The sequence below is a fragment of the Gymnoscopelus braueri genome, assembly GCF_963280865.1.
Source record: "Gymnoscopelus braueri genome assembly, chromosome: 1".
Classification (NCBI taxonomy): Eukaryota; Metazoa; Chordata; class Actinopteri; order Myctophiformes; family Myctophidae; genus Gymnoscopelus; species Gymnoscopelus braueri.
The window spans coordinates 55,810,002-55,915,001 of record NC_137603.1 but is presented as its reverse complement, the minus strand read 5'-3'; the positions used below and the strand labels follow the sequence as shown (position 1 = coordinate 55,915,001).

Sequence of the window (105,000 nt, the reverse complement as noted above, 5' to 3'; positions counted from 1 at the left end):
AGGGGCGGGTCTTCACTCAGTAGAGCCAGTAGAAGCTCTAGAAGCATACCCTACTCTATCATAGATTTTTAACGCATTTCGTGGTAATTGAAAGAAGACTTTAAAGTATTAGCGACAATGATGATTACTAAGGTAATAAAATGTCAAAATGTCAAAGTGTCAAAGTGTCAAATTCGGTCAAATTCCCATTGTAATCAATGCCTTGGTAATTGTTCTGCAGCCAGCAGGGCGGGGGGGGGGGGGGCATTAATGAAAACTGCAGGGAATTCTGCACTTCCTTAAATTGGCTTCATTATAGAAACCGGATGCTTGGCACTGGCACGAGGAAACGTGTCAGCGCTGGTCTGACTGTGTCACGCGGTCAAGTTGTCATGTACAGTATGTACAGTAACAATGTAGCCATCATCAATCTATTTCTTCACGATGTGATTCATCATCGGTGTGATCCTGTTGTTCCGATTATGTCATAATAATAATCCGTGGCATGATGCTTAACGTTGGCAGCTCCATATGCGTCTCAAGCATGGCTGTTCTCCACCACAACAAGGCCCATTGGTTTACCTGGTGGTGGTTCTCAAGCATGCTCGATCGCTCATGCTGTCATCCAGTTGTGGTTTGGCCCCGAAATATCAACAGTCCTTCAGTTTCACTCGACAGGTAATTGGACAGCAGGTATGAGATTTTGACTTGTCACTTTGATGCCTGCTGCACAAAGTGTGAACACATATTGACAGGACACGTTACAACTTGTGTTTGTTTTGAAGAATGTCAAGACTGCAGGAGCACACGCGTCACAAAAGCCCTTTTTATATATATAGTGGAACTATTCAACAGTGTAAATGTTCCTATTGTTGCAATCTGGGAACCCAGAGTCACTATTGTTGTGGCTGGCAGCAGTGGCAGGAAAGCAAGTGAAGTTGGCTGTCATTGTGCAACTGAACACTTTGCACAAGAAAAGTGACTTGAGGACACAATCAATTTGAAAGGTGCTCATTCCGAGATATTTACTCACGAGTAAATATCCACGTTTTCTTTTACGTTTCCTATATCTAAAATATATATTATTTCAAAAGATTTTCTAGAATTTTCAAAAAATTTCAATATATTAAAAAAAAATATATTTCCGATTTTTTACAGAAATGGTGATAATCTAAAAGCTCACAACATGTTGCATCGCAACTCATTGTGAACTTGTAATTAATTCCATTTGATTAAAGTTTCACTCTTTTTTGGGTTCTCTCAAACATTTTATTTAAACAACAATTATCACTTTACAGCACCTTGTGTTTAGGTGAAGGCAGAATCGAGCCAATCAGCTAGAGCAGTGGGCATGCCAATCAGCTAGAGCAGTGGGGGGCAATAACACATTATAGGCTAATGTGATGACTTGTACAGTTTCTGAATAAAACGATCAGTCAGGATTTTACTGTGTAGGAGGTTTAGGGTCTCAGTCTTGATCTAGGCCAGTGGTTCTCATACAGCTTCATGTCAAGGACCCCTAAATCAATATTTATTTGGCCGCGGAGTCGCGGACTCCCATCTGAAAAGACTTACACAACGGCTATTTTCGAATAGCTGAAAAATAAAATAGGAACTGCTTCAAAAAGAAACCAACTAACACAAAAAAACTGCATTGGAGCACATATGGAAACTGTGACATTTGAAACAATCAGTAACTAGCCAGTCTCATTCATCAAGTTCATAGGAACTTCAAAGGAACTACATAGGATATATCTTATCTTATCATCTTGTCTTATCTCAGAAACTCACACAATGTTTCATTCATACAAGTTACTGTACTCTTTGCTTGTGACCCAGTGGCTGCGATGCTGTGGTAGTGGATTCATGTATTTCTTTATTCTTAGATTCTATTAGGATTATAGTGGCTCAGGGTAGGCCAGATGACATGGGGCTGCTGGTGCCTGGGTAGTTAAGGAGGGTTTAGGGATTATTAGGGGCTTTTTGACTCCTACTGTGGCCATCCGTGCAATAAACACATGCTCTCATGTTATTGAGTATGAAAGGCTTTGGATGAAAGCGACCTCCCCGACGGTACGTTTACGTTTTCACCTGTCACGGGTCGTTTGCATTAGCGGAGGAGAAGAAAAAAAGGTAAAGAAAAGAAAAAAGGCAAGTCATAAAGACGCCGCTGCCAGAGGCCAAGTCAGGAGGTCAGCAGGAGTGAAAAGATGAAGCATTTGTCCTCACGCAAGGCAACACGAGAGAGAGAGAGAGAGAGAGAGAGAGAGAGAGAGAGAGAGAGAGAGAGAGAGAGAGAGTGGAGCCAGACCAATATCTCGGTTTGGCCGATATCTCGGTCTCGGTTGTCGGTGTCTCGATTTTTATCGATGTCATTATCCGTAGACGATTTCAAACATTTGCAAAAGTTGTCCAAATAATTCTACACGTCTAACAACTACATTAATCAAATGCAATCTACTAAATGTTTCATATTGATTAGAATTGAAATTTTGACTTTTTGACAAATTATTGTTAAAATATATCCGCAATCAGTTGTCTAGGGCTCTCCAAAATCGGTATTTGCCATCGGACCCAAAAAATTTGGCATCGGTCGGGGTAAGTGTGTGAGAGAGAGAGACGGCGACCTGCCTGTCCGGTTTTTCACACTCTTGGCTCCGCCGTGCATGCGAACAGCTTGTAAATGACAGAGGAAGCCGAGGTGTGGAGACAAAGCGCCCCGGGCCTGGGTAGTTTACACAGAGCCACAGCATTAATCCACCATCAACCCTGCCATGCCAATAAAGCACAACCGCCCTGTGAAAATAGGTAATGGTGCTTTGGCAGCAATGTAGGTCTACATTTTGGATGACAGGATAGAGATGTAGGCTACTGTATTGCAGCTGTGTTATGCCTCCCAGCATGCAGGAGCTTATGTTGCGGCAAACACCTAATACTGTAGTGTAATGCATCATTTCTACATTAAAACAAAACGTGAATGCTTTTTAACCACATTAACCCTGGTGTCCCTATTTTGGGCATGTCATTATAGCTGAAACGTCCCATTCCAGCTTTGCACTTTGCACATGTAGTCCATAAAGAGGCTGCAGCCGTACATGCGCTGCTGCTTGTACCGCAAATGGGTTAGACATTTTACGTTAATCATTTGGATTTTTTTTTTCCAAAAATGTGCCATCCAATCCATCGGATTGGGAAATACCACGCTTCTCGGCTTCAGGGAGCTGCTACCTTAACCCCCCATTGACAACCCCTACCCCATAAGTTTATTCAGAGTGACACCATGGGACCAGAACACCAGTTCTGTCCAGTTTTTCATACAATAGTAAGTGCAAGTTCACAAAGAAGATAAAAAGGACTGTGATTGACTGTGAACCATCCCTATTTTGGGCAAAGTTTCAAGAATTTCAAAATCATTTCTAAAAGAATGTCCAACGTTTACATTTAAATGTTTTTTCCCACCAAAAAGAGGGGGGAAAACGTGTCACAAGTTTGTAAATTGGCTATTTTCGCTAGTAACGTGACAAAGTATAGGGCTTAAGTCGTAAAACTATTAAGCCAATATTAAGCCATCCAGTTGTTATGTAAGGGATCAGCAGCATCTGAGGAGCCGTACGGTGCACATCTTGCAACCTGGCGCGGAGGCTGCTGTTGCTACACAGACAGACACCTGCAGGAGAACAGATAATACACGGCGTACCAGGGATCGGTGGCATGCTTTTGACACAGCTAATAAGGCCATTACTCATCAGCCGGGCTCAGATTCTCAGGCCTCTTAGCAGTTCTATTATCAACAGAGTGACAGAAGTCGGTCCACAATCGGAAGAGGGTGTGGCCGTGAGACAGGGAGGCTTCTGAAGGGGAACAGGCTTCAGAGAGTGAACTAGGGTGCTTCAGTCGCGGCCCCAGGCACGTAGCTCAGATTTAAGAATGAGTTAGCGTGTCAAGATAGCGTGTCTCGCTACAGACCACGCCCGCACCTGTCAGGTGTTGTGTGGCATGCCTGTGTGTTCCGTGCGGGAGCCTCCAGTCAGTGTGCGTGTTCCCGCCGCGCACACACGCAAGCGCACACATGTGTGTGTTCGCATGTTAGGCGAGATACTAGGGCAGCGTGCCTCCGTCGTATCCTCTCTTCTCTCTCTTGTTGCACGCAGCTGCATACCCCGGTGATGATGGACACGTGATTTACTGAATACCTGGCTGCCTCGGCTTCAGAGCCCTAGAAACAACTAAATATTTACTGAGTCATGCAGGGGCTGAGCACATACATACACACATTCTGCGGAGCTGTCTCTCTTTGCTCTGCACTCAGGTCGAGGCTGTTTATGTAAACTGCACAGGGGTGGGTGTGGGGACATCTGTGTCACCTCCAAGGCATTTCTGCTTTCTATAGAAAGTTGACATGGGTAAAGAAACGGCTACCATGACACCGACTTACTAGAACCACTACAGTTAGCCTCCAGTCCAGACAAAACAGGTCAACGGACGAGGCCATTGCCCTCTCATGCTCCACACTGCCCACTCTTCTACCTGGAACTGAGGAACACACTAATGTGAGAACGCTGTTCATTGACTACATTCAACACCATTGTGCCATCCAAGATCCAAGCACGTCACCAAGCTCACAGATCTAGGACTCAACACCACCTGGTGCAACTCGATCCTGGAATTCCTGACAAACAGACCCCTAGGTGGTGCAGATTGGCACCAGCACCTCCTCCACACTGATTCATATAGCACTGGCACCCCCCCAGGGCAGTTATTTGCTCAGCCCCCTCCTGTATTCCCTGTTCACTCACTGACTGTGTGGCCACAAACAGCTCAAACTCCATTCTAAGGTTTGCTGACGACACCACCGTCGTTGGCCTGATTTACAGACAATGACGGCCCCCAGAGAGGAAGTGAGAGAAAGTGAGAGCCCTGACATTGTGGTGTCAGGATAACAGCCTCCATCTTAAAAACGTCAGCTAAACAAAGGATACGGTTGTGGACTACAGCAGGCTGCAGGGAGCACATGGCCCCATTCACATCAATGGGACTGCAGTGGAGTCACCTCGCATCACCGGACCTTCCACCGCGGAGGAAAGCCTGGTATTCGTTCTAAACCGAGTCGTTTGATCCGGTTTAGAAAAGAAAAAAAACTAAAAAAAGTGCTCCTCGGAGCACAGGTCTCCGCCAGGTCAGGTACGTTATTCTGGCCTCCTGGTGGCGCTATAATAGGCCAATGTGAAAAGGGTGCCATTTATTGTTAGGTCTTTCATGGCAATCAGACACTGCATTCATGATTTGAGGCATTTTGTTCCAAAAATGAGTTTTGCTAAATTAGACCTGCTGGTGGCGCTATAACAGGCCAATGTGAAAAGGGTGGAATTTCTTCCTTGGCCTAGTGGGAATGTGCGTGTGACAATTCACGGAAATCACAAACTGCGTGCATAGTTTAAGGCTTTTTGTTCAAAACGGACCAATCCTGCAAACTTTGGAAGCCAACCATAGGCAATGAGGGTGAAATATGGGAAATCGGACAGATTCGTGTTGATCACATGACTATAGAGATACTGTGTACCGATTTGCATGACGTTTGGATCAAATCTGTAGGAGTAATGTAAAAAAATTGGTTTTGCACAAATCGGCCTCCTGGTGGCGCTATAACAGGCCCATGTGAAAAAATTGAGGCAGAGGTTCTAAATTGGCATCCAGGGAGTGTGTGTGCACAGTTTCGGAGCAACCGGGCCAACGGTGCCGGAGATTAGCTGCTAACACACAGACAGGACGGACACACACACACACACACACACACACGGACAAACACAGGGACGGACGGACAGGGGCGAAAACATACTCTCTCGCCATGCCTTAAGGCCTGGCGGAGACAATAAATGGTGGTTCCGGTGGTTGGTTCCGGTTGGCGTCGCATTGTTTTTGTTCCCTACATAATGCGAATCAATTGGTTTATTCTCGCTAGTCACGCTACAAGTTAGAATAAAAGATGAACATACCAAACGATTATTATACCAAAAGAAACGATTATAGCAATTTAAACCAATTTTTAACTAGGGGAATCATTTTGGAGGTGGTTCCGGTCGGTGGTTCCGGCCGCCTGACGACGTAAAGTTATTTCCACTCCGACCGGATCAGAAACCCGAAAATGGTATTGATCCCAGGCTAGCAGTGGAGAGAGTAATGCCTTATATACTTAGTTGCGCCCCGGTATCCCGCACAGCTTGTGGATCAGCTATTGTCGGTGCAAGACACGACGTGTAAAGTGAGTATAAATCAGGCTTGAGCAGCTGCAGTAGATCAGTGGTTCTCAAACTGTGGGTCATGATTTGGGAGGGGTCTCACAAACGTACATACAGTAAGTGTATACAGGGTATCTGCACATTTCTAAAGTGACAATTTAAGAACTTTTAAGGCCTTTTTAATACCTCTAAAATAAAATAAAAGTAAGACCATTACTGCATCAAAGGTAATCAACAAACTATACTACAAAAATGGTCAAACATTGGCCAAATTCTCAAATATTACCTAAGAAATCTGTGGAACCGAGTCAAACTAAATTGTATGGGCCCTATCTTGCACGCTGCCTTATCCCTTATCCCTAAACTTTTTTGCAATATATATATATATATTTTAAATAGTTCAAATAGCTGATCTATAAGCTCACAACATTGAACCATTTTAAAGTTGAACCATTTTAAAATGTTTTTCAAAATAGTAAAATATGGCTAATAAGCAGTCTCAACTGCTACAATTCCAAGTGCTTGTCAGGGTGGAGGGTCCCCAGTTCAAATATGAGTGTTTTGGGGGGTCGTGGCCTGAAAGGTTTTAGAACCATTGCAGTAGATCAGTCCATAGGGACTTGGGGACGTTGGACCACACACAGTATGACGTGTGGACTGGTAGCTGGAGAGGTGCCATTGAGCAAGGCACCAAACTGCTGCCGGGCGCTGCTCAGCGGCAGCTCATCTCTCCACATTGCATGTCTAATAAGCCCTGCGTGTGTATTTCATGTGTGTGTGTGTGTGTGTGTGTGTGTGTGTGTGTGTGTGTGTGTGTGTGTGTGTGTGTGTGTAAAACTGAGGAGAAAAAAAAGCATTACCCCAAGGGGATTAATAAAGGTAATCTTCTCAATATGGAACAAGCAGCAGATGGAAATTCGTGACAAGAGAATTAAATGCGTGTGCGTGCGTGCGTGCGTGCGTGCGTGCGTGCGTGCGTGCGTGCGTGCGTGCGTGCGTGCGTGCGTGCGTGCGTGCGTGCGTGCACGTGTGCATGCGTGCGTGCGTGCACGTGTGCGTGCATGCGTGCGTGCGTGCGTGCGTACGTGCGTGCACGTGTGCATGCGTGCGCACGACTGTACAGTGATGTCAGTTTCAGCATGAGATGGGATGAGGGAAACATAAGCTGTTTACCAGAGCTACGTTGAGGGCGAGGAAAGCACTTTTCTAGCCACTTGTAAACTGGCACGTAGCAGAACCCATATGAAAGCAAACCAGCACATGCTCAGCGGCTCACAAATGGACTGAAAATCACTGCCGTTCAACTGCAGCATGGTGGACAACAAAGGAAGAAATGCAGGCTGTTCCTGGAACATGCCCACAGCCCTCAGGTGAAGTCACCATAGAAATGACTTGTTTCGTAAGGGTTAATCAGTGAAATTGAATAGGTGTGCTTTAACGGATTTTAGGAGGCGACGACTGAAGCCTGATTTCTTCTTCATTGTACGATGGTGTGTCGAACGCCGAAAACAGCCGATCTGTGAGGTCACACGCACCACGTCACAATACTGTCGTACAACGGAGCATAAATTAAACATGAGTGGCTGAGTGTGATGGATTGAGTCGATTACTGTGGAAATTGATTAAACCCATTCCATATTGCACATGTAAACACCCCAAACTGCAGCTATCATTTCAACTAAGATATTGTTATATTGATGTAAGTGTTATTACAGGGCCAATAACGTGTAAGGCTTTGATTCATTACTGTTGTTTTATGCTACCATCTGCTTCTATGGTTAACTATAGCTAGGCCTATATATATATATATATATATATATATATATATATATATATATATATATATATATATATATATATATATATATATATATGTATGTATGTATATATATATATATATATATACACACACATATATAAACACACACACACACACACACACACACACACACACACACACATGTATAGATTTACAGTTAAGAAATATGTTAGGAATAAATAATTAAAATAGGAATTTAAATAAGTTCTTGATAAAATTCTTTAAATTCTTCTTTAATAATTCAGACCCAGATTAAGATTACATGTCAAGGTGTGCGGTGGCTGTTTGAAGGTTTATGGAATGCATAGCGCACTTTCCTGATTTACTGGCAGCTGAGTCATGATTCAAGATCACTTTATTGCTTTGGAAAAGTATTGCAGATCCAACAATGCAAACATATCCAAATAACTGTAAAAGGATACACAATGCAACAATACTGCACAATACGACCCCATGGCAGTCAGTTGTTATCTGAGACAACTATCTAATGCCACAGGTGGCCCGGTGATTGATATCACTTCTACTATCAGCCAGTTAACAGCTCCATCAGAGGGGTTGAGTTACCTCCGCTCAGGGGCATGGTGACAATAGCTGACGTAAAGGCCAGTCACCAGCAGTGTTTGTCAACCTGTTAAATGCCCTTAGTGCCTTGTCGGCGCATCCAGGTGCATGCCACATGGGTTCCTATCCAGCTGTCCTGTTTCCTGTGTCTCCATCTCTCAACTGAACTATGCAAGTGAAGCACACATGCCTTAATACATAACGATAATTGTGGTAATGGCCTGTCCTGAGATGAGCATATCAAGTTATTTCTAAGTGAATACATGTGGTAGACATGCTGTGTAATAAACGTCAATCTGCTTAAAAAACACACACACGGCAGATTATGGCAGAGATACCTGACTATACATGTACATAGACTGCATACATACACGTGCAGAGAAATGCACTCACACACCATACAGAGGTCACTATTATTTTAAGTGACATCCTCTCAGAGTATCGTGCGGGAGATGTATTTTTGGACGACCACGGTTGTGTCAGTGAGGAAATTCCTTTCATATCTTCTGCTTACTAGAAAACATCTGGCTCCGTTTTATCTGTTACATCTCCATTCTCATCTAGAGATGCAGCGAATACTTGAGCATGGGTGGTGACAACACCCATCCTCACATCGTGGTGGAAGAAATGTTCTTCTTTTTTTTTTTTTACTTAAGTAAAAGTCCTGCAATCAAAATGTAATTGAGGAAAAGTACAAAAGTTATTGTACTTAGTTATATACACTACATTCGATGATAATACTCCTTGACATTTGACACAGCACACCAAAAACAAGGGTTACATAAGTGTGTGCTTGTCGCTCTTGCGTGCAACAATATCAGTAACTTGCCTTAGCATAACTTGAATTTAACTAACTATTTATATCTGCTCCACCATGCACCTTATATTTGACATTATGCAACATTGTGCATTGTTATTTTATTTCCTTTCACTTGTTTCTTTCTCTATTCTCTATGCTTATGAATATGACTATGAGTATTTGTCAGGCCGACAGGCCAGGAGGAGTTGATTACGTTTTCACCCCTGTCCGTGTGTGTGTGTGTGTGTGTGTGTGTGTGTGTGTGTGTGTGTGTGTGTGTGTGTGTGTGTGTGTGTGCGTGTGTGTGTGTGTGTGTGTGTGTGTGTGTGTGCGTGTGTGTGTGTGTGTGTGTGTGTGTGAGTGTGTGCGTGCGCGCGTGCGCGTGCAGGCATGCGTGCATGTATGTGTGTGACTGTGTGTGTATCCATCCGTCCATCTGTGTGCAGCTAATCTTGCACACTGCTGGACTGAGCGGCGTCAAACTTTGCATGCACACTCCCAGTAGGCAAGGAAGACGCAAGCCATACCGGGCCGCTTTATGTTTTTACCTTTAACTCTTGAACCATAATGTCGTACAATCAAATTCTCCCCTGGATTCCCTCCTGGATGCCTAACCTAACCATTTTTGGGCGGTGTAGCCGCCCCTATAAGTGGGGTTGGGACACCTCATTACTGTGCTGTGATTGGCTCATTAGTACACCCCTAGCTGTACTGTGATTGGCTGACTCTATTCAGCACTGTGATTGGCTAGCGAGACACATGATGACATTAATAACCTATAAATAGGACTATGCACTTCAAAAAATCATTTTAAAAAAAAGTGAGCTTCCATCACTGTGATGACCACTGTGATGACCACTGTGATGTTTAAATCATAAACGCAGCATCCGATCTAAGCCAAATTTGAATCAAACATTGAGGGGCCTCTAAAACAGGGGTCCCCAACCTGGGATGGGACCATCCGCAAATGATGATTCAAATGATACCAAGGATTCGTCAGTGATGTCACTGTCATGCGGTAAGAATTTTTCTTTTTCTTTGCTGTGTGGAAAAGCCTGGTGACGTGAGGTTATGAACTCAACGTTGCCTGCGCAAATTTGTACAATCCCTAAACTAGGAATTCCGGTGGTGCATGTCCCGGTCTGCAGCCCGGTTTGTTGGGAAACTCTGCTCTAGAGCACACCTCCAAAAAAAGCACGCTCTCTTCTGGCCATAGGGGGTGCCATAAATGTGACAAGTTAAGCCCTGGGTAAGCCACCCTGCCTGGCGAAGACCTGCACTCCGAGGAGCACCCATATCTAGTTTTGAAACTGCAAATAGTTGTGAGCATGTAAAAAAAATGTATTTTACCCATTGTTTTACACAGTAAAACAATGGGTAAAAATACAGTAAAAAAATACAGTAAACTTGTAATGTGACAATAAAATAAAATAAATCATTGTCATACAGAGCAAAGCAATGGTTCTCAAACGTTTTCATTTTAAGGACCCCCAGTTTGGGACTGTATGCATGAGACCACCGACCTTCATAACCCTGAGAGTGTACAGTACTAAGATACAGACCTGTAAGGGTCCATTTGGTTTCTAACTATCAATCGTTTAGCTCAATGGTTCTCAATCTTTTCAGGCCGTGATCCTGTGACCCCCCAAAATAATCCTATTTGAACTGGGGACCCCCCACCCCGACAAGCACTTTGAATTGTAAGTGTTGTTGAGGCATTACATTTTGTTTGACTCGGTTCCACAGATAAATATTGTGAAAGCAATATCGTGAAAACAACAACGCCTCGCGTTGCAAAGCGTTGTGAGCTTGTAGATCTACTATTTTCACAATGTTTGCCTATTTCTTATATAATTTGACAATTTGGCCAATGTTTGACAAGTTTTTATTGTAGGCCTATAGTCCCCCCCCCCCCCCCCCCCCCCCCACCCCCAAATCATATGGGGACCCCGGCCCACAGGTTTAGCTGGGGACCGGACCCTCTGGAACCGACTAAATGGCCCCGGACCCCACTTTCAGAACAACCTCACCAGCCAGAACCACCAGAACCAGCATTTCAAACGGTTATATTATATAAAGACAGATATGATGGCAGGTAGCCTACTGTGTTGAATGGAATGGCCTGGTATGTAAACAACTTGCAGTGACAGCTGCAGGCAACCTAACTGCACTTTTACTGATCTGATCTCTACCGCCCCCTACAGGCTACGGAGGACAGAGACGCCACACAGGGTTGCATGAGAAGCGGTGAAGGAAATGAGATAATCCCCCCCCCCCCTCTCTTTTCTTTCACTAACATGCTTCTTAAATTGTTTCATGTTGTCTTTCCTGATCTCGGTTGCCTGGCAACGTCTGTACTGCTGTCAGCGGTGGCCGCACGGCAGGGGGCGGAGCTGTTAGGTGAGAAGCCCTGTCAAGCACGCACGCACGCACGCACGTGCGCGCACACACGCGCATACACACACACACACACACACACACACACACACACACACACACACACACACACACACGCACACTAAATCTTGTATGCACAATGCACATGAACAAAACATAATGCATGGACGTGCTGCTGAACACAGCAGCCAGCAGTATACTGTAGGAGGACTGTTAGTCATCCATGTCGGATCAAAGACCACCAAGAAAGCAATAATGCCATAGATTCTCGTTTTAATTAAGGAATAAGGACCCCCCAGTTTGGTATGATTTAGGCCACAGCAGAGCCTTATATGGCTCTCTGGGCCACAGACCCCCCCCCCAACCCTGACAGTGTAGACCAGCGCTTCTCAAACTTTTTCATGTCAAGGACCCTCAAAATGTTTTGTGCCAGGAACCCCCAGAAGAGAAGATTTGTGTTAAAAAAAAAATTAAAAGAAAATCTTCCCAAACATTTTTGATATTTTCCAAAGATTTTCAAAAACAGCGCGCTGCGAGCTTGTAGATCTGCTGTTTTTGAATAGCCAACACATAAATCTGGATAAAGTAGTTAGAATTATTGTGACACTATATTAGCACACTTTGCTGGGGACCCCCTGGTACCCCAAACCCCACTTAAAGAACCAATGAATTAGGCCACAACAACCCTGACAGTGTAGTATAGGCTACACATTTGAGGACCACTGCTGAACTAGATGATGCCATGAATAAAAGTGCCTCATTCACTCACACACCTCCAGACAGAATAAGTTACACATCTCTGTCTGGGTCAGTGGTGGAAGAAGTACTCACATTTTGTACTTAAGTAAAAGTATCAATACCACAACATAAAAATACTCTGTTAGAAGTAAAAGGCCTGTGTTCAAAATGTTACTTGAGTAAAAGTACAAAAGTATTGGAATCAAAATATACTTAAAGTACCAAAAGTAAAAGTACAAATATAAATAATATAAAATAGGGCTTAAATTGTTCATTTGTTTTATAATAATTTATATCTGCAAAGTAACTAGTAACTAAAGTTGTCAAATAATTGTAGTGGAACAAAATAACAGTATTTGCCTCTGAGATGTAGTGGGGTAGAGGTAAAAGTAAAGACAATTGGAAATACTCCACTGAAGTAAAAGTACCTCAAAATTGTACTTAAGAATAGTACTTGAGTGTATGTACTTAGTTACTTTACAAATTACACCACTGGCGCTGGGCTGGGCTGCGAGTCTGGACAGCACACCTGAGAGATCTGTAATTATCCCTACAGCTGTTTATTAACAGGCATTTGACCTCTGACCCGTGATACTTACACCTCTCATAATTACCCTCAGCCACGCTATGGTTTTACAGACACACCGCTCGTGTGTTTTATCGTTTTTTTTGCACGTAAATGTCCCCAGTAATTTACTTATTTTCCCCTAACTGGAATGTTAGAGTGTGAGTGAATAACTATGGATGGTAATTATATGAAGACAGAAGACATATTGGTGAGAAAAATAGCTTTTTACCTACATGTCTCCATCTGAAGTTAAGAGTTGATGAGCTTATTATTATGTAGAGTTTACTGCCCTCTGGTGGCAGTGGTGGAAAAAGTAGGCTACTCAAATGTTTTACTTAAGTAAAAGTATCAATACGGCAACGTAGAAATACTCTGTTACAAGTAAAAGTCCGGTAATCAAAATTTACTTGAGTAAAAGTACAAAATTATTGGTATCAAAAGTACTTTAAGGTACCAAAAGTAGAAAGTGCTCATTAGGCAGAATGTCCCCACCAAGTTTTCAAATGTATTGTTTGTTGGCCATTTCGGAGCTCACATGGATATATTGTACCAGTTCAGTTAATTGCAATCAGCTGTTGTTGGCCCAGTTGAGCCATTATGAAGAATCCAGGCTGAATCATTCCCAGAAAGTCAGCAACCATCAAAGTGCACTGCATGGTTGATAAAGTCTGGCCGGTATAAGTCTTCTCTTCTTAATTAACTAATTTGAACATGTCCATCATGGCATGTACAAGGCACAGAACCCCAACATGCGTGAGCAACATTTGTCTCCTTCAACTCAACCTGGACTCACCTTGTGCAACAAGAACCTCCAGCTGTTGACTTAATATTGAGCAGATATGTCCACATGTTAACACACTATCAGTTACTGCCCCAAACCAGGTTTTTGTACATAACAATTTATATGACCTCCCGGTTTAAATAATGAAGTGATAAAGACAATCTCCATAATTAAGTGGCTGCAATCATACCCTGAGAAAAGAAGTATAGCCTAGCCTTTATTCCCAAACTGGCTTAAGCAACTGACCGCTCCTCACATGTCATTTGCATAGTTTCACCATAAGGAAGTTTAGATTTTTGCATTTAATGATTTTTATTGTTTCTGATCTGCAGACATTGTTGTTTTTAATTGAGGGCTGAAATAGCTCTAGTTTCTGCATGTATACACATACCTGTACATAGGCAGCCCTACAGTATGTGTGCATTTTGAACATAATACTCCCTGTTTACACTTGTCTTTTAATGCAACGTTTGTCATCTGATCATGCCAGGACTGTCAGGTCTGTAGACTTAATGATTAGATCTTACTGCTATACCAGACCCCTTCACTAGATTGCCCGGCTCACAATGAGTTCAGAACTCACTTTGTTGATAGGTGTCCCCAGGCATGCAATGCTCATTTGGTATGTTCTTGCACTCTATTTCAATGATGTGACGCGCACGTCGCTTAACACCTACACTGCAAGTCACACAATGGACAATTGATATGCATCTAGGCTTATTCCTATGTTAATTCGCTAGGTGTGAGTCGGGAGCCTTTGAAAACTTTGTTGAGGTGCGAATTTAAAGTAGTTTTAAATCTATGCGTGTGCCTGCGTGTGCTCCTGGTCAAATAGGTTCCGGCACGGCATGCAAGGCCGTCCAGTGAGCATTGCACCCCTGGGTGTCCCCCAGGAATCTATACCCATTCCCCTTTTCCCTGTGCACCAATTTACAATTTAGGTATTTAGAAGAAGCTCTTATTGAGAGTGACACCAAATGTCTTTGCCGAAAATAGCCGATCTACAAGCTCACAGTGTGTCGTGTTGCGACTGATATGAAAGAAAAGAAGAAAAGCTCTCTTACTCTTAAATTGCATTTATGCCAGAAGCACTGTGGGAATATCCCAGCATAAATCTGAACAGAAACGTCACATTAAAGTCTTCTTCTTGTCATGTCCACTCACATTGAAGTGACACAAGTTTGCAAACACAGATTTAAACAGATTTATCCAACATAAAATATAAACTTTTTTAAAGCGTAATTATTCAGAACAGATGAAAAATAATGCTGTCGCTGGCTGTCTGTTCAGCCACTCATGTTGTGAAACTGCCCAGAAGGAGTTTCAAATAACCAAATGAAACTCACGCTAATAAGGAATACGACACGGTATTTAAGAATGGATGATTGAAAATGCCTCAGAGTTGGCATGGCTCAAGGTGCTCAGGCTTTGGGGTTGTATAGACAGGTGCGGTGGGAAGCCTGGAGCCCACGGGTCCCCTTGTTCTTTTGTCTGTTCCAGGGGGGCCCTGGAGGCAGATTGTCAGCCGCTAGCAGCAGAGCTTTCATGGACAGACGCAGGAACAGGAAGAGATGTAGACGATAAAGACATCCGTTTGAAGTGGTTGAGCACACAGAGACACGCGCGTGTGATGCGCTGCATCATCCCCCACACACACCCCCACCATCCCACGTCCCTGCACGCACATCCCTCATCCAGACCCATGGGCACATCAGGAAACGAGGTGGCGGGACCAGCGCTCGCTCGTATAGTAGTTGAGAATCTGTGCCTCTTGGTCTAATTCCCTGCCCTCTTCCTCTCACTTTCTCTCTTTCCTCTCTTTGTTTATCCTGACAATGGCAGCCTAGAGAGAGTTCAACAGGGTCTCCTCCTTGTCACACCCCCCCCTCGTTCCAGTCAGAATGAAATTTTGGCATTTTTGAGGCAAACTGGTCACTGAGGACAAAAAGAGTGTTGTCTTTGCTCTGAACATGTGGATTAATTCTGTCTGGATCGAGTGACAGCCGCCCACAGTTTGATTGACATTTGAGGGGGATAGTGAGGGTCAGGTATTGAGCTCGACGTCCCCTTGTCCAGACCCCCAGTCCCCAAAGTCCGTCTCCCCGCTGGAGTAGGGCGGGTTATCCAGCGAGATGCCCCGCCTCTCCCCAAACACCTTCTCCTGCAGCTCGATGATGTCGTTACGGATGTCGGCCATCATGAGCAAGAGGAAGTCAAAGGAGCCGGGCGGTCCCTGGGGAGAGATGGGAAATGGAGTCATTATTAAGAAAGATCGCAGGGCGTGTCTGCCTCATTGTGCCAGACAATCAGCAAACCGTGTTTCCTTTAGGGCAGCATGCGTTTATTTAAAGCTGCATTCTATTGTTGGACCATGTCAGGGGACCAGCTTCTGGTGAATCCAGGTGAAAGTATTTTAGACTGCATTCCTATTGTTGGACCTTGTCAGGGCCCAACAAGGTGAATCCAAGGGAAATGTATTATGTTTTTTTTTTTTAAACAAGGAGAGAAGAAGTGGTCGTCCGTCAGTCAGTCAGTCAGTCAGTCAGTCAGTCAGTCAGTCAGTCAGTCAGTCCAGACAATAACAGACTTACAGGATCACCTCTGGGACCAGGCGCTCCTCTGTCACCCTGTAAATAAAACATTGTCCAGTTAGTGACATTTATCACAAATATCACTTTTAAATGAATGAACACAAACCGCTAGATATTGGAATCAAAACAGAACTTTCTGACCTTCAAACCACAAAAGAAAACAGTTGATAGGCTAAGAAGATCCCTTCTATCGTTTCTCATTATTATTTTAGAATGTTTTATAATTATGTACTAAAGAAAACCTGACCATAGGTTAATTTAATTATTAATAATTTAATTAAGTTAAACGTTACTTGAATTACGTACACGCGTGCACGCACGCAAGCATACACACTCACACGCACATGCACATGCACACACACACACACACACACACACACACACACACACACACACACACACACACACACACACACACACACACACAGTAACTGAAAATATGAACTGTAATAATGACCTTCAGTCCGTCTCTTCCTGTTGACCCTTGTGGACCCTGAACAAACGACAGCAGTTTCATTAAGAATGCCATTTAGTTCATGAAAAAACCCTGAGGACATGATAGGTCAGTTCCATTTTAAATAACACAGTAGAGAGCAACAGCTCAACAATACGTAAATAACATGCAACACAGGACAATTTGTGTTTTATATACATAAACGGGTTGAGACACCATTAGGCTCTAAGCACAGCAGCCATATTGGAAATAAATTGGGCCTCTTCCTTACTTCATTCACAGGTGTTACCAATTATGGCAATTAATTAAGGTTGCATTCCGTTCTAGTCAAACAGAGTCAGGTAGCTGATATTGTGCAACTGCATGTTGGCTCACTGGAAACACTCACCAGTGGGTCTCAAAGTGTGGTCCAGGTACCCTCATGGCTATGAGGTTATCGAGGTCCTTGAAATTAAAACGTTTGAGAACCACTGTGCTACGCTAATTAATTCTTAATTAGTATAAGTGGTAAGACCTGTGAAGTAAGGAAGAGGCCCAATTTCTTTCCAATATGGCTGCTGTGCATATAGCCATATCCCTCTCAGTTCAAGCTCTTAGCCAGACTAAAGCACATTTAAGGAGTGGGTAGTGGTTTAGAAGAAATAGGCTCAAAGAAATAGGCTCAAAGCTGTGACCTCAAATGACACTGTTGTATGACCACTGTTACTCATTTAAACATATATTGGTCCCACTGGGGTTTGAACCATAGACTGTATAAAAATAATGGACAGCGTTACGCTCCTAGACTCTAAAGACCATACATGAAGCCAATTGTTCAGCAATTTCAAATCCGCCATCTTTCAATATCGCGTCATATCGCGTCATGTCCTGCAGAATGACACCAGACCATTATTGGTTGGGTAGCTTGTCAATCAAGAGCGGGGGCGGGGAATTAATGCTATTGGTTGTGTAGCTTGTCAATCAAATCATCCCGCCCCTCCTAGAGCATAACCTACTTTATCGTCAATTTAAAAATAAATGGGACCATAGTTTACCAAAACGCATATCATGATGATTGAAAGGAGACTGTAAACTAGCGACTGGAAGCATATAGTATTTATGACAATTTTTATTAAGGTAAGAAAATCTAGTCTAAAGTTTGTCAAAAACCCATCCGCTTGCGTTAAGATAAATTCTTTCTGACACCATCAGGGGTAAAACAGCGAAACTACAGCCCATTCATATGAACTGTATCTTCCGTATTAGCCTCAATGTAAAACTTTCAAGCTGGGCCCTTGGTTTGAACCCAGGACCTTTTGTGTGTGTGTGAGAAGAACCACAACAACACCACTATAGCTTCTCACCACTGGTCCCCTGCGGCCCCTCTTGATGTGTGTCAGGTCTGGCTCAGGGCCCATTGGTCCCATATTTCCCCTCGGCCCCTGAGGACCTGGCAGACCACTCTCTCCTGGCTCCCCCCTATCGCCAGGTTCACCTGGGTGACCTGGAGGAGACAGGGATGGATGGATGGATAGATGGATGGATGGATGGATGGATGGGTCGGTCGGTGGGTGGATGGGTGGGTGAGGTAGGTATCTGATTATGTTTGTTTTTTATGACAGTATTTCTTTGCACTATTTATTTATTCTTTTATGAATTTTGCTGTCTTTTAACTAGGAGAAACATAATTTCGTTTTTCTTCTGAAGCTGCATGCATGGAAAACAAATGACAAATAAAGCAAGCTTGAATCTTGAGGTAGGAAGATAGATCATTTAGATAGATGTGTTCAAAATGTTACTTGAGTAAAAGTACAAAAGTATTGGCATCAAAATATACTTAGAGTACCAAAAGTAAAAGTATTAAAATGTTCGAAAATAGCAGATCTACAAGCTCACAACACATCGCAATGCGACACGTTGTGAGCTTGTAGATCGGCTATTTTCAAATAGCCTATGTATAAAATAGGGCTGAAGTGGTTAATTTATGTTTTATAATATAATGATTTATATCCGCAAAGTAACTAGTAACTAAAGTTGTCAAATAATTGTAGTGGAGTAAAAGTACAATATTTTCCTCAGAGATGTAGTGGAGTAGAAGTAAAAGTACTGAAAATTGGCAATACTCCACTAAAGTAAAAATACCTCAAAATTGTACTTAAGTACAGTACTTGAGTAAATGTACTTAGTTACTTTACACCAATGCTGAGTGCCCCCTTTAAATACAGACATTACCTGGTACCCCTGGGGCTCCGGGGGGGCCAGCTGGAGCAGAGAGTAAGGGGCTGTCGGGACCTTTCCCTGATCGCCCTTGTGATGGTTTATCACTGCTGTTGGCCAGCCCAGGAATCTATGAGCACAATCATAGACATAATATACCAACCATTACAAAGCAACGGCATAGTAATACTGTATATAACGTCTCTGTCGGGATGGAATCCTCATTATGTCCAAGACTGTTACTTTTCAGGATTCAAATAAAAAAATAGCAAAAGTAGCAGATCTACAAGCTCAAAACGCGTCGCTTCGCGCCGCGTTTCCAGCTTGTGGATCTGCTACTTTTGATGCTTTTGTGTGACGCTGTAGAATGATCAAGTTGGGCTTTAATTTACGAAAAAAAATTAAAAAAAGTTATATGGAGATAAGAGGTTTCTGCCCGACAGCAACGATATACAGTATATATACACACACACACACACACACACACTGAGGTGAAATCACGACCCTAGGTAGTCAAGTCCTGGACTCAAGTACTACAAGGCTGGCAGTGTACCTGGTTAGGAGTGTGTGTGCTTCCCAGTCTCAGTTTGAGCTGCAGCAGGCTGTTCTTCATGTCCACAAAGTCCTGACAGGTGAAGGAACAGGAACCGCCGCTCATCAGCGGGTCGGACTTCCCCGATGTACTCACTGCGAGACAAAACAAAAACACTCTCTAAAACAGGCTACAAACTGGCTTGCGACTGAGCGACTCTACTGTCCACACCCTATACGTCCTCTATATCTGCACGCATAGTTTAGGCCAAGGACCCCTTAGCTGAGAGAGAGATGAAGCAGGGACACCCCCCCCCCCCCCACTACATATTGGATTCATGTTAAACGTGTGTTTTCAGACATTTAACGACTTAAACCCTCAATACTCTGTAAACTTGACTTTTGGAACGGTACTTGGTCTGCTCTTTTTTCCCTGTACAACAAACCTCTTTGCCGAAAATAGTTGTTGTTATAGCTCACAACGAGTCGCAGATGCATTGTGAGCTTGTAGATCTGCTATTTTTGGCTAATGTGCCCCCCCCCCCCAGAATAGGGATGCGAGTGTTCAAGTGGTTAATGTTGAACAACAATAGAAAAATAAAGTCCCTATCACACAAAAATTTGGCGGCCCCCCTTCAGTATCTCTGAGGACCCCCTAGGGGTCCCGGACCCCCTGTTGAAGACCCCTGTAATAGATACACAGAATGATGCGGACTTGAACAGTCCCATGGCGCTGTACACCACTCCAGGTTGTCGAGACTCGACCTACAGTAGACTATCCTCCCACCTGGTCCCCCAAGAGGACCAGGTGGATGATTGCCCTCATTCATGTTTGGCATGTTGCTTGAAAATCTGTTATTTTCAGCAAGCCACAATATACACCAACGCCTAATAGGGGTGAAAGGATAGCGAGATTGCAAGGGCTCTCGGTTCTACAGACCGTGATGTTTAACCACATGAACTCTAGGCCTAAAAGTCTTTATTCTGAGGCGAAAATTCAGTTATAGGACAACTATATAGTTGTAGGACAATTTTCGGTAAGGATATAAGGTGTAGAGAGAATAAGAGAATAAAAAGAGGGGGTCTATAGTATAGACCCCTGGGGGACTCCAGTCAATGAAGTGAACAATTAAAGTTACAAATTCGGTTTAGTTGTTTAAATTCTTACCCTTTACCTTTTATTTATTTTATTTTTTACCAGGTATTGCACTTTTTCCATTTTCCTTTTGAATTATGTGATACACACACACACACACACACACACACACACACACACACACACACACACACACACACACACACACACACACACACACACACACACACACACACACACACACACACACACACATACACACACACAAAAGCACATTGGCACTCCATGTATTAATTGATTCCGTGTCATATCATGTAGGTTATAAACGCCACCAACCCTCTGAAAAATCTTGAAAGGAACTGAAAGAAAATGTGTTGCCTGTATATGCACCCGGAGGTGCTGGTCATCTTCATACATTAAATGACACAGATTATACTATGGATCATAATACTGTCCCAGATGCACCGTTATACATCCGGTGGAAAGTTTGTTATTGAGCGGACGTCATGATGATTTGGTCAATAGACACATAAGGCGCAACTATGCAGATACCTTCTATACATTGTGCAACATCGGTTTGAGAAATCTTTCCAGGAATAACTACAGTTCCAAGTGCCTACACTCTTTTCTATTTTTGTATTTTTATTCCCCCTATCTGTCCTTGTTTATGGCTCCGACAGCCACAGGGAAGAAAGGACAACATGTTGACTGTATTATGTAATGCAGTGATTCTCAAAGGTTTACATTTCACGGACCCCCTCCACAAAACTCTGAGAGTGTACAAATGTACAAATGATTTGCACTCTCTCAGAGTTACAGACCTGTAAAGATCTATTTGGTTAACTATCAATCATTTAGCTGGGGACCCCCTGGAAGCCCCTCAATGACCTCTGGTTTGAGAACCAGTGATGTAATGGAAGCTCTGTTATGTCATACACACACAACAGAGCTGTATGTTGTGTGTGAAGTGTGTACGATGGCATATTTGTTTTAAAAAAAAAACGATTCTGCTGTAAACTTACAGTTGTGTCTGAGGATGCAGGAGCGTTGGTCCGGGGCCAGGATGTAGCCACTGTGACAGCGACACTGGAAGCTGCCAATGGTGTTCACACACTCGTGGTCACACACACTGCTGCTGGACTGCTGCTCACACTCATCGATGTCTGTCCGTTTACAAGAGAAACAGAGAGATTGATTTGATTGATTGAATACTTTATTTGTCAGAAATATAAACAGCATAAGGTACATGACATTAAGGCTAAAAGGATAACACAAAAAAGTCCTGGGGACTTGTTTCCATTGTGGTCCTATGTATTCATTTAATCACTGTGTCACTCACTCACACAATGGATCATTCCCTATTCTAATGATAGCCACTGGCTATGGACTCCAAAAAACATATCGTTGCTGTCGGGCAGAAACCTCTTATCTCCATATTTTAAATTCTTGTGTTTTATGTTTTTTATACCTTACTTGATCATACTACAGCGTCACACAAAAGCATCAAAAGCAGCAGATCCACAAGCTTGAAATGCAGTGCGAATTAAGCCACGCGTTTTGATCTTGACTATCTGCTGCTTTTGCTAGTTTTAAATTTGAATCCTGAAAAGTAACAGTTTTGGACATATGAGGTTTCCACCCGAAAGAGGCGATATGCAGCTCATATATCATCAATAAAAAAAGTTTCCAGAATTATGGAGTCTGATGGAAAATGACGTGGACTCAAAATGTACTTTATGCTATTAAGTCTCAACTCTTATCAAAGTTGCATGACCGTGTGAAAATGCTGTAGGACCCGGAATTTGGGTCGAGACCCACTAGTTGGGAAACAGCGGCAAAAACACACAAAGGATAAAGATAATAAACGATGGAAATGGATAGCAGAGAAAAACAAATTGTGCAGATTAGATAAAGCTTGTAAAACATCTCATATCACACACACACACACGCATGCACGCTCCCGCGCACGCACGCACGCACGCGCACACACACGCACACACGCACACGCACACACACACACACACACACACACACACACACACACACACACACACACACACACACACAGTGTACAGATGAGTCTACTGATACAGTAGTGGCCACACTGTATCGGCAGACTAATCTACTGGTACAGTATGGCCGGGACGGGAAACAAGCAGGAAGTGGACTGACCCAGACAGTAAGGAGACTTATGGCCGCGGTGTCTCTCCCGGTCAAAGCGGTAACCTGGGTAGCAGGTGCACACGACCCTCCCAAAGTTGTCCGTACACTGCTGCTCACAGGGCGAGCCAGCACACACATCTACACCTACAGAGAGAGAGAGAGAGAGAGAGAGAGAGAGAGATAATAATAACTTTATAAAATATAATAACTTTATTTATATTGCACTTTTTAACCCATTAAGACCTGAAGCTGATTCTAGAAATGTCTTCTAAATCCCAACAGTTTTCTGAAAAACGTATGTTTCTAGTCAGTGGTGCTCAAACTTTTTCATGTCAAGGACCCTCAAAATGATATGTATTTGACCGCGGACCCCCATCTCAAAATATTTTGTTCCAGGGACCCCCCAGAAGCAAAGATTTGAGTTAAAATGTTTGCTTTAAAAGAACATATATTCAAAGATTTGCACACATGTTCATAGCGCGGCACTCAGTGCCTCGCTATGAGCTTGTATATCTGCTATTTTTTAATAGCCAAAGTGTAAAATAATGCGTTAAAACAAGTTACAAAGTGCTGCACAAAAAACTGGGACAATTGGAGGAGGATGCTAAAAGAAAAGTCAAAATAAATAAGCTAATGCAATTTGAATTGAACTATGGATAACCACAGAAGGATGATGCACCAAAAGACAGTATTATTTACATGAATGCTTTTTTGAAACATATGTTTTTTGAAGTGATTTAAAATAGTGTCAGGCAGCTCGTGGAATAGCCTCGGGTTAGGGTGTTCCAAAGTGTAGGAGCTTGGACAGTGAGAGTGAGTGAGTGAGTGAGTGAGTGAGTGAGTGAGTGAGTGAGTTAGTTAATGAGTGAGTGAGTTAATGAGTGAGTGAGTGAGGCCAGCACATTATGAAGGTGAGTATTTGAATATTCTGTGTAGATTTGCAGTAACAGACTACACACTCATGCAAGTAATGGCTCCCTCTAGTGGACATTGTGGTCCACTGTCTAACTTTTCCACAGACTGAAAACTGAAGAATGAAACCACTTCAGTGATAGATAGAGATAGAGATAGAGATAGAGAGAGAGAGAAACTACTAATTACTAGACATGATAATTTAAAGAATAGACTGAGATGTAACAGATTGCATATTGAACTAGAGAGAACTCCACCAAGGCAGCCCAAATGTGTTTTGAAATCACCCAATAATCTTCACAATTTTAGACATCTCATTCCTTTACAAAAAACACTTTCACACCTTCAACTCTCTCTGGGATCTTGCTCAGTGAGGTCTTTCTAATCTTTATAGCACACACAAAAATGCAGACAAATGGATGGAAATGGTTTCCAGTCTTTCCAAATTAATCAATAACAACAAAAAACTATATTGTGTCACCTGCTTTGATAGATGTGATACCACTGCTACCATCTGGTGTACACCCGGTGGTAGAAGAAGTACTCACATGTTGTACTTAAGTAAAAGTAGCAATACCACAATGTGGAAATACTCTGAAGAGTAGTACTGAAGTACTCATTTTGCAGAATGTCCCAATTTCACAAGTTTCCAAATGCATAAAAACGATTTCAGAATAGCAGATCTACAAGCTCACGTGTCACAAAGCGACACGTTGTGAGCTTGTAGATCTGCTAAATCCAAATACCCCAAGTGTATATATAGGGCTGAAGTGGTTAATGCATGTTATAAGTAACTACTAGTAACTAATGTTTTCAAATAATTATAGCAGAGTAAAAAGTACAATATTTGCCTCTGAGATGTAGTGGAGCAGTAGTAAAAGTACTGAAAATTGGAAATACTCCAGTAAAGTAAAAATACTTCAAAATTGTACTTAAGTACAGCACTTGAGTACATGTACTTAGTTACTTTACACCACTGGGTACCACCTGGTGTACACTACTCCAACCGTCAAAGGTTACACACCCCATCGACATATAGTGCTAATAGTCTTATTATGATAGCATAATATGGTAGTGATGATATATTATATTAGGGAAGTAATAAACCGTGTTATTATAGCATAGCTTTGTAAGGATGTGAATACCTCGTAGCTGCGGACGATGACCACCGCCTCTGCCTGTCCTGCTTGGGGACTAACCACGCCTGGCTCGCCCGTAACCGAGACGGAGACGAACTTGGGTGCGACCCCTGCAGGAGCTTCTCTGAGGCCCAGTTGGAGCGACGCCTGGCCAGGGCCGCCTCGCTAGCTGCCTCAGGTAACGGCTGTGTTAGCCCCGAGGCGCCGCCCGCCAAAGCACCAAGGGCGCCGGCGGCTAGCACTAGCCTGGGGGCCATGGGCCCTCCTCTCTACTCGGCCCCACGTTCCAGTGGAGCCATCAGCAAGGTCCAGGATGAGGAGGCCTTAAGGACCACCTCCTCAACCCCGGACCCAGACACCGCTGCGGAGGCCGTCGGGCCGTCTCAAGACAGCGACTTCCTTATCTTCTCCCCCACCACCTCCATCACCGCCTGGGGAGACACTGCCAATCCGGACTTCGGCAGTGACTACGACGGCGCCGAGGAGGACGACGAAGGCCTCGTTGCGGTGGCGGACGAGGATGGGGACGTAGGCCTCACATCCTACCAGCAGTCACAGGAGGTGACGATGATCAGCCCGGTTCCTCCTGTGCCTGCACGAGAGACGGCGGTGACCCCGGAGATTCCTGGCCAGGCGAGGATATCCGAGGAGGCCGTCTCCGTCGTGCTCAAACGGGCGATCGCCAGATGCGGCCTGGCGCAGCCCATGGAGCCAACGAAGCTGTCCGTCGGGGTCCCCATACCGGGGTTCCAAGGTTTGACCCCCCGCCCCCCTCGAGCAATCGAGTCCAAGTTGCTTCCAGAAGCCTGTGGCGTCAGGGACGCGGTACAGTTCTCTTGGGCGGTCAGGAAAGAGCCGGAGAGACTGGGGTTTGTCTCCGATATCCTGACTGGGGCCGACCTGGGGGTCGCGAGCCTCCCGCCGATGGACAGAGACCTCGCCACTGCCATCGAGAGGGCCAAAGCGGGGTCGGTGAGACTTAGCCACGGGAGTGGCCCCGTCTTCGTCGACCACGGTAAGAGGTCCATCACCGCCACACACGCCGCTCTCTACAAGGCCTCGGCTACGGCTGTCAAGGCCTTGAATGTGGGTTCGCTGCTCCAGGGCTCGGCCGCGGCGAAGCTTAAAGAGCGGATAGCCCGGCCCCTGCTGGACTCAGACACAGCGGCAGATGTACACTACGCCTCACTCGACGATGCAGTGGAGCTCGCGAGGATAGTCCAGCTCACGATTCTCTGTTCCTGCAACGCGCTGATGTGGACGGGCCGAGCCATGGCTCTCACGACGGATCTGGAGAGACTCCAGTGGCTCGACCTAGCCGCTGGGTGAAAGGCCATACTGACTACGGGTCTCCGTGGCCTACCACTCAAAGCCGGCAACCTGTTTGACACCGCAGTCGACCTGATCACCAGGACCAAGGCAGCGGAGAAACAGCTCGAGGAGACAGCCGCAGGCCTCCTCTCACTACCCACCGCCCCCACTGTGGCCAGGCCGCAACAGCAGGGAGCTGCGGGTGGCAAGCGCGCCTCTGGACGCAAGCATGGCGCGTCCAAGGCATCCAGCGCCAGAGCCAGATCCTGGGGGCGTCCTCAAGGTTCTTTCGGCGCTCAGGATGTCAGGCGCAAGGATGAGAAACGCGCTCCACCTCCTACACCTTCGCCTAGGCCGCAACGCAAGGACAGCGGGCCTAGTCGCAGAGGGAGGCAGCCGAAGTGACACTCATCGCCCGACTATCGGGCCCCCAGCTGATTACCCCGTCACGGCCTCTTGGCCGGCATCATGCGGGGTCAGCTTCCCACTTGGGAAAAAGAACTGGCGCTTTCCTTGCCCAACCGGACGGAGTCGAGGACCAGTCCACCGGTGCAAAGAGACTAAGAAAGACGCTAAAGACAATGAATACGGTTCAAAGTCATGTGTGCCTTTTGAGTTCTCAAGTGATGAGTGTACAAAATGTGCTTCCTGTGTGTGGAATAAATCTATTGCCAAAATCACAAATGCCCATTTTTTCCCATGTCATGAAAAGTCAAGACAGCATATTTCCCGGAGGGAAACACTGTCCTCTGCAATCATTCATGAGCCCTCAGTGTTCGCCATGTCCCCTAACCAGTCAGGACGACATCCCAAACACTATAGGGACAAATACTGTGCATGCTGTAAACATGAGTCAATCGCAGGTAGAGAAACCTTTGCTAATGAATCAAATGTCTCAAATGCTTTGTGTAAAAAGGGGGTTCTCTGTGGACAAAAATTTAATTACATCTGCATCTCTGCAGTACCTTTTTCGATCCGGCAGAGGGCGGCAAAACGCCTCTGGGGCTCGGAAAGGGCACATAATGGCCGCCTCTCTCAGTCGCCCCAAAATGGCGGCAGAGAGGCGAAAGTTTACGTCACAGAGAACCCCGGTGTTACACCAGCGAAGCTCCCCAAGGGGAACACTAGTTTCGCTCCGGGTAGAAACACCGCACGACAGGTCCGTTCCTCTCGACCTCACCAACATGGCGGGCGAGGTGCGACGGAACTAACATCAACAAACCCCGGTGTTACTCCATCAGCACTCCCCGAGGGGAGTTGCGGTCCGGACAGACACAACAACGAGGTTTGGTTCCAAGGTTACGTCACGCAGAGCAACAGCGTCTCACGTTCCCATGGGAACGGATGCTCGCTCTGTGACGACACCGACATTAGCCCAGTTAGCGCTAGCAAGCAATGCTACAGGGCGGATGTCGACGGTGTGTGGGATTCCCCGTCTACGTCACGGGCTTCCCCCGCTGTCGAACGGTCAGAACCCGTCGGGGCAGATGACGTCAACAGCCCCCACCTTCCCCTTGACTCCCCTCGCTCAATGTTTTTCCAAATGGAAAGCGTGCGCACCGAATCCTTGGGTACTACGTACCGCACTAAGAGGATACAGGTTTCATGAGCAAACCTCCACTAACAACCAATGTAGTGTTCTCCCGTGCGTCAGGCCAAGCGGCCATAACACTGAGGGAAGAGGTTCTGGCTCTCCTGAGCAAGGGCGCAATCAGAGAATTATCTCCGGATCAGAACCGAATGGGTTTTTATTCGGAGTACTTCCTGGTGAAAAAGAAGGGGGGGGGGGCGTAAGACCTATTTTGAACCTCAAGGGTTTGAACAGGTTTCTAAAAGTTTTCAACTTTCTTATGCTCACAACGGCGACGTTGTTGCAAACAATACGACAAGGAGATTGGTGGACGAATATAGACCTCAAGGATGCCTATTTTCACGTCCCAATCTACCCGCCGCACCGCAAGTTCCTGCGCTTTGGCTACGAAGGGAGGGTGTACGAATACACAGTGCTCCCTTTTGGCATGTCACTGAGCCCCCGAGTGTTCGTGAAATGCACAGAGGCGGCGATAGCTCCGCTGCGTCAGCAGGGTCTGCGTCTGGCGACGTACATAGACGATTGGCTGCTGGCAGCGGAATCGAGGGAACAGGTAGCGCGGCACACGGAGATGGCCATTACGCACCTGCAGTCCCTAGGGTTCACAATCAACGCTCAGAAGAGCGTTTTGATTCCATCCCAACAAGCCACCTTCGTGGGGATATCCTTGGATTCCACCACGTTGGTGGCGCGCCTGTCCCAGGACAGGATAGCGAGCTTCTTGGCATGTGTGCGCTCCATGCGCCTGGGGCGCAGGGTCACGTACAGAACATGCATGCAAGCCGCGGGTCTCATGGCCTCGGCCATACATCTGATCCAGCTGGGCAGATTCTACATGAGACCTTTCCAGAGATGGATGCGGTCTCTGAGGATACCGCATTCCATGGGCTCTCGGAAGGTGGTAGTGTCACCACGCTGTGTAACGTCACTCCAACCGTGGACACGGGTGACTTTCTTGTCCGAAGGGGTCAAGATAGGCGCTGTGGTGTCCTGGAAGGTGATCACCACGGACGCCAGCCTCTCCGGTTGGGGGGCTGTCTACGAAGGCTACTCAGCCCGGGGGTTGTGGGACCCACATCAACTACCTGGAGTTGCTGGGGGTCTTCCTCGCTCTCAAACATTTCGAGAGCCACATCGGGGGGTGCAATGTCCTGGTCAGAACGGACAATACCACAACGATGTGTTATGTCAACAAACAAGGAGGCTTGGGTTCCCTTGTGTTGGACAAGCTAGCACGCGAGCTGACGCTCTGGAGCGTGCAACGCTTGGTACGGCTGCGCGCCGTCCACGTGCCGGGCCACCTGAACAGCAGGGCGGACCTGCTGTCCAGAGGGGGGCTCCGGTACGAGGATTGGTCGCTGTGCCAGAGAGCCGTGGATCTGATCTGAACCGGGCCCAGGTCGATCTGTTTGCGTCCAGAGAGAACGTGAAATGCTCACGTTTTTTTTTTTTTTGTAACCCTATTTTTTACACCCAGTGCCAATTGTCTATGTAATCCTGGGCACTACCTTCTCTCTGCCAACCTAGGGAGGCCAGGGCCGAGCTCATGCCTCCTTCAATGCATGAGAGCCAACTGACCTTCTTGTCACCTGACGGGGGAGGGGAACCAGTTCCCTTCCCCTCCATCAGGCGCCCCGGCTGGCCAGGGGGAGGCAGTATAGTGACCAGGATTACTGCATGTTTTTGTGAGGGTACCTACCCTAGGAGACACGGGGAGAACATGCAAACTCCACACAGAAAGGCCCTTTCGCCAACCCCACCTAGGGTATGGGCACTGATGACGTGGAGGAGAGAAGGAGGTCGATTTTTGCAATATATTGCAATATATTTTTTATATTATTCCCACAGATTTTGTCCAAACATCACGCAAATCGGTACACAATATCTCTATAGTCATGTGATCAAGACTGGCCCACAATAACCTACCTGGAGGAGACCTTTTTCTAGTAATTCTATTGTGGTTATGGTGTTCTTTTGGTCATCTGCCTCAATTGGAAAGAACTTTGGGTCAACTCCTGTAGTTTTTAAATGTGCTATACTGTCGGCTATATGGTATTAAATGTGACTGACTTGCAATTAGGGGTTTCTGATTTGGATGCAATTACTGCATTGCTAGATTATTATTTTTTTCAATTAATGAAAACATTATTCTGAAGACAACTTAATAATAATAATAATAATAATAATAATAATAATAATAATAATAATAATAATAACTTACTTTAACCTACAATATGTAATACCTATACAATATTTGTAAACTTTACTGTAAAATTACAATGTTAATATTGAATCAGAAGTTGCTACTGTATTGGGCAACTCTAGGCACTTTTTTTACGGTACATTTGTATTGATAGTTTCTGTTAATTTTCCGATACACAAGTGGTGTCATATGTGTTTCCGGCTCCGCCCTGCTGCCGAGCCAATCTAACAAAGCTATAGGAAAATGAACTGGAACAGGAAAGAGGTACGCCACCTTCTGAAAACCTGGGTCTACAGTTATGCACAGAGTCAGAGTTAAGGCTTTAAATTAGTTTTCCGAACTGTAACGCCAACAAAGTTTTCTGTGTAGATGATGGAGTCTGTCAGAGTTGACGTTGGATCAAAGCACATCGTCCCACTGACCCCCTCATGTGTCCCACCCGTCCCTCCTCCTCTGAGGGACGGTGAACATTACCATGTCTTCATCAGCTACAGCAGCACTGATGTGTGTTGGACCCGCAACCTCATAGACGAGCTGGAGTCCTGCGGCTTGCAGGTCTGCTACCATGAGCGTGACTTTGTTCCCGGTCGCTCTGTGCTGGAGAACATGTCCGACTGCATTCAGGAGAGCCAGAAAGTTCTGCTGGTCCTCAGCTCAGAGTTTGTGAGGAGTCGCTGGTGTCTCCTGGAGGCCAACATGTCTCTGTTCAGAAACTGCCTGGAGCGCAAGCCCATAGTTCCCGTGCTGCTGGAGCCGGAAGTCAGCATCAGCAATGAATGCCCGTTTTGTACATTTACCTCCAAAACCAATCTGTCTGTGCAGGATGACATGTAGAGTGTACCCCGAGCAAAAATAATAACAAATGTAAGACTAGGCAAAAAATGTGGTTCATAAAAATAGAAAATAAGAAATAAATACTTAAAGGGCTAAACTACTTTGGTAGAGGTTTGGGTTTGTAGTTACCTTGCCATGATGTAACTCGGCTGGGCAAGCAATCAAAAATAGTTGCTCCATTGATTAGAAATTGATAACTGTGTCTTTAAATAAAGGCAGAACAGCCAGTGGTAGGTTTATGCTTTTTTAGTTTACTAACTTCCTCATGCATTTCTGGGGATGTGTCAACAGTACTATGTCTAACATCAAGTTGATATACAGTACAAAGGTATGAATGCACTTTTAGAATACTTCTACATTTGTATCTATGCTGTTTATCTTTAACCAGAATACCTTATGGCTACATGATTTTCAAAGGAAAAAAAAGAAAAAAAGGACACAAAGATTCATGACAGTGTAAGTGTGCAATTCAAATGTTTTTAGTGATTTTTAGAGTCAATATGAAAGGCTATTTTTCAAACAATCTTTTTCCAATTTAAAGAATACTGTATGTGCATAGCCGCGGGAAGACCTTTTAGGTTAGGGGTGCGGTATGCGCACCTCATGCGCGCAGCACGCGTGCATGAGAACCCCCCGCGCACGGTTCTGGGCGGATTGGGTTCGTTTTTTCCCCAGTTTTTGGTTTCTTTATTTCGGTTTTAGGGTTAGTATTAGGGTTAGGTTAGAGTTATGTTATTTAATTCTTATTTTTGCCTGATTTTACCGATATATTATCAAAAATAAATACATCTTTTTTTGGTACCTGGGGGGAGGGGGGGCGGCCGCACCTCCAGCACCCCTACTTCCCGCGGTACTGTGTATGTGTGTTAATTTATCTGACTTTGGTTGTGTCGTGACAAAGTCAAGTCTTGTGGTCACTGTGCGATATGCCAAAGCAATTTAATTGTAGAAACCTCAAGTTGTATCCCCTTATAGCAGTTTAACTCTCTCAGTGCCAAGCCCCGAGTTATCTCGAGTTTTCTCTGAATACCCTCCCTGCCAGAACGAGAAATCCCGAGTTTTTACTTTTTACTGTGGTCGCGCTATTCTGTCACGGTCACGGTTTTATCACACGGTATAAAAAACGAACGCAGAGCTCCACTTCTATTTTCTATAGTCTGGGTGACGAACAGTCATCGTAGTCGTGTATCACATCGTTTTAAGGCCAATCAGGGATTGTCGAAAATGTCACATCCGGTTTTAACCGGATGTGACGTGAGCCTGTTTGGGAGGGGGCGAGCGAGTCAGCGAGGTGCTCAATGTGTCGATTTGCTGCTCTCTGCTGGTACAACTGTCGTATGTGTTTAAAACCGCAATCAGAGAATTTATTTGAATGAAAAATTAAAAAATTAAAAAACACGCAAATCGCTGGCACTGGGGGAGTACTTTATGAAAATACTCTTGGCAGTGAAAGAGTTAATGTATTGTTTTGCTCTAAGTTTAAAATGTTACTACTTGTCTTTCCATTGTATAATTCTAATGGTTTTATTGTGGTTATCGTGTTCTTTTCATTTGGTCATCTGCCTCAATTAGAAAGAATTTTGAGAAAGAATCCTGTCCTGTTCTGTAGTTATTAAATGTGCATGTGCAATATACTATAATAAAGGTGACTTGACTTGAAATTAGGGGTTTCTGTTTTGGATACAATTACTGCATTGCTAGATTACAAACTTTTATTTTTCACTTACTGAAAATATTATTGTGAAGACAACTTTCTATAACTTAGTAAGGCACCAATAGTATTACTCAAATTTAAAAAAAGAAATAAATCAGAAGTTGCTACTGTATTGAGCAACATTTCTATTGATATTTCCTGTTCCTATTCATTTTCTGATACGCATGTAAAGGTGTCATTGGTGTGTTTCTGGTTCCACCCTGCCGCCGAGCCAATCTAACAAAGTTATGGGAAAATGAACTGGAACAGGATGGGTACCTTCTGAAAACCTGGGACTATATTTATGCACAGAGTCGATTAAGGCTTTAATTAGTTTCCGAACTGTAACACTAACAACGTTTTCTGTGTAGATGATGCAGTCTGTCAGAGTTGATGTTGGATCAAAGCACATCGTCCCTCTGCCCCCCTCATGTGTCCCACCCGTCCCTCCTCCTCTGAGGGACGGTGAACATTACCATGTCTTCATCAGCTACAGCAGCACTGATGTGTGTTGGACCCACAACCTCATAGACGAGCTGGAGTCCTGCGGTTTGCAGGTCTGCTACCACGAGCGTGACTTTGTGCCCGGTCGCACTGTGCTGGAGAACATGTCCGACTGCATTCAGGAGAGCCAGAAAGTTCTGCTGGTCCTCAGCTCAGAGTTTGTGAGGAGTCGCTGGTGTCTCCTGGAGGCTAACATGTCTCTGTTCAGAAACTGCCTGGAGCGCAAGCCCATAGTTCCCGTACTGCTGGAGCCGGAAGTCAGCGTTCCTCTTCACCTCTGCCACCTCACCTACCTGGAGGCCAGGGACCCAGACTTTCTCAATAAGCTTCTCAAGTGGCTCTGCACATCCAACCATCAGCTGCAGGCCAACACGGTCGTACCCTTCCAGCCTCCATCCATCTACAACGGGAAGGTTCTGCAGCCTCTGACTGCTGTCAACGAAGAGAAGGTCCACAAATGGGACGCCGGCCAGTTCAGTGACATGGAGGTCCCGGAGCAGTTGCGCTTGGTCATTGAAAACCCAAACATGTATCTAAGGGCTGTGAGGATAGTCAATAATGTTTCTGAGAGCAAAGTGTGGTTTCGTTCTCTTTGGTTAAGAGTGCTGATGTACATTGCGGCTGCAATAGTTGGTGTCGGATTGATGTCGCTAATTCATGTTGCCATTATCCTTGGCAATATTGCTGGCGGATTTGAATTTGAATTTAAATTGAACATTTACTATTGTTATATTTCCCTGATAGTGCCTTTGAGTATCTTAGTTCGTCTTTGTATGTGGAAGGTGGAAGATGAAAAGTATATTATGTGGGAAATGCATAAAGCAGTTGGACAAGCAAACACACTGCTTTGTCAATACAAGGTTAATGGGCTGTTGTTCCAATTCCAAAATTGCTCTGGTCTATGTTTCTCTGGATGGGTGCAGGCGTGAATTTGCAGAAACATTTTCTGAGCATGCCTGCACCGAGGAGATGTTTGACAGAGCCCTGGTCTTCTTCTCATCAGGTTATGCCTGCTGCCTGGCCAAAAGGCACTTCCCCTTTCTCCAGCGTAGCTCCACTAGCCACCTGGAGGGAGGAGTGTGTTTCTGCCAGTATGTCTCACAACAGCTGAGCAGGGGGAAATGGAAGTAGTGGTAATAGTATAAATATAGTATAAATGTAAAGTTCATTACTTTTTCATAACCCTATGGCTCTGGCATGATTATCCAGTTTATACCGTGGCCACTTACCAGTGATTCAAATTGAAGTAATGCTTGTTCACATTTTTGGGGCAATGTTATTGAAATTCACACTTTGTGTTTGCACTAAGTTCTTAAATGTTGAAATAAACGTTTCGTTACTCCTGCAAGTGTGAGAACTGAGAAGCCGTAGTAAGGAACAAGTACCAGTTGAGACAGTCAGCTGATAACAGTGACATATTTTACAATACACAATATTAAAAGATACGTTTATATGTTCCCCAAAAGGATAAAAGTTATATTGAAATTCATGTTGTTTTATGGATAGCTTGTAGCTACAGTAATGTTAACTTAAGTAACCATTAATAAAGTAAAATACACAAACCAATGAAACCAACTCTGTGACGTCCATCATTTGTCTATATCAGGACACCTTGTCATGCATTATTGCTTACATAAAGATTAAAACTCTGGATTTTGCTGTGAGATTTTGCTGTGAGCAAGCATCCTGGGCTGACAGGGGCCCTCAAAAGGTGTCATGGTTTATATATTGTATTGTTTAACCTAAAAAGGGGTGCTCCACAGAGCACATATTATCTCTGACAGGCTGGGTGGCCTAGCCAGGGCTGTGTAAGTCGTGGGTTGAAGTCATCAGGACTTGAGCATCTCGCATTCATGATATATGATGTTCTTTTGTAAGAAATAGGCCCCTTCCACTAATTTTAGCAGCCAATTACATGCAAACAGTATATGGAATATCAAAACCCTGTTTGATGCTCATTATCAAATGTCTCCTGAGATAATTTGTACCTAACTTGGTGAATAACTTATGTTTCTGCAACAAACAGTGATATTTGTGGCATTTGTGGTGCCTTCTATGGGTCCAAGTGAACTTACTTTTGGCTCTGCATTGTTTAGAGGCCCCTCAATGTGAGATTAAGAATTGGGGTTGATTAGACAATTAATTCATGATTTTTGGCATATAAAATAGGCCTGTAAGAGTTAGTCAAGGCTTCAAGAACAGACAGATCCAATGAATGCAGGTTCTGTAAATTTACCTCCAAAACCAATCTGTGCAGGATGATACAGTACAGTGTATCTTCGGCAAAAACTACTTGTAAATGTAAGACAAGCCAAAGATTCTGGTTTACAAAAATAGAACATAAGAAATAAATACTTAAAGGGCTAGAGCACTTTGGTAGAGGTTTGGGTTTGTAGTTACCATGCCATGATGGGCAAGAATCAAAAAGAGTTGCTCCATTGATTAGAAGTTGATGTCTGTGTCTTTAAATAAAGGCAGAACAGCCAGTATATTTTTTTGCTTTTTTTGTATTTACTCACTTCCTCATGCATTTCTGGCGATACAACAACAGTACTATACGTATAACATCAAGTTAATATACAGTATAAAGGTATGAATGTACTTTTAGAATACTTCTACATTTGTATCTATGCTGTTTATCTTTAACCAGAATACCATACGGCTACATGATTTTGAAAGGAAATAAAAGAAAAAAACGTCACAAAGATTCATGACAGTGTAAGTGTGCAATTTAAAACATTTGAGTGTTTTTTAGTGTTCAATATGAAAGGCTATTTTTCACACATTTTTTTTCCAATTTTAAGATTACTGTATATGTGTTCATTTGTCAGACTTGTCGTGACAAAGTTAAGTCTTGTGATCATTGCGCAATATACCAAAGCAATTTCATTGTAGAAACCTCAAGTTGTTTCCCCTTATAGCGGTTTAATCAGTTGTTTTTTTCAGTTGCACTAAGTTTTACATTTTACTACTTTTCTTTCATTTTATAATTCTATTGATTTTATTGTGGTTATTGTGTTCTTTTCATTTGGTCATCTGCCTCAATTGCAAAGATTTTGGGTCAACTCCTGTAATTTCTAAATGTGCTATACTGTAAAAAAGGTGACTTGACTTGCAATTAGGGTTTCTGTTTTGCTAGATTACAAACTTAAAAATTTCACTTACTAAACATATTCTGAAGACTTTCTATAACTTAGTAAGGCAAATAGTATGACTCAATTTAAAAAAAGAATCAGAAGTTGCTACTGTATTGAGATATTTTTTAATGATATTTCCTGTTCCTGTTCATTTTCCGATACTTATGTACTACAAAGGTGTCATACTGTATGTGTTTCCGGTTCCACCCTGCTGCCGAGCCAATCTCACGAAGGCATGGGAAAAGTCGATTAAGGCTTTAATTAGTTTCCGAACTGTAACACTAACAACGTTTTCTGTGTAGATGATGCAGTCTGTCAGAGTTGACGTTGGATCAAAGTATATCGTCCCTCTGCCCCCCTCATGTGTCCCACCCGTCCCCCCTCCACTGAGGGACGGTGAACATTACCATGTCTTCATCAGCTACAGCAGCACTGATGTGTGTTGGACCCACAACCTCATAGACGAGCTGGAGTCCTGCGGCTTGCAGGTCTGCTACCACGAGCGTGACTTTGTTCCCGGTCACACTGTGCTGGAGAACATGTCCGACTGCATTCAGGAGAGCCAGAAAGTTCTGCTGGTCCTCAGCTCAGAGTTTGTGAGGAGTCGCTGGTGTCTCCTGGAGGCCAACATGTCTCTGTTCAGAAACTGCCTGGAGCGCAAGCCCATCGTTCCCGTGCTGCTGGAGCCGGGAGTCAGCATTCCTCTTCACCTCTGCCACCTCACCTACCTGGAGGCCAGGGACCAAGACTTTCTCATTAAGCTGCTCAAGGTGCTCTGCACATCCAACCATCAGCTGCAGGCCAACACGGTCGCACCCTTCCAGCCTCCATCCATCTACAACGGGAAGGTTCTGCAGCCTCTGACTGCTGTCAACGAAGAGAAGGTCCACAAATGGGACGCCGGCCGGTTCAGTGACATGGAGGTCCCGGAGCAGTTGCGCTTGGTTATTGAAGACCCAAACATGTATCTAAGGGCTGTGAGGATAGTCAATAATGTTTCTGAGAGCAAAGTGTGGTTTCGTTCTCTTTGGTTAAGAGTGCTGATGTACATTGCAGCTGCAATAGTTGGTGTCGGATTGTGGATTGCAATTTTTTGTGCCATAGTTATTCAGGGTGATTTGTTTGAATTTAAATTGAATATTTGCTATTGTTTTATTTTCCTGATCGTGCCCATGGGCATCTTTGTTCGTCTTTGTATGTGGAAGGTGGAAGATGCAAATTATATTATGTGGGAAATGCATAAAGCAGTTGGACAAGCAAACACACTGCTTTGTCAATGCAAGGTTTTAATGGGTTGTCGGTCCACTTCCAAAATCGCTCTGGTCTATGTTTCTCTGGATGGGTGCAGGCGTGAATTTGCAGAAACATTTTCCGAGCATGCCTGCACCGAGGAGATGTTTCACAGAGCTCTGTTCTTCTTCTCATCAGGTTATGCCTGCTGCCTGGCCAAAAGGCACTTCCCCTTTCTCCAGCCTAGCTCCACTGGCCACCTGGAGGGAGGAGTGTGTTTCTGCCAGTATGTCTCACAACAGCTGAGCAGGGGGAAATGGAAGTAGTGCTAACAATGGATATATGCAAAGTGCATCATTTTTTCATAACCACATGGCTTTGGCATGATTATCCAGTTCATACCGTGGCCACTTACCAATGATTCAAATGTAAGTAAAGTAATGGTTGTCACATTTTTGGGGCAATGTTATTTAAATAGACACTTTGTGTTTGCACTATGTTCTTAAATGTTGAAATAATAAACGTTACTTTACTACTCCAGCAAGAGTGAGAAGCCGTAGTAAGGAACAAGTACCAGTTGAGACAGTCAGCTGAAAACAGTGACATCTTTTACAGTAACACAATATCAAAACGTTTTAAGTTCCCCAAAAGGATGAAAGTTATATTGAAATCCATGTTTTTACAGTAAAATACACAAACCAATGAAACCAACTCTGTGTCGTCCATCATTTTTCTATATCAGGACACCTTGAATGCATTATCGCTTACATAAAGATTAAAACTATGGATTCTGCTGTGAGATTGCAAACATCCTGGGCTGACAGGGGCCTTCAAAGGTGTCATGGTTTACAGATTGTATTGTTTAAACTAGAAAGGGGTGCTCCAAAGAGCACGTATTATCTCTGACAGGCTGGGTGACCTAGCCAGGGCTGTGTAAGTCGTGTGATGTTGAAGTTATCAGGACTCGAGGATCTCGCGTTTATAATATATGATGTTCTTTTGTAAGAAATAGGCCTCTCCCACTGATTTTAGCAGCCAATTACATGCAAACAGTATATGGAATATCAAAATCCTGTTTGATGTTCATTATCAAATGTCTCCTGAGATCATTTGTACCTAACTTGATGAATAAATCATGTTGCTGCAACAAACAGTGACATTTGTGGTGCCCTCTATGGGTCTAAGTGATATTACTTTTGGCTCTGCATTGTTTAGAGGCTCCTCAATGAAGATTCAAATTTGAGGTTGATTAGACAATGCATTCATGGTTTTTGGCGTTTATTTTTTATAAAATAGGCCTGTAAGAGTTGGCCGGATTGGATGGTCAAGGCTTCAAGAACAGACAGAATCCAATGAATACAGGTTTTGTACAATTACCCCCAAATATCACCAATCTGTGCAGGATGAAATGTACTGTGTAACCTGAGCAAAAATAATAGCAAGTGTAAGATCCGGTTTACAAAAATAGAAAATAAATAAGAAATAAATACTTAAATTGATACAACAACAGTTTGGTAGAGGTTTGGGTTTGTAGTTACCTTGCCATGATGTAACTCCACAGCTGGGCAAGAAATCGAAAATAGTTGCTCCATTGATTAGAAATTGGTAACTGTGTCTTTAAATAAGGACAGAACAGCCAGTGGTAGGTTTATGCTTTTTTAGTATTTACTCACTTCCTCATGCATTTTTGGGGATGTATCAACAGTACTATGTCTAACATCAAGTTGATATACAGTGCAAAGGTATGAATGCACTTTTAGAATACTTCTACATTTGTCTATGCTGTTTATCTTTAACCAGAATACCTTATGGCTACATGATTTTCCAAAAAAAAGAAAGAAAAAAAGGACACAAAGATTCATGACAGTGTAAGTGTGCAATTCAAATGTTTTTAGTGGTTTTTAGTGTCAATATGAAAGGCTATTTTTCACACAATATTTTCAAATTTAAAGAATACTGTATGTGTGTTAATTCATCTGACTTTGTTTGTGTCGTGACAAAGTCAAGTCTTGTGGTCACTGTGCGATATGCCAAAGCAATTTAATTGTAGAAACCTCAAGTTGTGTCCCCTTATAGCAGTTTAATGTATTGTTTTGCTCTAAGTTTAGAATGTTACTACTTGTCTTTCCATTGTATAATTCTATTGATTTTATTGTGGTTATCGTGTTCTTTTCATTTGGTCATCTGCCTCAATTAGAAATAATTTTGGGTCAAGTCCTGTAGTTATTATATGTGCTATTTCCTATGATAAAGGTGACTTGACTTGAAATTAGGGGTTTCTGTTTTGGATACAATTACTGCATTGCTAGATTACAAACTTTTATTTTTCACTTACTGAAAATATTATTCTGAAGACAACTTTCTATAACTTAGTAAGGCACAAATAGTATGACTCAAATGAAAAAAAAAATATATATCAGAAGTTGCTACTGTATTGAGCAACATTTTTATTGATATTTCCTTTTCCTATTCATTTTCTGATACGTAAGTAAAGGTGTCATATTATGTGTTTCTGGTTCCACCCTGCCTCCGAGCCAATCTAACAAAGGTATGGGAAAATGAACTGGAACAGGATGGGTATGGGTACCTTCTGAAAACCTTTTTTATTAATTTATGCACAGAGTCGATTAAGGCTTTACATTTGTTTCCGAACTGTAACACTAACAACGTTTTCTGTGTAGATGATGCAGTCTGTCAGAGTTGACGTTGGATCAAAGCACATCGTCCCTCTGCCCCCCTCATGTGTCCCACCCGTCCCCCCTCCACTGAGGGACGGTGAACATTACCATGTCTTCATCAGCTACAGCAGCACTGATGTGTGTTGGACCCACAACCTCATAGACGAGCTGGAGTCCTGCGGCTTGCAGGTCTGCTACCACGAGCGTGACTTTGTTCCCGGTCACACTGTGCTGGAGAACATGTCCGACTGCATTCAGGAGAGCCAGAAAGTTCTGCTGGTCCTCAGCTCAGAGTTTGTGAGGAGTCGCTGGTGTCTCCTGGAGGCCAACATGTCTCTGTTCAGAAACTGCCTGGAGCGCAAGCCTATAGTTCCCGTTCTGCTGGAGCCAGGAGTCAGCGTTCCTCTTCACCTCTGCCACCTCACCTACCTGGAGGCCAGGGACCCAGACTTTCTCATTAAGCTTCTCAAGGTGCTCTGCACATCCAACCATCAGCTGCAGGCCAACACGGTCGTACCCTTCCAGCCTCCATCCATCTACAACGGGAAGGTTCTGCAGCCTCTGACTGCTGTCAACGAAGAGGTGCTCCACAAATGGGACGCCGGCCGGTTCAGTGACATGGAGGTCCCGGAGCAGCTGCGCCTGGTCATTGAAGACCCAAACATGTATCTTAGGGCTGTGAGGATAGTCAATAATGTTTCTGAGAGCAAAGTGTGGTTTCGTTCTCTTTGGTTAAGAGTGCTGATGTACATTGCGGCTGTAATAGTTGGTGTCGGATTGTGCATTGCAATTATTTTGTTCATAGTCTTTCAGGCATCCTTTCAGGGCGAGTTTGAATTTAAATTGAACATTTTCTATTGGTTTATTTTCCTGATCGTACCTTTGAGTGTCTTTGTTCGTCTTTGTATCTGGAAGGTGGAAGATGCAAATTATATTATGGGGGAAATGCATAAAGCAGTTGGACAAGCAAACACACTGCTTTGTCAATACAAGGTATTAATGGGTTGTCCGTCCACTTCCAAAATCGCTCTGGTCTATGTTTCTCTGGATGGGTGCAGGGGTGAATTTGCAGAAACATTTTCTGAGCATGCCTGCACCGAGGAGATGTTTCACAGAGCTCTGGTCTTCTTCTCATCAGGTTATGCCTGCTGCCTGGCCAAAAGGCACTTCCCCTTTCTACAGCGTAGCTCCACTGGCCACCTGGAGGGAGGAGTGTGTTTCTGCCAGTATGTCTCACAACAGCTGAGCAGGGGGAAATGGAAGTAGTGGTAATAGTATAAATATAGTATAAATGCAAAGTGCATATTTTTTTCATAACCATATGGCTCTGGCATGAATATCCAATTTATACCGTGGCCCCTTCAAATTTAAATAATGCTCGTTTTTGGGGCAATGTTATTTAAATAGAATTTTTGCACTATGTTCTTAAATGTTGAAATAAAAGTTACATTACTCCAGCAAGTGTGAGAACTGAGAAGCCGTAGTAAGAAACAAGTACCAGTTGAGACAGTCAGCTGATAACAGTGACATCTTTTACAGTACACAATATCAAAACATAAGTTTTATGTTCCCCAAAAGGATGAAAGTTATATTGAAATCCATGTTTTTTTAAGGATAGCTTGTAGCTAATGTTAGCTTAAATAACCATTAATACAGTAAAATACACAAACCAATGAAACCATTGTCTATCATTTTTCTAAATCAGGAAACCTTGTCATGCATTATCGCTTACATAAAGATTTAAACTTAGGATTTTGCTGTGATATTGCAAACATTATAGGCTGACAGGGGCCCTAATAGGTGTCATGGTTTATATATTGTATTGTTTAACCTAGAAAGGGGTGCTCCATAGAGCACATATTATCATTGACAGGGGTGGCCTAGCCAGGGCAGTGTAAGTCGTGGGTTGAAGCCATCAGGACTTGAGGATCTCACATTCATGATATATGATGTGTTTTTTTTAAAGAAATAGGCGCCTCCCACTAATTTTAGTAGCCAATTAGAGGCAAACAGTATGGAATATCAAAACCCTGTTTGATGCTCATTATCAAAATGTCTCCGGAGATCATTTGTACCCAACTTGGTGAATAATGTTTCTGCAACAAATAGTGACATTTGTGGCTCTCTCTATGGATCCGAGTGAACTTACTTTCGTCTCTGCATTGTTTAGAGACCCCTCAATGTGTGATTAAAATTTGAGGTTGATTAGACATTGCATTCATGATTTTTGGCATTTATTTCAAATAAAATAGGCCTGTAAGAGTTGGCCGGATGGTCAAGGCTTCAAGAATAGACAGAATACAATGAATGCTGGTTTTGTAAATTTACCTCCAAAACCAATTTGTGCAGGATGACATGTAGAGTGTAACCCGGGTAAAAATAATAGCAAATGTAAGACTAGGCAAAAGATCTGATTTAGAAAAATAGAAAATAAGAAAAAAAATACTTAAAGGGCTAGACCACTTTGCTAGAGGTTTGGGTTTGTAGTTACCTTGCCATGACGTAACTCCAAAGCTGAGTAAGAAATCGAAAATAGTTGCTCCATTGATTAGAAATTGATAACTGTGTCTTTAAATAAAGGCAGAAGAACCAGTGGAAGGTTTTTGCTTTTTTTCGTTTTTACTCACTTCCTCATGCATTTCTGGCGATACAACAACAGTACTATACTTATAACATCAAGTTAATATACAGTATAAAGGTATGAATGTACTTTTAGAATACTTCTACATTTGTATCTATGTTGTTTATCTTTAACCAGAATACCTTATGGCTACATGATTTTCAAAGGAAATAAAAGAAAAAAAGGACACAAAGATTCATGACAGTGTAAGTGTGAAATTTAAAACATTTGAGTGTTTTTTAGTGTTCAATATGAAAGGATATTTTTCACAATTTCCCCCCCAATTTTAAGATTACTGTAGGCCTATATGTGTTCATTTGTCAGACTTTGTTTGTGTCGTGACAAAGTTAAGTCTTGTGATCATTGCGCAATATGCCAAAGCAATTTCATTGTAGAAACCTCAAGTTGTTTCCCCTTATAGCATTTTAATCAGTTTTTTTCTTCAGTTGCTCTAAGTTTTACATTTTACAACTTTTCTTTTAATTTTATAATTCTATTGATTTTATTGTGGTTATTGTGTTCTTTTCATTTGGTCATCTGCCTCAATTGCAAAGATTTTGGGTCAACTCCTGTCATTTTTAAATGTGCTATACTGTAATAAAGGTGACTTGACTTGCAATTAGGGTTTCTGTTTTGCTAGATTACAAACTTAAAATTTTACTTACAGAACTTACAGAAAATATTCTGAAGACAACTTTCTATAACTTAGTAAGGCAACAATAGTATGACTCAATTGAAAAAAGAATCAGAAGTTGATACTGTATTGAGATTTCTTTTATTGATATTTCCTGTTCCTGTTCATTTTCTGATACTTATATACTGTAAAGGTGTCATACTGTATGTGTTTCCGGTTCCACCCTGCTGCCGAGCCAATCTCACGAAGGCATGGGAAAAGTCGATTAATGCTTTAATTAGTTTCCGAACTCTAACACTAACAACGTTTTCTGTGTAGATGATGCAGTCTGTCAGAGTTGACGTTGGATCAAAGCACATCGTCCCTCTGCCCCCCTCATGTGTCCCACCCGTCCCTCCTCCTCTGAGGGACGGTGAACATTACCATGTCTTCATCAGCTACAGCAGCACTGATGTGTGTTGGACCCACAACCTCATAGACGAGCTGGAGTCCTGCGGTTTGCAGATCTGCTACCACGAGCGTGACTTTGTTCCCGGTCGCACTGTGCTGGAGAACATGTCCGACTGTATTCAGGAGAGCCAGAAAGTTCTATTGGTCCTCAGCTCAGAGTTTGTGAGGAGTCGCTGGTGTCTCCTGGAGGCCAACATGTCTCTGTTCAGAAACTGCTTGGAGCGCAAGCCCATCGTTCCCGTGCTGCTGGAGCCGGGAGTCAGCGTTCCTCTTCACCTCTGCCACCTCACCTACCTGGAGGCCGGGGACCCAGACTTTCTCATTAAGCTTCTCAAGGTGCTCTGCACATCCAACCATCAGCTGCAGGCTAACACGGTCGCACCCTTCCAGCCTCCATCCATCTACAACGGGAAGGTTCTGCAGCCTCTGACTGCTGTCAACGAAGAGGTGCTCCACAAATGGGACGCTGGCCGGTTCAGTGACATGGAGGTCCCGGAGCAGTTGCGCTTGGTCATTGAAGACCCAAACATGTATTTAAGGGCTGTGAGGATAGTCAATAATGTTTCTGAGAGCAAAGTGTGGTTTCGTTCTTTTTGGTTAAGAGTGCTGATGGTCATTGCAGCTGTAATATTTGCTGTCGGATTGTGGATTGTAATTTTTAATTTCATGCCCCTTCAGTTTCAAGGCCACCAGCAACCCGTTGCTTTACGACCTCAGATCAGACGAGACGACCCGCTGAATTTAAGCATATTACTAAGCGGAGGAAAAGAAACTAACAAGGAAAATATGTTTATTTTCGATATACGATATTGTGTTATTTTCCTGATCGTGCCTTTGAGTATCTTAGTTCGTCTTTGTATGTGGAAGGTGGAAGATGAAAAGTATATTATGTGGGAAATGCATAAAGCAGTTGGACAAGCAAACACACTGCTTTGTCAATATAAGGTTTTAATGGGCTGTTGTTCCAATTCCAAAATCGTTCTGGTCTGTGTTTCTCTGGATGGGTGCAGGCGTGAATTTGCAGAAACATTTTCTGAGCATGCCTGCACCGAGGAGATGTTTCACAGAGCTCTGGTCTTCTTCTCATCGGGTTATGCCTGCTGCCTGGCCAAAAGGCACTTCCCCTTTCTCCAGCGTAGCTCCACTGGCCACATGGAGGGAGGAGTGTGTTTCTGCCAGTATGTCTCACAACAGCTGAGCAGGGGGAAATGGAGGTAGTGCTAACAATGGATATATGCAAAGTGCATCATTTTTTCATAACCACATGGCTTTGGCATGATTATCCAGTTCATACCGTGGCCACTTACCAATGATCAGGACACCTTGAATGCATTATCGCTTACATAAAGATTAAAACTATGGATTTTGCTGTGAGATTGCAAACATCTTGGGCTGACAGGGGCCTTCAAAGGTGTCATGGTTTACAGATTGTATTGTTTAAAATAGAAAGGGGTGCTCCAAAGAGCACATATTATCTCTGACAGGCTGGGTGGCCTAGCCAGGGCTGTGTAAGTCGTGTGATGTTGAAGTTATCATGACTCGAGGATCTCGCATTCATGATATATGATGTTCTTTGGTAAGAAATAGGCCCCTCCCATTGATTTTAGCAGCCAATTACATGCAAATAGTATAAGGAATATCAAAATCCTGTTTGATGCTCATTATCAAATGTCTCCTGAGAACATTTGTACCTAACTTGGTGAATAAATCATGTTCCTGCAACAAACAGTGACATTTGTGGTGCCCTCTATGGGTCTAAGTGATATTACTTTTGGCTCTGCATTGTTTAGAGGCTCCTCAATGTGCGATTCAAATTTGAGGTTGATTAGACAATGCATTCATGTTTTTTGGCGTTTATTTTATAAAATAGGCCTGTAAGAGTTGGCCGGATGGTCAAGGCTTCAAGAACAGACGGAATCCAATGAATACAGGTTTTGTACAATTACCCCAAATACCCACCAATCTGTGCAGGATGAAATGTACAGTGTAACCCCGAGCAAATATAATAGCAAGTGGAGTCGACTAGCTCAAAAAATCTGGTTTACAAAAATAGAAAATGAATAAGAAACTAGAAAAAGTGCTCCTCGGAGCACAGGTCTCCGCCAGGTCAGGTACGTTATTGTGGCCTCCTGGTGGCGCTATAATAGGCCAATGTGAAAAGGGTGCCATTTATTCTTAGGTCTTTCACGGCAATCAGACACTGCATTCATGATTTGAGGCATTTTGTTCCAAAAATGTGTTTTGCTAAATTAGACCTGCTGGTGGCGCTATAACAGGCCAATGTGAAAAGGGTGGCATTTCTTCCTTGGTCTAGTGGGAATGTGCGTGTGAAAATCACGGAAATCGCAAGCTGCGTGCATAGTTTGAGGCTTTTTGTTCAAAACGGACCAATCCTGCAAACTTTGGAAGCCAACCATAGGCAATGAGGATGGAATATGGGAAATCGGACAGATTTGTGTTGATCACATGACTATAGAGATACTGTGTACCGATTTGCATGACGTTTGGATAAAATCTGTAGGAGTAATGTAAAAAAAAAAGGGTTTTGCACAAATCGGCCTCCTGGTGGCGCTATAACAGGCCCATGTGAAAAAATTGGGGCAGAGGTTCTGAATTGGCATCCAGGGAGTGTGTGTGCACAGTTTCGGAGCGACCGGGCCAACGGTGCCAGAGATTAGCTGCTAACACACAGACAGGACACACGGACGGACGGACGGACGGACGGACGGACGGACGGACAGGGGCGAAAACATACTCTCTCGCCATGCCTTTCGGCCTGGCGGAGACAATAAATACTTAAATTGCTACCCCAGTTTGGTAGAGGTTTGGGTTTGTGGTTACCTTGCCATGATGTAACTCCAAAGCTGGGCAAGAAATCGAAAATAGTTGCTCCATTGATTAGAAATTGGTAACTGTGTCTTTAAATAAAGGCAGAACAGCCAGTGGTAGGTTTATGCTTTTTTTTTTGTATTTACTCACTTCCTCATGCATTTCTAGGGATGTGTCAACAGTACTATATGTCTAACATCAAGTTGATATACAGTGCAAAGGTATGAATGCACTTTTAGAATACTTCTACATTTGTATCTATGCTGTTTATCTTTAACCAGAATACCTTATGGCTACATGATTTTCAAAGGAAAAAAAAGAAAGAAAGGACACAAAGATTCATGACAGTGTAAGTGTGCAATTCAAATGTTTTTAGTGGTTTTTAGTGTCAATATGAAAGGCTATTTTTCACACAATCTTTTCAAATTTAAAGAATACTGTATGTGTGTTAATTCATCTGACTTTGTTTGTGTCGTGACAAAGTCAAGTCTTGTGGTCACTGTGCAATATGCCAAAGCAATTTAATTGTAGAAACCGAGAGTTGTATCCCCTTATAGCAGTTTAATGTATTGTTTTGCTCTAAGTTTAAAATGTTACTACTTGTCTTTCCATTGTATAATTCTATTGATTTTATTGTGGTTGTCACTTTTCATTTGGTCATCTGCCTCAATTAGAAATAATTTTGAGTCAAGTCCTGTAGTTATTAAATGTGCTATATACTATGATAAAGGTGACTTGACTTGAAATTAGGGGTTTCTGTTTCGGATACAGTTACTGCATTGCTAGATTACAAACTTTTATTTTTCACTTACTGAAAATATTATTCTGAAGACAACTTTCTATAACTTAGTAAGGCACAAATAGTATGACTCAAATAAAATTAAAAAAAATCAGAAGTTGCTACTGTATTGAGCAACATTTTTATTGATATTTCCTTTTCCTATTCATTTTCTGATACGTAAGTAAAGGTGTCATATTATGTGTTTCTAGTTCCACCCTGCCTCCGAGCCAATCTAACAAAGGTATGGGAAAATGAACTGGAACAGGATGGGTATGGGTACCTTCTGAAAACCTGGGACTACATTTATGCACAGAGTCGATTAAGGCTTTACATTTGTTTCCGAACTGTAACACTAACAACGTTTTCTGTGTAGATGATGCAGTCTGTCAGAGTTGACGTTGGATCAAAGCACATCGCCCCTCTGCCCCCCTCATGTGTCCCACCCGTCCCCCCTCCACTGAGGGACGGTGAACATTACCATGTCTTCATCAGCTACAGCAGCACTGATGTGTGTTGGACCCACAACCTCATAGACGAGCTGGAGTCCTGTGGTTTGCAGGTCTGCTACCATGAGCGTGACTTTATTCCCGGTCGCACTGTGCTGGAGAACATGTCCGACTGCATTCAGGAGAGCCAGAAAGTTCTGCTGGTCCTCAGCTCAGAGTTTGTGAGGAGTCGCTGGTGTCTCCTGGAGGCCAACATGTCTCTGTTCAGAAACTGCCTGGAGCGCAAGCCTATAGTTCCCGTTCTGCTGGAGCCGGGAGTCAGCGTTCCTCTTCACCTCTGCCACCTCACCTACCTGGAGGCCAGGGACCCAGACTTTCTCATTAAGCTTCTCAAAGTGCTCTGCACATCCAACCATCAGCTGCAGGCCAACACGGTCGCACCCTTCCAGCCTCCATCCATCTACAACGGGAAGGTTCTGCAGCCTCTGACTGCTGTCAACAAAGAGAAGCTCCACAAATGGGACGCTGGCCGGTTCAGTGACATGGAGGTCCCGGAGCAGTTGCGCTTGGTTATTGAAGACCCAAACATGTATCTAAGGGCTGTGAGGCTAGTCAATAATGTTTCTGAGAGCAAAGTGTGGTTTCGTTCTCTTTGGTTAAGAGTGCTGATGTACATTGCAGCTGTAATATTTAGTGTTGCATTGCCAGTGGGAACATTAATGGCCATTGTCACTCGCCGCGTATTTTCTGAATTTGACATGACTTTTTGTTTAATGTTTGTGATCGTGCCTTTGAGTATCTTTGTTCGTCTTTGTATGTGGAAGGTGGAAGATGAAAATTATATTATGTGGGAAATGCATAAAGCAGTTGGACAAGCAAACACACTGCTTTGTCAATACAAGGTTTTAATGGGTTGTCGGTCCAATTCCAAAATCACTCTGGTCTATGTTTCTCTGGATGGGTGCAGGCGAGAATTCACAAAAACATTTTCTGAGCACGCTTGCACCGAGGAGATGTTTCAAAGAGCCCTGGTCTTCTTCTCATCAGGTTATGCCTGCTGCCTGGCCAAAAGGCACTTCCCCTTTCTCCAGCCTAGCTCCACTGGCCACCTGGAGGGAGGAGTGTGTTTCTGCCAGTATGTCTCACAACAGCTGAGCAGGGGGAAGTGGAAGTAGTGCTAAAAATGCCCATAAAGTATAAATGCAAAGTGCATCCTTTTTTTTTATAACCACATGGCTCTGGCATGAATATCCAGTTTTACTTACCAATGATTCAAATTTAAGTAACGTATGTTCACATTTTGGGGCAATGCTATTTAAATAGTTGTAAAATGTTCTTAAATGTTGAAATAAACGTTGTTTCTTTCTACTCCAGCAAGTGAGAGAAGCATAGTAAGGAACCAGCTGAGAAAACCTGTGACATCTTTTAAAGTACCACAATATCAAAACATACGTTTTATGTTCCCCAAAAGGATGAAAATTATACTAAAATCCATGTTGTATTAAGGATAGCGTGAAGCTAATGTTAGCTTAAATAACCATTCATACAGCAAAAGACAGAAACGAATTAAACCAACTCTGCATCATCCATATTTTTTCTACATCAGAACACCTTGTCATGCATTATCACTTCCATAAAGAGATTGTAAACATTCTGGGCTGACAGGGGCCCTCAAACGTGTCATAGTTTATAGATTGTATAGTTTAACCTAGAAAGGGTGCTCCACAGAGCACATATATTATCTCTGACAGGCTGGGTGGCCTAGCCAGTGCTGTGTAAGTCATGGGTTGAAGTCATCAGGACTCTAGGTTCATGGTGTTTTTTGTAAGAAATGGGCCCCTTTCACAAATTTTAGCAGCCAATTACAGGCAAACAGTATGGAAAATCAAAACCCTGTTTGATGATCATTATCAAATGTCTCCTGAGATCATTTGTACCTAACTTGGTGAATAAATCATGTGTCTGCAACAAACAGTGACATTTGTGTCATTTGAGGTGCCCTCTAGGGTCTAAGTGAAATTACTTTTCGCTCTGCATTGTTTAGAGAACCCTCAATGTGCGATTCAAATTTGAGGTTGATCAGACAATGCATTCATTGGCATGTCTTCTAAAATAGAGCCCTTCCACAAACTTTGGAACTTTATAGCCAATCAGAATGGATTATGAAAATCTGAATGATAAATCACATGGCTCATACTTTGTAGAGATTTTAGTTAGTTTTGGAAAATGCTATTTGTTCTTTATTTTTATTTTTTATTTAGTTTTATTGTACAACCTGAAACTACACTCCAAAGTGCCCATTCACACACCCATGGCAGAGGAAATCATGCAAGGCACCAACCTGCTCACTAGAACATTTCAAACCCTCAGAAATAAATTCCCAGTACTACAAGACCTACATGAGGAAGACAACCAACAAAGCAAGTGGCAGAGGAGCAGTCTGGCTAGTTAGTTTTATGCTGGATGCAATGTTTTCTTTTGTATGATGGGGGCACTTGTTTTTCGCCTGAGTGCGCCCATTACAGGCTCACCACGCCTAGCCATTCAGTGAATAATTCGTTACTTCCTTGCCTAATTTTGAAGTAAAGAAAAGTTGACAAATGTATGGGGTGCAATAGGAAGGAAAACAAGGTCACTTTTATGAATGGGTCTGCTCACTGTCATCCTACATAGAATAAATAAAACCCTTGATTAAACTTAACTATGGATGACGTTTTGGAGCTGAGGTTGAGGAAATTAAAATTAAATAAACCATAAAAAAATCCGGATGTAGGTGTCACAGGCCTCACCGCACAGCCTCATGAGATATCTCATAGATCGTTTTCCGCTGTAGCGCCCAAACTGTGGAACGAACTTCCACCCCATGTTAGAGCGTCTCAAACCTTGCCTGTGTTTAAATTATGTTTGAAAACTCACTTGTACTCCTTTGGCTTTCGATTAGGCAATGTCTCTATGTGTTGCGCCCAAGGGGCCCTATCTTGCGCGTCGCCTTACCCATTATCCCTAAACGTATTAGCCATATTTGACTATTTTTTAAAAACATTTTTTTTAAAATAGTTCAACTAGCCGATCTACATCGACACGTTGTGAGCTTGTAGATTGGCTATGAGAACTATTTAAAAATGTTTTTCAAAATAGTACAAAATGGCAAAGAAGTTTAGGGATAAGGGGTAAGGCTAAAGATAGGGCCCAAAGATATGGCCCAAATGTGTTTTCCCCTGTTTATTGTTTTACTCTTAGTATTTTTAGTATATATATATATATTTGTTTACTGAGTGTACAGCACTTTGGTTCCATGCTGTTGTTTTAAATGTGCTCTAAATAAAGTGGATTTGATTGGATATCCTCTGCAGCCGAGGAACCACTTGATTCTTCTTCAAACTTTCGCCCGACAAGGAACATACATATCTCTGCTGTTCGGCCGGAACCAGCTAAATCCAAAATGGTAATGGACCCTTCGCTAAACCCCACCCCAAAAGCGATTGTCCAATGCCAGCTTAGCAACCGTTGTTAGCCTGGCACAGGTCTGGCAAGCTTTCGTCACCTGCCATAGCTGTCAATGTTATTTCGCCCGCACACACACAATCATTTGCAACATAATAGCAAGAATAGGAATACCACGATAACGCAATGGTGACTATGAACCACGTACCCAAACCCGTTGGAGGCTGCTTTTCCCAAGCTGAAATCTGCACTTAAACTGCAAGGCTGAATATGGCTGTGTTGTTGAACACATACACAGCTTAACGTCAGGAAAGTTACACGACACGACTCACTCGCCCAGGTGGTGTCAACAATAGGCTACTAATCACCGTGATCGTAACAAAATTCAGAATCACAGCGCTGCCTGTTTCGGATTCCGCACGTTAAAGTATATTAATTCATTTGTTCGTCTATTTATTAACTGCTACTGTAGTCTTACCCTGCGGTACATGAAAACTCCTGTTACAGTCATGGATCAACTTCAACCTGGTGTTTGCACTTTCTCCATTTACGGTCCGTACATATATATAAACGTTCAGATTTCAAATATAAATTGCTTACCCTATGGCCACGGATGTTAAAATGATGCACGGGACTCTCAAAAGTACCCGTATATTCTGTATTGTTCAATAAAAAGCATTTTAATCCGATCGGTGGCCATTTTCTCATAGAGTTATAATGTATCAGAGTGCAATACACCTACCAACCGATAGGGTCGCTTTGTTGAAAGCATATGGAGAAAATGGCCACCGATCAGATTAAAATGCTTTTTATTGAACAATACGGATCATACGGGTACTTTTGAGAGCCCGTACATAAATGTAACATCCGTGGCCATGGGATAAGCACTTTATATTTGAAATATGAACGTTTCTGTAGATGTACGGGCTATAAATGGAGAAAGTGCAAACACCAGGTTGAAATTCATCCATGACGGTCGAGACAGACGACCGTCGTGTATCCATGGCTATTACTCCCTCTAACATTTCCCGTGTTTTTAGTTTATTGAAATAATGTCATGCACATTTGTCCAGTGCATAGCCTACTGCAGGCCTTGTTGACTAGATTTAGAAGAGATTTTGAAGCTATTGCTGCTGAAATTATCGATTATTTTTAAGGGGAAAAGCCGTCATTTAACATGCAAGTCAATGGGTGAGAAGCAGAGATTGCCAGGCGCTGCCAGGCCTGGGTGTGACTAACTTCGCACCACCAGTCACAGAGTGGAGTGGGTGGGGCTTAGCGAAGGGTCCATTGTTCAGGAAATGAAAAACAAAATATCAATTTTTCAGAAAATGTAGAAAACCTTATATTTTTAAAACAAATCAATACTGCCTCATCAAACTTGGTATTGTGACTTTATATATTATCAGATACTTGCATGTGTCATTATATTATCACCACTTTACCCAAATCCAGTGCAAGTGGAGTTAGGAGGTTTTGTCCATCATTGATAAGAACAGTTGGCAATGGATCTCAAAGCTCACAACACATCACAACGCATTGTGAGCTTGGAGATCAGCTATTTATGGTGAGCGCCATCCTCATATACTATAGATCAAGCTGAATTCTCGAATTCTGTACTTAAACAACTTTTATTTTAACATGCATTGTAAACAACCATGGATCTAACTGTTACCACTGTTGTTCTTCTACAGTTGAGTGCAACAAACAATTCTGCCTCAATACTCAATCATGTATTTAACAAAAGCGATCATGGCACACCAACAATAAATAAATGGCATATAAATACAAAATACATTCATGAAAAATAGAATCTGTCAAATCTGTAGCCTACTGCACTAACAATAACAACCACAGTTGAATTTACCTATCATATACCTATCAACATTTTATTATCACACTGTTGTGTGTTGTGTGTTGCGTGTGTGTGGTGGGTGTTTCTTAGTGCTTTAGATTGTCATAAAAGCTGTGAAAGTCTTTTGGCATGATCTCCTTGAGCTCTTGGAGATGTTTGAAACAAACTCCTGCACACACTCATTCTCTGTCCATTAACATTTAAAAAGAAAACACGAGCAGATGACCTTTGTGAAGACACCCTTCTCCTCTTTACTGGGGTGACATCTATCAAACCTTGCACATACATTCTCTTCTCTTCCCAGTTTATGTTCTCCCAAAAGCATTGAAAAATCTTCTCCCTGTCTGCCTCATACAGAGCAGAGCTTCTCGAGAGCCTGAGAGGAGGGGGGAGTTGTTTGTTTTTGACGGACAGTTTGAGGGTCCAATGGAGTTAGGAGTTTTCGTCAGAGGCGCTTTTTAATACTTTTCATATGTTATTATTTAAAAAAAAATTACACAGATGTAGAGGGGGTTCAATAGCGTTGATTTATGGAAAAAAAAAAAAAAACTGAAAATGGAGTTAGCTGGTCCCGGCTGGACACTGACGATATGCTGTACTGTACATATATGATTCATACTGTATAGACACACTCTTCAGCTGACATCATGCTTCGTTTCATTTAGGTGTTTGTTGGTAGGTTATTATCCATGCTGGTACACATTAACACCTAAATGAAACACACCCAGAATTGATATTCATGTTCATCCATCTAACTTAACCCATTGAGACCTGGAACGCATCTGTGTAATTTTTAGATTTCTTTGGCTTTTCCAAAATAGCAGATCTACAAGCTCATGGCGCGGCACCAAGTGCCGCGCTACGAGCTTGTAGATCTGCTATTTTTTTTTAATCGTGAACATTTGTGCAAATCTTTGAAATATTATTTTTTAAAGCGATTTTTTTAACTCAAATCTTTGCTTTTGGGGGGTCCCTGGAACAACATATTTTGAGATGGGGGTCCAAATATATAATTTTGGGGTCCTTAACATGAAAAGGTTTGAAAACCACTGATATTATAGCAACATACGTTTTTTATTAGGATTTTTGTTCCTTTGCAGAATGCTCAGAAGCAAAGACTTAGCTTGTATATCTGCTATTTTTGAATAGCCAAATAATTCTAAAATGACACATATTTCAGGTCTTAAAGGGTTAAGACACATCAAAATGTCTCCTGTGAAAAAATGATCTCCTTTCTAAACATGCAACCTACAGTACACAGGAAGCTTCTTTCCAAATGAGACAGAGCCTTGACTTATGACAGGCAGACAGACACAAATGGACAAAAAATATAACCTTGGTAATGAGTAGGTGTGTCAAATATATGAATTATTCAGGCTGATGTAGAGAATAGTTGTATTGTTTACCTACCTTCAGGTATGCACTGGCCCATCACAAATCTGAAGCCCTCACAGCACTTCCTCCTGCAAAACACAGACAGACAGACATCTCTGTGACTCACGTGACACATATCTGATGTATATGCCTCTATAAAAAAATAGTAGCAATGTAGGAATAGATCACTAGTAAAACATGGTATCTTCATTTTCCGCAGTAGTAATAGCAGGGACCCAGATAGCAAAGCATCCATGCTAGAATGGTTAAAGGTAGGGGTCAGATCAAAAAGATGTCCCCTGGTCCCCCAGGGGTGTCGGGTATGAAGCCAATAGCCTAACCCCCAAAACACAACCTTGTTATGGACACGGTCAGTCTTACATTTCCACATTCAGGAGTAATGCTTAAGTTTGCTTAATTTCGTACGCCGGTGTCACGTGTCTATAAGCTCACATCACGTCGTAGATGCGACTCGTTGTATACTTATAGATCGGCTATTTTCGATGCACGAAACCACAAAAGAGTACAAATCGGGCTTACCAATGAAAGAATGAAGACTTTCATTATATGGTAGATAATACCCTAAAATACAGAGCCGCCATGGTGCCTTTGAGTCAGCTCATTATAGTACCATTAGTATGTTTTTTTTAATACAGGACTTACATTAGGACAGATCATAAAGTATATTCAGACGGTAGACTAAACTAGACAGCAGGAACAAGGATCACAGCTTAATATTTAGATAGTAGGAGACATTAACAGAATATATTACAATCACAATGTGCAGGTGAGGAGCCAGTAGTGGATTCCAGGGGTGCAATGTACCATAAGAAGTCATGATAAATTACATTACATACTACAGTATATGATTGTGGGTTTAGTGAGCACACACTTGCCAAGGTATTGCAATCACGAGAACAGTGAGACTTTGTAGATAGAGTAGAGTAAGCTACGCAGAGTTGCAGAAGTAGCCAGTACTAATATACAGTGTACATGCAATAAGAAGAACAGAGGTAGGTAGAGTAGCCAAAAACTGTACTGTACTCACGTAGAACTATTGTTATGTTAATATAATGATGACTCCAATAGAAGTAAAAGTCATACAAATAATTACTTTAGTAAGAGAAAGAAAGTATCTAGCATATTTACTTTATGCGATCCGATTCATTGTTTAAATAATTACAACATAACTGAAATGTTTAAAATATAAAATTATGAGACATTGTCCAATAGAAATAAACAAAAGTCTAGAGAATAAAACAAACAGAATGTGCATTTAATAACAAATGGGTAAAAAGTTTAAGTAACAAGCGAAATGCCGCATTATTTGGAAATTTACTTTTACGCTACTCCTTTATGTTTGGTACAAATTTAAAGGAGCAAAAGTAACATTTCTTTCTTCACAGATATACTTGAGTGAAAGTGCATGGGGGAAAAAAAACAAGCGCAATTTATTCAAAAAGTTACTTAAGTAAATGTAACGTTACTACATACCTCATCATTACTATAAAAATGGATTACTGTACTAATACGGTAACAGTAATGATGAACCGTGAACGCATCTGTGTCATTTTAAGATTTCTTTGGCTATTCAAAAATAGCAGATATACTAGCTCATAGCACGGCACCGAGTGCCGCACTATGAGCTTGTAGATCAGCTATTTTTTTTTAAAGAAAATTGTGAAAATGTGTGCAAATCTTTGAATATATAGGCCTATATTTTTTTAAAGCGAACATTTGTAATCTTTGCTTCTGGGGGGTGGGGGGGGCGGGGGCTCCTGGCTGTAACAACATATTTTGAGATGGGGGACCGCGGCCAAATACATATCATTTTGGGTGGTCCTTGTTATGAAAAAAGTTTGGGCACCACTGATATTATATATAGCAACATGCGTTTTTCAGAAACCAGTTAGGATTTAGAAGACATTTATAGATGCGTTCCCGGATTGAATGGGATAGAATAAGGCATGAGAGTGAACATGTGCAGGTTGAGTCATGGATGCAATACAGGCCTCACACAACTGTCACACACAGCCCATATTGCATCAACATTCGTTGATGAGAATCAAACCACGGTTCTTGGCAGTCTGTTTGAGAATCACATTGATCTGTCAGTACAGCAGTGATGGAGATGTATTATAAAGTGTGGGATTTGCCAGGGGAAAAAAAGTGAAGCTTTAACACGTTGAGACTGAACTTGAAGCAGTGGTCAGAAATGCAGCTGAAGCGAGAAGCACACAGCATGGAGCCACCATGTTTTTTTTTTTACAGTTCATATTGTTGAATATACAGTATATTGAGGGTTCAGTGTGCTATGTTCTCATGGAGTCCAGACTTACAAGTAGCTCACCTGCTTGTCTCCCTCTACTTGTCAATGCAGGGCCGCGCTGATTATTTTTATTTCACTACAAAATCAGATATCTACCATCTTGGAAATTCAACACCTACTTGGACAAATTCAATGAGCATTAAACTGAGCATGAACTATGAACCAACCTAACTTCCAACTAAAAAAAAACCTTTGCTCGCAAAGCAGGCTGCTAATAATTTCCCATAAGCAGTCATCTGAATTTTTGCCATATTGTGCAATGAATATCAGGTAACGTTTTTTCTTCCCTGGAATGGATTTATAGTGTTTTGCCGTAAAACGCTTTGGATCCTCACACAACAATCCACCACATGCTACAAAGATTAGGGCAGGAGGACCAGAGAGGAAAACTGGAACTACTACAGAGCCCTACAGCGTTAAAAATAACAAGCAGACATACACGTGCTATGTACACACACGCAAGCACAAACAAACGCATGCATGGATGGATGCATGCTTACCACACAAAACACATTAAGACATAGACACACGTACACACCAAGCATGAATGAGGAGGAGCAAGATTGTGCCTAATTCATGCTCTGTTGGACGAGGTCGTCACGCGCCGAAAATAGCAGACCTGATGCGTCTGTGATGCGTTGCATTGTGAGCTTGCAGGTCGGCTATTTTTGGCGCGCCAAGCCGTCATGTGACAAAGTATAAGTCGGGATTTACGTAGGAAGACTCCTGTCCTGAACACGGCATGCTCTTGGCGGAGGGAATTTAGCATGCTACCTCATTCATGGCCCCTCTAGATGACAATTTGCTTTTATTCTCCTCCAAAACTCCATGCAAAAGAACTCTAAATCACTCCGAGACCCCCCCACCCCCACACACACACCCCACTCCACCCCTCCTCTCTCCTCTGAATGAAAAATAACCTATAAAACGGCGACGCTGGCCCGAGCTTGATGAAATCCAGATGAGAGCAGCCTAGGTCTGCAGGCTGAGGAGATGGAGGAGATGGAGGCTGCAGGAGATAGGCGCTGAGGTGGAAATGGGATAGGGAATACGACGGGGTCCTGCAGGGGTCCTTGGGTCAATAAAGACTTTTATATCCATCACAACGTCAGATCAATGATGCTTCCATGTGCTGTCAGATGCTACGTTTTGTCATGCATGTTTTCCCAACTTCTCATCTGAGTTTTTAAAGAGGAAAACAGGATGCGCTGTTGCTGTGTTACTATAGTTACAAGTACGTTTAATGTATTAAGACATGTTCCGGCTCATTCCGACTCTGATGTGGAATTAATGGGAATGTTTCAGCATCCCTTGTCTCTCGGCACAACAGACTTTCCCCAACGTATTTTGGGTACAGACAAGATTATTTCTTTTGGACGGGGGCTGTAAAATAGACAAGCCGAAGCCTCCCTGCTCCCCCTACAAACATCAACAGACAGCCTGTCTGTCAGTCATTCTGTTGATGGGAAACGGGGGTTAAGGGTGATTTGAGGGATGAGACAATATACTCAGGGGTCTTCGTGTGTCTGGCTGAGCAGATGGGGCCATGTGGGAGATGTAAACCATGTGGTTTTGTAATGTGTATGGAGGTGCAAGGGCAATGCTGATCATCATTTGTAAGCTCTTGCGAGTTACAAATAGATAAATGGAGCCTGAGGATTGTACTACGCACCACACAGTGCATTTTTTGTGTCTTGGCCATTATACTCTTATCCGTTGCCTAATGTGATTAAATGGACATCAATAATTTAATCATAGCACATTTGAAAAGGGTCATGTAATCACTTCACCTGGATTATCTTACTGTAATTGCAGAAAGCATAACCCAATTAACACAGGTCGTTTTCAGCTAGTGTTAGTGCTATAACGGCCACTTCCTCGTCCCCTGAACTGAGTGGGGCAGGGGAAATCGTCCATAAACATCTATCAATTAATCAATCAATCAATCAATCAATATTTAAACGATTACCGATGGCTTCTAAAATTGGTGGGCATACGTAAATGTGATGTTAAGTGAGAAAGCAACATTTTATGTTAACTAACTGAAGGGCGTTTCAATAAAACAATGGCACGTGCGTGCATGTGTGCATGTGTGTGTGTATGTGTGCGTGTGCATGTGTGCGTCTGTGTGTGTGAGTGTGTGGCCTCAATCCTCTCCTTCACTTTTTCGATCCCTCTGTGCACTTCTTATGTACTTTATGTACTTTTAAAAGACTGTGATTTGAAACCTATTGATTTATATTCATGTTGCTCTCTCTCTGTGTCTCTCTCTCTCTCTAATGTACCGCTTCACTCTGACAGATTGTTGGCCTCTTATTGCTGGTCTTCAGTGATAAGGTGTCCATCTTCTCCGTATCAGTTTCATTCTGGAGAAGATTATCCCGTCCTCAGGAGACTTCCTGAGAAGAGGGAATCTATCTACAGGCTGTCAATCATCCAAGGCCAGCTCAAAGCCTTCAAAAAAACAATTTCAACTATTAATTTTGTGGCATTTTTCAGTTGTTATTGGAACGGCAGATAATACCAATGTACTTTCTTTGTTAGATAGCACAGCCAAGAGAGATGGGGTAAAAAAAAACAGGATAGAGAGGAGCGATCACATCATGCAACAAGTCTCGATAGGAGCCAGATACAACCGTAGGATGATGTTTGGTTTGTGTGTATGTGGTGTATACACTTTCACCCACGGCAGGCCTAATGTAGAGAGATTAGCATCAAAAATACTATTTGAAGAGCCAACCCACTAAATGTGGGTAAGAAATGGCAGTTTAATTCGTCTATTTTGACCACATGAACTCTAAGCGTCCCTATTCTAGACATGTCATTATAGGCGAACATTCCGTGAAAATAGCAGATCGCACTGCAACCCGTTGTGAGCTTGTACATCAGCTATTTTCAATGAAGAGATTTGGTGTAGATGGGAAAGGGGGGAGTGGGGGTCCAAGTATAGACCCCTGGGGGACTCCGGTCAATGAAGTATAGGGTTTAAGTGGTTAAAAATGTACCAAGTACCTTACTTTTATAAGGCTGTATAAAATAAGTACACTTTGACAGGCCCTGTTTGACGCTGTGGCAGGACCAGTTATTACCCACCATGAAATCTGACTGATTGACCAGCCCACGGTGCCACTTGCGAGTTGTGATTGGCCCGCGGTCATGGGGATTTTGGACCGTGTTTGTGTAAGAAAATCTCTTTTGGACAACTTGTAGTCGAATGTTATTTCACACCTCCAATATTCCATGTGGGCCACCCTTCCCAAAAAAGACTGGAGTGTGTCTTTGGTGGCCCTGCTTGGCCAGCCCATTCTGTCTCACCACTGCTTTGACCTGCTAATCTGGGCCTGAACAACAGCCTTCTCTTCTCCCCCTGGTGTTTGGCACCGGGCGGCAGTGGTGTAAAGTAACTACAGTAAGTACATGTACTCAAGTACTGTATTTATGTTAAATTTTGAGGTACTTTTACTTTACTGGAGTATTTCCAATTGTCTATACTTTTACTTCTACTCCACTACATCTCAGAGGCAAATATTGTACTTTTACTCCACTACAATTATTTGAAAACTTTAGTTACTGGTTACTTTGTAGATTTAGATCATTCTTATAAAACATATATTAACCACTTCAACCAGATACACATTTCGGCCATTTGAAAATAGTCGAGCTACAAGCTCACAATGCGTCAATGAGCTTGTAGATCTGCCATTTTCAAAAAACGTTTATACATCTGAAAACTGAAATGGGCCATTCTGCATAATGAGTACTTTTACTTTAAGTACATTTTGATTCCAATACTTTTATACTTTTACTCAAGTACATTTTGAATTCCAGACTTTTACTTGTAACAGAGTATTTCTATATTGCAGTATTGATCATTTGAGAACTTTTTCCACCACTGCTAATCTGGGCCTGAACAACAGTCCTCTCCCCCGGTGTTTGGCACCAGTGGTGGTGGTGGTGGCTGACCCAGCAGCTATAGCTGCTCAATGAGGGGTGTTGGAGGGTCCACACACACACACACACACACACACACACACACACACACACAGGGCCCCGGGGCTGCTTCCCTTTGCTGCCAAGATCAGCATGACATTGACTGGGAGAAACAGCAAGACAGGATCCAGAGGTAGACCCTCGCCTGGATCACTTTACACTGCAGATTATGTACTTTAGTACGACCCCCCGTCCGGGGGGGGGGGGGGGGGGGGGTGCTCGCTGTTATTGTTTCCCCATCTATGTTTTGCGTGATTTATTTGTGCATTCACATCGGCAGCGCACTACAAAGGCGGCATATACGTTACCACCACCCCCCAATGCATGCGCACGCACGCACACGCACACACACACACACACACACGCGCGCGCAGACAAGCTTCCTCCTCCAGCCCTCCCGCAGCAGACTGTGACCCCCAGACAGCGGAGGGGTCCTGAGACAAGGCCTGGGTATAAGGGATGATGCTGTCCACAGACATGCCTGTAAGTCACTTGGCATTATGCATGTCATCCACATGGTGAGAGAGCTTGTTCTCCTGCTGTGAGGGAGATAAGGTCAGCAGGCCGATCACATCAGCCTGGTCTGATGTTCCTGTAGGTGACTCATGGCTCCCAGCTCTCACCTCCTCAACCCCCAAAACCTGCTCCTGACTCCTCCTGAGGAGTCCTCGACTCCTCCTGACTCCTCAACCTCTAAAACCCCCTCACTGACTCCTCCTGTGAGGAGTCAGGGGAGTCGTAAGACGACTGAGGAGGAAACGTGAGGTACTCATCTGTGTGTGTGTGTGTGTGTGTGTGTGTGTGTGTGTGTGTGTGTGTGTGTGTGTGTGTGTGTGTGTGTGTGTGTGTGTGTGTGTGTGTGTGTGTGTGTGTGTGTGTGTGTGTGTGTGTGCATGCGCGTGCGCGTGCGCGTGCGTGCGTGTTTGTACACAGTGTGTGTGCGCCTGTTTGTGTATGTGTACACACATGAAGTTGTGTGAGATTGTGAAGCAGTGTGTAGTATAGATGGGGGGGGGGTTAGGGGGTATCAGCAGAACAAGGACGAGGGAAGGTTGAGCAAGAGGATGGTGAGCTATGGAGATGAAGGCTGATGTCAGTTGAGGGTTGTTGCCATAGAGGTATAATATAACAAGTAAGACGCGCGAACGCGGTAAGCGAACGCAAAAAAAGAAAAAAAAGAATGAAAAAAAATATTTTAAAAAAAGTAACCAATAAAAAAAACATTTAAAAAAAAAAAAAAAATCTGCGTTAAAAGGAGCATCTTAGAAAAATACAAATTCACAAAAAAAAAACTTGGAATGTTTTTGAACAATTCAACAAAGTGTTTGAAGTGCCTGTTTCACCCACTTCCGGGGGGCGGAGCCAAAATCCGAGCCTGATGTATTTGTTCGTAGACCCCCACTTAGGGGGGGTAGAAAAAGTTTGGGAGCGATTCGGGCACTTTTCATTTAACATGGGGTTTCAATGGGGAGTTTTTAGGAGCCTTCTCCGGGGCGTGGCTTCCGGGGGAAGGGGCGGGCTTAAACGCAACCTTGACAGGTGTGTTCAGTTTTCAAAGACCTTTCATTTGATGTATGGTACGTCTAAATTGGACATTTACTTATCTCAGAGGAGCTGCACACAGGCAGTGCACACAGGCAGTGCACACGGAGACACAGAGACACAGAGACACAACCCAAGCAGGGTTACATAGTAAGCTCCACTTGGTCGGAGGCGCGGCTTCGCCGCGCCTCCTCCCGCGTTCGCAACTAGAGGGCGGATTGCCCCGCCCCCAGCTATCATTTCAATGAATGTGCTCAGTGGCGTTTTGAAGCACCCGGAAACCTGCCGGAAGTAGAATTATTGGTTCGATTTTGTATCCCCATAGAGTTATGAGCATGCGCACTAGTGTCCTTTTAGCGTTCTACGGCAGCCCGTGTGTCAAGGATTGAACGCGAGATATTTATTAAATACACTTGAGATGCATATTAATATGTAAATGCATATGTATGTATGTATAATATGTTTACATATTTATATGTATAAATATAAATATCTGTCAGTATGTTTTGCGCGTGCATGTATTTCTCCCCGCCTGCAGTTCCAGCTTTGGCCACTGGGGTGGCAGCTTCAATGTTTCTCAGCAACTCTGGGGGCTTGGTTGTTGCTCTACAATGAGCAACACAGGAAGTGAACCTCATCCTGGGTCAATGGCCTCTTGACACCCCAGGACAGGAGATTGACGGTATGTGCGCGCGAGCATGTGTGTGTGTGTGTGTGTGTGTGTGTGTGTGTGTGTGTGTGTGTGTGTGTGTGTGTGTGTGTGTGTGTGTGTGTGTGTGTGTGTGTGTGTGTGTGTGTGTGTGTGTGTGTGTGTGCGCGTGCGTACGTGCGTGCGTGTCACAAGTGCACGCATGTATGTTTGTGTGTTTAAGTGTAAGACAATTTGTTAACTCAGGATTATGAACCTTTCTTCAAGCATAACACAATCACAATAGTGCAAACTGCTGAGTGTTAACTGAGAGGGTAAGGCTCCATTTCTAACTCTCAGAGTTAAATGAACAGAGATGAGTGATATTCCTTCCTGTGCCGCAGAGTTTAGTTTGCCTTTATTGTTATTTTACTAGCTCTGTTTAATTTGCCAACTATTGTTTAAGTTAGACTTTACATAAGACTTTTACATGTGTGCCTTATATCCTACTATGCTACTATACATTTTATAAAATCATTCTCGCTGTCTCTCAAGAATTCCCCCCAATGGGTTTGGCCATTCACTCAATCTGAAACTGCACATTGAGCATTGACACAAGCAGGGACTAACAAAGCAGATTTCCCAAATTTGAGCTGTTTATGAACGATTTGGCAATTCTGCGTGGAGTTGGTTGTTGTCCGGCCGCGCATTCACAGCGGCCTGCACGTACAGTAGTTGGGGCAAATGCACGCATCCCTGAGTATGTACCAGTTTATTATAATTACTAGGAAAAAAATACCTCATATACAGTACGGTGCAAAAAAGGAAGTGGGTCCTACACTATACAGCACAAATAATACAACATTGTGTACATGTTTACTTTACTGTAGGTTTCCCATTCTACATGTGTTCACTTTCTCTTAGCAAGGTGCCAGTTCCTCTGCCTTGATCTTCTACGCAAAAGTGTGAAGGTGTTGAACAAAGCTGTGTGTGTGTGTGGCTGTGCGTGTGTGTGTATGCGCATATGTGGGGCAGTAGCATGCGTGCGCATGCATGTGTGCGTGTTTTCATGTGTGTGTGTGTGTGCGAGTGTTTACGTATGTGTGTGTTCCTCTTGGCTTCGTATGAGCACACACATGTGGAGGTGTTAGTGTGGGGAGCGTGAGCGTCTCCTCTGTGTGTTTATTTACACTGCCAGTCTACTTCCAGGGCCCGGGGCCCCCGGGGGACACATCACAGCCCTGGCTAACAGTGAAGCCTTTAACCGGCAGCTCTGGAGGAGGTCTGCTTCACTTCCACCAGCCCATGTAGCCATTATACTCCTTCACCTCCCTTCTCCTCCGTCCTCCCTCCATCTTCCTTCCAATTCCTGCCACTATCTTACCCTCGTGTGTCTCCTCAAGCCTCTCCCCCCTCATCTGTCTGTCATCTCCTCTTCTTCGCTTAAAATAACCACTTTCGCATGAAGCTACAACTCGAAATAACTAAATATCCTTCAACCTTCTCACCCTGGCTCATATAGTATCCTCCATTTACCATGTGTGGACTACTTTCTGGGTGATGTGGCTTTGACCTTGGCACGGCTCCTTACTGTTGGTTGTTACAAGGGTTAGCGATGAAAACTGGATTTAAAGGGTAAATATAAGGACATTCTACCTCGTCAACAGACTCTGAGCCCCGAAACAACCAGCTGATGAGATTAACTCAATCTGATGCAAATTATTACTATTAAACAATTTCAGGTTATTCCGCTTAATCTGCTGTCATACTGAATAACAGAAGACAAAAGCAAGGAGAGTGAGCATCAACTCTCCTGTTTATTGTTTTTAACCCATTAAAGCCGGGAAAGCATCTGTGACATTTTAGATTTTAGATATATATATATAGCATCATCCATTTTTCAGAAAATATTTAGAACATTGGTTTAGAACAGTGGTTCTCAAAACATAGCAGATATAAAAGCTCACAGCGTGTCACCCCATGTGGCGCTGCGAGCTTGTACATCTGTTATAAAAAAATAATATATATATATCTCTTCTGGGGGTCCCTGGCACAACATGTTTTCAGATGGTGGGTCCATGGCCATATATATATATATATATCAATTTGGGTTAGGGGTTAAAAAAGTTTGAGAACTACTGATTTAGAAGGCATTTGTACATTTTGTAGAATCGGCCTCAGGTCTTAAGAGTCTCCTTTGTGTCTCCTACTGGTTAGATTAGGGTCTTTATTATTATCATCAAATTATTGGCTCAGGAATGCGACAAAAACAAAAAAAAATCCATGAATTCAATGCTTCATGGGGTGCGTAATTGATAGAAAATACGTATTTTTTTGGGTGAACTACTCCTTTAATGGGTTAATCACACAGTAGGAAAGCAGTGAGAAAGAGGACATAGACTACTAGGATACACATGAAGGAAGGAGGAAGGCCCCCAAGTGTGAGTTCCTCATTGGCCAGCAGGGGTAGATGTCTTTCCAGAGGGGAATATTGAACAACTATGATATTGAAATTGAACCATGCTGGGCACAAGCAGCTTCATGTTGTGGCATTCAGGCAGCACCTTTCTCTTTATTTCACCATCTCTTTCTCAAAACCCCTTCACACAAAGTTTCCCAAAAACAAGCGCCAATATGTGTAAGTTATGCAGATTGTTCAGCTTGTTCAAGATAATATCACTCAATTCCAGAAGATGTTGTAACAGCTTCCCTCGTATTGGAAAGGAGTGATATGATCTCACTTCAATGGCAGTTTCGTTTCCCTCGTTCCAAGTTTTACGCTGGAATACAAGGCTTGAATGACTTCACAGGAAATTCAACATAAGACATTTTTGTTGCTATCCTGCAGGTCCCGGGCCAAGGGGGGGGGGGACTGGGAGGTGGTGGGATGGTCTCCTGGGTGGGGGGGGGCTGTGACCCTGTGAGCCCTGCCAGACTCAGTGTCACTGGTGGAATGTGGAATCGCTGACCCCTCTGAGCTCACAGTGACAGACACACATGTGACCTAGTCTGCCGGAGACTGTCGGAGTCTACTGGATTCTGCTGGAGTGGTCCTGAAGTCTTATATGGGTTTTACTGGGGCCCATTGAAGTGTGTCAGAATGTCAGTGGTGTGAAGTAACTAAGTACATGTACTTAGTTACTTGAGGTATTTGAGGTATTTTACTTTATACTGGAGTATTTTACTTTACTGGAGTACTTCCAATTTTCAATATGTTTTACTTCTACTCCACTACATCTCAAAGGCAAATATTGTACTTTTTACTCCACTATAATTATTTGAAAACTTTAGTTACCATGCAGTTACTTTGTTGACAATTATTACGAAACCAATTCAGAGATATATTATTTGGCAATTTGAAAATAGCCCATCTTCAAGCTCACAACGCGTCATTTTTATACATTTTATACATTTGAAAACGTGTTAAATGGGACATTCTGCATAATGACTTAGTACTTTTGGTACTTATTATATTTTGAAGCCAATACTTTTGTACTTTTATTTAAGTAAAATTTGAATACCGAACATTTAACAGTCTATTTCTACAAAAGGGATATTGATACTTTTACTTAGCCTAAGTAAAACAAAAAAGTACTTCTTCCATCACTGACTGAAGGCCTCCAAAGTACTGTACACTGTGGACTCTAAAGGGGTCTAGATTGTAATACTTGAGTGTGCTGGATACAACTGAGGTCTACAAACTATGCTGCACATAACTGGAGCCAATTCATGTACTGTAGACCAGTGGTTCTCACTCAAAGTGGGGTCTGGGGACCCCCAGCGGTCCTTGAGGGGATTCGAGGGGGTCCTCAGCAAAATGATGAACAGTGTAACAACTTTAACTCTATTTTATACTTCGGATATTCGATAAATAGAGGATTTATAAGCGTACGGTGTGTCACGCTGATGAAGAATTGTGATTTTTTTAAATTTCGAATGAAAATCTTCTCTTAAGGGGGTCCCTGGCACAAAGTCCCTGAGGTCTATTAAAATCTATCTCCAGACTCCAGAAGTCTACTTAACTATTCTACCCTACCCTAGAGGGTCCTCAGAGTTACTACAGGAGGACACATTTTTTTTACATTAACGACTTCAACCCAAGCATCCCTATTCTGAGAACTTTAGCCAAAAATAGCTGATCTACAAGCGAGCTTGCAGCTATTTTCGGCAAAGATATTTGGTGTAGAGGGAAAAAAAGAGCAAACTAAGTACAGAGTGAAAGGTCAAGTTTACTAATTATTGACGGTTTAAGTGGTTAAACATCTGAAAATACACATTAACATGAATCCAACACAACACAGATAATGACAGCTGCTGTCAAACAAGTCTATGAAGCTGAATCTGATCTGTGAAAAAGTTTAATCCGCAACACAATTTTATACAATATGTAGTAGGGGGGTCCCTGCTTCTTCGCTCTCTCAGCTAGGGGGTCCTTGGCCTGAAAAACTCAAACTCTAGTAACTAAAGTTTGAGTTAACGGAGGTCCATCCGGGAGTAAAGAGAGGTGGGCAACCGGGGGAAGAAAAAGGGAAGGGTGGGGGGGGGGGGCTGGAAGAGAGTGAAAGAAAGAGGATGACAAGACACAGAAACCGAAGGAATAAATGGGAGGGGGGTCAAACAGAGGCCACAGCGGCATAGGTAAGGGCCAGATAAGGTTGAGTGAGAGAAGCTAAGCAGGCAGCGAGACAGCCAGGGTGAGCTAATGACTGTACCCTCGTAATGATGTGTCTCTGAGAGGACTCATGCGGGGAAACACGCTCAATCTGACAGCGATTCAGACAGGAAACCAGGGCAGAAAACCACAGTTTTAAGGGAGGTTTTACAGTAAGGAGCCCCAGTAAAGGCTTAAACCATGGCTCAAGGTAATGGGCTGATAAGACCTGAAGGTCGTCCCAAACCACCAGAGTGGCCTTGTAACGGCCTTGATGCACCACAACTCCCCAAGGCGTCCAGAGATTTACAAACATTGTTTGCAGATGTGACTCCTCATCGGTAATGCCCCCCCGAAACCTTTTCTTTGTTCTCAACTTTCAATTCTGTTAAATAAAAAGTAATAAATATACAATCGTGTACACACAGCTGGGGTATTTATGGACTTGAAGCAATGGTGCTGACAATAATGCAACTGGCAGCTGATCTGGAGGTGGTATTAATACGTAATGACAGCGTCGCCATCAAAGAGCAAGAGACCAGCTAACCTGGAGCAGATTGAACATGGAACGTGAGTGAAAAACAGGCGCCGTGTTTTTCTAAAGGGTCGTTCAGGTGGTTGCTAATCGAAAAAAGATGGCTGAAAATATATATAATGATTACATGAGTTTCTGGGGAGGTCCGAGAAAAAAAAACAGCACGGCTCTACGAAAACTATTATACCTCCATTAAATACAGGAAGCGTAACTCGAAAGGCCCTCGTAAAATGAGCTTACTCCGAGAAAATGAAGAGAACAGAGAGCTGACAGCGGTGGGTAGCTCCTCGAGGTAATTAGACAACATTACGGCGCAACTCAAAGCAGCGTTACTTCATGGAGGGAGTCTTGTGTCAACTCCAAGTGTGAGAAACACGAACAGGTTCCCTTTTCCCACGGCTTAGGACAGCGGTTCATAAATGGTGTGTCGAGGCAGACAGGCGTGCCGTGAGCGTACCTTGGGAATTTGTGAAAAACACAAATTATAATTGCAATATAGTTGCAATACCGCTGTACCCGTTGTCAGAGTACTCGACAGTACTATGACATCGTATTGATGATATCAGGGATCTCTATACAGTACGCATTAAAGGGACACAGACAGACAGACAGACAGACAGACAGACAGACAGACAGACAGACAGACAGACAGACAGACAGACAGACAGACAGACAGACAGACAGACAGACAGACAGACAGACAGACAGATAGACAGTGCATTTATGGATAGATTTATGAAAGTGTGTTTCAAATTCTTAATCGGCATTAGTAAATAAAAAAAATACAGATTTATAAGAGTGATAACACGTGTTATAGAGGCTATTTTAGGTGGATCAGAATACAGGTGTGCCTTGAGAATTTCACTTGACCTTTGGGTGTGCCTCGGGCACAAAAACCACTCAATTAAACAACATTACGGCGCAACTCAAAGCAGTGTTACTACGTGGAGGGAGTCTTATGTCAACTCCAAGTGTGAGAAAAACGGTACAGGTTCCCTTTTCCCACGGCTTAGGATGTGTTGATTGCCTTCCAAAACACACTGAGAGAAGATGCCAAAGGGGTGAAAGAAACGAGCAATAGCTTGAAAAGGACACCCCAGCGGACGTCTGGATGCAATGCAAACAATCTGTGAAGGATCGCCTGGTCCAGGGTGGTGAATGAGCTAGAGGCTCACAGGGAAAGGCGATGATTTGCGTTTGTTTTGGGCGGGATAGAGATGTCCCCGAGTCTTAAAATGATGCGAGTTTACAAAGTGGTCGGAGAATATAATTTTCTCTGCCGTCGCTCGGATCCTGTGAGGATGAGGGTGACGGCGATGATGAAGATTTGGCTGAAAACAGCCCTGTCAGAGCCTTGGCTGAAATGTCCTCTGGGTAATTGCAGCAGACTAGACTTGAGTGGAAACTCACTCAACGCAACTCATAGACGCGTGTGAGCGATTACACCCATGCAGACACTATAACAGTCAAATGCATTCAGGAACATTGTACTTATTGTCACACAACAAAAAAATATCACATGCACACATACAGTACATGCATGCTCCCTCTATGTGCACGAACACACACAGACATGCATGCACACACATGCACAAACACATGCGCACGCACACACACACACACAGATGCTTTCACATCAGCACCCATTTATTGTATGGACACACACACACACACACACACACACAGAGTAACATCTGTTCCTCGTTACCTCCGTACAGCCTGCTGTTTGAGTCCTATATCAAACCACCCCTGTCTGTTTTTCACCGGGGGTTTCCTGCTGCCTGACATGATCGGTTTTAGCACCTAATTTCTCCCTTTATTGTTTATCGATTTGCTTTATTCCAGGCCTTCCTAGCCTAGGATGACAGGCAGACGGGGCTTTTACCAAAGACATACTGTATGATGTGCATTATATCATAATATAGATTATACCGTGTGTCCACCGTAAAGTACGTTTTTTCTTTTCTTTTTAATATAGAGACGGAGGTTTATAGGGCCAAGACATCACTCAGCAACACACAGCAGCACATATAAGACCAGGTGCTTTCAGGTGCATGAATGATGCTCAATGACAATGAAAAAGTCAGACAATAATGGAAAAGAGAGCTTTGGCTCGGTTTGCATGGTTTGTCAGTCACAGCAGTGGTATACTGGCTGGTTTTATGGCGTGTAAAGCAGGGGACCTCTCCAGTGGTGGAAAGTAACCAAGTACATTTACTCAAGAACTGTACTTAAGTACAATTCTGAGGTACTTTTACTTGAGTATTTCTAATTTTCAATACTTTTACTCCACTACAATTATTTGAAACCTTTAGTTACTAGTTACTTTGTTGATTTTGATTATTATTACAAAACATACATTACCCACGTCACAACTTGTCGCACCGCGATGCGTTGTGAGCTTGTAGATCTGTTTTTTCAAAATATTTTATACATTTTTAGACATTTGAAAACTTGTGAAATGGGACATTCTGCACAATGTGTACTTTTTACTTTTGGTACTTTAAGTACATTTTGATACCAACACTTTTGTACTTTTACTCAGTACATTTTACAGTATTGATACTTTTACTTAAGTAACAAATGTGAGTACTTCTTCCATCACTGGTTTTATGGCATGTAAAGCAGGGGACCTCTCGGTGGCCCATGCATGCCGGCTGCAGATCATGGGATGTGAGTAGAGTACGTACACAACCACCCAGACAGACATTAATGCTCCTCTAACCACAAACCACACACTGCATATTGTCGCTGTCGGGGGGGAAACCTTTTATACGTCCAAAACCAAAACCGTTACTTTTCAGGAAATGAAAAAAAAAGAACCTGCGCTCCAATGGATCCAATGTAGTTATTATTTAGTTCCAAGGTCTTGTTAACACTTTCCATTGGTTAAATATTTATAAAACCCACAGACAGAGTTAAGCACTTTGAACCTGGCATTCCTATTTTGGTAAATGTCCTTATAGACAAAGAAAATGACAAAAATAGATAAAACTGTGTAGATCGGCTATTTCCGTTACTTGTGCGCAACAGTGTCATATAACCAAGTATAAATTAGGGCAAATGAAAAAACATCAAAATATGAAATGTGGAGATACTGTACAATGTTTCTGCCCGACAGCGACGGTATGCACACAATTCCGTGCATATACATGCCCACACATACAGTACACACACACGCATACTTGCACATTATTCCGCCATACACAAACACACAGGCTGTGTCACGTACAAATTCACCCGCGTGCGCGCACACACACACACACACACACACACACACACACACACACACACACACACACACACACACACACACACACACACACACACACACACACACACACACACACACACACACACACACACAGGCAGAGGCCTGCTTCTTCTCACCTGCCAAATAAATCATCTCTTATTACAAATACAGATTTTTTTCCCCCCCAGTTTTTATTATCTGTGTCCCCGTCTCACTCTCTCTCTCTGTCTCTATGAGTCTCAGTCTACCCCTCTCTGTCTTTTTTATCTCTCTTATCGACCGTGAATTGTCTGTCTTACATCTGACTGAAACAGGCAGTCTCTTTCTATACATCCCTCATCCCTCTGTTTATTCGTCACTTTCACACTTTGTTTACTTTTGATTCAGCATGTTAGAGAGACTGGCCTGTCGGTCTACCGTTCCTCTATCTGTCCATCTGTCTGTCCCTCTGTCTGTCCCTCTGTCTGTCTGTCTGTGTGTCTGTCTGTGTGTCTGTCTGTCTGTCTGTCTGTCTGTCTGTCTGTCTGTCTGTCTGTCTCTCTGTCTGTGTGCGTACTGTAGGGGGCCATGGAAGAGGAGTGAACATCCTGTCTGTGTGTTTTCCAGACGTACACAAGGCAGCCAGGTGGACCGAATACCACTACAGATGGGGAAAGATTCTGTGAGTGTAGCGTATGCGTGCGCGTGTGTGTGTGTGTGTGTGTGTGTGTGTGTGTGTGTGTGTGTGTGTGTGTGTGTGTGTGTGTGTGTGTGTGTGTGTGTGTGTGTGTGTGTGTGTGTGTGTGTGCGTGCGTGCATGCGTGGGGTGTGAGAAAGGGGGTGGGGGTTGCAGTGGAAAGGGCTGTATTTTTTCCTGGACTCCGTGGACTCATCTTATCCATGGACTCACCAGGACAAATTCCTTACAAAAGGCTCTTGGCAGAGTAAAATGAATGATAACTGATTCAGATTCAGAGGAAAGATAACTAAGAGAGAGAGAGAGAGAGAGAGAGAGAGAGAGAGAGAGAGAGAGAGAGAGAGAGAGAGAGAGAGAGAGAGAGAGAGAGAGAGAGAGAGAGAGAGAGAGAGAGAGAGAAACACCAACGGACAGACAGACAGACAGACAGACAGGATGGAGGAATCCATGGGGGTCATGAGAGATAGAGAAAACTGCAACGCACAAGGATGAGTCCATAAACATTTTGCAGATGAGTAAAAAATTCCACACACTCACTCACTTTACATAACGGTCCATTGGATGAAGACTGAAGAGATGATAACGGGAGAGGGGGAGTGATAGAGGTGAGAAGGAAGAGACAGCGGAGGGAGAGATGATAGTTGTGGTGGATCTTGCCTCAATACAACTGTACTGTAACAAATATACAGACTCTTGATTCTTGGTGAGAGAGAGGGGTTGGAGAGAGACAGAGAGAGAGATAGGGAGAGATGGTTGTAAGGTGAAAGTGATGATATCAGTATGTTATGGGCCATATTTATTCAGTGGTGCCTGCCCACTACTTTCACACATTCACTCATGGTCATAGAAATGCCAATGGCAACAGAGAACACACAATATAAAGCCAGGAAATCTGACCTGTCCCGTACAACTTCCTTCTAACTTCCTCTTCCTAGGTTTTAAATACAAGTTGACACACTTTTCCAGGAGGAACATATGTCCCCCCCCCCCCCGTGGAGAAGACCATATGGTGTGCCAGCAGCACCCACCTTTATTTCATTTAGGATGAAAAATAAATAACCTCCTCTTCCTCAGATTTCTCTGCCCTTGTTCATTCTGTCCTTTAGTTACGCTAACATACAGTTCAGTATCTACATGTGTTTTAAGGTTTTGCTTCTGCTTTTCTTTAGAATTAGGTTTTTATCTTAACATTCAGTGTCTTGGAACGCTATTGATGACATCACAATTTGACCTAGAGACTGTGTGTGTACCATTGAGGACCCAGAGGTGAGGTGAGAGCCAAGGCTAATGCAGTTAAATCCATAAGAAAACAAATAAAGCCTGAGAGATGAGAAAAGACTCATGACTCCTGGGGTTGTGCTGCTACTGTACATCTCTGGACACACACACACACACACACACACACACACACACACACACACACACACACACACACACACACACACACACACACACACACACACACACACACACACACACACACACACACACACACACACACACACACACACACACACACACACACACTCTTCAACAGAGCGGATTCCCCTGCCTTCCATAGCACACATACTCAAGGAGCTGCGCACGCACGCCCATATATGCGTGCGCGCACATACACACACAGGCCCGCTGATACGAAAACACTTCACTCAGTAGTATCTGTCAGCCAGCCAGCCAAACAGTCAGTCAGTCAGTCAGTCAGTCAGTCAGTCCGTGAGAATGGTAATTGTGAGTGTTTGTGTAGCTCACCCTGCAGCCACAGACTGTGTGTCTCTCTACTACAGTATGTGTTATTTCAGAGCTCATGGATCTCGACACATCCTCCTCTCTCAGAGGAACAACAATGACACCCGAGATGCTCTCCTTCAGTGGCCTCATGTTACCCCGGCCCCCTGGGGGAGACCCCAGTCCCAGGAGGAGAATTAAGGACCTGTTCAGGCTTTCTGCAAATTGTCCTGACCTGAGAGTTTGGTGCAAACTCCCAAACTACCCGGGGAGGTGAATTAGTTACAGTACGTAACTATGGTGCCGACGCTGTGTGTGTGTGTGTGTGCTGTTTCTAAACAATGTCTGAGGAAACCATCAGGGAAGGTTTCAGAAAGAACACACATAGAGATGAAAGAATGACCAAGTGAGGTGTGGAAGGTTGAGAAAGTTGCACAAAAAAAAAGTTTGATTGCAAGGTACAGATGAGATAAACAGATAGGCGAACATTAGGCAAAAATAGCCAATCTAATCGCTTGTACTGTAGATCAGCTATTTTTCCAAAGAGCCTTTTTAAGAGACTTAGCCTGGTAAACCATCTCGGTCACGTGAATTCACATCATCATGTGTCTTCATGCAGACCGGTCTGGCGCCAAGCGCTGGGTTAGGCGTTTTGCAGAGACCAAAAAGTGGAGGAGCCGATCAGCATATGCGCTCAGGGCCCTGTGATTGGCCCTGTGATCGACTTTTTGGTTTCAGCAAAACGCAAGATTTGGTGTAGAGGGGAAAAAGGAGGGGGAAAGTATATGGACATCTGGGGGAACCGGGTCAAGGATGTATAAGCGGTTGAACCGAGGATGTTAGAGTGGGTCTGTGCCTACAGTAAGTCTGTGTGGGATGCACTCTCTCCAGTTTAGCCACCAGGACAGCCTTGTCAGTAACCTGAGATTGATGCTGACAGAGACTGGAGGAAACTAAAGGTTTATTGTGAATGCTGAATAAACATGCAGCTCATGCATGTTTTGAGAGTGCTGGCTATATAGTTGGGAAAGTGGGATTCAAAACCAGGTTCAGGGGGATAGATTTACATCTATGTTTTAAGCATTTATCTGATGCTCTTGTCCAAAGCAACCACCATGGAGAGGGTTGGCTGGGTCTTTGTTTTGATGAGAGATAGCTGTGTGTGGTTTACTTCTACCCAACACCACAAACCCCCTGTGTGGTGGTTCCCCCACGAGAGAGACTTATACGTACATGTATATCTGAGGCTTTGTTCAGCTCTCATCCAGAACAGCTTATGTTCAGAGTGTGTTACAGTCAGAGCAAGAGTAAACTAAGTTGAAAGCCCTATTCTTAGGTCAGAAGACCAACATGCATGCATTGTAATGCCCTATGAAGGTGTACTGTATTATTCATTATTGATACTGTATGAATCAAGAGGGGTTTATTTGTCACTCACTCATACAGGCACAAGCAGCGAAATGTTGGAGGGACAAGTTCCGCAAAGACTGTGCCCGAAGACACAATTTAACAACAGGATAATAATCTATATTACAATTTAAGGAATCGCTGTGTGTATATGACGCAAATTTTGTCACCGGCATAACCCAGACAGCCGTTCGGCTCTGCACACCTCGAGGTCATATGGGACAGGGACACACACGCCATATTTGGTTGGTTATGCCGGTGACAAAATCCGGGTCACATACACACAGCGATTCCTTAAATAATAATATACTAGTCCATACCCGTCGGGGGATATGGATTCGACGCATGCGCAGTTTGATCATTCATCCCATAGGTTGCGGGGCCATCCCACAGCTGGGGGGCCGTAACCATGGCGACATTCTTTTACATAAAAACGCTAATAAACAGCTGACATTTGGGGAAAGCGAAAAACGGGCTTCGCTGTTCCGTGCACATGGTAATGGTCAATGTCTGTGTGCAAATGCAGAGCAATTGCTCCAGCCACTGAGGAGAACCGGGCAGAAGAGATTTTGGCCTCACCACGATTTTGGGCTCACCACCCACACAGAGCTTTGTAGAATTATAGGAGGATAGATATATTTTGGACTTTTTTAGGCTTTATTTCAGATAGGAGAGTGATAAGGATCTGAAAAGGGGGACGCAAACGCAGAACCCGGATGGGAGCGGTTTTGAGGTTTTGCTGACTGGCAGACAGAACGCTGCATGGGTCAAAGGAATTCATAGTGATTTAGCAAAGCGATAGATTATTCAGCTACTAGACAACTGTGAATCTTTGAATCACAGTATGTAAGCCAAGCTAAGAAAACAGCCAGGATAATAAACACTAAAACAACATCAACAAACGATCCGAGCAAAACAGTCAGACAAAGACTTAAACTGGCCAGGAGCTTAGGTCATTATTGCATCATTCTTAACAGGAGAGTAAAGAGACATGAAGAGCAGAGAGAGGGGAGAGACATGCAGATGCAAGACAAGACAGCAGTCATATTCGAACCTGGGACTTCACGCTCACAAGGAACAAATCTCAGCTGTCAGGCAGAAACCTTGTATCTCCGTAATTCATCTTTTTATGTTTTTGTCATAAATTGATGAAGTATTTTAAACGAAGCTTAGTGAGCTTAGTAATTTAGATCACAACACGTCTGAGGATCACAATGTATTAATAACCAATGAAAAGTATTAACATGAACTAAATAATAACAACAATGGATCCATTGGTACATAGATGTTTTTTTCGACTTCCTAATAAGTAACGGTTGTGGACATACAAGGTTCCTGCCCCGTCAGCGACAAAATGGTCTGTGCACTAACTGGCTATAAGTATCGAGGCTCTCCTCTCAGCACATTACTTTGACAAGCACTCCAGCTTCCCAAGCAGCTTGCACACCACCACCCTCTTCTTCTTCTTCCAATAACACCTCAAGTACGGTAGACCTGTGCAGCGGTAAATTGTATTTGAACTGACCTCAATCCTGCAGTGCAAACCCAGGCTACTAGAATGGCCTGGATTCTATCTCTTTCGAGAGGAAAGAGATAGATTGAGACAGAACAAACACAGAGAGAGAGAGAGAGAGAGAGACAGTGGAGAATGAGGTGGAGAATGAAGATGTTATGCAGGCCTGGGGTTGAGTCAGCCTTGGTAAGGACCAGAGACCACTTTAAACACTTCTGCTGAACACACATGGGTAAAGGCTCCACAGTATGACGACAGCTCAGGAAGAAAAGGAGGAATTGCTGTATTCCACCACTCCTTTCATCCCAAAGCCAGTGCACACTTTGAGCCGCAGTGTAACAAGTATATAATCACCTTCTCATGGAGGGAGAAAATGCCAACTACAATTTTCCTATCACCGCTAAATCTTTACGGGGTCCATTTTACAATACTCTCTGGGTACAACAATCATCCACATACCTCCAGACCTGATTGGGTATCGCGGGAGTGGAGCCACACCGCCAACCAACTACAATGCAATGTCATTGCAATAAATGCTTTTCATCTTGACCAGAGTCTGACTGAAGTGTGTGTTTGCATGTTTGTTTGTGGGAGAGTGAGTGTGTGTGTGTATTCATTTTGTGTTAACCCATTTAGACCTGAGGCCAATTCTAAAAACGCCTTCTAAATCCTAACCTAAGTTTTCTGAAAAACTTCAAATATGTATTCAAAAATTACATACCTACACCTGAAAGGTATGGTTACAAATAGGGGTTCCCGCCAAAAATGGGTTAATGTGTGTGCATGTGATTGGCTACTATAGCTGCAGCAGTGTGAGTCTATGCTTGTGTGCGTGTGTGTGCGTGCGCGCATGCTTGTTTTTCCATGTGTGCGTGCAGAGTTCAGGCCAGGCCATGCCAGAGCCCAACACCCCCCACCCCCCCACCCCCCCACCCACACACACACACACACACACACACACACAGTTCTTGGAAGGCAGCAACAATGAATAGTCAAAAGCGAAAAGCGAAACACGTCTTTGGGGGCGCCAGCATAGTGATGGTATCACTGACCCCAGAAGAGAGAAAGTTCAGAGATGTCTGAGTCAAGACAAGCACAGTGCGTGTGACTCCTGTGATTCCTGTTGGCTACGTTGAGAAACACTGCCGGTAAAAATCCCCTCACATACAACCTGGCTTGTACCAACGACTGCAGTACTGCATGGGGGAAAGTGTATGTGTGTGTGGGTGAGTGTGTGTGGGTGTGTGTGTGCGTGCAACGTGCGTGAGTGCCTGCGTTCGTACGTGCATGTGTGTGCTTGCATGTGTGTATGTGCGTGTGTAGGCTACTTGTGTTACTATTACACATTTTCCTGGTTCTCACAAGAGAAATGGTTGTTTTTATAGTAAAAAAAAAGATTTGGGGAGCATAGGGTTGGTGGGTTATGGATTGTGAACCCATACACGGGACTTCCTCCGCAAGGGGGCCCTCCAGGAGGGGATTCTTTGATTCATTAAGTTCATTAATTTATGTTTTTTATATATAAAAATAGCCGTCCATATTATACAGTATTACTTTAGTCATTTCCAATATAGTATGTATAGGAATATATCCCCATAATATTCATATTATTTACACAATCCACATTGACGATAAACACATTCCGGCTACCATACATTCTACCTGGAAGCAACAGTGATTTCATTCACCTTGTTTACAAGTCAAAAATGGGGAAACAAATGTAACTAGACGCGTCGCAATTCAGGGCAATTGCAGAGTGTGGTTGCACCGACGCTAGTCGCGGGTCGCTGTCGCCGGGACTCGAGGAATACGCTGGGAGGAATACCGTCGGAGGCTGTGCCAATTACATTGTCACGTAACTCCTTAGGTCACTTGCGTTTCATTTTGAGAGGATTGATCCCCCCAAAATAAGGTTTTTGCATCAAACGGTTACATTCTGAGCATTTGTGGCGCCCCCTATGGATCAAAGTGGAAATTATTTTGGGGATTTGTTGAGTAAACCACCCTCGACATGTGATTAAAATTTGGGATCGATTGGACGTTTTGTTTGTGATTTTTGGCATTTTTTATAAAACGGGCCCCTCCCACTAACTTCGGAAGCCAATTACGGACGAACGGTAAGGACTATCAAAATGGATATGTTTATCGCATGGGTCCAGAGATCATGTGTACCGATTTTTGTTAGATTTGGACAAAACATATGGGAGGAGGAGCTAAAAGTGTGTTTTGAAGAAAATTCAAAATGGCGGAAAATCTATCCTGACGCAAATGGGCGTGGCCTATATGGGGAGATGCGTCGTGACCCAAGGAATCCAGGGGAAAATACATTTTTACGACCTACGGTTCAAGAGTTATAGGCCAAAACGTAAAGTGGGCTCTTATAGCGCCACCATGTGGCCGATTCGTGTCATTATTTTTAAAATAATTTCGGACTAAATTATGAACCTCCCCTCCAAATCTGGTAACTCTAGCTCTTACGGTTTCTGAGAAAAAAATACTTGAATTTGAGTTTTTTCACTTTTTCATTAAAGTGGATGGGGAAATTTAATGGACTAATAAATCAATATCAATAAAACTATGCAACCAATCTCTTAGCAAAATACAAGCACACGATTCCCGGTGAAGCCGGTCATTTTGACATATGGCACTAATAGCTAGGCGGAATTATGCCGTTTTCAATACACGATAGTGCACTTGGTGATACAAGCGCGAAATTTGGCACAGATGTCCTTCATATGACCCTAATTGATAATCAACCTCTGGCCACGCAAAAATCCTAAGATGGCCACCACCAGTTTTCAAAATGGCTGCAACTGGGCCAACATTTTGGACTATATCACTTTGCTGGGGCTGTAAATCTTTGATTTCCCCCTTATTTTAATATAGGAGAATATGTTCTGAAGGTATTTCTACCAAGTAAGATGAAAAAAATAATATTAGGTTCCAATATGGCGGCATATTTTCCAATATGGCTGCCGATAAATTGCATTAATGTACATTCACATGAGCTTAGCTTGTAGCACATGTATTTGTATTAATTACCATACACATAATCAATTTATAGCACATTTTAAAGTGATTTGGTAGCTTTTTAATGACCTAGGGCAACAGACTTTTCAATATGTTCACCAATAAATACAACAACGTATGGATATTTTCTCAAACAGGTGCTGACCTTTTTCTCTTTCCGTGGAAGGACACAACTGTATGGCATCTGCTGAACGCATGAAAGAAGCAAAGACCTGATGACTTTGATCCAATAGCTGATGCATTTTCATGAAGGGGGATCCATCTGAGGTCCTTCGACAGCTTTTTCAAGCCAAGTCTTTGTGTCTGGGTAGCTCAGTCGGTAGAGCTTTCACCTTCGGATCACATGGTCATGGGTTCGATCAGGATCAGTGTATGAGTAGGTACGGTGAGTGTGGCGCTCCACCTCAGCAATACCAGGGGGTCTATAAGACCCCTGCGTTCTCAGCTGATACTGACAATAAGTCTCAGACTTACTTAATATGAACAAGTGCAACTGCTATGACAACAACGTCAGTATCTGAGCTGTTAATCGTGATGTGTCAGATGCTATCCTCTGCAGCTCTGCCTCAGATACTGAAATTGTTGACATAACAGTTTCACTTGTTCAAAGACTTGGCTTGAATTAGCTGTGGATTGCCTTTGGAAGGAGGGAAGGATCTCAGATGGATCCCCGTTCATGAAATTGCATCAGCTATTGAATCAAAGTCATCAGGTCTTTGCTTCTTTCATGCATTCAGGGGATGCCACACAGTTTCGTCCTTCCATGGAAAGGGAAAAAGGTCAGCATGGCAGACAACTTCTCCAAATTAGGTTCAACACCTGTTGCAATAAATGATAAACATAGGCAAGTCATTGAGGAGTTCATAGTACTCATGTACAATAGAACTTCATAGAAGTAGTTCCTACAAGGAAGTGAATGCAAGTGAAGTGCATTCCAAGCAGGACATATATGGGGCCAGTCACTCTTGTGCAGTCCTGTTTGCCAAATTATGCCAGAAGCTGACACGATGTGGATGTAAAAAAGCATGTTCTGGACACTGCAAATGCTTTAAGTTTGGACTTATCTGCACACCCCTCTGTGGTTGCAGTTGCTAGTACACTGGCCTGTCACTTGCCCAGCCAATGGGCAAGTAAATGAGAATGTGTTTATAATGACTTGATAACAGAACAAAAAGTAAGCACTAAGCTTTACCAAGCTAATAAATCACTTTCAAATGTTCCATAAATGGATTCTGTGTATGGTAATTAATACAAATACATGTACTACAAGCTCATGTGGATAAACCATAAGCAAATGCACATTTCTGCAATTTATCGGCAGCCATATTGGAAAATATGCCGCCATATTGGAACCTAATGTTATTTTTTATCTTACTTGGTAGGAATACCTCCAGAACATATTCTCTTATATTAAAATAAGCCCCAGCAAAGCGATATAGTCCAACACATTGGCCCAGTTGCAGCCATTTTGAAAACTGGTGGTGGCCATCTTGAAATCTTAGGAATTCCGCGTGGCCAGAGGTTGATTATCAATTAGGGTCATATGAAGGTCATCTGTGCCAAATTTCGCGCTTGTATCACCAAGTGCACTATGGTATCAATTTTCCGCCTAGCTATAAATTGGGAAAAATAAACTGTGGGCTGTGATGCGGTTGAAAATATTGTTTATCTATAAGTATGAATAATAAAGTGTGAAGATTACTATAGTCTGGTTGCCCTGTTAGGGCAACCACACTAATAAGGGGCTAAAAAACATAATGAGAGGGATACAAGAGCTATCCGTGCAACAGCTGCAAAGTGTGCATATTTAAGAAAGTATTTTAAAACAGTGAAACCTACCAAGGAAAACAAAAACAGAAAGTGATGAGGCCGGCGATTGCGTAATCGAACAAGACTCCAGTTCAAACTACTGTATCTTTGGTTATCAACTAAAGATTGCCAATAAACAAACAACCTCCTGTTGCTCCAAAGTTGGGAGGAGTTTGACCAAAACCGAAGGTATTGAAGAGGAGGAGGCGGAGAATGTTGCGGTCGGAGTTCAAGAGGGATTTAGCTGTAGCAGCAGTCATTCTGATAATGACACCTTTACGGGTGATTAGGGGGACAAGGCAACACTACGACCAGGCAAGTGTTTCCAATTGGCCTTCACTGAACCCTATCAATCAGGCCGACCAAGCGACCATGTTTTATGCACATAATGAAGTTGAAGTTTCTCAGCTGCATTTAAAATTTACATTTTTGTTATTATATTAAGCCTTTAAATGTCTTATTGGTCTTATAGATCAAACATGTGCACTGTTGTGGCTGTTTTCTGAGTGTTGTGAGTAGTATCTTAGTCGGTTACACGTTACATACAGTAAATGTTGTTTAAACCAGTGAAATTAGTTGCTGCATAATTGTGATACATCCATATCAGGGGCCCCTTTGATACAAAAACCCACGGGAAAAAAGCTATACGCCCCTGGGAGTTACGGTTACGATTACGCATTTAGAGGTTAGTTTTAGGGGTTGGGAGTTATGCCTAATTTATACTTAATTGTTGTGCGTGCGTGCGTGCGTGCGTACGTACGTACGTACGTGTGTGCATGCGTGTGTGTGAGCATGCGTGTGTGCGTGCGTGTGTGCGTGCGTTTAGGGTTGGGGGGCTCTAGAAAGAAAGAAAGAAAGAAAGAAATCAAAACCAAGAGATAGAGCTATAGAAGAGTTGAGTTTCTTGGTCTTATCTGTAGATATCAGCCTGGCCACTGAACACAGCAGTGAAGTGAAACCAGACTCAGAACTCAAGGCTGAGCGTCAACCTGCAACTCCCCGCTCCTCTGGTCTACAGTATCTGTGCAGCATCTCTCCATACACTCAGCCACGGCACTCTCCTTTTTTCCTACATCTGTTTCGTTGGTGTACCATAGTGTGTATATGGTTTATACGGCCGCTGGCTATTCTAGTGAAACCTCCGCTCCGTAAGCAGCACGTAACCGCGATACTTTTGAATGAACACTCGTATCCAGTCCAACAGCTGCAAAAGATCAGTGGCAGTATTTCAATTATACGTTTTCACCAAGGGGCTCTACTGCCCAATATCAAACATGCACACAAAACATAACCAAGGACAAGGACATATTTACGGCAACTGCCTGTTGAATTGTATCAGATTAAAGTCTATTGCCAGTACATTTCCTTGAAGGAGGCTGGTACACATAAAAACAGCACACACACTAGGCTAGAAGTTAGCTACAATTCATGCTCAGGGGCACTTGAGAAGTATTGCGCTCTGTTCTGGGATTCGAGCCAGCCACCTTTCATCTATGGGGCAACACCCCAAACAAACCTGATGTATTCTTGATGGATTCATTTTCATGATTCATGAAGAAGGGCTCACAACTCTTGTTTAATGTGTTTTTAAAGTGTATTCTGATCACGGTCAGAGTCACAAAGTCCAGTCTTGGTGACTCTGACTGTGGACAGTTTGAATAAACTTTTGGGGGAAGGATTAAACAAGAGGTGCGAGCCCTTCTTCATTGATTGAACTCATTGTGCTTCACACCTTGGCTCAGCACCAAAGAAAGGGGGATGTGCGTTAAATCAATCACAAACTTCATTTTCATGATTAATATCCATTTTCATGATTTGTTATGATATTTCTGTTTATTTAGTGTGTTATAGTGGAAAGAGACAAGGAGGACATGCTGCAACTCAGGTTCTAGGATGGATTTCAATACAGGATGTTGTATTTATGAGGTACCGTACGTGCATTAACTGGTCTATAGCTACTCTACTCAGGATCACATTAAACCTTTTTTCTCTTAAAATTTCAAACAAAAACCTCAAACGTATATGACTTATTCAGACAGATTGCTATTTAATCATGTTTCCAGAACATTTCTCATCTGTCACCACTTTATTTAATTTATAGAGCAGGTTGAGTGCCGTGCCCAAGCTTCAAATACCGTGGTGCACTGTTTATGTTTGCCCTCCGCCATGGCAATGAGCCATGTGGCGTATTTAAAACAGAAAAATATGCTAATGTAAATTTAAGGCATTTATTGGCGTATCGAGCTCATCAGGTCCAGATGATAGTTATTAGGAAGGTAGAGCTTGGAGGAGGGAGGCAAAAGATCCCTCCTCATCATCACAAACCTGCAGCCTCAGGCAGCAAAGACAAGCCTAGTCAAAACTAAGATTAATTTATGTTCTGTATACACAGACACACATGTATAAACACACACATGCAGGCACACACATGCACACGCATTGCCTCTCTTACCTTATCATCCGTACTTTGATCCTGTGCCTTGTTTTTACTTGTTAATAGTTATGATTATCATCTTTCCAGCTGTGACTGTTAATGAACCTTGTAAACCGCTCTATTAAAGTGTTATACTGTACACATTTTCATTCTTAGTGTTATTAGTATATTGTTACTCCGACTCAGGCATGCATGTGTAAACACACACACACACGCACGCGCGCACGCACATGTACACACCACACATCATTCAGAATCTGGGTAAAAACCGTGTATGTTTGCCTTGGCATCGATCAAACATGACCTCCGGCAAAGACAGAGAGAGAGAGAGAGAGAGTGAGACACAGATTGAGGGAGAGAGAGTGAACAATAGAAATTGGTCTGATTCAACCTCAGTGTCGTGCAAACCACCGCAGAGTGGGGCGAAGACGTACGGCTGGCTGGAGTTTTTGTTTTGATGTAGAGAGCTGTGGGGGTTTATTTATGTCCACCACCACAAAACCATGCCCCTGCAGAGGTTCCCCCATGAAAGAGACAGTTTTTACATTTACATTTGAGGCTTCATTCGGCTGACGCTGCTACCCAGGGCAGTTTATCATGTAGTATGCAACAACGGCATGATCACTGGCAACAGAGGAACCAATAATGCACAAAGCCTGAACAACAGATGTACAGACTATAATCGATAATATTAAAAAAAACATCTTGCCTGAAACATTGTTCTATAAAACTTTGTTTGTTGGAGCATTTTCTCAAGAGAACTGTGGTTTGTGAAAATATAATTTGCTGACAGACTGTTAAGGGTTTCCAGTGAGCCAACGTGTTGGATTGAGGTAAACCAGTTTAGAGTGTAGCGGCGGTACTGTCTTTTTGGGTTTTGTAATTTTAGACAGCATTTTCCCAAAGGAACCAAATATTATTCTGTATATATTATGTAAATAGTTTTGATACTGTAGAAGTGTTGTCACTTGTAGCAATAAATTATATCTTATTATAGACTACCCATATCTCTGGGGTGTTTGTGTGCAACAGAGATGTTTTGGGTAATAAAAAATAAATGAGAGTGAGGAAGGATGGGACATTTCCACAGCCTGCTGCTGCTCTGCAAGAGCTCTGGGTGATCGAGCAACAGTTAAGACCAAGCATCCAAGCCAAGTCATTCTCGTGCACAGACTTCTCTAAAACTCTTTCTTTTTAACAACTGAAAGCAGCTTCGGTAGCCTGAGGGACTCTGTACACCGAACCAGATTTGAGTGGTTGGGTGGAAACAATTCTTAGCATTTGTTTTAACCTGTTAAGATTACCAGATGGGTGATTTATTTTCTTTCTTTCTTTTTTAACCACATCAGGAGAATTCAGGCATCATCAGGTACAGCGCATTGACGTAAGTGTACCACAATGAGTTTCAATTACTCCCCGGTAATTTGTCCACACCTGCGGCTTTCAACTGGTTTCACAATGGGATCTGAATATTGCATTCAACCAGGACGCTTTATATTTAAAAAACGCAATATTTCTATACTAAAGTAGTTTGGGAACCCCCTGGATGTCTTGCCACCCTCTTTTCCAGTCCCAGCCCTCTGGCTGAGAAACCCTGGCCTGAATTCACAGTGCATTGTCTTGTGTGCCAAACCACAGCCATCTGACAAACCATAAAAAAGCATTTAGCAAATATTATTATGTGAATCTTTGACACAAGTTTCTGCTGAACTAGAAACATGACAGGGAAAACACACTTGAACCCTCACAGCCCCCCTCCCTCCCTCCACCCCAACCCACCACCACCACCCCGCCGCCCTATACTCCAGCTCCATACATCTAATGTAGAGCCAGGAATCACACGAGCCATAAAACATATTTCTGCAGTAACTTTGATAGTTAACAGAGCAGACCCTCTGGCCTCCAACCAGACCCCCATTTATAAAAGGTTCTTAACACACAGATTTTGTGCCAACAGCCAAATCCGAGCCAAAGTTATGATTCATAAAACCATCCCGCACGTCAAATCATCGGGTTTACATGGATTTTTATCTTCCTCGGGTTGTCTGTGATATACTGTATCAAACGTTATCAACAAATATCAAGATAAATTGGTATCATTACTATAGGTTGATGACTACTGCAGCTACAGTACATACATATTCCTTATCACATCTTTAGTCATGCTTGTGTGATGGAATGTTAGATAAAGTCAAAGAAAATAGTTACAAATTAGCCCCCAAAACATTGCGTGCACTGCTGAGGTCATGTGCACACACAGAGGAACGACAGTTAGAATGATGAAGAGTCAGATTGAACTGTTTGTGTCTTTCTCTGAATGTCATTTTCCATTTTAAACACTTAAACCCTATACACTTCATTGACCGGAGTCCCCGAGGGGTCTATACTAGGCCCCCTCCTTTTTTCCCTCTACACCAAACCTCTTGCCTGAAAATAACCAATCTACATGCTCACAACGTATCCAGGTTGCGATGCGTTATGAGCTTCTAGATCTGGGATGGTTCAGTCCAGAAATGGGACGCAAGGGTTCAAGAGGTTAAGGATGTTTTTCTACAGTGCTTACCCAGAGATAATTAATAGTGAGTATGCAATAATTCAGTGCCTTGCAATCTACCAAGACGTGTTCTCACCCTTTGCTCAAGGACACATTGGCTGTACTGCCACTCAAGCCTGCCACTATCCCGTAACAGGAAATTGTCTCTAATCAACTATAGGCAACCCTGGTGGTCCCAAATGAATAATGTCATAAAAATAGCTGAATGCATTCTGTTTTTTTGGAGCCTGGAACACTTCTACTTCTAAAGGTAGGGTTTAGTGCAAACACACTACAGCCCATTATGGGAGGTCACTTTTATATGACTGGCAGTAACCAAATTGGGCTGTAATAAAAATTGGCAGTGGCTTCTGAGAAGAAGAAAAAAAGAAGGAAGGAAGGAAAAGAGAAAAATGTGAAAAGCAAGAGTGTTTAAAAGAAAAAACAATGAATAATGCCATTTTTGTGGTGAAAACATATGGCTCTTGCTTTAAACACTTTTCACTCTCAACTTATTGCATACTTAATCCTCTTGTATTCCAAAGAGCACCTGCTTATGGCATTAGCAAATGGTGTTTTAAAACTGACGTCATGTGGCGACCTGGATATATATACAGTACGTATATACATTTTTATCCCTAGTTTCTCCGTCGTTGGTACAATTAATTCCTCCCCACACATTCCTGGGTTGCTATTGTACCCTACTGACTCACCTGCCTCTGTATATACATTTTTATCCCTAGTTTCTCCGTCGTTGGTACAATTAATTCCTCCCCACACATTCCTGGGTTGCTATTGTACCCTACTGACTCACCTGCCTCTGTCCTACTCCTCCCATCCAACACCCCCCACTGACAAGTGCCACAGGAATATGTAGGAGTATGCACAGCAACAAATATCACCCAGCCTCCCTCCTGTAACACAGGACAATTGTGTTCGTATACAGTATAGACCCCAAAACATGGTGGATTTGAACGCCTAGACTCCACAGTGGTGGACAGGTTGCACCACCCCAGTGCCCAGAGGAGGACAGGTTGTTGTACTGTTGTGAGAGAGAGGAAACTGTCTTACCTGAAACAGGTGCTGTTCTTCCCTCCTGCTCTGACGCACGGATACTCCAACGTAAGAATTTTATTCTCTGGACATTCTTTCCTGTAAGATCAAAGAGACGAGGTATCACACACAAGGAGATTTGTTTACTGTATATCTCTCTTTATGTCTCTCATAATTTGCTTATATTGGGAAGTTGAATATAGCGCATTCCACACTTTTTTTGTTTGAGAAACGTGTAATGCCAGTTTCAAATTACCGGTATTCATCCACGTAAAGATTGTTTATTGCGTTTTTAGTTTTCTGTGCCACCATGGTCTTCTACTATTGGTAAATGGTGCATCTATATAGCGCTTTTATCCAAAGCGTTTTACATAGATTGTGCATTACATTCACCCATTCACACACACATTCATACACCGATGGCTGAGGAAACCATGCAAGGCACCATCCTGCTCATTGGGAGCAATTAGGGGTTCAGCGTCTTGCTCAAGGACACTTTCGACACCAGCTCTGGGTGAACCCAGGATCTAACTATTCCACAGAGCAACTTCACTGGAGCAACTGGGGGCTTATCAGGGGCCGAGTTGGTCGCAAAGAGAGACACAGGGAGACTTTGGTGTTTGTTTAAAATAATGTTATTTTTCCCCTTTATTTTTCTGTATTTTCTTTTTTGTGTCAATTTTTTTTTTTTTACAAATAAACATTTTGAGCCCAAAACAACAAAACTGAACTTAACAGCACGACTGACCTGAGCAAAATAAGACATGAGGGGAACATATATAGTGGGTGATCAGTCCACTCAGTCCACTTCAAAGGACACAAATGAGAAAAAACTAAGACATAACATTTAAACACACTACAAATAACTACAACATCAACCACTACAGCACTAACTCATATTAACTTCTGAAATTACAATGCAACTGAAATATCAGAAACACATTTATTCAAAAACCGAATAGTAAATTCAAACTAACAGACCCCTGCCCCTCCCCATAATCAAAGGGAACGTGGTGCAGTCCAATTAACCAATCAGCTCCTTATAAGCAGATCTGAAGCAGCTGGTCCCCCTTACCTTGGCCAGACATATCAACTCCAGCACTCATCAGAACTAATAACTCAAAGAAAACTTAAATGCTAATTAAATGACTCCTGGTAAAGCAACTTGACCCTAACAAGGGTTAACTAAATGCATGTGCACTCCAATCAGTAACCTTTGCTTGCAATAAACAGTATGTAATTTAGCCGGTTCTGTGTGTAGTCAATTCATGTCTGTAATCTGTATCTAAACTAAATTAATAAACAAAAATGTTTCCACCATGTGTGGTTGCTGATGTGACCATCAAAGTCCTACATTTGGTACTTTCCCTGGTGATTCTAGTATGGAAATGGTGATTCTACAGAAACAAATTAATTCATTCATTCATTCCATTCAGTCATCCTTTCTTTCAATGACACTACACTAGATATCTTTTAACTTTCAAAATCTAATGATTATATTGCCTACACTTCACTAGTACCAACAACCTGTAGTCTTGTGATAGAAAAGCACAACTTAATGATCAGTTGGCAGTTGCCTGTGTGCAATTCAATGTATTCCGAAATTCCCATTCCCAATGATCACAGGCGGAAAGCGCCATCTAACGTCCTGGATGTTAGGTTGTTGACATAATCATGTGTTGAGGAAAGATTTTCCAGTAATGACCAGATTAGCCACTTCACCACCCGCCCACAAACACACAAGCAATGACAGTGATCAGTGAGCAAATCCTTTATCTTGCCGTTGTACAATATCTATGTCGCACTAAATAAGTTATTTTCAGGCAATTATATTAGACTTTTAGAAAAATTCAGATGTCCGGACCTCTAAATGCAATACTGCTGAGCAAATTTTGTTTACGGAATGCTGTACCTACAAACATCTCTAGATTGTGACCTTGACATTTGACCGTTTTGATCTCTTCAGGGCAGCCTACTGACCATTCCCACCAAATTTCAATCCATCCATCCGTTCTCAATCTTGACCTTCTTTTGTGACTGTGACCCTTGACCTTTTCCACCCAAAAAGTAATGACCTCTTCAGGACAGCCTACTGATCATGCCCTCTAAGTTGCATACAAATCTTCCCTACAGTTCTCAGGTTCTCTTGCTAACAAGCAAGCAAACAAACAAACAATCTGACAGGAATGATTACTATAAACTGCCATGCATTCATGCAGATAAATAAATAAATTAACCACATGAAGCCTGGCCTGTTATTTTATTCTGGGGCAAACATTCGGCGAAAATTGCAGATCTACAATCTTGCGACGCGTTGTGAGCTTAGACGGGATGTTTTCTGCAAAGTGATTTGGTGTTTAGTTAGTGTCAACTAAGTGTATTGTTTATAAGATGATAATTAGTATACATTCAGATCCAAGTCTTTCATCCCTCAAACACTGATTGTCAGGCCAACACTTAAAACCTTTTGGTAGCAGGAAAATGAAACAAGGCCTCCCCCTGTCAACGATGCATCTTCAGCATGAAGCAAACCTGGAACAGTTCCATGCATCTCATATCTCTATAAGACACAGCTTTGATTAGGGATATCCCGACCCGGTGGCTCCGTTTTCGAAGCTGCTGGCCATGTGCTCACAATGTCATGTATTAACCCATTAAGAACTGAGGCCGATTCTACAAATGTCTTCTAAATCCTAAAACCTATGTTGCTATATCAGTGATGCACAAACGTTTCCATTTCAAGGACCCCTGAAAGGAGATGTATTTGGCCACGGACCCCCATCTCAAAATATTTTGTTCCAGGGAACCCCAGAAGCAAATATTTGAGTTAATATGTTTGCTTTAAATTAGATTTTCCAAAAATTGCATCCCTACAAGCTCAGCCATTAGCTTGTAGGTCTGCTAGAAATAGTGCTAGAAATAGTGCTAGAAATAGTGCTAGAAATAGTGCCCTATTTTTGAATAGCCAAAGTATAAAATAATAGAAAGTGGTTCAAATCTAAAATGACACAGATGCTTTCCCGGGTTTCATGGGTTAAAATGTTATTTCTTTTGACACATGTCATCCATCCTCTCTCTTCCCTTCCCCACTCTTCCCATTTGTCTGTCAATCTCCAGTGTGTACCAGTCCCATAAAAGAGAAATCTCATGTAAATATATTTCAAACAAATGTCTTTGATTGTCAAGACTGGAAGCGGTTAGTTGACATCAGTCAAAAAGTTTAAAAGGAAAAAGGAATGCACAGACAGAGCCCACTAAGCCTGATTTCATCAATGTCAACTCAATTCCACAGGGAGTCCGGTGTTTTTTAGCCATGCATGCAAAATCAGGATTTGCTCATGCTTTCTCTAAACTCAAAAACAAAAATCTATTTTGACATAATATTCAGAAATGTATCTGTCTAATCAGGTTGGTCTTTGGTCACAGTAGCAGTTCCCCATCCTAGTAAAACTCAGTGTGGGGAGGAAGACATTCAATATAGTTTGAAAGCATAATGGATTTAACTTTGTCATGAACTAATGCTGGCATGCTTAGACTTGTCAGAAAGTACAATAAGGGAGGGATCCCTTATTGACTAGGATTAGTCTATTGGCAAACAACTGAAAAATGACACTATATCAACCCATGTTATTTTTATCGTTGAAACAACAATAATTAAATTCATGTTAGTTGCTGTTTTTATTGTACCGCAGCAATTCAGTTAGACAAAGTAATTTGTAAACTATTAGGCTATTGTTTTGACCTATTTTCTTCCTTTGGACTGGGATAAATTGCTTCTCGCAGGCTCTGGAGGAGAAAAAGCTGGGGGTTCCCCCTTAACTGGTCACCCAATTCGAGCTACAGTATACAGTATGCTGCTGTCAGTGGTGGAAAAGTACTCAAATTTTTTACTTGAGTAAAAGTATCAATACTGTAATGTAGAAATACTCTGTAGTAGTAGTAAAAGTCTGGAATTCAATGTGTTGCATGCTGACCATTGTGAGCTTGTAGCGGCTATTTTCAAATAGCCAAAGTATATATAGGGCTGAAATGTTTAATGTATGTTTTGTAATAATAATCTAAATCTACAAAGTAACTAGTAAGTAAAGTCTTCAAGTAATTGTGTAGTGGAGTAAAAGGTACAATATTTGCCTCTGAGATGTAGTGGAGTAGAAGTAAAATTATTGAAAATTGGAAGTACTCCAGGAAAGTAAAAGTACCTCAAAATTGTACTTAAGTACAGTACTTGAGTACATGTACTGTACTTAGTTACTTTACACCACTGGCTGGTGTCACCAACTGAAACCTGCTCTTTATGATTGCACTTGTTCTATGGCTGTTTGAGTCACATAATTCTAGCCTGCTCTTCACATTATTGAGAGCATGTGCTCCTCTCCTCACCTCACCTGCACCTTAATAATAACATCTGTCATGTTTTGTCTGTGCGCAAATAACATTACCTTCCTGCACCGAGACCAATTACAACCATTTGTCGTTTGTGTATAGCTATCATTACCTTGAAAACCACATTAGATCAGTAGTCCTGACAACCATGTCATTTAAAAATGATAATAGGGGGCTAGTAATAAAATGTTCTTATAAACAACATAATGACGTATTTACACTTAGCTTTATAGATTAATGGCATAGCACTACAAATAGCCCCATATATTATAGGAAACTCAATTCAAGTCTAACTTTATTTCTATATGTAATTTGTCACATATTCTTGTGATGCAAGCCTGCCACAGTAGGCTATAGCAAAGAAAACATATCACATACTAAATATTCATTCATAAATAGGCTCAGTGGTTCTCAAACCTTTACATTTCAAGGTCTCCCCTTAACTCTGACAGTGTACAAACGGGTCCATTTGGTTCCATGTGTACACTGTCAGGGTTACAGACTTGTAAGGGTCAATTTAGAACCCCCTAAAGGAACCCAGAAAGTCCCTAGAATCCACTGCTCTATCTGTTCTTGTTAAGTAGCCTATTAGTGTCACTCTAGTTAACTTGAAGAGGTGTCCAGTCCAACAGTGGTCCTTAATAGAGCTATAAGTAGTATTAATGTCACTCCTAACTTACCCAGAAGAGGTGTCCAGTCCAACAGTGGTCCTTAATAGAGCTATACGTATTATTAATGTCACTCCTAACTTACCCAGAAGAGGTGTCCAGTCCAACAGTGGTCCTGATAGAGCTGCCACTGCAGGCTCCCCAGAGGAACAGGACGCACAGAGCGCACAGCGAGAAGAGCGCGCGGCGGCGGAGCAGCAGCAGCTGACCCATGATGTCCCTCTTGACCCCCCCCTGGCTCTGGAGTGACAGATGACCCTGTTTATTCACTGATGTCTCCTCACAAAGACACTAAAACGTCCCTAAAACACAACTCCTGTCAGTCAGTGCACGTGTGCAGAATCTGCAGATCTATGTGTGAAGTCAGCATCAGATAATAGCAGGCAGCCCAGGGAGGTTAATCACTGGAGAGAGAGAGAGAGAGAGAGAGAGAGAGAGAGAGAGAGAGAGAGAGAGAGAGAGATGATGGAGTTAACAGTCCAGTGGCGCACTGCACCGCTGTGCGTCTGTTGGAGAGCTGCTGCCGCTGCTGTTGCTGCTGCGTCCTGACTGCTGCGCACTGAACCAGACCCCCTGGAGCAGCTGTTACGTCGGCATTGGTGACCTGTTGAATGTTGTGTCTCCAGAGGTCGCTTGCTGCCACCGAGCGCTGCTGCGTTTATTGCTTTGATTGATTGATTGAATACTTTATTTAGAAGTTTGCAGGGGGAAAAAGCACATGGAAGTACTGTTCAAAATACAAGGTCAACTAAATGGGATTGAAAAGCCCCCAAAAGCCACCGGCTTGTTTAGGCTACTCAATTCATGGAGACACTAAATGACAGACACATTTTGTTTCATGATGAGCTATCAATGGGGGGGAAAAGCCTGGAGATAGTTGGTAGTTGGTAGCCTATTTGGTTGTTTATTAAGTCCCATTGAATATATCTCAGTCAGGTAAACTGATAAGCCTAGAAATGTTATCATCATAGGATAGGTTATGAAGTTAATGTTGAGGAAAGATTTCATTTAATAACGACAGGCAATTATAAAAGCACTTTTTGTTTTTTACCTGACTCGGACACTAGACTTTCTTGTGACTTGGCATTCTTTCAACTGCACAGTCACACATAGCATGTTAAAGCATGCATGCGCTGTCTAATTTCCCAACCGGCGATTCCACATAATTCGACAAGTCACCAATTTCGGTGTAACAGGTGACGGGTTTATAGCCATGTCTTTCTGGCTAATCCCCGGTGGAATTACATTCCTGCTCTTAAGAACAGACTTCACAAAGAGCAAAGAAACTCCACATAGTAAGCCTGACCACGGTGTCCAGAGAGTTCCATCTTTCATATTATTATCTGTTCCTTTGAAAACTTATAAGTGGTGGGAAAAGTTGGCTACTCTTATCAATATAGCCATGGTTCACATGATGCTCGTCTGTCATGGTATGACAGTCATGTTTAAGTTTCAGGGCTAGCTATCAATACTGCAATGTAGAAATACTCTGTCACAAGTAAAAGTTCGGAATTTAAAATAAACTTCAATAAAAGTAGGAAAAGTATTGGCATCAAAATGTACTTAAAGTAGGCTACCAAAAGTAGAAAGTAACTCATAATGCAGAATGTCAAGTTTTCAAAATAAAATGTATAAAAAATCTTTTGAAAATAGCAGATCTACAAGCTAAGCTCACAATGCATTGCATCACAACATTGTGAGCTTGTAGATCGGCTATTTTCAAATGGCCGAAAACCGAAATGTATATAGGGCTGAAGTGGTTAATGTACATGTTTTGTAATAATAATCAAAATCTACAAAGTAACTTGTAACTAAAGTTTTCAAATAATTGTAGTGGAGTAAAAGTATAATATGTGCCTCTGGGATGTAGTGGAGTAGAAGTAAAAAATATTGAAAATTGGAAATACTCCAGTAAAGTGAAAATACCTCAACATTTAAGTACAGTACTTGAGTAAATGTAGGCTACTTAGTTACTTTACACCACTGAAACTTAGGCCTACTAGACTATTAAAGTTGTTTGACTTTGGAGCACGATCGAGGACATTTCTGGGGTCAAAGGGAAATAATGTAGTTTCAGCTTGTATAAATATATAGAGGTCAGCTTTTAGGGAATCATTATTCTTTCATTAATAGCCTGTTTCTGTAATTTGGCCTAATGTCTGACAGTTGGTTTTCTGTGGGACACTCATAGGCTTAATTGGCCAATTTATTATTTGATTAAAGCCATATCCTATTGGGGATTTACCTATAGGCTATTACTTATAACCATATTATGATGACTTGCAGTAGATATTATCCACATGCAGATAAACATTTTTAAATAGGCTAACTATAGGAATAAAGCGTCTGTTTAGCTATATCATAAACCTATCAAGAAATTGCATAGATACATGATTTCCCTTAGAAAATACTATCTTGTTTCAGATTTCATTTTTAAATCTCTGACTCCTTGACAGTCAGTCAAGTTCAGTGAGATTTGACAGCTCTTAGTTGCAGGCTGCAGCAATGTCATTTTTCAAATTTCAAATTTTAATAGTGACTGTTTTTATTATTTATTATTTTATAGACAAAGTTGTATCCCTCTGAGAGAGAAAGAGGAAAACTCCTCTGGTGTGACAGATTTGACCAGCAACCAACAGACTGGCAATCAGCTTATGGTAAGTACAGGGCTGCAACAGCTCATCGAACTAATCGATTTAATTGATTATATATATATTTTTAAATAATTAAAATTGTATTGCATTAACTACTAGATTTACATATTTTTTTAACTATGCTTTTTGATTATTAGATTAACCGATAAGGTACCCTACAGGACAGAATAATTGCTAAAGAAAATAATCGATATGTGCAGCTCTAGTGGTAACAATGCTCTGTTCGGTTGTCTCTTCCCTCCGTTTATTCCCTGTGGTGGTTTTTTTGGCCAGCGTTCAATAGCAACAGCTGGTTTTATTCACCACAAATGAAACACGCTGCGTACGTAGGACATCTACACACATGCAATACACACACACGCACATGCACATGCACGCACACGCACACGCACGCACGCACGCACACACACGCACGCACGCACACACACACACACACACACACACACACACACACACGTGTGTGTGCACACACTACAGAGAACATGGTGAATTAAACCGCTTCCTCAGGCTCCTTTAGTTACATCCCCTCCAGAATCAAATAATTCATAAGATATATAAAGAAACATTATTAAAGAACCACAAAGAGAGGCAGTTGTTGAGATGGCAGACTCTGGTTCGTTACTACGACCACACAACCCATGGCTTCTCCCGTTCCCACGGAGTTGAGCCTCCTCTGTTGGTTTTAGTTTGGTTGAGTTTTTTTTTCTTCGTATTTGGTGTTTGTCTATCTGCATACAGAAAAACCAGCAGAAATGTGTTTTTCATTGAGGGCTGGAGCCTATTGTCATTCTTGGGATGAAACTGCCCCAATCCTTAAACACATAAAGACAAAACCGTTTATAGTGTATCCCCAAAAATTCCCAACAAAAATTACGGGATTGTGAAACTGTTGCACAAAACGTCATTGGGTTACTGACTCACTACAATCAGCTGCTGTGGGTTTAGTGATATTGTTTAGTTTTTTTCTAGATATATTTAAGTATTTTTCTGCCTTTATTTATAGAGTATTAGTGAAGATGGACAGGAAACAGGGAGAGAGAGATGGGGAGAGACATGCAGTAAAGATCGTCGGGAACGGGACTCGAACCCGCAACGCACTGTCAGGCTATACTACAGCCTAGGTGCCCGGACAGCAAGGCCAGCAGTCCGGGCGTAGTGATATTGTTTGACAAAGTCCACTTGAAATAGCTGATTTGGGGCTGGTTTGCCAGCGGCCAATCAGTGTCTTGTTCCAGCCAGGCAACATGCGAAAAAAACACTTAAACTTCCACTTTCTCCTGAATCAAGCAAATCAATCAAGCAAACAAACAAACAAACAAACAATCAACACAAGTTTATAAACGATTGTGACCACCTGTCTATCTCAGCATATGGTCCTTACAGTCCACTATGCAGTTCTCATATTCCACTGGTCAATGCTGAGGGCATAATTGCACTCACAATTTCCCGGTGCATTCATTTATACTGTTCAGTGTTCAGTGTTTAGACGTTTAAGCTGGTAATCTGATCCAGAAAGACTTCAGCGAGCAGCCAGTGGTTCAGAGTCCTGTTTGAGAACACTTTGACAGGGTGGACACAGTCTATTGGCCGGGATTGACCTGTGACCTTCTTGCCCCCTGCTTCCCTCCCACATTGCTCTTTATAATGCCTCAAAACGTTCCCAAAGTGTCATCATCCATACAAGAAAGACAGCCTTCATCACTGTGCCCATTATGTGCTGTGAAGACAAACAGCTTCCACAGCCCCGCTGTATGTGTGTCGACTCATTAACTTTTGATTTATTCTTATTTACTGCATCCCATTAGCACTACTATAGAAACAATCCTATCTGAAAACTATTAGATGAAATGCAGGCGCAGCCGTGCAGAGATGTCTTCCTTCTGGATTTGCGGCTGTGTTTCCAAGTCTGTCGTTATTGTAGCTCTGTTACTTGGAAACCGCGATTCTTTTTTTTTAATGGCCGCGGCTTGACTCTAGTTGTGGCAGTAAACACCTGACTGTTCCAGCTAAATAGCCCAGAGGTCATTCGTCAGTGTCACAATCTGCTCAGAGCGGAACCCATCTCTCCAACTATTTCAGGCTACGTTGCACAACTCAAGTATTTTAGAGTTGTTTAATGATTACTGGGGGAAGAAGCTCCACGATTGACTCTTGAATGACCTCGAATGTTGTTCATATTTTTCTATTCTGGTCATCTGTTAAACTTCTGATAATAGAATGATCAGACAGAAAGTAACTAAGTACATTTACTCTAAGTACATTTAAGTTTTGTACTTAAGTACAATTTTGAGGTATTTGTATTTTACTTGAGTATTTCCAATTTCCAATACTTTTACTTCTACTCCACGACATCTCAGAGGCAAATATTGTACTTTTACTCCACTACAAATATTTGAAAATTTTAGTTACTAGTTACTTTGTAGATTTTGATTAAAAAAAATACATTAACCACTTCAGCCCTATATGCATTTTGGCCATTTCAATAGATTTTTATACATTTGAAATCTTGTGAAATGGGATATTCTGCATAATGAGCAAGTAGATTTGAATTCCGGACTTTTACTTGTAACAGAGAGTGTTTCTACATTGCAGTATTGATACTTTTACTTAAGTAAAACATGTGAATACTTTTTCCCTCCACTGCATGTAACAGAGGCACAGGGTTCTGTGTCCATCCGAGCTCTTTCTCTTACCAGCCTACCGATTTTCCCTTCTAAAGTGTTTCTTTATTGGGCCCCATTGTTACATTTAAGTATAGGAGGTGAGGTCAGAGTATCACACAGTACATGGTATTTATTCCACCATCTCAAACCAGCACAGACCTGGGGCCTTGCAGCACTTCGACAAGGCACAGACTCTTAAAATACAGGCCTATCACCTCTAATCGTTTTGTGAAATTCAAACTGGGGACATTTCTGTTTGGTTTCTAGGTATAATGATCTCCAGAGATGTGCTGTGGGCAGTGTAACTCATTTCACTGTTCCTTTTGTCACAGTAAAATCCTGAGTGTTCATGTAATTTAACTCTGACAGTGTACAAATGGACCACCAATGGTCCATTTGTACACTGTAAAATCCTACAGCTGCTCAGCTCATGGCTCCCAGATGGAGGCACCCTTGAACACTCTATGTTCAGTTATGGAACATGTTGTAAAGAACACAAAAATGACACTTGCAACAAGTAGAAGTCAGTTTTATTTATACAAGATGTTCAGGCCGCTACAACCTTCAAATCTAGTCCTATATTGTGCTGATCAGAGCAATGTTATGGCCATTGAAATATTAAACATTGCTGTAACACTGCTTTATAGCGCCCCATATGTGTGCAATTTAGTTTTTTTTCGGTGTGGCTATTCTGATGGCAAACCCCTGAACAGTGTTTGTGCCAAGTTTGGTGCGGATCAGAGCAATGGTGCGCCTGTGGCCCCCGAGGGCCCCTAACATGGCCCCTGGTGTGACTATTGTCATGGCAGACGCCTGAACAGTGTTTGTGCCAAGTTTGGTGCGAATCAGAGCAACATTGAGCCTCGCAAGTCTCGACGTTACGTTTGTGATGTCCTCGGTCCACGTCACGGTCTACCCACCCTCTAAGCAATTTCAATTCAGGACAGCACTAAATCACATACTCATGACAGATCTATCTATCTATCTATCTATCTATCTATCTATCTATCTATCTATCTATCTATCTATCTATCTATCTATCTATCTATCTATCTATCTATCTATCTTACCTCTATCTAACCACCTTCCTTAATTCTTACGTAAGTCATTGGAGTGCCATATCTGTCACCTATACACAGTGAAATGATCGCGGTTAATTTATCCATTTGTAACTCATAATGAACAAATGCAACCAAATGGACCCACAGGGATCCATTTCCCCCTTTTCATGTTCCATGTGATCTTTCGTCATGTCAGAGACTGTTCAGGCTTCGGGGAGGCTTTTTGAAGTGCAGAGAGTTGCTTTGCTCGTACGTTACAGGTGCACCCAGCAGTCAGCAGCTGAGAACACACAGACGTTTGATACAAGTCAGACCGTAACACCAGGAGGCCCTGGCCCTGGACAGCACTCTGCTCTGGGCTGTAGTGTAATTTATGCTACGATACGACGACAGCATCACAGGCTGAAAACAGGCATGTGACACCGTCGTACTCTGAGGTACATGTATATAACTCAGGCTTAAAAGAAAGTGGAGCGTGATGGATGTCTCAGTGTGGACCAGAAGCTGAGGTGATAAGGTACACCAGGATTAGACTGATGAGGCTGGTGACAGAAATACAGCCAGACTCATCAGTCAGTCGGACTGATTGGGTTACATTAGGAGACTACCTTTCCTGCTCAATTCTTTTTCGGTTTTTCAAATTGTTTTCTGGTGTATTTAATATTATATTTAATGAATCATTACTCTGTGTACTGCTTATGATTATATTTCTACTCATTAAAAACTGTAATGAAATGAGAGTCTGTCTATGCCTATGAATGTCGTTTTATGTCATTCATCAAACTTTAGCAGTTTGCAGGGGTGACCAGATACCCTGCAGTGATATTGTGACACATCCCCCCAGTGTGTGTGCGTGCATGTGTGGACACATGTGTGATGCGTATGTTTGTGTGCACGATCCTGTGTGCGTGCGTGTGTGTGTGCGTGTGTGTGTGTGTGTGTGTGCGTGTGTGTGTGTGTGTGTGTGTGTGTGTGTGTGTGTGTGTGTGTGTGTGTGTGTGTGTGTGTGTGTGTGTGTGTGTGTGTGTGTGTGTGTGTGTGTGTGTGTGTGTGTGTGTGTGTGTGTGTGTGTGTGTGTGTGTGTGTGTGAGCGTGCATGCATGCATGTGTGTGTGTGTGTGCAGTCACCAGGCATTAATGGGGCCCAAGACTATGTGAGGAATGTCACTTCACTATGGCTATGACCTGCTGGGACAGAGAGATTACGAGACAGCGTGGGAGAGAGAGACATCCAGAGAGAGAGAGAGAGAGAAAGAGAGATAGAGAAAGAGAAAGAGAGTAAGGCGGGGGGTACATCAAGAAAGTGAGAGAGGTCCAGAGAGAGAGAGAGAGAGAGAGAGAGAGAGAGAGAGAGAGAGAGAGAGAGAGAGAGAGAGAGAGAGAGAGAGAGATGGAAGGAGGTCGGGAGGGAGGTCGGGAGGGAGGGAGGGAGATAGAGAAAGAGATCTGGACAGAGGGGGACATCCACATAGAGACAGAGTGGAGAAAGGGAGATGGAAGAGAGAGAGAGAGAGAGAGAGAGAGAGAGAGAGAGAAAAACAGAAGTTCAATATCTCAGGTCTGCCCTGGAAATGAACATTTAACCCATGCTAAGGACCTGATTCAAGTCATCCTTGCACGATTAATTAGGATGAGCCCTTGTGTGTGTGCGCATGCGCATGCACGGGCGTGTGCATGTGCGCGTGCGTGTGCATGTGCGTGTGTGTGTCCTAGGGTACAATGAGTTCACAAGTTTTGTTAAGGGTGGCTGCCGTGGGAATCAAGCCCTGATCACTTTAATGCTGCACAGGGGGAACTGCAACCACCGCATGCTATTCCTCCAGACGACTAATTTACACCCCTGACAACTTAAGAACGTAGGGGGGGAAAAACTCGCAGATGAACGTCCCTGGTGGAATCGTGAATTAACCAGTCGTGAAAAGATAATGTGGAACGTTCGTCATGAATCAAGCTGTGTGCCTGCCCCGGCTGCACCATACCTAGCACAGCTGTGTGGCTTGATGTGGCTTGATTTGTATGTCATTGCATGCCGGTGTAGCTCGCCAAATATAGCCGATCTACTAGCTCACAAAGGGTCACGGTACGACGCATTGTGAGCTTGTAAATCGTCTGTTTTTGTTGCACGACACCTGCCCGCAACAAAGTATAAATGATCAGGTTTAAAACGTTCCTACTCGCAGTAAGTCACATAGAGGTGGTGAGAAGGAGGAGGAGGAGGAGGAGGAGGAGGAGAAGGTGGGGGGATTGAAGTGGGGGAACACACACAAAGGAGGAGACGGGGGTTATTCATCAACACCCACTTGTGTTGATGATATATGAGGCCCGACACACAGACAAAGGGCTTATGGGTATGATTATGGCTTTCATAATAGGCTACAACAATGGTTACCAACACGTGTGCTGACTTCCTTCAGTTCCTTCATTAAAAAGTTTACAAAGTATTAAAGCCAGGTGATAAAAAAAAACACTTTTTATGCAGACAAATAATACAGTAAGTATTAAGTAAATAATACATACAGTAAAGAGAGCTTTTAAAAAGATGTGGAATAAAAGTATACATTTCCCCCAAAACAATTATTATCTGATAGATCTGCTACTACTGTTCTAAATACTAAGAGTTTTCTGAAAAACTTACTTAATATATATAGCTCAAATCTAAAATGACACAGATGCTTTCCCGTTTTAATGTAACTTAACGTAATGTAATGTAATGCAATGTAATGTAAGTAACGGTGGTACTCTGAGAATTAAGGAGCCTTATGCAGCAAGTGCTATGATGTGGAGTGTAGTGTGACATCTAGTAGGTCTATAGCAGACCAGAACTACTCATTTCTGTGACAGCACTTGGATAATCTATCCCGAGGCATGCAGGCCCTTAACTCCTCATCATCACTTCAAAATATTAATCAACTTGTGTCCCCTATGGGGTTTGCCTTTTAATGCACTAGTCACTTGAGTTTTATTTATTTTCTCGGGGGATATTTTAAATATGTTTTTTATACAGTTGCAAATTTGCGTTGTATTGTTTTGTCTCCCAAGCTCACGCCAAACAAAATTCCAATCAATGCTTTCACTGAAATAACTATGTATTACAGTAAAAAGAGGAAATCACTAACTGCCTCCACCCAGTGTTTGTCATACTGTAGCAATCCATAAACCAGAACCAAAATGTGTTTTCTGGGAATTGTCATGTCTGCGCCTCTTTGGCTTGTAAACAATTGACTGTGTAAAGAGAAAAAAAAGGGAAACATTTGAAGTCCCTAATCGAACTCGGAGGTGACATTGTCCCAAAGGGACGACAGCGGAGAAGACAAGACAGTTAAGCCTGGGGCATGGGGAGGGCTTCAGTCTGCTGTTTGGGATAGCAGTGGTTTCACTTGCTGGCTGGAGGCCAAGGTCTGCTCTGTGTCCATGCAGCAGCAGTCTACCCCGGGCTAATCGCTCCGCTGTAATTAAATGGAAAGGAGCACTTCCTCCTTGTAAGGAACCCTCAGCTAATCAGATAGGCTGGGTAATTAACGATGACAGGCCATCCTTCATCGGTACCCCACATAGAGCCGCAATCTGTCTTAAAGTTGCTCTCTTACACTGCTTATGAGAAGTTGCATATGAATGGTTACGGCCTCGGGGCCACTGCACTGAAAGCTAAATAATATTGGTACAATCAAATGTAATGTGTAGAGTAGTGTAGTCTGCTGTTCATTGAATAGTTTGCACTGTTATGTTGCAATTCTACAGTATGTGAGATCACGTACTGCAATATGTACAATTGCAGTTTTATTATTATCTTCGCCAGGCCAGGAAGTGGATATTATGTTTTCGCCCCATGTGTTTGTACGTACGTACGTGTGTGTGTGTTTGTACGTGCGTGCGTGCGTGCGTGCGTGCGTGCGTGCGTGCGTGCGTGCGTGTGTGCGTGTGTGTGTGTGTGTGTGTATAGTATGTGTGTGTGTGTGTCAGGGCCGGATCTAGGCATGGGCAAGGGGGGGCAATGCCCCCCCCAAATGCCCTGACTGCCCCCCCCAAAGAAATCTAAAAAAATCTATATATATATATATATATATATTATTTTTTTGGGGTGGGGGGGCTTGTGAAAGTTACATTTATGTCATGATATGAAATGTGAGCTTACCATAATCAAAATAATCCTTAATCATATTCCATCATGTATCATTGCACAATTCAAATAATCCTCTGCCCTGATTTTCCACACACACAGTCACACACACACATGCAGTACTACTCCTAAACATTAGGAAGCAGTATTACACAAACAGCCGGAAAAAAAAAAAAATTCGCCGCCGCGCTTCGCACGCCGCCGAGGAAGCCGCCCCCCCAAGCATTTCCTAATGCCCCCCCAATTAATAATTTCTGTATCCGGCCCTGGTGTGTGTGTGTGTGTGTGTGTGTGTGTGTGTGTGCAGCTAATCTTGAAAACCACTGGACCGATCTGCGTTATGGGTATATGTCTTGAACTGTAGGTCGTACGATCAAATCTTTCGCATCATGATGCAACTCACATATATCCCACATCCTAAGTAGATTTTCCACCATTTTGTTATGCTATACTACTACAGATTTTGTCCTGTGACTATGACCGTCAAACAGGGTTTTGAAATTCCCTGCCTGTAATTGGCTTCAATTAGTGGGAAGGGTAAAAAAATAAAAAGTTTCCCCATTGCATAATCTGTTGTGACACTGATGAATCACCTTAGTGTTATTTCAGTGTTCGTGTTCTCTCACCCTTGGTTCATCTCACTATATCTCTCACATTTCTTCCGTAAATCTTTTTCTTACATAGCATTTTTATTATCTTTATAAACCTTGTTTTCCCATCTGTGGGTAAAATAATCCTGTAGGACAGACTCCCTAGCTAGCCCAGTCATCTTTAATTTACTAGTTTCATGGTGGGGTACACTGTTTCTGCAACCAGATCTGTAAGCGCAGATCTACAGTATTCATGATGTCCTTATTTTGAATCTGCCTCATGACCTGTGTCACAAGTCATCTCCCTCCTCTGCATCCTCTCTTTCCTGTCTCTCTCTCTAAGGATCTGTCTGATAGAAATTAAATATATCTCATGACATCCATCAAAAACAGTCTATTGGGTGGCAGGGGGGACTAAAGAGACCATTACCTCAGGCTAATTACCACAGGTTACATCCCCTCCACAGCCAAAGTGTCTGTAATTGGCTTCACTCAAACTCGCTCCTCAATTGAAATACTGCCACTTCAACACTTGAATTGGGCCCTGAACCTTCACGGTCATGTTCTGGTGTTTCTTTTCGGGTTTTGCTGGTTCGAGAGGGAGCGTACCTAACCCTAACCCCAAGCCTAATCCTAAACTGAGGGAACATAGGGCTGAGGGAACATATAGACGAATCCACAAGAGCGCTGGCACTGCGCTGCCATAGCTGCGCTTGACACCGCAGTTATGAATGCCGTTCTGTGGATTCGTCTATAGGCATAACCCCGTTTCAGACAGGTTGAGGGAAGAATGCTGAACACAAACTGCTTGCCAGTGACAAAGCTACTAGTGACATATGGACCATTTACCAATCCCACTCACTGTGTAAAAACAAAAATCCTATAGCTACTATTTCTTTTCATTACTTTTTGTTACATGCAGAGACCCACAATATTCTCATAGCCAGTGACCTACACAGATATATAAAATCTATCAGGCACAATTTCAGAACAAAGCACCTGTCTCCAGCAGTCTGCAGGTCTTGCTCTGGAGAGAGCCGTCTGGGGCTCTGAGGGCCCAACCTTAATTACGTGAGCCGTAATATAATACCAAACAAATATTACTGCAAGCTACAAATAAATTATGGTGTCTTTTAACAAGGCTGGAGTTTATTGTAAAGGGCAAAGAAGGCAGCCTGGAAG

General features: G+C 42.8%; 3 protein-coding genes across 3 annotated transcripts; 2 read left to right on the top strand and 1 right to left on the bottom strand.

The window, feature by feature from the left end:
- Positions 1-14,938: 14,938 nt before the first annotated feature.
- On the bottom strand, positions 14,939-93,188 carry LOC308091878 (collagen and calcium-binding EGF domain-containing protein 1-like). The gene is made up of 11 exons (XM_080437622.1): positions 92,819-93,188; positions 87,701-87,781; positions 54,611-54,663; positions 22,919-23,053; positions 21,769-21,909; positions 19,673-19,806; positions 19,135-19,249; positions 18,267-18,406; positions 16,927-16,962; positions 16,470-16,505; positions 14,939-16,111 (listed from the first exon to the last, which is right to left on the bottom strand). The coding sequence occupies exons 1-11, from the start codon at positions 92,944-92,946 to the stop codon at positions 15,923-15,925; spliced, it is 1,188 nt and encodes a 395-aa protein (XP_080293748.1). The 5' UTR covers positions 92,947-93,188; the 3' UTR covers positions 14,939-15,922.
- On the top strand, positions 31,054-34,025 carry LOC308081803 (uncharacterized protein; the record flags this gene model as incomplete). The annotated part of the gene is made up of 2 exons (XM_080423427.1): positions 31,054-31,227; positions 32,964-34,025. The coding sequence occupies exons 1-2, from the start codon at positions 31,165-31,167 to the stop codon at positions 34,023-34,025; spliced, it is 1,125 nt and encodes a 374-aa protein (XP_080279553.1). The 5' UTR covers positions 31,054-31,164.
- Positions 47,616-49,763, top strand: LOC308091871 (uncharacterized protein). The gene is made up of 2 exons (XM_080437612.1): positions 47,616-47,696; positions 47,829-49,763. The coding sequence occupies exon 2, from the start codon at positions 47,829-47,831 to the stop codon at positions 49,074-49,076; it is 1,248 nt and encodes a 415-aa protein (XP_080293738.1). The 5' UTR covers positions 47,616-47,696; the 3' UTR covers positions 49,077-49,763.
- Positions 93,189-105,000: the final 11,812 nt, after the last annotated feature.

Coding starts and splice junctions, on each gene's coding strand:
- LOC308091871 (XM_080437612.1), top strand. CDS start 47,829: ATGATGCAGTCTGTCAGAGTTGACGTTGGATCAAAGCACATCGCCCCT.
- LOC308091878 (XM_080437622.1), bottom strand. CDS start 92,946: ATGGGTCAGCTGCTGCTGCTCCGCCGCCGCGCGCTCTTCTCGCTGTGC. Junction 23,054..54,610: donor GGGCCAGTGCATACCTGAAG/GTAGGTAAACAA, acceptor CTCTCTCTGTAG/GTGTAGATGTGTGTGCTGGC. Junction 19,807..21,768: donor CTGCATCCTCAGACACAACT/GTAAGTTTACAG, acceptor TTTGTCTCGCAG/TGAGTACATCGGGGAAGTCC.